At 38.6% G+C, this 144,179-nt stretch overlaps 1 protein-coding gene across 6 annotated transcripts; it reads left to right on the top strand.

Annotated features, from left to right (window-relative positions):
* Nucleotides 1–25,919: 25,919 nt before the first annotated feature.
* Nucleotides 25,920–124,118, top strand: HDAC9 (histone deacetylase 9). 6 transcript variants are annotated; one of them, XM_080611673.1, is made up of 11 exons: nucleotides 25,920–26,408; nucleotides 83,406–83,647; nucleotides 84,630–84,771; nucleotides 86,880–87,000; nucleotides 88,882–89,003; nucleotides 103,802–103,930; nucleotides 106,716–106,831; nucleotides 112,510–112,632; nucleotides 115,016–115,226; nucleotides 115,627–115,844; nucleotides 122,748–124,118. In XM_080611673.1, exons 1-11 carry the CDS (start codon nucleotides 26,303–26,305, stop codon nucleotides 123,066–123,068), a joined length of 1,851 nt encoding a protein of 616 aa, XP_080467799.1. In that variant the 5' UTR covers nucleotides 25,920–26,302; the 3' UTR covers nucleotides 123,069–124,118. The 6 variants fall into 6 exon arrangements, with proteins under 6 accessions (XP_080467799.1, XP_080467798.1, XP_080467797.1 ...); XM_080611672.1 differs by having other exon boundaries at nucleotides 86,880–87,006; XM_080611671.1 differs by having other exon boundaries at nucleotides 84,621–84,771.
* Nucleotides 124,119–144,179: the final 20,061 nt, after the last annotated feature.

The following is a 144,179-nucleotide window of genomic DNA, read 5'->3' as shown; positions in this document are numbered from 1 at the left end:
CCAAAGCCTGTAATCCTAGGGAGTGGAATCCAAATAGATGTGTCTGCTGCCAGGTCTATGTTGGGGATGGAGAACAGCTCCAGGCCCTTTAGTCGTGGTGGCTCTGGAGCAAAGTCAAGATCCCTGGTGTGTAACAGAGCCAGGACCTTGCATAACTCTGCTTCTGACATGTTCAGACACAGTAAATTCTGGCACTGGGGAGGGATGTGAGGGGCATGACCTCAATATGGGGTTTTTAGTTCTCTCAACTTGCATCTCATCTGTGTCCCTTTAAAATAACTTCATCTGGATTTGTAGTCCTGGCAGCAAGCACACAATTTATCCCTTGATGTTGCAATGATATAAAGGAAATAAATCAACACACTTTTCAGCTCTTAGGATGGCTGTAGTAAATATTTGCTATGCAAAATTTATACAGAAATGTAAATTAAAAACAACTTCTTATTTCTCCCCAAAATGGAATTGTATAGAGGTTCAAATTGTATGGAGGTTCAAACCCAATTTTTAAAATTTTCCAAAGTATTAAATTGGTATTTATTGGGTTTTGTTTTGTGCTGTCTTTTTTTTTTTTTTTCTCTCCAAAAGCCATTTCCACTTTATATTTGAAAACTATTGGTGCCACCACTTCTGTAAATGAGGGTTAATGTTCCTTGAGTTATGAGAGCAGATTCCCAGCATCAGTTCGGAAAAATGCTAAGCTTTTTTCATTCAGTTTTTATGCATTTTTTCATTAGTCAGGTAAGAGATGTAGCTGTGATCCCCATGCATAGTTTATAAAAACATCCTTCGACCCAACTCAGGGAAAGTAATGATCCATGGGGGAACTTTTGCACTGAAGTGCTAAGGCTCTGTGTTTAAGTCAGTAGAGTTAAGCTTGTCTTTAAACCTAAACTTAGCCTGAACTTAAGCCTCTGAGAGATTGTTCAGTTTCAATGGAGATTGTTTAGGATTTACCGATAGTCGTGTCTGCTCTATGAGTAGCTGTGCTGGTTGAAGGCCTTATTATCTGTGCCAGTAGCTCATTCTTTTCCATCTGGGGCTTATTATGTCCAAAACTTTGCTAAAACTTGTGCAACTTCTCCACTGAAGGCAAAAGCATCTTAGACATCCTGATAAGTCATCTGACTGGAGGTCTCTTTGAATGAGAATATCTTCTGCTAGCAGAGCTCTGCAGGCAGTGGGCTGGATTGCAATGGGAACACTAATACATTAAACCAGCAAGACTAGATCTGGAGCAAGGAATCTGTTCATGGCTTGAATTTATTAGCTATGTGTTTAAATTAACCAAAAAAGGTTCCTTAAATAAATCTGTCTATGCTTGACCCACCATCTTAAATTACTTATAAAAAAAGCATAAAGCTCATGAACTTGTAAGTGTAGAGCTAAGGCACAAGTCTTGCACTGAAAAGTGTTCAGGTGATTTACTTGCTCGTGTGGGGCACCACAAAAGATGGAGAGAGCAAAAGGCCATTCATGCATGATGTTGCTGGGCTTGGTCTCAGTAAGTTCTGAATTCTCCAGAATTCTTTAATTTTGGGGAGAGAAAATTACTGTAAGCTACAGCAGGTTGCCCAGGAGTGTCCAGACAGGTTTTGAATCTTTACAGATGGAGACTCCACAAGCTCTCTTACCAGATTGTCTCAGTGTTTGATAATCCTTAGAGTAAGCAAGGGATTTTTTGTTCTTATTCCTAGGCAGAATTGTCTGTATTTCATTTTGTGCTCATTGCCTCTTGTCCTTTCACCCGGAACCACTGAATACACTGTCTTCTTCTTTACTATCAGGTATTTATACACATTCATGAGACACCCCTCAGCCTTCTTTTTCTGCAGGCTAAACACTCCCAGCTTCCTCAACCTCCCCTCATATGACAGATGCTCCACTATGTGACCTGAAATCTGCTTGCAGATAACAGGAGGTCACTTTTAATCAGCTACTAGATAATTAAGCACACCAATATGGTCTTACCTAAACTCTGCTTAGAGGACAAGGACTTGCTATTTAAAAGTATTTAATTTAGTGAAAATAATTTGCACTCAAAACAAAGTCCCTGTGCTGTTATTTCTGATGAAGGTTTTCCTGAGGTTTGTTTGGGGTTTTTTAAAGTTTATTATTTATCTAGCTTTACCTGTTGGCAAAGTCTGCACCACATGGCAGGATATTGTGCCTGTTTTGCTAGCCGTCACCCTTTGTTCCTGGAAAAGTATGAGAGTATCTTTCGTTGCTCAGCTCTGACTTCACAGTCCGGTTAAGGAAATGCATGAGAGACAGCGAGACTATATTGCCAACCCAGAATAAAAGTCGTGAGTCAGTCCTCAAAACCCAGTAAACTTAGGAGCTATTTACTGAATAATTATATATTGTTCAGTATCTTCAGCAGAGTCCTATATTTGCGTTCTGTTTGGTTCTTTTTTTAGTCTGAAGATTTATGTCATGTTCTCAAGCTTTCATTTGAACCTTGTGGGATAAAAATACTTATACATATAAAAAGCAAGTTTTGTAAGCATTTAATTTTTTATTTATATATACACATATATTTATACATATGAAAAAGTAAATTCTTAAGTAAAGTTCTAACTGTTGAATTTGGATGTTTAGAGAAAACCAGAAATAGTATACAAGGGATCTATGATAAGCTTTTATGACATATTAAATAGTACAAGATGGGTACAATTCCATTAGCCAAAACACAATAGCCAGACGTAATCATTTTGCTTGGAGACTACTTCTGATGGGACATTCTGTGGAACTTACTTTTGTCTCAGCTATGGATTCAGTAGTGCACTAAGTACAGTTTTGTGGACTTCAGTCTTTGAGAATAGTTTTGTTTACATCCATGCTTCTTAGATGTGGTTATTTATGAGTGTATATGAGGCATAATTCGTCCCTCCAAACCCACTAGTACAACTCTGAGCAGCATAAAAAGAAACTGTTTCTCTGTTGTAATCTGTGCTCCTACCTCGTTATCTCACCTCAGAATATTAGAAAGCATGCTAATACTTAACAACAAAGAAATTCAGTGTAAAGAGATAACTCTACTAGCACCCTGTAGACATCCAACATATTCCTAAATTACATTTAAAGGATTACAAAGGGGGTTTTGCTTGTTTCTTTGTTTTATTTTTCTCTGGTCTTCAGTGATTTCCTTGTAATTATTTTGTAGCAGGTGTGAGCATCCTTGCTACCTGGCAACTACTTTCCTGGCTAAAATGTAAATACATGATTCATTGTCTCTGTGGAGCTGTAAGCATAGGCCTTTAATGGTATCACAGTTTATTAGTATAATGTTTTGGGGAGATATTTTTCCTTTAGCTGGCTGGGGATGTTATTAAATGAATGGGGATGGCTTGCTAGCAAAACTTGTTAAATATTAGCTTACCGTGTTTTAAGGCATAGCTTGTGCGAAATATGACATTACAGGCATTTCATTCAGATTACAGTAGATTTATTATATTAATGAGGTTCTGAATCTCTTGAAGATTTATAAATATTTACAAATAGTTTGAGCAAACAATGTCAAATACAGTTGAATTTCAGGGGAAAAAACATATTCCTTTCTTTTTTCTTGGTTTATATATTTAAGAATTTGAGGGCTTTTTTATCACACTGTAAATATTAGATCATCAGAACAGATACTTCTTTCTAGCAGCAGGAGCAGCGTCTTCCTTCCTTTTGTATGGCCTGAGCGGGTGTGCCTGTGCAGTCCTGTTCTGTGTGTTAGGCTGGTGCTTCTATGAATTGGCTTTTGCAGTGATTGGGCATTGCAGCTATAATGATTCTCATGTGCTGTAGGTTTGTTTTCTTGATTCTACCAGATTTTGCTATGTGTAGGCCTGTCCAGAGCACACTGCCTACCTGGGAACAAGGAAATACGGCATGTGTAGTGGCAGTCTAATGCAGTAAGGTACCTATTGGGAGGGAGCTGCAAAGATCCTCTGGGATGGAGAGGCTGAGCATATCTAACAGGATGTGTTGTATCTGATGGCTGTGTATTTGCTTTCTTTGGTTGTTCTGAGGCACTGAAGCAGCCACCTGAAAGGAAGAATTGCAAAGAGGATAAGATTTCTGTTTATTTTGGCTAAATACAAACCCAGTAAACTCCACTTCTTGTTTCAACAAGGTTCTTTTAACAGATATAAGGTGACCTTGTCTGAATTTCTTTAAAGGCCCAGTTCACTTCTGAGTGATGGTGCCCATCTAACTCTGAGACAATACTTTCCAAAATGGTGTTGGAAAGTGTCTTGCTACAGTGTCATAGAATGTTTCCTTACTGTGCCATGGTGGTACACCACCATGAAGAACTAGGTATGCTGTCTCTAGGGCTGGCTGTAAACAGATGTCTAGGATGGATTTGTATAGTATTTCTCTCAGTAATCTCACAATCTCAGCAATTTCACCTCAGGGGACTTGTTTTGGGATCATTAACATCTTTTTTTTTTCAGGGAGTTCCATGGGCTTATTATCTAGTCTGTGAAAAACTGCATTGTTTTGTTCATTTCAAGTTGTTTTCTGTGAGTTCCTTTTTGATTATATTTAGCTCTTGTATTAAAAAACACTGAACAGTCTGTCCCTACTCACCATCGCTCTACCAGTCATGAATTTGCAGACCTTTGTCGTACTCTTTGTAGGATATGATACCCTTTTTCTCTGGACTGAAAAGTCCTAACTTACTTTGTAGTTCCTATTATATCCTTGCTGCTCTTCTCTGAACCTTTCCTAATTCTACTATGTCCTTTCTGAAATGAGGGAACCCAAGCTGTTCCAAGTATGAAAATAAGCTGGGGATTTCTTCAGTGGTATGATGATATTTTCAGTTTGTTCCCTCTTTCTTTCCTGATATCATTTTCGATTATGTGATATTCTTTTTTTCTGACTTCTACTCAACACTCAGCAGATATTTGCTTTAGAACTGTTTACAAATCTAAGATTTCATTCCTGAGTGGTTGTGATTGTAAAAATGTCATTTTAGATGTGAAGCTAACACTACTGTAGTTACACACATCGCTTTCCCTTTACCTTCCTTTAATTCATTTGCTGGTTTATTGCCCATTCAGTTTCAGAATTCTGTTTTGCAGTCCTGCATGGTTAACTCTTGTCTTCACTATTGCAGATTTACCATTTCACCACTTACCTCTGTTTCTGAGTGAGCTGGTGTTTACTATGCATGCAAAGTATTCACTTAGCCTCACTGCAACGGCTTTGCCTTCTCTGGATGCTGTTATCACATCCTGAACATTAACTGGGCCTGCAGAGTCTCTCTGACAGTCTTTTTGCACCGCATGTGATTTAAGACAGAATTATTAGTCAATTTGCTTGCTTATACTTTTCAGGGTGGGATGGGGGATTGCTGTGTTCCTCTATTTAATTGACTTCTCTTTATGATTTTCATCTGGGCACAACTCCATCTTTTTGAAGGACATCTTTGTGTCCTTAAGCTGTCCTTACTAGTTGAGATTCATTAGTACTGGGTTTTCAGTTGGGTGGTTTTCCACATAATCTTTCTGCAGCATCTAAGGATTTACTACTTTTTAGTGTCCCATTTCTGTTTCAGCTGTTCTTATCCTTTCACTTACATACAACTTTGAAAGTAAACAAAGGAAGAGCGAGCCAAAAATGAATCTACCTTGTTGCCTTTGGCAGTAGTCTTGCTGGATCAGGTCCGGCCAGGACCCGGCTGTTCAGGTCAAACTATTACTGTTTGTAGTTACGTCCACTTTAGTGAAGTTACGGTGTATTGGACTTCATGCTTCTGTGTTTGTGAAAGTCACAGCTTTTTACATTTAAGAGTTCATAATATCCTTACATGGTGTTCTCTTCAACAAGGGATTTCCCTGCAATGAAACAGATCATATGTTACTCTCCAGTGGGACATTTTTATGACAGGTGAACTCTTAGATTGCTTGAGTGAAAGATAGGGGTTTTTTGTAACACCAGTGAAAACAGCATTAACACCAGCTCCTATCTGATGTTTGCAGCTATGCTGCTTGTTACGCAGGACTGAGAAAATGAACAGTGTGTCCAAGAAATGCTAGAAATAGAGTGTTTGATTAATATTACCATTAGGGATAGGGGAAGGCATGAAATTCAACAGATGGGTCAAATGACGAGCAATATGCACATCCACTACTTGGCTTTAGAGGTCCTTTCCTTATACTTGGTTGGGGACTACTGAAAGCGTTTTGTGAAATTAGGGACTGCATGGTAAAAATAAGAAGAGCTGGTTGTGCAGTTTAGTAGGTGCTGTAAGTCTTTGTCTCTTTTTCCCAACTTCAGGTGTCCCCCTGGTACTGAACCTGTGGTATTGAGGTTTGGTCACTGCCTGTAGGTGACTTCCTTGGCTTCCACAATGCATTGCACCTACAAGTCTGTCTATCCAACCATGTAGCCAGCCTGAAATTCAAGGCTGCAGGGCTGAGCGGGTACCACAGCTCCCAGCAGCATTACACTAGGTGCATGGTCACTTTGGCCACCTGATAATGGAAATCTGAGCTCCTTATGAATGCCAGTCTGGCACTCCTTCATGGTAGCACTGTTAGACACATGGACCATGAGTGCTCAAGGGATGTGACACCTTCCTATGTTTTCTCCATTAAAGCAAAATCAGACTGTTATTGCATTGCTATTAAGGCTAAGAAAAAATGTAACTTGAAATAACTTAGAGCTTGTAGAGCAGCATAGTTTCAATTACAAAAGCAATGTAAAGACATGTTATATACCAAATGGAAAAGCTGTTGGTTTAGAAGAATAGAATATACTCATTAGGTTAATTTTAGATTGTGTAAATAACTGGTTATAGCTGTGATACAAAGTTTGAAATCAGAAGTTATGTACTAGTTCTCTGCCAAATAATGAAAAGCATTTTCTGAGACATTGATGTAGATGCTGATGTTTCTTTATTGCTTAAGGTGACACTGCAGAAGATTATAAATATAATTTAAGAAAATAATATATATTTGGGAATATATTTGTTTCAAGTAACAAAGGAACATTATGCTTCATGTTTGTGTTAAACTTTTTTATAGTAAGAAGGTGATTATACCTGACATAAACAGCTCTTTCTACCCAGATGAATACTTTGCTTATGGAGTCTTTTGTGGGATTTTGGCATGTCGTAGCATGGCAAAACCAGGCTTATACAGATTTTTATTGAAGCAGTAATTCTGCTAACAATTGTGCTGTCAACTGTTATCTGCAGGTAGGAAATAAAAAAAAACTTATATTGAACACGTTTCATTGCTAAGTGGTACTGGAATTTTAATTTATAACCTTTCAAAGAAAGTAAATAACTTTTTTCTTTTCTGCTTAATGATACCTTCCCCCCAGTCAGTCCGTTTTCCCTTTGAAATCAATTTTACTCTATATTTGGAACTTCTCAGTTGTGGGTGAGAGCAGGAAATTTCCTATGGATTGGAGTGAAGTAAGGTGAAGTCTTTATCCTTCAAGTCAGATTGCAGATTAGGTGAGGAGATTCTGAAGAATTTGCACCTTTGCCTTGGGAAAGCTCTGATATACGGTCTTGTCTGTGCCAGTTTTAAGCTGGAATAGAAAGCACTCCACCAAAACTTCTCTCCTGCAGGTTCTTCCTTCATAGGTAGTGAACACTTTGAGTTCAGATAGCTTCTTGACCATGGTACCAGAAGCCTAGTAGTTTAAATGAAAGCTCAGATCTTGCCATAGCTGGGAGCCAGATTCTTTGGAGAATATATTTCATAGAACTTATCTATATAACATATGTATTCTGATAAGTAAGTTTGTTCTTTTTTCGAGTTTTTGTGCTTCATCTGTGTGGTCATTGCACCAACTTGCAGGCACTTGTATCTCTTCACTGTGATAACAGTTATCCTAAATGTCTCATTAAAGTAAAGGAAAATAAGGAAACAGTCTACTGATCTTTTCACTGTACCTCATGCTTTGAGACAGATACATATGTATGTGGGTATATATACAATATACATATATATTTCACTTGGCTGCATTCTCTACGTGCTCTTTTGGATGGCGTGCAGGGGTGGACTCTAGAGCTGCTTGGGCCAGCGGTAGAAAACCCCATTGCCTCCACCAGGAAAAACAACTCAAGCTGTGCGCTTTATTGAGAAGTATGATACACATTTGCAGCTTTCACAGTCTCTCTTGGAAGCTGGACATCCTGAGCTTTGGATACCTAATGTTCAGCCTTTTGCCAGAACGTCTGTAATAATTACATTTCAAAGGTTTTGATGCAGTGTAATCTGAAGCAAACAAGCTTTTTCAAAAGAGTAAAACATATGTTGTACATCTTACATGGCAGAAATGTTGTCTATCATAATTGATTCATTGATGTGATATGTTTTCAAAAGAAATTTCGTACTACATGAAACCATGTGTCTTTGCCGCATTTCCCAAATTAAATAGAAATAAATCAAATTGAGTTCCAAGTAGATGTAGACAAGCTAACTTGTATAAAAGTGGATACTGTTAATGATTTAAATTGAGTGACATACCAATTTTCCGTGATTCATGACATCATTGTCATGAATTATTCTAATAATTTTTAATCTGGTGTATTGACTACACTGAGTGATTTATAAGTAAGGTTAGTTACAGACCTGTGTGGAAAGCTTGCAGACAAAGTGGAAAGGCAACAGAAAAGAATGTGAAGTGTAACTCAATAAATTGGAAAGTAGCCGAAATTAGGAAGTGTCTTGTTAGCTTCATAGTTTTGACTTTGTTATTTTTTCTTATTCCAAACTGTCCTCCCCCTTTTTTGTCTTTTGTGCTTGGGGGTAATTTAGAAATAGCTAATGATCTCATCGATCAGGTGGTATGCTGAAGTAAATAAGGTCATTTAAGGCTTATCTTTGATATGCAATGTCGTCAGTTTTACTGTGGGTCAAATGGCCCACAAACTTGTAGGGCTTAATATCATTTGAAGCAGGTTTAGTCCTGTCAGCCACTGACTTAGATTTTGAATTGAACTTTAAAAATTAAGAACACATTCGTCTTTAGGAAAACAGTCCCCACGTAGTATATGTAAATGGATAGCACTAAGCCTGCCACTTTCTACTCGGCAGTACCTATTCTAAATAATCACTATTTTTTTTCCTGGTTTTGGTTTTTGTTTGGGGTTGTTTTGGTTTTTTTTTTTTTTAATTTTACTTTTGTCTTATTGAAATCTGTATGCTCCTGAGAACACTTGAATCCATAATCCTGTACCTCTTGGAAGGCGCTTAGCATTTCTCAACGTCTGAAGGTTAAGCTCAGTGTTAAACGCATCACAGTTGAGATTTGTTTCTAATTTTAGTTGTGACACCATCTTTTGTGACATGATGTGATCATGTTTGTGAGGAAGAGGTTAGAACAGCAAGTCATATCTTCAACCGTGTATTTAATATAAAAGCGAAAAAGATGAGGAAATCTTGTGGAGGTGATTTTGCTGGACTACTGTTCTTACTCTTATATAAATAAGAAAATATGAAGTGATCAAAAAACTTTTGCAACTAAAATGTCAGGAATTTCTTAAGGATGGAGTGGAAATTGACATAATATTTAGTAATATTTATCAAACATGGAAAACAAGGAAACAACTGGCCTTATACAAGGTTTGTTTACTGGTGATGCTCTTCTCAACAGCTCTACTAGTCTATTTGTAAAGCTTATAAAGGAGATCTCAGCTGAAGGCAATAATAAGTTGTAGGTGTGACCAAACCTAGTTCATTGCATGCCTCTAACATTAACTCACACTGGTTATTTTAAGATTTTCTTTTAATATAACCTAGTAATTTTGTGGCTATTTTTTGCACAGTTGGTATAAAGCACCTGTAAACACCAGGGCTGAAGGTCTTGGTAGAATGATAGACCTCACACCCATTTGTTATTGTTACTTCTAGAAAGTTTGTTTTATCATTAAAACAGACTGAGTCACTCAGATGAGCTTTTTTTTTTAAATTTGTGTGCTGCTGTTGTATCTTCTTAGCTTCCTACTGTTTGCCATAATGCTTGATGATATTTAGCAATATTTAACTAATAAGGGACTGGTGCCAGTCTTGCATATGCTTAGCTGATAAATTTTGCGAGCTTTATTCGGTCATATGTGAGCGCAAGCACAAGGCTGTAAGGTGTTTCCAAAGAAAGTCTCCAGTTGTTTCTGTAGCACCATCCCTGTGTGTTGTCCTTAAAGTAAATTATACAAAGTGCCCATCCCCCATGAAAATACACTTTTGAAATGAAAATTTAAGGATTTAGTATATCCTGATCAGATTTAGCACGTCGGACTGTCAAGGCAGGATGCACATTACTGAAATGTATGTGGTCTGCACAGCATGATGCAGACTGAGGGGAGAGAGAGGAATAGTGGAAGGGTGGTAGTGAATTTGCAGACACTATCCTGGCAATAGTGAGAAGAAACACTGAATTGGCTTAATGAACAGTGTTACTGTATGCCAGGTTTATTTGCTTGCCTCAAGCATGTTTTAAGCCAGGCACAGGAGAGAGCTGAAGAAATACTAGAAATAATTTGGACATGTCTTCTTTTTTTTTTTTTTTTTTTTAAATAGATCCTAGACATATTCACAGAGCTTTACTGTGTGCTTTTGCTTTGCAAGCTCATCCTTTGTGACGTTGAAAATATGCTTTTAAGTCATTGTATCTCAGTCAGGCTCAGACTGATAAACAGTGTGGTTTTTCCCAAACTGACATTTTTCTGTGTTTGTTTTTTTTAGCAGACTTCCAAGTTCCATAGTAACTATCCCTGTTCTGCAACCACCTCCCCACTCCTCCTCCTTTTCTATTCGTGGTGCAACTCCCTTTCTATGTACTGTGGGAAAACTGTGTTTTCTCTCATGGAATAAAAGGCCTACCTTTGTTTCATGTTGGACAAAAATAGGGCTTTATATCTCTCTGTTTTCCATATAACAAAGAGTAAAACTAGCTCTGGTGAGATGATTACAAATGAAGAATATTAAGCCTCATAGTATGTTGTCAGTGTTCCTACGTCAGTTTTGACATGATCGGTCTTTATAATCCCAAGGAAATGATGCTTCCCCTTTTACTTGCCTATTCCTTGGTATTGCACCGATTTATACCATGGAGGTGTTGAAGTCAAGTGCTATTTGAATAGGTGGCAAAACAGGAGAGGTCTCTGCCCTTTCACTGGTTTTTAATGAATGAGGAGTAAAGAGAGACAATGTTAGCAGCAACAAAACTTTAAAGATGATATGTGATGATTTCTGAATGCTATAACCACTTCAATAATTGTTTTCTCCAGAAAAATTGAATGAGAAGTGAGAAAATTGGCTGTGTTTGAAGTTTTCTTTGAATTTGTGGTCTCAAAGGCAAAATTTCAGTAGTTGAGAGAACAATTTCTGCAACATGTCTGTAGACAGAGGAAAGATGAAAGTTTGCAAGTACAATATGAAAACAAGTGGTAAGGAACACATTCTGAATTGTGTTTGATGAAGAATGTTCAGGCTGTTAATAAGAAAAGAAATTGCAGGGTATGATGTCTATTAAAGGATCAAAGAGTAAGAGACTTAAGTTGTGAAATATAAATATAGACAGAAGAAGATTAAAACAGAGTTAGTGATCAGAAGCTTCTGGGAGGAGAGATTGTGGAGCTCTCTATAGAAGCTATAGAAAGCAAATACAAGAGAGAAAACAGTAAAAGTGAGTGGTATTTATTTATGTACAAAAAGAATGGGAGACTGATAAGTGTTTGACATGAGCTGTTCTTTGAGGAGTGCTTTGCATCTGCTTTTTGAGTTCAACATTCAACAGAGATTATGGCAGTTAAAACCCTGTGAAATGAAACCTGAATTAATAGGTTTGGAATAAACATGAATTTGACTGATTGTGGGGTGTTTTTTCAGCTGGGACCATGTGAGTGGAAGAGCTTTTCTTGAAGAAGCAGGCTGTCAGTGAGTGTGTGGAGTTTCTCCAAACCCCTGGAAAAGCAAGAAAGTAGCAACAGCAATGGTAATACAATTACAGTACGAAGCCACAACCTCTTCTTTTATCTGATGGAGGGGGTACTTTATGTTCATCATCACCACAACAAGATCTCTTCCAAATAATTTTTTCAGTTTGGATGGAAGTAACTTGGCTGTTTTATAATCTCTGTACCTCTTTAGATATGGAAGAAAAGAACTATACTACCTGTTAATGTCAGTGGTTTTCTGAGCAAAGGAGCTCAGTTCCTTGTGTTGATCTAAGGAGGAGAGTTTTAAGCCAGCTGGTGGAAGAACAGCCAGGTATTTGTGGAATTCTTTACAAACAAGAGACTTGCATGGAAGAAAGGTTGGAAGTGTGATTTGTCTGAGATTTTATAAGTGAAGCATGAAGGAAGTCAACATTTCGGTAGTGAATGAAAGATGGAGTTAAAGAAGGAGAGAAGGACAGATAGTTGTGTGTCTGCAATAAGTGAAGAGAGACTAACAGAAAAGGAAAGACAGAAAAAATGGTCATCCGTTATGAATTTTCTCTTGGGAAACACTATCCTTTTTGGTGGGAGTAGTAAACAAAGAAGGAAAGGGTGACATTTTTAAACGCAGAGCCCACAACAATACAAAGACTGTTCTGCTCAGTTTGAAAAGGAAAATCCTACAGAAATATTTACCCCAATTTGCAAATGAGGTTTCCATGGGAAGGATATGAAGAGGACTGTCTAGTTTAATGTTGACTAGAGCAGAGGCAGTTTATCATGATCAATCATTGTTCAAATATCCTCATGCCAAAAATAAACTGAAAACTAACTGACCATGCCAGATCTGTGCTAGACATGAAATAAAGGGAGCAGGTGTGTATGACTACAGCATCAGCTGAATGGGAAAAAAAGTCCTTCAGTTGATCTCAGTAATTCGTCAATGTACAACAGATTCAAAGACACAAATGTTTGCCCAAAGGCATGTATTTGGTTTTTAATTGGGTATTATTCAATGCATTACCTTGAGCTGAAGTGGACAATCTTTTTCTTTAACAGCAAAGGTTTAGTGTCTACATGAGTGAGATCCATTGCTTGCCACAACTGTTGTTAAGCTGTCTTGTTTCTCCTTGTGAATGGAAATATCTCTTAAGTTGTAAGTCTGGGAACCTAGAGGAAGACATAAGAAACTTTCTTTAGCTGTGTTTTTTGCCAGGTGGCAATGTTCTGTTTACAGAACTACATAAAATGTTCTCAAGAGAAGGACACGTTTAGGGAACACAGGTAAATACAAAAAGCTTTTGAAATATGAAAGAAAGCACAGGCTTTTTGTGCTTGTCTCTAACTTTTGAGGAAAAAACAGCTATTTTTGTGGTTTGGGGAAATCACATGCAATTTTATTTTGGCAGTAATCAGCGATAAGAAATAATACAGGCTTTAAAAAGCATTGACAGTCATGCATAGTAATCAGAGTGTTTCCAGTTCCCTGTGGAAGGACACAGATTACCGGTTACCAACTGACTGTGCACTGTAGAAGTAGTTTGGCAAAAATATTTTGGCCTAAAGTGTATGCTCTCCACTTCCATGATGTTTGAGCACCCTTAAAGCAGTTGTCCTCTAAAGAGTAATGTGAAAAAACCTGCTGTTTATTCCCATTTGATAGATGGGGTCCTGGAAAGCAAAGTATTATGGGATCTCTGATCACTAGAAATCTGTGATTGGTAACTTCAGCTCAAGACTGCTAAACCAAACTAGACCATATTTTTTTGTTTTCTTTTTTGTTGCTTGGTTGTTTTGTTTGTTGTTTTTTCCTTTCCTAAGGGCTCATTAGCCGTCCTTCATGGGCACTTTTAAGAAATATGTGATAAATACATGGATCAAAACAAAACAACAACAGAAAATAAAGTCAACTGGAGTTTAGTATGCATCTAGTGAGTATTTCCTTTCGGTATGTGAATGAAATGCAAACTTCGTTCTTTGTACTGCCAGACTAAGAATGCTTCATCTTTACTTTCTGCCAGTGAAAAATTACACTGCTTCAGGTAGAGGGACGAATGTTACCCTATCAAATATGGGAACAGGCCATCCATGCGAGTCAGAAATAGAATATTGGCTCTGCAGTGAATGACACGAGATGTGCTCAGGCTAGTTTGCTCTGTTGTATGTGAAATCATGTATTGACGGTGTACTTTCCAAGAGGCCAAGGATTCAATCCTCTTTTCAGATTGCATAGGATATTGTCATATCTTGTCTCCAAAATGCAAATTTGAAAACTGCATTATTAATTATAATGATGGGCAAAATTAGTTCTCTTCAAGTCTGTGTGTCAAGCAGAATAGCATATAACAAGCTTTACTGTGTATCATTTTTCTCTTTTGCAGACAATAAAAGTAAATCTAAAGCTTGTCAGTTGGGGTGGCCAAATGATACGGATTGTTTATCTGCCTCTCCTGTGACGCCAGCAGAGTTGGAAACATCCCTTTGCCCTCTCAGTGCACAAATGGCACGCTCTGATTGCTCTCTCCTCTAGGACAGGAAAATTACACGCTGGTGAGGGAGTTTTGTACATGAGCATGACAGATGTGGAGAAAACAGAGTCTGTTAGGTATCTAAGTGTTAAGGTAGCCTAAATTTAGGCTGACATTTTGTGAAAAGTAAAGGCATCAGGCCAAAGTCTTGTAGAAGCTACTTAAGCCAATATTCCATTTTCTGCGTCATCAGAAAATGCAATTTGTACTGTATAGAAAATAATTGAAGAATATCATTGTTCTTTTCAAAGGATACCTTAGTTGTTTATTTAACTAATGCAATCTAGATCTATACCGTTATGACTACAAACTGTTGAGTTTTTTAAAAAACATTCATTTATGGCGTTCAGAAGACTTTTTTTCTGCCTTACTGTTTAAAATACATGTACTATTTACTTGTGCATGTCTTTAAGTGATGTTGACTAGTTTGGGTTGTCAGTTATGTTAATTACATATGTTTGGCCATATAGATTTTCTGTGGTCTATCAGTCCTTTGAAGATGCAGGTCCTTTTGAACACCTGTCATGCCACTAGTGAAGAGAGTTCTGGGGTAGTGTAGCATTGTCAGGAGTTCTCAGAACTCCTGCCACTGAGTTTATGGTTTGATGAGACAGGACCCCATGACGATAAAAATTTCTTGCTTTTCTTGCTTGTGCTTTTTGGGTCTTGCTTTTGTTGCCTGACCTTTTTTGAGCTGCATTGGGAAGCTGATCTAATTTCCTTTAGAATGAATGAATAAATGCAAGTAAAACCTTGCCATGCTGGCCGAGGACAGGAGAGGAGTGGGAGCACACAGGGAATTCCTTAACATGGTATTGCCAGAGAAGCTCCTGTGCCCCATCCATGCAGCCATGCAGTGGCACCAAGACTGCTGCAGTAGTTCTTTTGATTTAGATGTTCCATAAATGCATTGTTTAGTACACATGGTCTTATTTAGGACATGGTGTTACTTAGGACACATCTCCTAAATAAGAACGTTTGTACTAGAGAAATGGCTGTGCTTGGATTTATGTACTGTCTAGAAACACAGTATTTCCCAATGCCATTTGAGAAGAAATGGCTAAAGGAGTTACCATGATCATTCAGTCCAGCGGTCCGTAGCAGCAAGTCACTCTATAGAGGATATGTAGCTGTTAAGGCTCTACTGACCATCTGGCTACCTTCTTTCTCTCCTCACACTGCAACAGTCCACACAAACCCCTTAACATCCTTGATAAGCTTATGGTGTTTGGATCAGAAGACAAAGTATCACAAAACAGCTGAGTGCCAGAAAAAGAGTGTGAGAAATTAAAGCAGTTACCAAACTTGTTGGTTACTGGTGTCTGCAGTGCTAAATAACTTGGCAAAAAGCGAGATGGGAACCATAGTGCTGTAAAAAACTGACTGATGAAATATTTCTGTTGGCAATATTCCTAGTGTATTTCTAGCCTGAAATTCTTGTTGGTAGGTATGCCTTGGAGATTTCCCCTTGCAAATATAGTTAGTTGCTCAACTTCTCAACTCATTCATTTTCTAATGGGTCCCAGAATAGCATGCTGCCTCTCTGAATTGCTGGAGGCTCTCTGCTGTATCTGAGAGGACACTAAATGAACAAAAGTGAATGTAATGATTTAGGCCACAAGTCAATAAAATACTCAGCAACCATGTGTTTTAAGCTTTCAGCTTTATTTTTTGCTTCTGTCAGTGTATGTGCACTTTAATATTTCAGCTGTGGTGAGTGACACCAGCAGCTGAAATTGTGTTGTTTATCTGTTTATATTTTTGTACACACACATACCTGAGATGCTAAGAGAAATACAGTTTGTATGCCTGTAAATAGTGACTGAAAGAGAATGCTGTGATTAGGTAGCTTACAGTAGCACTTTCTTTGAAGTTGTCTAGATAAAACCAGCTCTGCTGTGTTACTTCTAAGTAAATGACTCCTTAAATGTAAAATTGCCACAATTGTATGTGAAAATGGAGACAAACATTTGTTTCGAATGGCAAGCAAATTAATATTGTAAAGCATGAGGATGCTACTTTTAGAAGCATTCTTACTGGCAACTAAAAAGAAAAAAAAAAAAATAAGTTTGACCAAAACAGCCTGTTTCACCACACTAGTAATTTACTTATGTGGGTTTTTTCAGCCTTACTATTACAGTGCATCTATTTTTAATGCAGGCGGTGCCCAATTTTGCTGCTCCCCTTTATCAGGTAACACAAACCAGACTCATAGCTTTAGTTACCTTTCTCTACCTTTTAAGATGTAGAAAGCTTCCTTATGGCAAATAAACCTTCCTTATGGCAAATATACCATTTGCAAACCATATGTGCAAATTTTAGTTGTTCAAGTTTTCTGTCACCATCTTTTTAGCTTTTCCTTTTTGCTGGAATTCTGGCAGAGGTAAGGAGAGGAGATGGAGAATACAATTAAGGTTTAAGGTAATCTAAGTTGTGATTTATTTATTCATTCCTGTGGACACAGTCCATGGGTGATATCTGCTACCTTGTACACTCCAGCTTTTGTTGCTGTTTGCTCTTAGCCAAAACTGTCACTTAGCCTGTGTGCAGCATTATTTTGTTAGCCACTGAAAATGCACTTAATTTTTCATGGACTAATGCAAACACTTTAATTGCACTAATAGAATCATAGAATAGTTAGGGTTGGAAAGGACCTTGAGATCATCTAGTTCCACCCCCTCTGCCATGGGCAGGGACACCGACAAGGGGTAACGGGTTCAAACTTAAACAGGGGAAGTTTAGATTGGATATAAGGAAGAAATTCTTTACTGAGAGGGTGGTGAGGCACTGGAATGGGTTGCCCAAGGAGGCTGTGAATGCTCCATCCTTGGCGGTGTTCAAGGCCAGGGTGGATAAGGCCTTGGGTGGCATGGTTTAGTGAATGAAAGAATGTATTCCAGACCTCCGGGAGATGTTCTTAGCAGTTTATTTGATTGGCAACTGCTTTAACAAGCAGGGGAAGGGACTGGAAGTGCAATCATAACATACACCGGCCAGTCCATCCATGACAGATGGTTTATGTGAGACCTAACTTGTGATGGTGTAGAACCTCTGATTTGTTGACTTCAGGGTTTTGTTTTCCTGCCTTTATCACGTACCCTGCCATCCTGTTTTCTCGACTACCAATCGACAGATTGTGTGTAGATGACTGCCATAGGACTATGTTATTTTTAGAACAGGCCCTGATCCCGAGTTTGATCCTACATTTTGACCACTCGGAAGCTTAAGCTTATCTAAAATAGTCTGTCATCTCTGCTTGTGGCTTTGGGATTCCAGCATTTGCAACTTACTTTTCATTTAATTCATTTTTGTACTGCCCTTTTCCTGCAGCTCTTCGGCTTGAAGAGAAGGTTTCCTTGCCCATGGCAGGGGGATTGGAATTAAATGATCTTTAAGGTTCCTTCCAACCCAAACCATTCTATGATTCTATGAATACAAAAGCCTTCCCTTCCCGGACTTTTGCAAGATATAAATATGCCTGATTAGTGTTGTCTGAACATGGATTCAATGTATGTTCCAGTTGAATTCAGTATTTACAAAAATTAGGTTTGTGACACATTATGATAGTATCATAGAATCAGCTAGGTTGGAAAAGACCTTTAAAATCATCAAGTCCAACCATTTCCCAGGACTGCCAAGACCACCACTAAACCATGTCACTAAGGACCTCATCTACAGTTTTTGAACACTTCCAGGGACGGTGACTCCACCACTCCCCTGGGCAGCCTGTTCCAATGCCTGATCACACTCCTGTGAAGAAATTTTTCCTAATATTCAATCTAAACCTCCTCTGGCACAGCTTGAGGCCATTACCTCTTGTCCCATCACTTGTTACTTGGGAGACGAGACCGATCCCCACCTCACTACAACCTCCTTTCAAGTAGTTGTGGAGAGCAATAAGGTCCCCCTTGAGCCTTCTCTTCTCTAGAAGGGAACACAACCCCAGTTCCTTCAGCCATTCCTCATTTGACTTGTGCTCCAGACCCTTCACAAGCTTTGTTGCCCTTTTCTGGACCTGCTCCAGCACCTCAATGTCTTTCTATTGGTGTCTTTTTTGTATCATAATGTATTGTGAGGGTACAATAAGTAGCTGCATTAAGATTTTCAACGTGGTTTATTTAGCTAAAGGGAGAGGTTATATTTAGTTGAAACGTGTTGTGATTTTCTTTTCAAAATTATGAAACCTTGCTTTCAATTGTATTTGGATGATTTCCACCACCCCACCCCCACCCCCACCCCCCACCCCCCCTTCTGGAGTCTATATATTTGTTACTTCCATGAGGAAAATTAAGATCATGTTGCTCCTTGGGAGAAATCCTGGTTCTACTGAAGTTAGGCAAAATAATTCCAGTTCACCCACTGGAGTCACAATTTCATCCTTTTAATATTGCCCCAAATTCACTAGCACAGTAAAACCAGCTCCCTAGCTGGTGTACTGATAACATTTTGGTTTGCAGGTCTGTTCCTCTGTACCAGAGTTCAAGATGAAGAAGAAAGATAGATGAAAACTGGATATGGGTCCACTGAAACACTTTGAAAAAAACAAACCAGGAGAAGACTGGGACTGAGCTTTGCTGCCATCCTGGTCCAGATAACCCGGAGAGTTTTGTGTGGTTTCATAACAGTGTTATTGACCAGCATGAGATGTGACCTTTTCAAAGCACACTAGCGGTCAATTTGTTGCTGCTCTCAGAGGCATGTTTGTGCATCGAACACTGTTTGTCTGTGTGCTTGAACGTCCCCAGTGAGAGGTAGAGGAGCTGGAGGAAGAGGGAGGTCCTAGCAGGCAGCGTAGTGGGAAAGACTGGTGTGAGCCCATGGCCCAGCATGCAACCAGGTCTTGCCCTTGGCCCTTTTTAGTCTTTTATGTAAAACATTCTGATCTTGGTCAAGCTTCCAGTGGCTTCTGGTGGCAGTTCTATCACTATATATTTTGTTTGATATTTAAGTAAATGTCTCACTTGCTTCAAAATTTAACAGAGCAATTGTTGTTCCAGTCTTCTTGGGTATCCATCTACTATAAATCTACTATAGCTTTATAGTGTGGTTGTAGCATGTTACGTAAAGCCAGTTCATCCCTCCACGAATCCAAGCCTGGATTTAGAAACACCCTACTTTTACCATCTAATTATTTAACTTAAAAGGGCAGCTTTGAATAGCAAAACAAAGCAAATACTTTACGGTTTGCTTTTTTCCACACAGACTTTTTTCTCAAGATGTTTACAGTGCATTCCATTGTGCTACTCTTGTAAAAATTGTCAAATCATATAGGAAAATAAACATATTTTGGATAATAAAAACCCCACACAGACCCACACCTTTGCTTTTTAGGAGAGGGTGATTTAAAAGAAGAAAATTATTTCTGATGTAAAAATAATTATTTAGTTCTTATTACTTCTATAAGGCAATAATTCTTACTAGTTCTTTGTAGCTTTGGGCATACCCCTACGATCACCAAGTCTGACCTGTCTGGCTTGGAATTGTACAACAAAACCTGTCTGAAGTTTGCCTTGTAGAAGTGTTAGACCTTTCTTTCCAGAGACATGGCCACTACTGATGTCAAGCTCATTGGTAAATTGCTGCAGTGATTAAAAGGTGTTAAGATAAAAAGATTTAAAACATATGCCCACTTCTGGCTTGAATTTTGCTAATTGATGGATTTTTCTTAAAGCCTTGCTTCTTAAAATAAAGACCATATTACTATACCACTAGGCATCTTGCCTTGTATATATATATATACAGTGCCAAGCCATCCCTGAACGTGGTCAGTAAGCTTAGTTTCTCAGGTCTTTGAGTTTCCAGTTTCCAATGGTTTTCCGAACCTATTTTATGCTTGTGGCATATGTATATCCATCTTCAGTTTTTCCGCATTCTTTTTCAGGTATCTATACTGGAAGAAGTTACAGTATCCCAAGAATATTCTCTTTGGTATTTGCATATCACCTCACTAATGTTACTCAATATAACCTTGTTTCTATATCCAAGGATTTTATTAGCTTTTTGGTCTCAGTGTAATCCTAGGAGCTCATATTTAGTTGAATGTCTTCTGCTGTGAGCCTAAATCCTTTGCATAGCCATTGGTTTTCACAGTGCAGTTCTCCAGACAGCAAGTTTGGCCTACGTTTCTTGGCTTAAATCCAAAAAAGCACTTACCAGGCATATATTATAAACTAGAGATGGTGTTCTTCTTGGTTCTCTAGCCATAGGGATGTAGTAGTCTGTCCTCTGGGAACTCTTAGTGTCCAGCTCCGTTAATCTAATCTGCCTGATTGCCCAGCATCAGGAAATCCTGTGCAAACATTGAGTGGAAGTGCAGGCTATCTGTTCAGTAAATGTGCAGAGGGCTTGAAATGCCTGAATTATGCTGAACGTATTGCAAGCTGTCACAGGTAATATATTGCAAGCTCTCATAGGTTATATGCTCTTATGGTTCCTTCATGTATGTCCATTCAGGTGTGACTGGTGGAGCTAAACATGGCAGGCAGTGCACATATGCACTAATAATGTCTCTCTGAGAAAGCTGGACATAACCATGGAAGACCCAGTAAATCTCATATTGCTTATACCTCGACTTGCCTCATTAATTGCATAGAAGAAGCAAAATGCTTTGCTGGTTAGAAGCATTTATTTGTCAATATCTGATGTTGCTTTTGGCTACATGGCTTATGTTATTTGTATGCAATTTACCTCAGCCTTGCAGCAAAATGTGTAGATTTTTGTTCCAACATGGTAAGTAATTGTGTCAGCATAACCTAAATATTATGTATTTATTTTTTTGATAGCTCTGTGTGTTTGGGGTTGGATTTGTTTTGTTTTGTTTCATTATTTGAGCTTTGTGATTCAGGAAAATACCTGTGAATTTATGAAGCCTTTAAGCATATGGTTAACATAAGCCTCGTGCTTATAATCAAGTATGTGCTGCTGAGGTGCTGTCCTGAATCTGGGATTTAATTTCTATTATATGTATTTTGTGAGCAGAAAGGCATATTTTAAGAGGAGAAAGACCTGATAAGTCATCAGCTAGTTCCAAAAACCCTGAGCTAATTTGCATGAGAAAGATGTGAGCCTCTCTATATTGTTACGTGAGAGATGGTACAGACCCATACATTTATCTAGTGTAGCACTCCTTATCCTCAAAACTTTGTGAAGTTTTATTCTCCCATAGTTTGTCAGGAAATCCCCTAAAGCTGCAGATATGCCTTTCTTTGTCCCAGAAAATTCCTTTGAAGCTTGAATTGAGCTTAAACACATTTAGAATTGCAGTCTTCTCTCACTTGAAAAATGCCCATCATGTGGTTTCACAGTGCTGCAAAGGAAAAGCAATATGTATTCCTGCACGGGCAATGCCAAAGGCTTGCTACACAGAAAAGTGATCAGAGACATTCCCTCACTGCATCTTTCCAACTCGAGGATGTGGATTAGGTGATACATTTTAACTCCTCCGGAGGCTTGGAATATAGTCCCTTATTTCCAGGAGGGAGCACAACCACACCGCTTGAGCATCTCCCCTAATTTCTTTCTTCTCCCAAACCATCTGCTTCTCTGTGGAAGTAGTCGTCCTCTGTTTGTTAACCTAGTTAATCCTCTAGTGTAAACTGTAGTAATTTATGCTGGGTGTTTGTGTTTCACATGGTACTAAGGGTACCTAATGAACTGTGGCCCCAGAAACATCTGCTCTATACAATAGTTAATTTTTTTCTTCTTTTTTAATCCTGTGATTGGATTAAAAAAAAAAAAAAAAAAAAAGGTAGGAGCTCTTTAGGCTGCAAAGATTAGAACTCAAACCTTCAGAACTGAAATAGGCCATATTTAATAAAACCCATGTTACCTTAATTTAGCTCCCACTTGTTTATGAATGGTTTGATATTGGTGCTTGTTATTACTTGCTATTTTCACTTGCAAAATGAAAAAGGATTTGAAAGAATGTGGATTGGGACACTGGTAAGACTGTGCTATAGTCGTTTAAGCTTACAACTAGAAGCTAGAGAACATCTATTTATTTTTATATGTAATAGTTGTATGCTACAATTGAGCTATATGGTAGAAAAATCTATGTAAGAATTCATTTACAAGTAAGAAAACTGCAAAAGTTGAAACTGTTAATGGACGCTATGCTCCAGAATAATGTGAGAGAGAAATGGGATATGCTAAAAACAACCAGTAATACACTGTTTGTACTTAAAAAGGAAAATAAGAAAAGTGCTACTTAATTATAACGTTGCAGAATTAATAATGCAGTAGAAATCTTAGCTCTTTCTGAGTGCTTAATTTCTCAGTCTTAATGTGGTTTCCAGATTTAATTTCCTTATATTTATTTGTTTTTAACTCAGAAGGAAAATAAGAGAAACACATTGTGAAACCCCTGTAATGAGATCTTAGTGCTACTTAACATGCCTTACATTTTCTATAAAGTTGCTGATTGCATTTAGAGTCACCTCAGCAGTACTAAATCATTTCAACAGTTTACTCTTACCTCCAGTATCATTAAAGTTCTCCAAATTTAGGAAATGCGTTTGAAAAAACAGAACAAAACCCCTCATGTTCGTGTATGAAAATGTCACCTTATAACATCCATAGCTTTGAAAATAAAAAACAGATTTTCTTCAGGCGTGAGCCCTTTATCCTTCTCCTGTGGGACTCTGAAGGAGCTATTTAAACTCATGTGATCATGCAGTTAAAGGCTGTGCTGACTCAGCAAAGTGTTTAACTATGTGCTTAAATTCTATTGTGATCAATAGAATTTGAGCATGTGCTTAAATATTATGTTGAAAAAGGATGGATTTACACACATGTTTTAAAGCTAAGCATGTACCAAAGCAGGCCCATAATGCATCGAAGCAAGTTGGAAGAATTCAGGCTGTAAAAGCCCTACTTTTGAGGTGACTGACTTCATAAGTAAAATATTTTGATATAATTTTTATATATGATCTAAAATGTAGAGTACAATGCTGTAGTTACTATAGTCTGTGAATTAGCTAACATGAGATAGTTTATAAGTCTGTCAGCTTAAAATACATATGCCAAAATTAATAATGCTTGCAGCTAAATATCTGAATGTACATTGTCTACTCTTGAATATTAGTTTGCTTTTATTTAGCTACTGAACTATTTGAAGTCAGCTAGAGCTGTGAATGCTATCTTTAGAAATGCAGATGCATATATAAGAATTTATAAACACGAACGGGTACCCGATACCAGGATCCCACACTCCACCATTTTCAATGTTCTGACCCGTTTTTAACTTATTCCTCCAGTGTTTCCTTGTGATACAATTATTTTGAGGCACTGAATCACTAAACAGGGTCATGTTCTGGTTGGCTCAAGGCCATAAGCAATTCCACTTTTTTTTTATTTACTTGAGTCTATTAAAAGCTTTTTCTGCATTAAAGAAGATAACTGTTTCTATTGGTGATCCGATCCCCCTTGCACTTGTGTTAAACATCTTCTGCTCTGTACTGTGAAATTTATTCCCACAAAACACTTGGGTACTTTAATTCTCAAGAGAAAATACAAATGATACCAAATTGGCAGCTGTCAATATGTGATGGTATGTGTGATGCTCATCCTGATCTTGCACTGTAACACCCTGCCAGTCACTGTGCTGCCAACTGCCCCTGTTCTTGCCCTTGGCAGAACTGAGTGTTTGCTGCCTGCACAGCTTTGCTGCTTCCCTGGGAGGATTGTTCCTGGGGAAAAGGGGGGAGAGGGAAGAGGGAAAGCAAGGACAGAGGGGTGTTGAGCAGCAGTATGTGCTAACTTGAAGATCTTGTAGGGAAAACCCCTTTGTCAGCTTCTGTGGTAGGACAGCACCTCTGGGGGACAGATCCTAACTGAGCAGGACCAGGTCATTTGGCACATGGAAGAAGGAAAGGTTTGGGATGATGGAGGAGACTTGAGCCACAGACCTCCCAGGTGCCATCGAGTTTTCTAACATCACAGTGCTTTGTTATTGCGAATCTTTTCTTTGGTAGCACAATAGTGATAAGTTTAAAACAAAAACTATTGCCCTTGGCTATGATCTACTGGGTTAGTTGAAGAGCAGACAGACAATCCTTTTCCAAAGGTCAGAACCAAGCCTTAAGTATCGGTCAGATTCTTGTGCCTTCAGGAGCAAAAAATGCTGGAGATAGTTGAGAATTTGGTGGATGTCTAGAAAGCTCTGAAATGCCACCTCTGTTAGCTTCTTGATTACGGTGAAGAATCAGTGTCCCAGTGTCTGTTGTTGCTCCCCTAAAGCAGGGACATAGAAGGAGACTCACGATTTTTGTAGGCAGGTGGTCAGACAGTTGTATCATATATGTAGGTAATGACAGGCTTTGGTCACCTGTGTTACCAAAGGCAGGGTAGGACCCAGAGAAGTAAAGTGCTATCTGTAATAGTGAAATGAAACTAACTCAGTGGTAGGTATTTTAATCGGCAAACAAGACACACGATTTCTGAAATATCAGTATGAAAAATAAACTTCACAAAAACCTGCCAGATGCAGAGGGCACCGTGCTCTTCTCTGATGCACTGTCAAACACTGCTCTTCTGAAACCACATTGTCTTGTAAAACTGAGAGACGCCACACAAATTGCCTAATGCTTCTAAAAATAAGCGTGAGCTGCTCAGCCTCTCTCCAAATTTTAGCAAGTCAACCGAACAGTGCATAGTCGGTCAGCATGTCTAGCATGCTGTGCCACAATGGGTGACTTACTATAAGCATTGTATCAACCCTGCTAAATATGGAAAGGCACCTTATAACTGCATGCACAAAACCCAGTCCCTCATTAGCGTCTGCCCCCACCTTCTGCTTCCCCCCAACCCCATGAGCCCCAGCGATTGCTTCTGCCGAGGCGAGGCAGCTGCACGTCCCAGGGGAGCAGGCAGCAGCCTGGCTCCTGTGCCGAAGCCAACTGTGGCGTAGCCAGAGAAACGGGCAGCAAAAATAGAACAGCAGGATGGCTGCATGTGGGCGAGGCACAGACCACATAGCCAGCAAAACCTCCCGGGGTATTTTAGGACTGATACAGAGGCCGTGGCATTTTGCTCATTGTTCACAAAATGCTCTCTGGAGGAGGAGGGAGAGAGTCCCGTGTGAGGGGTGTTTCTGTCCTGCTCCCTGCCTTCCCTTCCTCCCTCCCTGGCATCTCCCCACCGAAACAGGCTGGGCAGGGAGAAGGGGTTAATCACACTCGAGGCCGAGCGGCGGAGCGGTTTGAAAGACAGCGACTGGACAGCTGTGTTTGCTGTGGTATTTTTAAACGCATTAATGCAGGCTCCAATCACTCGGCCATGCTTGACCTATTTTTGGCTCAGGCCGGCCATTGTTCTATTTCTGCCGCTGCTGGGCCACGCGGGTGTCGATTCAAATGCAAATGAGTTATCGCTGCTGCTCCCGCCAACTTTGCCCAGCTGAGGGAGAGCCGGCCAGGGAGAGGAGAAGGGTATGGGGACAGCAATGCTGGTCCGGGCTGGGGTAAATCCGGCTCAGCTCTCAGGGGCTCCCTGTCCCTGCTAAGGTGGCTCACTCGGTTTGATGGTTTGTAGGAGGCTGTGGTCCCCCCCACCCCACCAGGAAGCCTGAAGAGCAGAGATATTGCTTCATTTCTTCTTCCACCTGCCACTGGCTGCCTGAACGCAACTGCTCAAACTCAGTGGCACACAGATCCCGTGTGCTCACAGTCCCCTTCCAGCCAGTGGGGGCTGCTGGGAGTGCATTTGGGGTTTTTTCTCCTCCCGATAGATACTTGTGCAAATGCTTAAACATTGCTTGTTGCTGAAGCGTATTATCTTACAACCCTCGCTGGAGGAGGTAGAACCGCAGAGGGTTGTGCCTGACACCCATGTGCAAGTGCAGTGATGAATCTCTTGTGTAGCTGAAGCGCAGACCAGTTGGAATATGCTGCAGACAATTTACGAGAGTGAATCGTGTTTTTCCTCAGATGGGGTTTCTGGACGCGAACAGCTCTTGGCTCAGCAAAGAATGCACAGTATGATCAGCTCAGGTAAGAGACAGCTCGGTACTTCAGACTTCAGTGGCTGACCAGGAAAACACAGCCTAGCCCAACAAGAAAACACCCTTCCTTTAAAGAAGTGACTTTATTTTTGTGGGGTTTAGGTAGGTTGCTAGATAATTATGGTAGTATGTTAGACAGCAGCTGCTGCTTATGCAGGGAATTTGTCTCCTTCAGCCTGCTGCTTTTCAGCTAGAGCAAAACACTTAAAACTGAAATCTACTTTGGGATTCCTTGTTTGTTTTGTTGCGTGGTTGCAAAATGGGGCTTATGGTACAGGCTTGTTCACAGAGAGAGGCTTCCTCAGACAGACCTTATCATGAGGCTGCAGTTAGAGCCCCTCATAAGGCAATTCTGGTCATATGCCTATTGTAAACAGTGTTTGGTCTTTCTGTCAGTTTCTCTTTTCATTACGGTGTTGCTTTAAAATGTCTTTAATATGCATGGATTATTTTGTAATTTAAAAAATGTTTGTGAACCTAGCAATGACAGTGTATATAATGGCTCTCTGAGATGTTAAATTGGATGTGTTTTTTAATGAAGGTAACTCAAAGCTGCTGTGAAAGAACACTGGACATATTCTCACATATTAGAAGCTACCCTTGTATTTTTGAGTTTCTTTGCTAGCTGTGTTTGACCTGCAAATGATGTACGGAGAATCAATAAAGTTAGAAGAATTGTTGCCATTCAGATAAAATGTCGTTTTAGACAGGCTAAAAAAAGTCAAAATTTCAAATAACTCTTGCCCACTTGCCCATTCTCTCTTAAACTCTGTGAATTCCTGTTCTGTTTTTATTGGACTGAAACTCTGTCTTTTGCGGCAGAGTGTTATCTGTTTGATATGTTTTTAATCCTAGTTTTCTGAATTTGTTTTTCATAAGGTTGGCTTTATAGAGGACTTGTATGTAGAATGCAGGGTAGATTGCTTATATGTACTTTAGACTTAGTTTACTTTACCTTGCTTTTCCTTTTTCTTTCTTTTTCATTTTCTTTTTCTTCTCCTTTTTCATTTTATTTTTCTCCTTATTTTTTCTTCTTTTTAATTTTTCTTTTTCTTCTTTTTCTTCTTCTTTTTCAAGTTGGCAGTGTTTCTCATTTTCGAAGATTAATTATATGTGTAGACCACAGCTCTCTTCAGGTATTGCCTGTTCTGGTACACTTGTTGAACCCATGCTTTTTTTTAAAACCCAAACTATTTCTTTACCTGTTTTATAAACAAAGAACTTAAATTGTTACTTGTGTTTCTTTCTTACATACGATTTTAGAGCAGACTTCTATTTTCAGATATGAAAATAAATTCTTGGAGATTGTATCAAATGGTAATATCTTTCCTGCTACAAAAGATAGATATATCTTAACCTCATGGCTAGTATTTTTCAATATAGAAAGACAAGGCTACCTCAACATGATTATAGACTGAAGGAGGGAATGAGAGATTGCAAAGCTATTCTGTGCAGGTAAAAATCATGAGAATGCCTAAGGGGAATGGAGCCTTCCAACTGGTAGTGTTTAAGATTGGCAGTTTTTCTCTTTCTGTATAAGGCTGCTGGATTGGTTTGTTTGTTTTTGGATCTTACTATTCCTCTGACTTTTTAGAAGACATATTTATCACCAGTTACAGTTACTTGTCAGTGACAGAAATCAGGTGCAAGACTTGTTTACAAACATGAACAAGGAAGTTCTTAGAGAAAAGACAGTGGGTAAAAGCAGAAGTTTCTCTGAAAGTGTTACAGTTCTGCAAAGCCATCCTCAGTGTCAACATCTGGTTCAAGAATTATTGTTTTTCTTTCATTTCTCTGAACAGCTCAGCAGGTGTCCAGTGCTTTTGTACTGGTCAAAGAGATAAGACTGACTGCTTCCTCTCCCTCCTGTTGGTTTTTTGATTATTTGCTTGTTTTTAATACTTTTCAAGTTAGCTGTGCAGAACTGAAAATCTGGGGGGTTAGCTCATTTTGCTACCTTGTATCTGACAGCTAATGTTGCTTGAGTAACAGCAGTTTTCTCATTTGAAACGTTTGAAACAGAAAAAGGGAGGTAATTTTCAATAAGTTTGCAGCTCTGCTTTTCTTCACTGAAGAAAGAATATCATGTAACAGTTGATTTTTATCTGCTATTACATTAGACCCATATAACACATAGGATTTCCACTGTAGTGCCAAGTAGAATGGGGGGGGGGGGGGGGATTTAGACTTAAACAAAAACACACACACAAAAAAACAAACCCCAAACACCTTAGTCAAGAACGTTATCCAGGTAAAATATGTTTAAATATATATTCTGCAGAACACAAAAAATTCCTCAGTTGGCCTTTAAAATACACAACTAAACTGCAAGTAGTTGACATTATACATTGCCTGCAGATTAATTCATGCCACATGAAACCACAAAGTCCTGTGCTGCTGTTGACTACCTTCAGTTCCCTCAAGTTCATAGTCTCGCAGGATCAGTCAAGGCTCTGGTAACTTTCCAGGTACTGTCTCTGTCCCTATGTTGCATATAGGGGAGAAAGAAATAGCCAGGGTATGATGATGTGCTCTGCTGTTTGGAGTAGCTATAATCAGTCAATTGTATTTTGCTTACAACAGTGTCCTTACTTTAAAGTTATCTTCACTTACATGAATGTGACTTTTGCTCAGGTTAAGAATTTGCACATTTTTAAGGAAAGATCCCTCAACATTTACACTCTGCGTCCTTGATATTCTTAAAGTCTTTCAAGCAACACAACTTAAACCCTCAACAGATTTTTAGGTTTGCTAGTTTCCAGATGCAGTGAGCATGTATTATGCAACTCTGATTTTAAACTGAACTGGAGCCATCCTCAAAGAGGACCGATTCAATAGCCAATTGATACTTACTTGCAAAGCAAACTAAGGAATTTCTGAAAATAGCAGGCATAGGACATACTTTTGTCGTGTGAAACAGTTCTTCTGTATTCCCTCAATCACTGCTTTGCCTGTCTGTCTCTATCCCTGCTTGTAAATCATACTATGAATGAGATGATCTGGATAGGTAGCAGTCAAAAGTCTAATTATGAATGGAGCAATCGAGATCCACACTGACTCAAGAAGCTGTGTAATTTGCAGACACCTACACCTTACTGCAGAGAGCAGTTTCGGCTATCTTGAGAAGAATGAACTAGATTCTCCCATATGATATCGCTGCTCTAAAATGCAGCAGTAAGTGCTGTACATCTTTGCTTAAGATTATGATGTTGATGTATTCTTACTTGATAGCGTCATTGTTTTAGCATCTCAATTTAAAAATTAGATCTGGAATTGCTGTTTAACTATGTTGTTGCTTTTATTTTACTCCAAAAGTCTCAACTCCCATGTGTGTGCGATGCCACAGTGGACCCTAGCATTCAGTTGGCCTCTTATCTTACAACAATACAGGTAATAAACTGTAAGGTCTTGAAAAGAATCATTTGATGCTGCACAGTCCATGGAAGAATGCTCATTAAAATGTAGCCAATAAGTAACTAATGCAGGGCTACATTACTCAAATAGATGTCAGTTTTGTGAAGGAGAGAGAACCTACCCAGCTGTGGTATCTGTAGATATGGGACTTTAAGAAGTAATTCCAAGTTCATTAACTTGGTATGATTTATTTTATTATGCTGTTTTCCCAAAGGGTAAAGTTGCCATGTTTGTTTTGCTGGCCATATTTTGACATAGAGCCTTGCTCTGTCTTGCCTAAATTCCACCTTGGCTTTTATTGGATAAGGCATCCTCTGCTTCCTGCCCAAAGCTGTTGCATTGAAAAATCAAGAGTTCAAGGAGATCTTGAGCTTAAAGCTTTGGCTTGTCACCAAGCTGACAGGTGACCTGAGCAAGTTACGCAATCCTTCCTACATCAGCTACGCCTTCTGTGAAACACAGGCAGTGATACCTGTCAGGCTCAGGAATCTGTAGAGCAAAAATATTCTAAAGGGAATATAATGATGCAGAATGATTAATTTGATTGAATCCATCTGCCTACATGCTTGCAAAACACCTGCACAGATGTAGTAAGTGAATGTAGTCGCACTATTTTTTCTCTGCATCAGTCAGGAAATTCGAGCTGTGTTACTTGAATACAAATGACAAAACTGATGCTATACACATCATGTTGTACATGGGTTGACAGGTCCTCATGAGCTATCTTCTCTCAGTAAACACTGATGTACAAAATTTGTCTCATATGTTGTATGTATTGTGTGGCCAAATGATCGTGTATACGTGTTTGTACACATGCCTTTATATTGCCTCAGAGAAAATTTTTTTGGTATTTGCTCTCCTGGTTTTTTCTGCTCAAACGAAACTTTCACTTGCTTAACCGCTCCTGTGGGGAGATTGCAAGAAAGCCAATTCATTTCAAGGTTTGCTCTGCTGTTCATGAAAAACTTGACATATTTGCATATCTGAATCAGGTAATGTAAGCTTCTTAGAGACAGCAAAATGTGGCATATGTGGTATCTCAGGCATTAACTTTTCAGAGAGAGCGAGAACAGATATGCTGAGCTTTTGCCGTGCGATTCTCTTCAGAGTAATGAAAAAAATTAAGTATGAAAATTCAGTTTAGGGAAGTTCAGGATAACAGCTGGAGAGGCTTTTTCAATGTCTGTTGGAAAGCTTAGGTAGAAGGTCCTTCATAGAAGCAGCTGAAGTGTTTGAATTAATTGTTACAGAAGAGTAAGGCCTTAGCCTTAACAATACAATGAGAAGAGACATGCAACACAGACTTGTGTGTAGCTAAAATCCCACTGATTTTGAGTAGAGCCTCTGCCCAGTGATGTATGCTGGACAAGACATTGGTTATGAATTCACTTGAACAGAAATGTGGTAAAATGGAATTAAGCGGGTTTTTTTGTTTTATGTCATTGAGAAGACATTGAGTACAGACAACTTTTACCAACTTCATGTGTCCTCTAATTGCTTTTTCTTTCTTTCTTTTAAGTCCCAGCTTTGGAAGCCGTGAGATTACCTGACAGTCTTACTTTGTATTAGAAGATATAGGTTGTGGGAAAAGCTTGGAATAAGAATTTTGAAATACAAGATTGACAAGAATAGCAAGCTACAAAAGCTAGAAAGTAAATAAAAAAGAATGCAGAACATAATTTCGAAACCTCTTTCACTGTCTGTCCTGATACTGTTGAACAGTGCATTTAATAGAGAGGTTCAGTAGTGCTGGCACTGGGACACTATCTCTCCTGTCTTATTTTAGCTGTTCAGCTCTATAATGCCTATGGGTTTCCAATGCACTCAAATGCACAGTCTCAGCCAGTCTTCCCTCTTGTGGAACTATGTATAGAATCCATTGAGTTCATTGAGGTTTGCATTGGATATGAGGAACACTTGTAACTCTTCTTACTACCAGAGCTTTCATCAGACCTCTGTTTCTCTACCAACTGCCTACACCCTCTCTTCTGCACAGTCTGCAGAGAAAGCAAAAGCAGAATAGATAGATAGCCTGCAAAGATATGTGTATATACACATTAATTGCAGGTTTTGGTACAGATGATGGGGAAAGTTTCAGGTATCCCTTCATTCTAACCTTTCCTAGCTACTGTTGTGGGTGAGTTTTCTTTTATGGTAGGTACAATCCAAAATACTGTAGAGAAACTAATGGCCAGATGTTATTGTTAAACACATGATAATCTAAAATGCCCAGTTCTGTGGATCTCTTTAACAGGCTGACTCCTCTGGGTCAGTTATTCTTAGCCTGGTTATTTTCATTTTATGGCATTACAGGTCTAAGATTAGCCTGTTAGGCGTTATCATGCCATCTGAGTTACCTCCTAATATAACTGTACACCGGAATGATTATTTATAGACAGAGCATTCTGTCATTTTTGCTTTATTTCTGGTAGTTTAAATAAAGAAGAGCAACATTCAAGAAAAACCACAGATTCCTTCCTGCTGCCAAAACAACATGATAACTGCCTGCTGAGGGGCAGGAATATTGTTTAAAATGTATGCTTGCAGTAGATGCAAACATCCATTTTATCCCCCCTACTTCTACTAAAATGAGATATCTCAGGGTACCACTGCTCCTGTCTCTTCTGGAGGAGGGAGAGGGGTGCCAGATCGATGCTCTGAATGACAGAGAAGATAGGGTTGTGGTTTCTGATGAAAACAAGTATATCCAGCTGTTATTTTTAGGGGCTGGCACCATCAACCTCCATGTTCAGTGTGAACACGTCATATATGCACACAGCTCCCCCAAAATTGATCCATCTAAATTGACACATTTTTAGCAAACCAGTTTTTATGGCAGCTTCACAAACATTTCTGCTCACAAGAAAAACTTGAATCCTAAAACAGAGTTGTCATTCAGAAGCACAGTAAGGCACATTCTCTCTGAAGGAAATTCACTGGGATCTTTGTGCTTGCATGTGTTAACTAGGAGTAAGTTTTAGTGACAGTTTAGTAAAGAGCAGCAAATATAGTAAAGTGGCTGGTCTTCAGCTGGGTGTCAGTGCAGCCTCTGGCTGTAGCTGTTGCTCAGGAAGCTGGCAATTTGAAAAATAGTGACATATTAGTGGATTATGGCTATCTAATGAATTCTGTCTTTTCTTTTTTACCGTTCTCTTTTAAATAAATGACATGTTTATGTCTTTGTGCACATTCTGGGTGTAATCAGGGGGCACCTGATTTGTTCTGCCTTAAAATGTTCCCAGTGTAAAAAGGCTTGCAAAATCAGTAGAAGTCTTTGCATGGTTGAATGATACAGTGCCAGTTTAACTCCCATTATATAATAAGCAGCTCATTTCTTTTTGTCAGGCTGGCAGCTCTGTGCATGACTGTGTAAAGGTACTTTGGCATTTAGTATAAACTGAGCATAGCCTACACATTTGTTTTATTTGTTTTGTATCTCCCAGTTGTAAACTCCTTCTAGCTTGTGGAGTATACAAAGGCAACAAGAGCTCCAAGAATTCCAGCCCTTTTTGGATGAATGTGCTCGAAACAGAGCATGTTTTATTCTATGATAACATGTTCCTTCTAGTAATGAAACCGCGTATCATCAAAGGAGACATGAGAAGGAACAGAATTAATTCTTTGAAAATGCCAAATATATAAACATGTTTTTATTATCAAAGACTATTGATCTCTTTCATGATCCCTGTGGTTGAAGGTATGCATGCCACAGGGAGGAAACGCAGCTATTCAATTTCAGTGAAGTCTGGAATGGAATAATGAGGAAGTTTCATGTTAATTTAATAATTTCTCTCAATTGTTCTGTTCTTAATCCAAGTTTCCTTTTTCTTTCTTAGTGCCCAAGGCCATCACCTTGTTGGTATTGTGCAGTAACAATACGAGAAGGAGAAGGGAAAACAAACTTTAAAGCTTCATCTTACACAGAGACTCTTTTTGGTGTTCGCTACTCCTGTTTACATTTAGTAAAATGTTAGTGATGGTCTTTTCTTTACCTGTTCACAACTCCTTTTCTTGCAGAGACAGTAAGTTCTTAGTTCTCTTCATAGAATCTTAGAATCACAGAATGGTTTGGGTTGGAAGGGACCTTAAAGATCATGTAATTCCAAACCCCTGCCATGGGCAGGGACACCATCCACTAGAACAGGTTGCTCAAAGCCGCATCCAGCCTGGCCTTGAACACTTCCAGAGATGGGGCAGCCACATCTTCCCTGGGCAACCTGTGACAGTGCCTCACCACACTCACGGTAAAGAATTTCTTCCTTATTATCTCATCTAAATCTGCCTATTTTCAGTCTAAAGTCATTCCCTCTTGTCCTACCACTACATGACCTTGTAAAAAGCTCCTCTTCAAATTTCTTGTAGGATCCCTTTAGGTACTCAAAGGCTGCTCTTAAGGCCTCTCAGGAGCCTTGTCTTCTCCTGGCTGAACAAGCCAAACTCTCAGCCTGTCTTCATAAGAGGGGTGCTCCAGCCCTTGGATCGATCATCTTTATGGCCTCATCTGGATGTGGTCCAACATGTCCATGTCCTTCTCATGTCGGGGCCTGGATGCACTGGTCCAGATGAAGGCTTACAAGAGCAGAGGAGAGGAATCACCTCCCTTGACCAGCTGGACATGCTGCTGGTGATGCAGCCCAGGACGTGGTTGGCTTTCTAGGCTGCAAGTGCCAAACTGCCAGGTCATGTTGAGCTTCTTATCAACTGGCACTCTTTATCTACTTGTTTGAACTCTAGATAACATCACTATTGAAAAAGGTGTATTTTTCCTAAGCCTTGGGAAGTCTTTCTGCTATGGATACAAAAGTCGTAAAACTCCTGGACTGTTTTAAGTTTGTGATATTCTAATTGAATCTAACCTAGAAGTTTTAAAAAGCTTAAAAGAATACACAAATTACAAAATCGCCAAGAAACACAAAATTAAATACATAGATTTTTTGGTATTTCATGCTGACGCGAAAAATGACGGCATTAGTATGAGGCACAGAATGGTGCAAGAAATAGCAAAAGGAAAATCATCAGTATGAGTCTCTGTATTAACATATATTAACATCTCTACTTTTACATGTAGTACTTAATTGTTCAAGAACTATATAGAAATTACTTAGATGACTTAAAATGCTCATCATAAAAATCCTTGCACAGTAGCTGCTGAAATCTAGTGGGACCTAAATTCAGGAGAGCACTTTACCTTGGGAATCCGGTAGATGCTCACCAGCCTGTGTCGTGCATATGCTCAAAACTGTTCCTGGCTCCAAAGACAGATCCACTCATTCCCGCATGCATGTCAGAAAGCTGGCATCCTTTTATTTGCTGTCACAGTTTTTTCTACAGGGTCTGTTTCAAAAGAAGAAAGTTTTACTCTATTGTTTCTTTTAAGAATAGTTATCATAAAAGGAATGCCGTAGGAAATAGTAAGTCTTACCTAGGTTTATTCAAGGAGTATGAGGGGAGGACTGGCAGGAGAGAAAGAGTTTTGAGGGCAATATGAGAGAGTTTTATAAATGGAGTAGTAGCGCAGAGCTGTGCTATACAAGCACTTCCTATGTTAAAATATTGTTGTGAGGGAGAGTGAGAAAGGCACTAAAAGTGCAAGAGGACTGTGTAGGAGGTGAAAACGAGGGGATTTTGACTATCCATGAAAAGCAGAAAAATACAGGTAAAAAGAGTTATGAAAACAATCAACTTCAACTGGGATAAGAGAAGTTTCTGTCAAACCCGAAAGCCATCATGAAGAAATAAGAATATTTTGGAATATGGAAATTGTAATACTGGAAATTTGGAGTATTGGAATATTGGAAATTTGGAGAAGTAGCAATATTTTGGAATTGACACAAGTTGTTTAAAACAACTCAGATCTGTGTTACTCTTGCAGTCACACAGCTATAATCAGGGATTTCCCTCACCATTGTACAGACTATTTTTCTGTTTGTTTTTAGTTTGGGGTGTTGGGACTTTTTTGTCCCAGAATGAGTACTTTGTTTAGGGGAGGTGTAGGACACTGAGTCTGTTTATGCATGTACTACAAGTTCTGCCACATCTCATCATCCAGACCTCCAGCCCACTGTAGCTCATGTTGCCTGGTGAACCTGGAGAGCAGTCTCACCAGAGGTTTGCCATAAATTCCCATCACTGTGCTATCTGCACCATCCCTATCTTGCCTTTGCTGCTTGGCCTAGTGGGCAATTTTCTGAGCTTTGTGCTTTTTTTCTCTTATTTGTTTTTTTTCTTTTTTTTTTGATCTCATGCCAACACATACAGGGTGATAATGGGGCAGCTGAAGAACTTAATGGGGAAAGAAGGGAAATTACAAATGACAGCGTCAAAGGGCTATAGGCAAAGAAATAAAGGAATGATAACGCAGCCGAGTTAAGTAATGGTTATGCCCTGAACGATTAAGGGTACTAATACTGACACAGCTATTCTGTTTAGAAATTAAATGGTTAGAAGTAGGAATATGTAGAAAAAATTTCCCTTGGGCTAAAATTCTCACACCTCCTTCAAGAGTGAATGCCTCTCTCTGGTCACTGGTCATGCATATATACTTGTCACTGGTATGCATATACAATTACAGAAGATGTATATACGTAAGCTTATCACCAGTCATATTCCATCTCCCCTCACTGGAGATGTTTTGGTATGGCTATGTTAAAACCTGCCAAAAATTTTGAGAACTCTGGGTTTCACGAGTTAGTTCAGATAAGCTTGAATGAGTGCCTAACGCAAAGTGATCTTCCTCCTCCTGCAGGCCTGGCAGCCACGGGAGGTGGACATGCATCCCGTAAACCTCCCCATCTGTCTGCTGTCGTCTGCAAATATCCATAGGTCTGCAGCAGCATACATTTGTTCCCAGAGACCTCAGGAACATTTGCTCTGTGAAATACTAGGTCTGTTCTGGTAGTGACTAGGAGCTCCAGGTGCAGGGCAGGTTATAAAACATTTAGCAGCCAATTTGGCTATAGAGATCTTCTGCAGACTCAGAATGACGCAAGTGCAGAAATCTGGACTCTTCCTTTCTTCATTTTCCTCTTTCTGCCTTTTTTTTATTATTATTTTTAATTTTGTTTTAATTGTTGTAATCTGTGAATACTACATGTATGTGGTTATACAGATATACAGCCTCAATACATCAGAGTGAGGGAGGTCCCTAGAGATAGCAGCTGGCATTGCTGGGAAGAAAGAGCAGCGATTTCATCCTCCCTTTGGTCTTCAGATCTCATTCGTCTGCTGAGGAGTCACATCCCTTGTACTGACACAGGTATTCATGTGTCCATTGGGTCTGATGGGATGAACAGTTACCCTCAGTTAAAATGTGCCCTCTGCTTCCCCATGCCACTGCAGGTGTGTGATGCAGTGTGGGGGAAGGAGGGTATCATCTTCAGGGTTGGAGAGGCCATGAGTAGAAAAGGGAGGCACAATCACACCAGCTGTGGCATACAGTGGTCCCAAATACATGTCTAACTGCTGCTTGGGAAATCTTCCATGTCCAAAGAATGTACCTGTTGCTCCTCTTAACATTTAAAGGTTGGACCCTAAAATTTCACACCCAGTTGGCACCTTGTTAAACTCCAGTTAATTATATAGCACTGTAATGTTAAGTAGAATTTACATTAATACTGTTCCTGTGAAGCTCTCAATAATTACGTTTCCTCATCCAAAGGGCACATTTCATCTGTTAGTATGAAAGGAAAATACCCTACAAATATATGTTTTTTATATTAAGTAGGAAATTGTGTTGGCTTTAGCAGCCTGCACCAAATTCGAACATACTGGAAGCAGTAGCCAGCTGCACCTCTGAACCATTATCAGTCCTGATGCAGTGCCATGTGAAGAGTCTGCTGCAGGAAAGTCTTCATGGCTCTTGCATTCCATTTTTGCTTCATTCTTTTTTTAACCTTTCTTGTGGAGAAATGTTTTGCCAGACATCCTCCTGCTGTAATCCCTGCTATCCTCATTTATTTTTGTAAACTTTTAGAGTGCTCCAGTATGCCTTTATCCTTTTTAGACAACCTGGAAATCAGTAGAATTCAAGTTATGGAAGGAAAATTTTCCTTCCTGTAGTGCTGTTCCCTGGTTGCTACTTAGGTACTGGTATCAAATACTTTTTATGTAAACCAAAACCATAAAATAACTCTACCCAATGCTGACATGCTACCAAACACAGGTCAAAAGGACCATATAGTTGTCACAGTTGTTGCTGTTCATTTCTTACCGAGTGTGGTTTCAAGTTAAAGGTATGGTCTGACTCTCATGGTTGGCACTGGGCTGTGCTGAGCCTGGTGACATGAAGTGCAGACTTTTTTTTTGGATCAGAACCCTTCAAAATGGCTTTGCTCTCCACAGTAACACCCAAGATGCCAGATCTGAAAGGAGAGTGTTTTTCATTGCTGTTCCTTTGCTGTGAAAGTCTGTACATCTGAACTGGGGGCAGCCAAAGACTGTATCCCTTGTGGTACAAAATGGAAAATGAGAAACATCAGTCAGTAAGATTGTGTGGGAAATAACGTGTTGTGGCCAGCTGTCAGGACTTGGTATTTGACTAATTGTCCAAACTCTCAGTCGAGGAAAACTCAGCTTTCTCCTTAGATAACATATTCAGATGTTTGAACTTTGTGATTATATATTCACTTATAAAGTCTACCCAGAAGACAGTAGTTGCTTTCTGCAAAAGAGAGGCTGTATAGATTTATCTTATATTTCTGCACTGAATCTACTTTGTTTTTATATAACCCTTACTTGCACTCCCCAGATGTGCAAGAAGAACCTGTAGTTATGCAAATAATTCTCATTTATAATATGGTTTTCCTCTTCCAATATAGATGGATGGATGCTTAGGTGGATATTAATATTATATGTTCTATGCAATAAGAGCATAGTAATGCAAATAAAAATCAGACTATTTCCACTTAGCTCTTAATCATCTTAAATCCAATTAGCCTTTTCCTGTTTCTGACATGGCTCTCTTTGAGACAGGATAAGCGAACTGAAATATTCCTGATGACAAAGCCTCCTTGATGAATATCAAAACTTACTTTTATCCTGCTTTCTGTATTTCCTGTTTTCATTTTTTAATCTTTCTGTACATTGGCCACATGTTGTCACTGAGCTGTCTGCAATGACAGACATCTGTTTTTAAGGTTATATTAAGGTTAATGAAGCACAGCAAGGTATATTCCACTCATTCATCCCAATAGAAATAACCGTGCACATACAAAAAATGAATGAACTCTTCTATTTTGTTCCCTATCACAAAGCTTTATGAGGACCTCTGGCATTCCTCAGAGCCTTCCATGAAATATCCTGAAGAGATTTGTTTCATTTGTGGTTTTAACTCAATCAATCTTTTTTCCATTATTCTTCTTTCCAGACCTCTATTAACATAGCAATTACTGTTGCCTTACTGCACTATCAACATTTTCTTAAATTCAAAAAGAATATTTATTTCCCTTCTGCTTTAGAACTGTTTCTGATCAGCAATAGAGTTCTTGTAACTTCATATAAAGGCCAGAGCAGGACACAAACTCCAGTGAGACACCTTGGGAAGGACATTTTGCAAGTCCAGATAATTCTGTGGACCAGATCCTTAACTGGTACCAAGTGTCACTGCCCTCTGACATCCAGACCCTATTTTAGTCACAATTTTGTTAGTCCTATGAAAGAATTTGTTAGGGTTTGTGTCTTCAAATATGCATGCAGTTATAATTCAAAGCTCCTAACTTCATCCTACAAAGTCAGTTTGCATCAAACTTGATTTGTTCCCTAAATGTCTGTGAGACTAAAACAAGTCAAATTTAAACAAAAATTGGCTCAGTTGTGGCTGTTAACAGAGGATATAGTTTCTGAGAGAACATATGGGGAAAGAATATCTCTTTCCCTTTCTTCTTTGAAAATTACATATGTGACTCTTGTTTGGCTAAAATAATTTTTGCTAGAACTTTTGTGATTAATCTGTAAGATCAGACAAAACATTAACATTTTAAATTCAAAGCCACTTGTTTTAAAAATATCAGGAGATTAGTGCAATGGCAGCAGTTTGTTCATATCATCCTTGACTAATGTGTTTACAATTATAGTGGTATAAGCTGATCGTATTTAAAAAGAACAAAGTATTTTTGCTTCAGCACTCATTCGCATTACTGTCTGTAGATGTGGTCCACAAAGTCTAAAACTTAAAAAAAAAAAAAAAAAAAAGACTACAAATCTGATATAAATACTAGAGGATAAAACATATGAAAAGGGATTAAGGGAGCTATATTTATAGTCTATAACTGAGACGGTTCGAGGGACATGGGCACAGGCTATAAATAACTTCAAGGTAACAATATAAATGAAGGAAGGGAATTATTTGTTCTCAAAAGATGGTGAAGCATGGAATAATAGCCTGAAGCAAAGAAAAGAAAAGTTTAGGTTAGGTGTTAGAACTTTTTTCTATCTGTAAGAGCTGTGGAAAGCAGAGACATAAATAGCTAAGGCAGGAGGCTAAAGCAGTACCTAAAGCACTAACTACAGCTATTTGGCTACAGATTAAAATTACTCATAGTTGGAGTTGTGTTCCAAAATTCACAGGGCTAGACTTAGTGACACAAACATTTTTTTTGTTTTCTTACCTGTTGTATTCTATAAAGCCCACATTTCATGGTGTGCATTAATTTCCCATGAAGGCTATGTAAACAGTGTTCCTTGCAAGATTACTGTGCAGCTTTAACCAGATTAAGGGTAAAAAATAACGTCGTTAGTCATCTATAACCTCATTTAGTAGCGGGATTATGAAGTTGTATTATTTTAATCAAAGTGGCAGAGTCTCATGTTATTACCTGTTCTGGTGAGAGGGAAGAAGTCCCTTCTTTTCATCAGTCCCTAGGTGAGATGGTGGCTTTTGAACACTGTAACCTTTGGTTGCTGGTAAGCAAAATAGCTTGTATGAATTGTACACGGTAATGTCAGAATATTGCCCATTTGTTGCGCACTGCTGACATCACTAGAAAGGAATAGTTTAGGTAGGTTGCATGCTGACCTGCTTCGAAGTGAGCCCTGGTACAGCAGTGACAGAAGGAAAATGGTTAAGAAAGGGCACAAACTGCAGAACATATTGTAGTGTTGTAACTGTCTCATGGCCCTCAGCCACAAACCTCTCAAAACAATGCAGTTCTAATCTAGGTCATTGCTTGTACATGTTTTGCTTTATTCCTCCTTTGGTTCAGTGTGTCTGTAGAGCTTCCTAACACTGGGAATTTTATTTGGCAGGTTAAAATTCTCAGACAAGATGCTTTCACTGTAACCCAACTACGAGAGGTCATGTCACACCATGCCATTGAGAACAAAAGAGAAGGCTTGAAAGACCAGAGTTATTTCAAGGTAGTGCTAAATACGTTTGAGAGAGTGTGTGAGAGAGAGAGGGAGAAATCGTAGAATCATAGAATAGTTAGGATTGGAAAGGACCTTAAGATCATCTATTTCCAACCCCACTGCCATGGGCAGGGACACCTCACACTAAACCATGCCACCCAAGGTTCTGTCCAACCTGGCCTTGAACACCGGCAGGGATGGAGCATTCACAACTTCCCTGGGTAATCCATTCCAGTGCCTCACCACCCGCTCAGTAAAGAACTTCTTCCTTATATCCAATCTAAACTTTCCCCTGTTTAAGTTTGAACCCGTTACCCCTTGTCCTATCACTACAGTCCCTAGTGAAGAGTCCCTCCCCAGCATCCTTATAAGCCCCCTTCAGATACTGCAAGGCTGCTATGAGGTCTCCATGCAGCCTTCTCTTCTCCAGGCTGAACAGCCCCAACTTTCTCAGCCTGTCTTCATACGGGAGGTGCTCCATTCCCCTGATCATCCTTGTGGCCCTCCTCTGGACTTGTTCCAACAGTTCCATGTCCTTTTTATGTTGAGGACACCAGAACTGCACACAATACTCCAAGGGAGGTCTCACAAGAGCAGAGTCAAGGTGCAGGATCACCTCCTTCGACCTGCTGGTCACGCTGCTTTTGATGCAGCCCAGGATACGATTAGCTTTCTGGACTATGAGCGCACACTGAAGCCGGCTCATGTTAAGCATCTCAACAACCAACACCCCCAAGTCCTTCTCCTCAGGGCTGCTCTGAATCTCTTCTCTGCCCAACCTGTAGCTGTGCCTGGGATTGCTCCGACCCAGGTGTAGGACCTTGTACTTGGCATGGTTAAACTTCATCAGGTTGGCATCAGCCCACCTACCAGCGTGTGGAGGTCCCTCTGGATGGCATCCCTTCCCTCCAGCATATCAACCGAACCACACAGCTTGGTGTCATCGGCAAACTTGCTGAGGGCGCACTCAATCCCACTCTCCATGTCACCGACAAAGATGTTGAACAAGACCGGTCCCAACACCGATCCCTGAGGGACGCCACTTTTTACTGGTCTCCAGCCGGACATTGAGCCATTGACCACAACTCTTTGTGTGTGGCCATCCAGCCAGTTCTTTATCCACCGAGTGGTCCATTTATCAAATTTATGTCTTTCTAATTTAGAGACAAATCAGTTGAGTAAAGGTGATAAACTGCACAGATATATTTGGACCTCTACAAATGACACATCCCTTACTTGATCAGTAGATGTATGACTTTTCCAGTACTCATGGGCTTTTTATATGTCATGAAAGCAATAAGACAGATTATTGCAATATGACAGTGCAAATGCTGTGGCATTGCATTAATATGACAACTGGTTTTGCTTGTCTGACATGTAATCCATTAAGCAATAACGTTTTTAAGGGACTTACGGCTGTGATTGTTACATGCAGTAACCATTGTAAATATTATTTAACATTGATCTAATCACACAAAAGTGCTCAGCTTGCATAGCTTCAAGAAGCATGTGTATTTGTGCTAGGAGAGGAATGTAATTTCTGCTCATTTCTGCCCAGGATTTCATGCTTAGTAGCCTATACACTTGAGCTGTTAGCACCACCAGACATCTCCATTGCTGTTAAATCAGGCAGGGTCTACTGTTGAATTAGAGGCTTTTGGGCACACCTGAACCTGAGATTTGTAACCAGGAGTGGATTGGATCTACTGAGTAATAGCTCAGAACATGTGCCTTTAAACTTGAAGGCATTTAGTTAATACTTAACTCTTTTCACTATCTCTGCTCTGTACTCCTTAGCTGTTAATTTTCTCAGCTTTCAAAAATCTCTGTCTTAAGATACTTGATAATATTATTTCATGTAGATAATAGGTGAAAAAATGAAAATCGTGTGTGGCAGAAGGCAGCAATGGTAGAAATTTGATTTTATACTCGCCATCTCTTTTTGTCATCCCTTCTTGGCCACACTCAAAACCATATTTCCTCTTTGCCTACATGGCAGCACTGAAAGAATAACTTCTCACTCAGTGGCCACCCTTTGAAATATTAAAGCATCCCAGGTGCAAGATGGCTCTGGTGGTACAGTGCTATCATGTAGATCAGATACCTCTGGATTTGGGGTAAGTTTTTAGGAGAGTGCTGGTCATAGCCTTGGAAATCAGCAGTAATTTCCTGTTGTCTATCTCTGCAGAGCAAGCACTGGCTGCCCCTTGGAGTAATTTGCCTAATTTCACTCAATGGCCTCAGATCTTAGATGTTGGTGTCTGAATATTGATAGTTTTCTGGGTACTGATAATTTCACTTGTGAAAACAATTAAACAAATGCTCTTTAGGAAAACTCCAGCCTTCAGGAGGTTAGGCTGCTAGGAAATGAGAGATCTGGTTTCATTTATTAAAACTTTAGTATAGAGCCGTATATTTGCAGTGTGTGTAAAGCATAGTATTTCTTAAGTTTTCTTTCTTCTCAGGGTTTGCCATGATCATTTCCTCTGTCGTCTGTGAGTCTGTTTTCCTCTAAGCTGTGAAGTTTGTATCTTATGTGACATAAAAAGTGTTTCTCATGGGTTTCTTTTTGGGATAACTTGTACCGTATATATGCAGCAGACTTTGCTGATGCCTCTTCTTGGAATTCCCTGAATTACACTGCTATACACTGGCAGAAAAACTCAAGGGTGTCGGGACATAATGGTAGCTACACATCCTTGTACACAAGAATGTACTCCTCCCATCACAATGAGTGATGAAAAAAGGTGAAAAAAGGTGAAAGTGTTTATGATCTGGCTGGCTTGGGATTCTTTGGCCTGAAGGATGTGTTAAGTGTGTAAGATTTGGTTTTGTTAGTTATAAAGCACCCATGCATTAAAAGAATAAAGAACCTTGGGTCATGCTGAAAATTAAAATGAACTAAATTTAGTTAAGAAAAAAAAAACCCTGTTAATTTCCCAAGATTATTAAGATGGCACTTGCATGTTTATTATGACTTCTTAGGTAAAAGAGTAAAAAACCCTATCTGCAGCCCATCAGATTTCCATTGAAAATGACACTAAGATGAAAAGTCTCTTTGGCATGCATAGTGGCACATTTCAGAATTTAATGTTTGTTATATTTTGAATGAGCTGTCCATAAATACATTAATACATTTTTTTACCGAAAGGCATCTGTCTTATACTCTAAAAGTCCTTATCACTTTGTTTATGTCACCATCTTGACTGACAGTATCCTTGTTTTATATTGACCTTTCCCAAAGTTAAAGAAGAGCGAGTCAACTTTTCTCCCAATTTTTATTTCTGTTGGCATTTCCCCTTGTTCTTTCTCAATTCATGCAAAGCTATGGATTTAATCATAACACCTTTGGCATGCTTGGACTCTTCCCTCGGTGTGGTAAAACCTGTACTTATGAGTGAAGAAATCATTAAATGAACAAATCCAAAGAATTTAGAAAATAATTGATAATTTAAAAAAAAATAATTTTGTTTATGTAGATTTTAGGATTCATTCAAATTACTTGTATAATTTATCACAAAATAGGAATGGCTCTCAGTTACACTGGTAACAGTCTCTCATAGTGTTCCTTATGGCATGTTTGTCTACTTGATAAAATGTATAGAAAAACCGTCTGTCTAGTTGGTGGGTGCCAGTTCCTGTCCACTTTGTGTTGTGATTTTGGACTTGTTCAAAATCTAAAAACTTATTGCTGATCCAAAATTAATGATCTTAATTTATGCCTGATGCCAGCTAGTAAAGTCTGTGATTAAATTGCCATTTTCTTTCAATCACTTGTCTTTATATATGGAAAAATACTCAGAAAAAGTTAGCCTCTGATATGGAATTTCATTTGCTTGTACTTAGGCCAAAACCAAATGGGCAGGTGTCATGTCTTACATACTTTTACGAACTTGAAAAAGGAAGCATAAAATTAAGTATTATTTTTACTTATTATAGGAAGAACAAAATCACATGCTGATGTTCTTCAGTCTTTCAGGAAATATTTTATCGTTAGAACAGAGTCCCCAGGGCTGGCGTACACAGCTGAGCCTGAAGCCTCTGCAAAACTACACATTCTTCCACATTTCTTCTGGCATCTGTGCCTACACTGCTGTTGTTGCTTGAGAAGTAAGAAAATTATATAGGCAGTTAGGCTATGCTGAGCTCCCTGCTGCTGAAGCTACTTTGCTGTAAGTAAGCAAAGAGGTAAATGAAAGCTGTTGTCCCGGTTTCATTACTGCACTGTGGTCATGCCATTGTTAAGAGCCTCAGGACATGCACAGAGGTCATTGTGGAGAAAGGGCCATAGTTTATTCAGTTTTTTAAGTCTGGAAATAAATTCTTGATAATGGGTTTAAACTTAAACAGGGAAAGTTCAGGTTAGATATAAGGAAGAAGCTCTTCACTGTAAGGGTGGTGAGGCACTGGAACAGGCTGCCCAAAGAAGTGTTAATGCTCCATCCCTGGCAGTGTTCAAGGCCAGGTTGGACAGAACCTTGGGTGACATGGTCTAGGCTGAGACGTCCCTGCCAATGACAGAGGGGTTGGAGCTAGATAGTCTTAAGGTCCTTTCCAACCCAAACCATTCTATGATTCTGTAAGTAAATTTACAAATAAAATAATGTGTTATGCCTATTTAGCACTGTATGGGCTTTTTCCTGCAACCTGTTGCGTATTCTAGTTCTTATCCAAGAAGTCAAGTACCCTGTGTTTAAAGCTTTAAAGAAGTTTTGAGACCCATAAACTTTTTGTCAGTCTGAAATGGTATGTATTATAGCTGGACCTTACTCCATAAATGTTGCACAGAAAACCTTTTGTTGACAGATTCTGAGAATGTCAGCTCAAGAGAAAATTCCTTATGTTTGAAGAGTTAGGTGAAATTCAAAGAGTGCATAATAACTGATTATTACTTTCTAAGAATTAATTGCAATTGCTGTGGTTGGTAAAAAATGAAGCCCTGCACTCTCTGCTGTCATAGTAAATGTCACTAGGTCTTTGAGCAGATTGAAAAGTTTTTTGTGGTCATAAGTATTCAAGACTTCAAATTAACAAGGACTTTTTCCAGTGGTGTTGTTAACTTGCTTGTGTGATCCTCATAATCTTATACTTGATTGCAGCCTTTGAAAGTGCTTTGTAAAAATTATATTCCTTAAAGCAGAGGCAAATGTTTTGAGGAAGTACATTTGGTAGGAGGGGAAATGAATTTCTAGTTTTATACTTCAAAAGAACTTGGTGGAATTATTTGAATATTTAGGAAATATTTAGTCATTGCTAGACCACTCTCCATCATCTTTACCAAGTCTTGGGAAACAAGAGAGGTGCCTGAGGACTGAAGGAAAGCAAATGTCACTCCAGTCTTCAAAAAGGGCAAGAAGGAGGACCCGGGTAACTATAGACTGGTCAGCCTCACCTCCATCCCTGGGAAAGTGATGGAACACCTTATCCTTGATGCCATCTTAAGGCATGTCAAGGATAAGAGGGTTATGAGGGGCAGTCAACATGGCTTTACCAAGGGGAAGTCATGCTTGACCAACCTCCTAGCCTTTTATGAGGAAATAACATTGTGGATGGATGATGGCAGAGCGGTGGATGTGGTCTACCTTGACTTCAGCAAAGCATTTGACACAGTCTCCCACAGCATCCTCATAGCTAAATTGAGGAAGTGTGGCCTGGATGATCAGGTAGTGAGATGGACTGCGAACTGGCTGAAGGACAGAAGCCAGAGAGTTGTAGTCTATGGGGCGGAGTCCAGTTGGAGGCCTGTATCTAGTGGAGTGCCTCAAGGGTCAGTATTGGGACCAGTATTATTTAATATATTCATCAATGATTTAGATGAGGGAATTGAGTGTACTGTCAGCAAGTTTGCTGATGACACTAAGCTGGGAGGAGTGGCTGACACGCCAGAAGGCTGTGCTGCCATCCAGCGAGACCTGGACAGGCTGGAGAGTTGGGCAGGGAGAAACTTGATGAAATATAACAAGGGAAAGTGTAGAGTCCTGCATCTGGGCAGGAACAACCCCAGGTTCCAGTATAGGTTGGGGAACGACCTGTTAGAGAGCAGTGTAGGGGAGAGGGACCTGGGGGTCCTAGTGGACGGCAGGATGACCATGAGCCAACACTGTGCCCTTGTGGCCAAGAAGGCCAATGGCATCCTGGGGTGTATTAGAAGGGGGGTGGTCAGTAGGTCGAGAGAGGTCCTCCTTCCCCTCTACTCTGCCCTGGTGAGACCGCATCTGGAATATTGTGTCCAGTTCTGGGCCCCTCAGTTCAAGAAGGACAGGGACCTGCTGGAGAGAGTCCAGCACAGGGCGACTAAGATGATTTAAGGGAGTGGAGCATCTCCCTTATGAGGAAAGGCTGAGGGAGCCGGGTCTCTATAGTTTGGAGAAGAGGAGACTGTGGGGGGACCTTATTAGTGTATATAAATATATAAAGGGGGAGTGCCATGAGGATGGAGCCAGGCTCTTCTCAATGGCAAACAATGATAAGACAAGGGGTAATGGGTACAAACTGGAACACAAGAGGTTCCACTTAAACTTGAGAAGAAACTTCTTCTCAGTGAGGGTGACAGAACACTGGAACAGGCTGCCCAGGGAGGTTGTGGAGTCTCCTTCTCTGGAGACATTCAAAACCCGCCTGGACACATTCCTGTGTGACCTTATCTAGGTGTTCCTGCTCTGGCAGGGGGATTGGACTAGATGATCTTTTGAGGTCCCTTCCAATCTCTAACATACTGTGATACTGTGAAACAAGAGGACTCACAAGTTTATACAAAGCCTTGCATTAGATATACTAATTGTCGGTTACCTGGAATTGTATTACCTGAGCTTTTCAACAGGCAAGGGCAAATGCATTTTAGGATAGTAAGGTGGAATGATTGTCAAGTTCCATAAGTTATATGTTACACTTTCTTTTTAGCGGTTTGTTGACAAGAAAGAACTAGTTGTTTATTTTACTGCCAATAGCAATTTCATTCTTGCCACTCATCTTATCAGTGTATTGGTTTTTCTTGTTGGTTAAAGCCACATTTTTGTACCAGATTAGAACAGAATCATCATTGTGGCAGTCAAAGCTATGAGACTTACTTGTAAACAAGTTTATCTTTGAGATTTTTAGACTAGTGTGATGCGCTACTAACATTTATGGTTTAGAAGGCAATGACACTAAATATTTGTGAGGCTTGTGAAGGTGCCATTCAGCTCTCTGCTAAAATGTGGCTTCTTTTTTTTAACCCAGTTATTTTTGGCCTAAAGATTTCAACCATTTTTTAGAAAGGAGCTAGACAAAAATAAATGATTCTGTCCTTGAAATGTTCCATCGGTCTGCCTTAGTCTAGAGCATGGTGCTTTCTGTGCTTTAGAACTGGAACTAGACATGTGATACTTGTGGCTGAAAGGCGACTTTTCACTTTCTCTGTGCAAATCTATTTTTGTTGGCCAAAGTTAAATCAAATCAAGTTTTACTGTTACGTTGCTGATAAAATGTCAACGTATTCTATCTTCAATTAGCATGTTGTATTGTCCTTTTTAGCAGTCTTGTTTTTCAAGGCAGGGCAGCTGAAAGCAGCCCTGGTTGAATTCCAGGTGACTGAATTGAAACCAGGAGCCTGTTGTATCCTCAGCTGTCTTGCAGACCCCTCCACTTACATCACCAGGCATGGTAAGGAGTAGACTTTGGTGGAAGGCCTGTTGGAAACTGGAAGCATAAGGGAGAGAAGGGGAAGAAAGAAAACTGAATGTGGAGGGAACCGACTCGTTGGCCAAGGAGATTGGGTCTGGTTATGGACTACTGATGAGCTGAGGGCATGGTGGGAAGGATGGGGCTGGGTGTACAACAGGAAGCAGGAGCAGCTTGGGTGGAAGCAGCAAAGAGTGAGTAAAGAACCTTAGAAGGAACAAAAGTGCAAGAAGCCAGTAGGAATTCGAAATGTGCAATCACATCATGTTTTCTTCCTAAGGGACTTCTGTGTTATCTACATCCAGAGCAGATGAAAGATGAAAATGTTTTTAGAATTTCATTGTTACATGCGGGGCTGCAGGCATTATTAACTTGACCCCATTTGTATCCTACTCACTATGCAAAATTTATTAAATTTCTTCGTGAGCTCACCTTTTGCAGCTTTCCTAAATATTAATATATTCACACAACACCTTTCGTGAAATGTAGGAGGTGGGTGATGGTGTGTTATAGATGGGAACTAGAGCACAGAGCATTTAAAATGCAAACATACCAGATATCTATGAATTTATGGTGCCCACATTAAACAGATAAGGGCTTGAGGTTTCAGCGTGCTTACTTTATATAGTGCTGTTAGTTAAGGCAGAGTTTAGGGCTTAATGTGGCAGTCTGAATAAAGTTTTAGTAACATAGTTAGTACCAAAAAATGTTTAATTCATCTTATTCATCATTAAAAAGCCAAATATTCTTGTGAGGCAAAAGTTGATTTATTTTTATCCAGAGTGAAGTGAGCTTCAGTACAGGCAAGGAATAATTAAGTGAGACTTCTGCCCTGCTTTATGGAAATGTTATATATGATTTCTCAGAGTCATAACATTTTCTTCCAACACATCATTGGTTTGGATTTTGCTAAAGCCTGTTCAGGTAAGAATTGCTGAGAGTTGAGTAACTGATACAAAGTATTAGACTTTGTGAACTATCTTGAGTTCACAAAGTGCATAATATTCACTTCTTGTGAACTATCTTTAGTTGTTCTTCTTTGTTCTCATTGGCCTTTCTACAGTAGGCAAGCTCTTATTTTGCTGACTTGCTGTTTCAGTGTTTTCATGATTTCAGAAAAATAGTGGAAACAAATAGTATTCCTCTGTATTTATTGCCATGTTTTCCATTGGTTTAGATTAACTTTGAATATATTACAAAGATTTCTGTGGATATTTTACCTTTGAAACAATAATTAGCTGTCAGTAGCAATAAAACCACCTTAAAAGTGTTCTTCAGACTTACAGAACTTGTAGTATTTCAAAATTAAGCTACTTGTTCAGGTGGTTATAAATCATACACTTCTTCTAGGGAACACATAGAGCTTGTATAAGGGAGACAAAGCATCTACTGTGTTATGCAGTTTGAGGAACACTTTACAGTTTGATTATGATGATGACAGGCTTATTCCAAATGTGCTACTTCAGGATAACAAAAGCTGTCCTTTCTTGTGTTCTGGGGTAATCACTACATCTCTGAATCTTTCTACAAGAATCCCATAATTACAGCATTCCAATCTCTCAGAGGCACTTGGTGGCTTCTTAAGTTAGGACAAGAAGGAAAAGCAGCAGCTTAAGTGTAGTGTCTTCCCAGCTGACACCAATAACTGCCTGGACAGAGCTGTAATGAACAGGGTAATGCTGAAGTGGGATGGATGAGAAAGGGAGGAAAGGAGGAGGAGGAAGCTGTAGGCAAAAACTTCCAAACAGTCATGAGAACATGATTTACTGTCAGCCTCTCTCCAATTAATCAGCTTGGTTTCCAATATAATCCTGATTGTGTTTGTAACTGTATGCAGTTCATGTTGCTCAAAGTCAGAAAAAATGGGAAACAGTGGTTCACATACAGTGCAGTTAAGTTCTACATTGCAAAATGTAGATACTGTTCGTACATTTTAGAATCCCTAATTAATGGAATTTGGACCCTCTTGAGATCTTCCTCTGATGCTCTGCAGTCAGTTTTGCATTGAGGCTTAGTGGAGGAACTTGGAGCACTTCGGTTCTCCTCCCAAAATTGCCAAGCTGACATCTCACAGTGCATCTCTTCCTGAGTGCTGCAGTGAGATCAGGCTTTCTTGCAGCCAAAACACTGGGTACATTTAGTCTTGCATATATAAATGTTAATGTGTTAAAGAAGGATAAAGATAAGAGAGGTGCATCCTGATTTTGCTTAGCTGTTTCATGTTAAATACTTATGCTCTGTCTCTTTAGTTTCTGTCTAGAAGAAGAACTGACCAATTTCTCATTGCCTTCAGCAATTATCTTCTCATGCAGAACATCGAAGCTTTGGACTTAGGCATGGAGCCACGAGTATACCCATTCAAATGGGCTTGAGTGAGTGGAAACTCAGTGAAATGCTTCTTACTGGTAATTCTCAGGTCAGGGATGACAAATCCATTTGTTTTATCACCACAGTTTCTTCTGTTGTGGTCACTGTTTAGAGCTGCATTGCTTTCTGAATTAAAATGAGCCATGCAGTGAAGTTACTAGAATAAATTAACCCCTCTAAATTCCCTGCTTACCTACTAAAGACATTAATCAAATGTAGTGAAAATAAGGCCTCTGATAAATCAACTGTATCATCTGCTGATATGTGAAAGAGCTTTGGCTCACTCTTTATACTTGTTTATCCTTAAAACATTCACTTTGGCATAGGGATTCCTGTAATGGGAGTGACATAAGAATGACTATTACAGATAACAAGCCTGAAATCAATATAATGTATAAGTCTGTAACTTAAGCACACAAATAAGCAGTTTTGCAGTCCATATGCTAAAGTGTCTTCCTGACATGTGGCCTGTCTTTTGCAGAATATCTCATAGCTTTACATAGGTCAGCTTCATTTATGGAGCATGATACTGTCTTAAAGTATATCACAGTGATATAGATCCTTTTTGTAAGCCGGAGTTGGAATCATTCATGACTTGGGGAATATTTTCATACCTTTATACCCCATCTCATTAGATTTAATATTTTTCATTTTTTTAAGTCCCGGATTTTTGTACTTTTAAAGGAAGTATTAAAATATCAGCACCAGTCTGAATTCATGCTGTGAACTGCAGTCATGATTCCTGATGATAACTACAGCTTCTGAGCTGCAAAGGGAGGGGAAGTGGTATGGAAAGGAAGAAGCTCCATTTTGTTCTTTCCCTACCTTTCATGATAACTCCCACTAGGAGCATAATCTAGTTATTAGTTTATAAAGCTTTAGAAATATGCAACTATTTATAGTGATAGTAACAATATTAATAACCACAATAGTAACAGAAGTAATAAATTTGGATTATGTTGCTTCTATCAGTGGTAATAAGCCTACACAGAAAGCTACACAAGAAAACAGGAGAAAAGCATGGGTGCATTTTCACTGAGAAGAACAGTATTTTATTCCTGGAGCAGGAAGCACTTCTGCTAGCATCAGTTCCTTTTTATGTGCCTCTTGGTACACAAAGCAGAAAGGAGAGGAAGCATGGAAGATACTAAAGGTAAAAAGATAAACCAAGAGTTTCTAGGCAGGTTTCATTAGTGGCTAAAAAACAGTAAGGGGGAGTGCAGAGTTGAAAGTAATGTGTAGGTGGAGATAACTGGTTAATACTGTGAGCAATCTCAGCTCTTTTGAAGAGAATGAGAAAACATTAGAGAAAACAGGGATGATATTCTGTTGAGTTGCAAACAGCAAACTGGCAAAAAAGAGTTAATGAAGTTATATCCTAGAAATAGAAAATCAAATGTGAGATGACATTTTAGCTGTGAGGCCCACTTTAGGCTGTTGAAAAGTAGTGGAGTACTAACAACGTTCTATTTTTTCCACAGCCTCAAGAAAACCTCATGGCTGCAGTGTCACTGCTGATTTGCTTTTGCATTTCATCATGTTAGTTTTCTAAAGTTCATTTCATGTCTTCTCAAAGCCTTTGTTAGACTTTTTTTACATTTTAAAGGTAGATAGTTGTGAAGGGTGATTGCGCCTTCTTTATACTGTTACTGTAACAGCTTGCATCATGATTAAGTGTCTTAGCAGAATTAGGAGTAAACAGTCTGCCTCCTTGGACTTATTTCTATGGCTTACTGGAATTTTACTGAAACAAATGCCACCAACAAAGCTGAAGACATAAATGGAAACACGTGCTCTGAGCTTGCTGTTAGGTAGTTTGAGGGCATATCTCTGCTATTATGTTATCTGTTCTCTTTCATTTGGGTAAAGAATTGTTTTCCTTATTCATTTAAAAATGAGTGAGAGAGAGAGAGAAGTGGCCATACTGAGGCTATATTGTTTCTACAAGGGTAGCTTATAAACAAATTACCAAAACAAACATTTGTGCCACTCTTCATTCCATGAATAGACAGCTATCTGATAGTAGTCAGCATGGTGCATCTCATAGAGAACTTGAATTTAATACCAGTGTTAGGCTTTGTGTAAAAAGATAGCCTATAAAACTGGAGCTGTGCTTTGCTGTGTCGACATGTCTGGAGCTCAGAATAAAGTTGAGTTTCCTGCTTTAGCTGTAGCTTGGTCTTAAAATAACCTGAAGAAGTTATAGTTCTGATTACAGGCAAAGTGAAGGACTTAGAACATTCTCCTAATAAAGCCACAGGATGACACAAGATTTAGTCATCTGTAGTCTGTCTGTAATGGGCATTTCAGAGAGGGAAAGAAGCCTTTGAAATCGGATAATTTGATTTGCAATCAGCCTTAATTATTTTAAGAACACAGAAAACCTTTGGTTTTGGCAAAAATAATAATCTGGAATCCAATTATAGAGAACAAGCCATTTTAAATATGATGAATGCCACACAGCATCCATAGGAAAACTGATGTCTTGGGGGAGAGAGCTATGTTTGAAATGGACTCCACCTGTCATTTTTCTTATCGCCATTTCTGAAATAAACAATTGTGCTCAAAGTACACATAAACCTTAAAGGACAAATAAAATGCTTGTGACTGAAAATATATTCAAAACCAGTGCATGATAGACAGTAATTTAAAAGTCCTAGGGAATTCTTTCTATCATCTTCAGAGTATTATGTAACTTTACGGCAGCAGAAAACACTTCAGGAAAGTAAATAACACTAGAGGAAAACATGGCTATCTTCATTAAAAATGCAGATTTGATTGCATCACTGTCACTAGTGAACCAATATATAATTTGGGATTAAACGAGTTTAGGTTAGCTAATGTTGTTAAAAGTCTTTCAGCTCTTCTCTGCGGTTTCTTTTGCACGGCATAATTTTTGGCAAATCTTTATACATTACTAATGATATTTAAAGGCTTTGTCATAGCATATTGAGCTTATAAATGGGTGTATGTAATATTGAGAAGCAAGCCAATGAACTGGTCAACTGATACTCTGCTTCTTATAGATTCACCATGGGAGAAAGCCAGTGCTACTTTGTGCCTATATAAGAATTATCCCCTACAAGCCTAAAGGTTTGTTGCCTATATGGTTTTGCTGGAGGGGTGCCAAAGACATACTGTATTATTTACACAGTGAATAAGCTTTCCACATTTGTTTGACTAAATGTGGGTAATTGCCACTCATTTTAGGTTTTTCTGTATAAATTACACAGATGTCCAGACAACATATTTATAATTTTACCCCATCTGTGCTAATTTTTCTATAAATGTCCTTTTGGTACAGCAATCATCCTGTTTTATCAATATTATCCACAGTGTTGAATAACATGCAAAGATGTGACTAATATTCAGCCATCATTAAAAGAAAACATACCCACCCCCACACCATCCCAGTGTCATGGCACAGTTGAGAATTTTCTGGAGTGTCTTTGTTGGCTTTGCTCTGGTGGATTTCTGGAGCCAGCTTCCCTCTGCCTAAGACATGCAAGGCTGACGCTGTGATGTTGAGGGGCAGCAGACAACAAATCCCCCCAGCTTGTGCTCAAGGCTTTATGCAGCTATGTGTGTCTGATTACGCAAGAACAACTTGGAGAAATATATATGTAATTCTTCTAAAATTAAGGGCTTTAAGCCCTTCATTAGAACTCCCTCCTCTGCATATTGCTGAGTGGCATGAGATAGCAAACTAGAGACTTTTTTTAAGTCCTTTAACTGGGACCCAACTTTGTGTGGTACCAACAGGAAAAGAGCATATATGGGGACTGCTCTGCTGTCATTTGCTTCTGATGTGCTTTAGGTGCTTGACTTTCCCCTCTTTTGAAAAATTTCCACAACTCACTATTCCAGAGGCAAGCTTACATTGGAAAAGACCACACAGTGTATAGCATAAAACCTTTTTTGAGGTCTGTTTCAATAAATCGCCTCAAATTCATCAACCTTGCTCAGACTCACACAGACAGATATTGTATGTATATAGTTATTAGGAAATTTATGTGGGAAGTAATCAATGGTCATTCAGAGAAAGTGTATTTCTAAATGAAACAACTAGGTCATTTGTAATTTGTTCTGTTCTGTCCTCCAATTCCCAAAAGCCACCACTGTGGTTTATGATTTAATGACCAGGGGAAAAAATGTTTCCAGAAGCAAGGCCCATATTAAATGATAGAAGCAACAGAAAATAATCCAGAATTATAAAACAGCTAGGTATTTCCAGTCCCAACCTCAAAACCTTTTCTGTTAAATTAGCAAAAGCAATTGAGAAAATGGGGTCAAGACCTTCAAACTTGGTCTTATTTAAGAGCAAAACACTACAGCAGTGGAAATTTTAAATAGGGTAGAGTTTAAAATGGAAACAGTGTTATCACTACCACAGGCTTCTGAATGTCCTCCTACTTAAAGATGTATTGAAGTATTTAGAAGTAGTGTTAAAGTACACTTTTCAAGAAAAGTAGTATCAAGCTTCATAAGGTAAATTTCTTCTGCTTCTGCAGGTTTTGAAGTTATTTGATTATGCAGGTTCATCGGCACTAACTCCTTTTTCCTCAGGAAGGAATAATCTGTTTATGATGGTGTAGTTCAATCTAGTAAATAATGACTACACATAAAGGAAGCAGTAGGAAAGAAATCACTGATGTTTTTCCAGTTTTGGAACGAGGGTTGTTCTTGCATGTTTCCAGTGTAATGTGAGCACTCACAGAACTCTACCTATACCATGTTTTAACAGTCTCTACAGAAATGGAAAGTCATAGGAATTCTTCTTCTGGATGAATAGGCAGGTGGGCAGCTGATCTTACTGAGATAAAATAACATAAACTCTGCAGTTTCTCTATTACATAAGATCCATGTTTCAAAATTATTTTGGCAGGAAAGAATTTAGAATTCTCAAAAGCACTTGGAAAGCCAGTGGTTGCTGATACCCCACATTGGGCATCTAAGGTCTTTTTTAAGAGGCTCAATGTTTTTAAAAACTTCCCCAGATTCTTCTGTATTTTCTCTGTGTCACTGTGAGTGAGTTAAAAGTCTTACTTTGGAGAATCAAACTTCTCCTACTACTTTTTTTTTTTTTTGTATCCTGATAGGCTTCCTGTATGCTGGTGTTTGTATACCAGTAAGATACGCAGCTTCTGCTCCTGTGAGTGCTAGAAGCATATTGCTGGAAGGGTAAAATTGCTTCTTCCATTTGTATCAAAAAGTCCTTTCTATCAAAAAGTTTTGGTCTGTAATGGGGTCAGAGGAAATTAAAGTAGCCTTTCATTCTGTGTTATAGGAACTACCTCTGAAGTTTCAGACTACTAGACTAGGAAGCTAAATTCAGCAGTAGGGATGCCTTCAATTAACTGTATCTGTTCTATTTGTAGTACGAAGGATATGAACAGCCTACATATCTTAAAAGAAAGGAGGCTAAATAGACCTTAAAAGGATACCCTGCATGTAGCACTCTCAAAGGAAAGCAGTGGGATCTCTGACAGTCAGAAGTTTAAGATCATTGCTAATGCAAAGACTTGGACTGAATTTATACAGATGTGCTGTCTAGTCAATAAGACATGCAAGAAGACTTTTTGTAAAAGAGGTTGCTCATAATGTAAAAGCATTCTGTTGAAAACAGTGGAAAATTGAGCAATGTATATGAGTTTTAGGCAGAATTTGCAAGTTCATTTTAGAGAAATGCCTGATTAGCTCGGGGGATCTGTAATAATCTTGAGATTTTCATCTCTAGAGCACCAGTTTGAATTTAACCTGGTTGTTGATGCCAGTCAAAATACATTGTCCTTGTTATTGATCTATGTCAAATGGCTTTCCAGTGTCCTTGGAAAAAAATCCGGAACCTGCAGTTGGCACATTAGAAAAATTGACATAAAAGAATTGAATAAGCATGGTGATTAACTTACTACTTACTTTCTGCAAACTGACCTAGCTGAACATATTTACAGGGAGGCTGGCAGAAAGCATTGGGAATAAATAAATATTAAATGTGGCACAAGGACTGGCATAGTTTCCATTTTGGTCAACAGAGCTACCCCATCATCTGGTTGTAGGCAATTAGATACCCACTGATGTCATTAGTTCAGACACATGATAAATATGAAGTAAATTTTCTCTGAATTCAGTAACTGAGTAAGGTAAGGCTTCACTCTAGAGAAGAATGAGCAAAGACCAAATTAACTCTATCAGGAAAGATAAAACACTTAGAATTTTATAGAATCATAGACTAGTTAGGGTTGGAAAGGACCTTAAGATCATCTAGTTCCTATCCCCCTGCCGTGAGCAGGGACACCTCACACTAAACCATGCCACCCAAGGCCTCATCCAACCTGGCCTTGTCCAACCGCCAAGGATGGAGCATTCACAACCTCCCTGGGCAACCCATTCCAGTGCCTCACCACCCGCTCAGTAAAGAACTTCTTCCTTATATCCAATCTAAACTTCCCCTGTTTAAGTTTGAACCTGTTACCCCTTGTCCTGTCACTACAGTCCCTGATGAATTGTCCCTCCCCAGCATCCTTGTAGGCCCCCTTCAGATACTGGAAGGCTGCTATGAGGTCTCCACGCAGCCTTCTCTTCCCCAGGCTGAACAGCCCCAACTTTCTCAGCCTATCTTCATACGGGAGGTGCTCCATTCCCCTGATCATCCTCGTGGCCCTCCTCTGGACTTGTTCCAACAGTTCCGTGTCCTTTTTATGTTGAGGACACCAGAACTGCACACAATACTCCAAGGGAGGTCTCACGAGAGCAGAGTAGAGGGGCAGGATCACCTCCTTCGACCTGCTGGTCACGCTCCTCTTGATGCAGCCCAGGATACGGTTGGCTTTCTGGGCTGCGAGTGCACACTGGCGGCTCATGTTCATTTTCTCATCAACCAACACCCCCAAGTCCTTCTCCTCAGGGCTGCTCTGAATCTCTTCTCTGCCCAACCTGTAGCTGTGCCTGGGATTGCTCCGACCCAGGTGTAGGACCTTGCACTTGGCATGGTTAAACTTCATCAGGTTGGCATCAGCCCACCTCACCAGCGTGTCGAGGTCCCTCTGGATGGCATCCCTTCCCTCCAGCATATCAACCGAACCACACAGCTTGGTGTCATCAGCAAACTTGCTGAGGGCGCACTCAATCCCACTCTCCGTGTCACTGACAAAGATGTTGAACAAGACCAGTCCCAACACCGATCGCTGAGGGACACCACTCGTTACCGGTCTCCAGCCGGACATTGAGCCATTGACCACAACTCTTTGTGTGTGGCCATCCAGCCAGTTCTTTATCCACCGAGTGGTCCACCCATCAAATTGATGTCTCTCCAATTTGGAGACAAGGATGTCGTGCGGGACAGTGTTGAAGCTTTGCACAAGTCCAGGTAGATGATGTCAACTGCTCTGCCCCTGTCCATCAGTTTCATAGCCCCATCATAGAAGGCCACCAAATTGGTCAGGCAGGATTTCCCCTTAGTGAAGCCATGCTGGCTGTCACCAGCCACCTCCTTGTTTTTCATATACCTTAGCATGCCTTCCAGGAGAATGTGCTCCAAGATTTTGCCAGGCAGGGAGGTGAGACTGACTGGTCTGTAGTTCCCTGGGTCATCCATTTTCTCCTTCTTGAAAATGGGGGTTATATTTCCCTTTTTCCAGTCGTCAGGAACTCCACCTGACTGCCATGATTTTTCAAATATGACTGCCAGTGTCTTAGCAACTTCATTCTCCAGCTCCTTCAGGACCTGCGGATGAGTTTCGTCAGGTCCCATGGACTTGTGTATGTTTAGGTTCTTAAGATGGTCTCTAACCAGATCCTCTCCTACAGTGAGCCTAGGATCTTCATTCTTACAGTCCCTGCGTCTGCCTTCCAAGACTTGGGTGGTGCAGTCAGAACCTTTGCCATTTTTATTAAAACAGGTTAATATGACTGCATTCAAAATAATTTTGCTTAGGACAAATTTGGGAGTGTATTCCAACCATAGTATCATGAAGGGAAACTAATATTGTGTGTCCCCTTGGTAGGGAAAATTCCCTACATAAAATGTTGTCCATAGAGGATGCTTACTTATTCCAACAAAAATAGCAATCTTCCATGGATTTTACTTTGAAAGAGTAAACAACTTCTCCCAAAATTCTGTTTTTCATTAGATGTCTGTTTTTCGAAGTGCAGTACTTTCTCTTTCAATAGGAGGAGGAAGGGGTTACCCACATCTGCTGAAAATACAACCTCTTACTGTCAGCATCTTGAGATGAAAAGCACTAATGCTGCAAGCTTTCAAGTTTCATCCGATAGAGACTAATTCCAAAGATACGTGCCAGCTAAATTCTCACTAGAAAAAATGAGAACTTTGGCATCAGACATTGCCAAACCTTTCATTCTTAGAAACAAGATTGTGTGTGAGAAGATTTCGTAATTTAGTACCATGTATCAGCTTTTATATCCACAGAGATCCTATAAATGTTTCTGGAGAGCAGCATTGCTTCAATTGTGTTGCCAATAGAATCCATCTCTGTATTTTTCCTACGTATTAATGGTTGCTTTAGGGGAAAAAAACCCCAACACCTTAGTATTTCAGCTAAGGGTCTTTAAAGGATTCAATTGCATTCTAAATGAGTTCCAAAATAACTAATAATATTAAGGGAGAATATACATTGAGGTTTTAAACATACTGGATTGTGTTTCTCTGTGTCACAAAGGATTTTTACTTTTTTCATTTTTAATCAAAGATTTGCCCAGAGGAATAAATTAATGTGCATGTCAAGAGACTGTCAGGAATCATGCAAATCAGTTTTTCTTCTAGATTAAGCACATTAGCTGCCATGTAAAATTACCAAATTCTGAAAAAAACCCTCAGATATATTTCTTGGGTGTTTTAATCTCACATTAATACACAGTCCATTTCCCCCAGTGAAGGGATTTCACTGAATTCAATGAAGTGTGAGTTTTGCAGACTGCATCCTTGCCAAATTTAAATCTCTGTGGCATTGGGATTATATTTTCCACTCAGTTATTCTGAGCCTTCGAAGTTCTTGTACTCTGTTCCTTGTTTTCAGATCATCTGCTTAGTCAAAGACTCATTTACAGTAGTTCACTCCCACCATTCAGGTATTGTACAAACCACAGATGAGCATGAAGTTAAAAATATTATGGTAAGCAGCTACTAGTGGCTGGTGATATTCTTGCCAGGGCAATAATAAAGAAGCTCATAAAGCTTTTCCAGGGCATTAGGTTTTAAACTTTTTTCTTTTAGTTCAGGAAACTAAAACCATAAATATTTGAAAAAAAAACTCCTGTGTATTTAAAAAACGAGAAGATAAAAAAAGGTAAAGTCTTATTTGCATTCCGCTTCAGTACATATAAGCGCGCTGGAAATTTTAAGACTTGTAATCACATGAAGTAATTACTCATAGCTCATGGAGCTTGGTTCTCAGTAGCAAATCATTTTCCATCCTGAACTTTGAAATTATTTCTCCACGTGACTGTTGAAGTTAAGACAAGTTTTGCAATTTACTTTAATCAGAAGAAGGAGGGGCCATGGGTAATGAGGTAAATCTGAAATCAGTTCTTAAAAGTGTGTATAAAATTCATCCTTGTTGAAATACATGTGAGATTTTATATTCACTTCAACGTAGCTAGAATTTTCTCTCAAATTTCTGAATTCAGGAATGTGTGACCTGTCCTTTGCCTTGTACTAACACAAGACTGGTAATGGTAGATTTACCAGATTTTCCCTTTCCAGCTCAAGTTTCTGAGGGTGAGTTTCAAAGATGATGAGTTTTGTTTGCATTTCTGATAAATTTCAGGCCTGTGTAACAAAACTAAAGGAAAGCAACACAGAAAGTCTAACATTGGGCCTACTTGGTCACTGACAGTGGGGTTTTGTGTGTAGTCTCATGGGCATTGGGTTCCTGAGGCTGAGCGCCTGTTCTGCAGGTATGCAACTATGGTTCTGTTGAACCTTCAGCATGGCATGCCAAGCAAGTCTTGTGCCTGTCACAAGTCACCTTACCTGCTTTGCTGCTGTGGCTCGCTTACAGTGCTCACATTAAAATTTTTGCTGATCTTTATGAGCATGTGGTTTGTCCATCTTCAGGAGCAAAAGTTCTGGAATTTGTCATGGCTGGAAAAAGTACTGTCACACTCGAAAAGTGCATTTTATTCTTTTTGTAAACATCTGGCCAATATAAAGCCTTTGGTTTCTGTGTGATAAAAGTTGTAGAACTGTGCAGATAACCTGAAGGTTTCATCTGCAGTGAATGTGCTCCATTTCAGAGCTCAGCTGTTTTAGTTCTTGGCTGCTGTAGGCTGAATCTGAACCTGGATCCAAGTACCGAAGGGACATCTGTCATTCGTGTGTTCAGTTACTCTTTGTGCTTTCTCTGGGTAGCAAAGAGAAAAACCTGACAGGATAAACTGGAACACTGAGCTTATGTTGATGGCTAGGTACTGAGAATTAGAAGCTGTGTGCAGGGAATGTGGCAGGGAGCTGGAACAGTTGAGAGGAAAAAGCCCTTTGGAAAAAAAAAGCATTTATGATTCAATGTTTGATGTAGACTAGCAGCCGTAAAACTACTTTTTCCTATTCTTAAGTGTCTACTTGAAGTTAGTGCCAATTGAAAATCCAATTTAATAACTGTATTCTATTTAAATATACTTCTATGCAGTTAATATTTTCTCCTAAATTCTTTAGACCAGTTCACTTCTTATGAAATAAAACGTTAAGACGATTAGCAGTTGAGTACTTAGCGATAGCCAGGAAAGCCAAAATACTTTAAATGTACTCATTACAGATGTATAAGAATTTTGTTAAGGAAGATGCTTTTAAAGCACGTCAGTTGGATTGTGTGTGAATGAACAAACGTTTTTGAAGGAATAGATTGTCTCTGCAATAGTTTTCAACTGGCAGTTAATCTTTGATGTTATTTATGGTTTCTGCAGTCCCCTGCATGGTTTTCTGATGAAGAGTGGGGCTATGGCATCCTGATCAGTAGCTGAAAGATGCATGGGGAATCTTTTTACTCCTTTAAGTGGTGTCCAATGAGGACCTTTTTGTGAATGCGTATGAATCTTTAGGTATAGCAATCAGTTTTGTATTAAGAAAGTGTCACCTGTAAGAAGGGCGGAAAGTATGTGATTGCTTTTGTGTTGATTTGGGGACATGCTCTCCTTTCTCATGTTTCCTTTAAAGAGAATGGGCTAGACAAGGACAGAAGAATCACGTATCCAGATGATGCATCTCAGGAGAAAGCAGACAGCCAGAATGGTTCTTACTTTGTGACTTTTAGGAAAGCAGTTAGGATTCTTTGGTTGATAATGAGGTGGCCGTAACCTGTCTGGTGCCCATCCTACTCCAGATAGGTGAGGAAAAGCTGTGCAACTAGGGGTTCTCAAATGCACCTAACCATACTGTGCTCTTTGCCATTCATAAACAAAGTTTCCGTGGGAAAATGAGCCTTAGAGGCATTGTATACTTGGATTGCCCTGGCTATGACTGTGCTAACTAGGAATGGCAAGTCTCTTTTCTGTGTAATTCTCTCTAGTCTCTTACAACGATCAGGAATATGCAGTCTTTTTTTATTATAGGCACAGATCACAGGACTATTCACACAACCCACATTAAAAATGTTTCTGTTTTCTGACTTTTTACTCCCTTGAGGTACAGAAATATCTTAAAGAAGGCAGTAGAGCTGTGTCAAGGATTCATGCTGTGCTCTGCAAAGAAGTGAGCTCATTCAGTGCTGGTGGCAGCTGTTTTGTATTGATTGAGACTTCCTACATGTTGAACACAGGCATAATCTGTGCTTGTGCCAGAATTCATTGTTTCCCACCTGTACAGTATAATCTGTTTCTAATGCCTGTGACCTATTTTTAAATCTTCGTCTTTATAGCTGCTTACATGCAATATTTATAGAAACACCACTGAAATTGTCAGTAACAGAAGTGCAGATAACAGCCATGTAGCTCTCCCCATTTTGTATATTCTTAAAATAGACAGTGGTACAGCTATTTGTTGTGCATGCTTACTACTCACATATAGAAATCATATCTTTCATCATTTATCCCCAAAGAGCCTCTGTGCTCTGAATTGTATATAGCTGCTTCTGTCTTTTGCTTATGTGTCTGAGTAAATGATATCTGCTCTGTCTTTACTTTCATAGTAGAGATGACTGCTCTGTTTATCTGTAGTTTGCCATTGAAACTTCAAACTAAAATGTGGGAAAATACAGTCTATAGATGAAAGTGCTTATAAATTAAGCATGCTGTATAACAGAACGTTCAGATTACAGGCCATTTTTTAAGCTTTAAAAGGGTCTCGTAATGGAGATGATATTAAGTTGCACACAAACTTCACTGAAGTTAGTAAGACCCAGATGTTTGCTAACAGCATAACAAACAACACACCATGGCAGTTTAATCCAATGAAGGATTAATTAATATGATCTGAAAAGCAAATCATATGGTAGTTTTCAGAAGGGAAACTGGCATTAGAGAAGGCTTTCATATATATAACACTGCATTGTAGAACTTCTGAATAAAAGAATATGCAATAGTCACAAAAACTGCTGAGGTATTGGTTTAATAAATTAAACTGGTTTAAAACCTAGACACACCACAAATTCTTGTTTATCAATCTTAAGATCTAGTAGCAGGGAAATTTATGGTAGTCAGTCAGGTTTTAGTACGTATATGCATGAATATATATGCTTAGATAAGAAAGATTGCAAAATGTCCATATTAGGGAGGATACACTCTCAGTGTGAATAAATACGGCATCTGCCAGTAGATTTGTCACTGCCATTGCTCTGAAACTCTGTCCCTTCAGAGAGAAGGAGAGCAGAAAGGAGGCCGCAGCTCAGCTGTGTGGTGTACACCAGTCCTTCTTTTCTGAACACACAGAGTAGCCTTACTTTTAAGGGACTGCCATCGCCTGGGAAATACTGGCAGACTAACTCTAAGCAGGACTTTGTGGAGAGCGTGGGTCAAAGGGGGCAGGAGAAAGGTTAGGAATTAACATGAAACAGATTTTCTTTTCAAATGCTTTTTGTGTCTGTAAATGTTATAAAAACTTGCAGATCTCTGTACATCTGTTTGACTGAAGGCCCACCCCAGTTTACATGAGATGGGGTTAAACGCATGACTTCTCTCAGTGCCTTTTCACCCATTTAAGCATTTTTCTCTAAAGAGATGATTTGCTTTATGAAAGTATGCTTTTAACAGTAGAATCATAGATCAGCAAAATAGTTTGAAATGGCTACTGGGCTAAGAGAAGAGTTGTACTGGTGTGTACTCTAGTAGAGGTTAACAGCCAGCTGAAGGTGGCCAAAAGATGTGATCAACATCTGCAGGAATTTCAAGTGAACCTATGATCCTGGTTTACATATTTAGGCTGAAGAGAGACTTAAAACTCATTGTCCTTTGAGATGTGTCACTATCACATCAGAAGGATACTGGCAGCTGGCACATCAGTATAGATAAACAGTTGGTGGACATGGATCATTTCAGACCAGTTTATCCAGATTTCCAAGTCTGCCATAGTTCAGTGTTCGTTAGAGCCATCATTCTTACACCAGCAGTCTGTAGTCCTTTCCCATTACCCTATCTTAATAAACTCTGGGAAGTTCTTATGCTCTATGCATTCTTCTACAGCTCACTTACGGGAAGTGCTTCTGCTGTGTGCTCCTTATGGATCACAAAGAAAGAAATTATTTTAGTTATTCCCGTCTTACTATGTGTGCTGGTGCCATGAAGCCATCTGTAAGCAGGAAAGTACTGGGAGAGGACTGCAACCAGGCTTAAAAAGACCAAGAGCATGACTTCCCTGCAGTGTCCCTACCTGACTGTTCCTGCTCTGTACTGTTCTGTGTCATCCACCAGGGAATGGCAGAGAAGCAGGTACAACAAGGAAATTGGTATGTCAGTGGGGGCGCAGAGATTTGTCAAGCAGTGCAGATCCACTTCTCACCCCATTGTGCCTCATATGCAACCCCAGTAGCAGCCATCCTTAGCAAAGCAGTTGCAGTTTAACAGTGCCGTGGCTGGCTGGCTGAGATTTCTTGCCAGATGGTTTTCTTTACTTAGATTGAAACTATCTAAAGTCTATTAGCTTCATATTGGTGGCTCTGTCTTGCACAGGCTGCAGGAGTGGTCACTGAAATGGCTGGGAGGTTGCTACCAGGAGTTGTCAGTATCAGTTATCCTGGGCTATTTTTTGATCTCAAGTCGTGTTCCTGTGCTGTAGAAGTTCTGCTTAGTGTAAGAGTGGTTTTATCATTGCTGAATGAAGGCTGTTCCCAAGGCACTACACTAACCCAACTTGACAAGTTTTAAAACAGCATTCATATGGTGTTAATTGGCTTAATTGTGTTAAATACAGGATTATGTTTTACTAGCTAAGTGTGGGATGTAGGATTCATACTCATCCCTGAAGAAATAGTTCCTTGCGCTAGCTGCTTACACAGCTCCTGCTTGTTTCACAGCACTCACACTCGCTTCTGACGGGCATCTTGGTATATTGATGCAATTGGGGCTACCTCTGGGCATATCTCATGTGACTGACATTAAGACTTACGCTGTGCGTACTTAAAGTGACTTCAGCCAGTGTCTCACCTCCTTTTGTAAAACAAGACCAGGGAGCTCCCCCTTTTCTCCAGGGAGAGAATTATGACAGCAGATCTGTCATGGCCTGCACCCTGCTTGGGAGGGCTGGTGGGAACTGCTGGGAGAGGAGGTGTGCAGCTCAGCTCCCTGAGGTGTAATTTTAAGCTCTTCTCAGATTTAGGAATAACGGTTAAACTTGAGCCATTTTTTTCTGGCTTTGGATACTAACCATTAACTGGAACATTATATAGGAAGAAATACTGTCTTCCAGTATGATCAAATGGTGCATTGTTTTGCAGATTTTGGCATAGCCTTACGGTGTCCTTTTCTTAATCCACCTCTCTCTTTCTCTAAAGTTCAAATGTAAACTTCAAATAAAGTTGATGTTGTTTTCTTCTTAACTGCTCTTCCTTTTTAGCTTGACGTTTTCTTCTTAACTGCTCTTCCTTTTTAGCTTGATTATTTTATGATAGCAGACACCAGTGCTTCTGCAGCTTTTGACTGAATTTTGTGTTTTTGTAGCATGTTTTAATAGTAAAATAAAATAAAAAACACTAAAATTAACACGAATATAAAATTATATGTAGATTTATAGAGATATAAGCATAAATGTAACAAAATTTCAAGAATTTAACTTTTAAGAGTACTTATCAAATAATATTACTTTCAAGTAGATTACTCATTTCAATGGCACTCAGAGACATGGCGGAGTTATGTTATGGCCAAAACAGTGTTTTGAGAAGAAACCCTCACAGGTTTGTGTTTTTATTCTATTCTTTTATGGTGGTGTAAGCTACAGATTCCAAAAAGCCTAAGAAAACAGGTTAAGAACGTACTGTGCTAGCAATTACAGGTATTTCAATGCATTAATCATTTTACTCAGCAGCTCCAGCAGCATGTTGATACTTCTGTGCTCAAGAGACTGTGGTCAGTCCCTGGTGCTCAAGGTTGGGCTAAGGACTGGAACCGCAGTCATTTAGCAGGAAGTTTATACTGGTTCAGGCTGTGCCTTGGAATATTGGGTAGCCTACTGTGGAAAAGGAAACCACAGGGAAGGGATGAAAACAGCTCTGCGTCTCCTTGCCAATATATACCACTGGTTCAATAACCCTACTAGCAAAGTTTCACTGTGGAAAGAGGTACCAGCAACTGTTACATAGACAAAAGCAGTACCTGGAGCTGATGTTGAAGAGCTTATATAGAGCATGGGAAGGGAGCAAAATACACAGTATCTGTTCAAAACACTCTCAAAAATATCTGATTTTCATTCCATAATGTCCTTAAATATTATTGTGTTTGGAGCATTTTTTTTGCCACAGTTCCTTCACTCTTTTTACTGCCTGTGCAGTATTTACTGTCTTCTGTATTCTTTCAGAAGGTTTATATGTATTTGAACTTTTCTTTTTCCTGAAAGTGTTGCAGCATGAAATAGGACATAGGTGGTTTAGCTTGAGCAGAAAAATAATGAGATGAGTATAATAACTATGCACGGAGTGAATTTCTGAGAAGTGGGTTGCTTTAATCTTGCTGTTTGGGATTTTTTAGAAAGTACAATATATCGTCTTGAAAATACTTTAACATGGAGGCCACTGTGTTACAGGAAGGAAGAAGTGCTTGTAATCCAATGTGACAATAATAAGTGAGCGGACAATCATTTACCATTAAATATTTGCAGATGTTTCATGGAAGAAGTTCAGTTTTGATATTTATTTATGAATGGTAAATTGGAAACTGTTTATCGTGTAATACAATTACCTCCAGTCATCCATTTTGTCTTAAACACCTTTTTACTTTCTTCTCTTCTTCTTGGCAAGTTCATGGTAAGATCAGTAGGTCTTGAAAGGCTAACTGCACTAATGCCTGTCTTTGAAGGTTTTGGTTTTTTTTTCCTTCTGGAAAAAATATTGTACATATATTATAGAAATCAGTCTTGCTTTCTTGAGATAAGTTTGTGTCTTTCTACCCTTTGTTAATATGATTCTCATTTAGAAACAGGAACTGTGAAATGTGCTGAGGAATAAATAGATCTCTTCTAAGAGTAGACATTGTCAAAGAAGAGCAAAGGAAGTGAATTGTGTAAATTGTTAGAACCAAGTAACGTTTATTTCAGAAAAAAGGTACACTTCTCAGGTTGGAATGGCCTTGGCTTTACAAGTTAGTTTTCTCTCTCTTTACGATGATGGCAGTTTCTGCAGATGGGAGGTTGCAGAAGCTGGCTATTTGAGTGTATCCACCAGCTTAATGTCAAAATTGAAAAAGCCATCAGAGTTCTGAGCCTGGGTGGGCACTGAATTGAAGCTTCTGTCATGTGAGCCTGCCTGGAGTTATCAGGACCATCTTGTTGCTGTAGCAATGTTCTGAACTCAGAAACACATGGAGCTGAAAACACACGTGGAAAACATGCCCTCTAAGGTCTCAGCAGAAGGCTTTATTTAAAGAGATGAAAAGTTTATTGAGTAATTTTCCATCTAGTCTCCCTCTTTCATTTAAGAGAAAGATGATCAGCAGATCCACACTGGAAAGGCAGAAGATAACTCTGAAGAGGGTGAACACTTTTAGGAGATCTCAGAAATGATTGAAGCGAGCACTAGTTTCTACCTGCTGTGCTCTGGAGTAGTTCCATGTGGGCAGCTGTTTTCAGGAACCCACTGAATTTTGATCTTTTGTATAGTTTGCACATAGATGCTTTCTTAGGCCGTTTGGACTCTAGCAGATAACTCTGTATTTAGCTGCAGGATTTTCACTCAGTTCTGGAAATCTGGAGCCTTTAGCCAGATTGCTGTGTGATTGGCAAGATTTTCTGTGTGTCTTCAGATGGTTGCAAAAGGCCATCATTGAATGAAAGTCGTAAGGTGCTGTTTTGATGGGGTTTTTTTAGGATTTGAATGGGAGAAGGGACAAAATTTATTGATTTCGTGTATTATTTAATTTAGTGTGGTATTAAACTGTGTATCTGGATACATATATTGTGTCCTTTGGCTGGCATATAGGAATCAAAAGGTGAATATGATGCTAGACATAATTTCCAGTCAAAAATTACACTTTGCAATAAGATAAATTTTAAGTGGCTGGCAGCAAAAATTGCATCAGGTGGTTCAAATGATCCCTGAAGATTTTTTTGTTAACTGTTCACTGTAATAGTTTGGCCCTGTCAACAGAAAGGGTGATTGATCCCACCCTGTAACATTGGTGAGATCTTCACTTTATGCCATAATAATGTGCTGTCAATATAAATATATTTGCACAATATTGTATCATATATGGCCATAGGCCATATGTGTGTGTATATATATATATTTGTCATAGACTAACAAAAAATCGTTGGTCTCCTTGTTCCAAGGAGTGCAGGATACACAGTTGTTCACCCTTGTGACCGCAAGTCATGCAGCTTTATGATATTTGGTTTCCATACCTTTTTAGAGGTGGGTGATAAATATAGCATGGCACTGTCTGAAGTCAGCCTCCTTGTAATTAGTGGTAATATCTCAGCAACTTCATCCCAGTCTGCAACTAGTCTCCTCTTTATCAGTGTTCTCCAAGATGAGGTGAAGATGGTGCAAGTTCTGGAAATGGATGTTTTAAGGGGATAGTGGAGAGTGACATTTGGTCATTTCCCATTTTTTAAGATCATATGCTAGTTTATTATCATCTCTGCTGTGGAAGTTGAGCCATTCATTTTACCTGTGAAATGAAAAGGCACTTAAGGTAAATCCTTGAGAAGCCCTTTTGCATCTGTGTTGACTATCAATTGCCTTTTCCTTTTTTTCTCTGGCAAATGTAGATGTGATTGGAAATGAAATGGAATTCTGTGTGTGCATGAGCAAGCACTTTCTGAACCAAGAGCTAATCAGTTTGTTGATTGGGTGGAGAAAGTGAAAGGTGTTGGGTATCAGCTTCGCTTTGTGGGGTTTCATCAGGTGCACAGCTCTCAACTGACAAAGTAGTACTCACATACTTGGAATGAGTGAAATCAATGACATCTCCATTGTCTGTCTGTATTTCCAGATCTCCTTTCCTTCAGGTAGTCTGACTCTTGGTCATTATCTTTATATTTGTGATGTGTCAAGACCCTATTATTCCTGTACTTTCTGCAATGCTTCTGTCCACAACATTAAGTAGTTAGTGGATGTGTAGATTCTGTGGTAGTTCTAGGAAATGGTGGTTTATGTTGGTAAGGGAAAGTCAGCTTTATACGGTATGCTCATCACCTTCAGTTCCTAAGACATTGCATAAAACATGCTTTATGGATAAGCATGGTCTCAGCATTCATGTATTGAATTAAACTTTACAGTCAGCAGTGAGAGTGCTGGGCTTAGGTTGGCTCCAGTGAAATCCATAAAGTGTAGAAATTTCAGTTCAGGAATTCACTATCACATCCTAATTAAGGGAAGAAAACCAAACACAAGCATATCTAAAAATTAATGTAAGTAACCTCATCAGCCAAAACAAATTCCAGCATGATTCTAAGTAACATAAATGTGCATGGCATAAATATAAAAAGCCATGGAAAATTAAGTTCGCAGGGCAACTAAGATGATTAAGGGTGTGGAGCATCTCCCTTATGAGGAAAGGCTGAGGGAGCTGGGTCTCTATAGTTTGGAGAAGAGGAGACTGTGGGGGGACCTTATTAGTGTATATAAATATATAAAGGGGGAGTGTCACGAGGATGGAGCCAGGCTCTTCTCAATGGCAAACAATGATAGGACAAGGGGTAATGGGTACAAACTGGAACACAAGAGGTTCCACTTAAACTTGAGAAGAAACTTCTTCCCAGTGAGGGTGACAGAACACTGGAACAGGCTGCCCAGGGAGGTTGTGGAGTCTCCTTCTCTGGAGACATTCAAAACCCGCCTGGACACATTCCTGTGTGACCTTATCTAGGTGTTCCTGCTCTGGCAGGGGGATTGGACTAGATGATCTTTTGAGGTCCCTTCCAATCTCTAACATACTGTGATACTGTGATACTGTGAAGTTGTACTTTCTGGGTGCATCAGAATTATTTACGTTTTGTTCTTAATTCTTTAATGTGTTTCATTCTAATATTTTCAATAAACTACAGCTACTGAAAATCACTTCCTGGTAGCTTTTAAAATACTTTTGAGTAAGTAAGAAAGAGGAAACCTCAAAATTAGTCAGATTACTGCTGTCAGGAAGAATTTTTAAACTTCTGAGAAAGAGAACGAGTGATACTGAACAAGATAGCCTAGTAAGGGATGCTGCTGCTGCTGCAACTAAGATTCTCTGTTGAAAATCTCAGGATCCAGTGCATTGATAAGGTTCCAGGCTAAATTCCAGTTTGTCTCTTGTTAAAGTGAACATGTTAGTGACTTCTATGTGATACCAAGATGTCTTGATGCTTTGTCTTAAAATCAGTATTACAGCCTTTCCGTGGCAAACCTTGAAGTAAGTGCTACCTTCTCCCAGTGCTTAATATGCAATGCCTGATGCAAGAATCCAATAACATATTGTTATTGCTGTCTCACTGATCACAAAAAGTTCTGCTTAAATTTGCAGAAACTGAGTGCTTACTTTCATGTTGCCTCTTGTATTGCAGAATTTTAGTTTGTAATGACATTTCCAGCCAGGTTCAAAAGCTCAGTCAATAGGACAAAATGTGCTTCTTATTGCAACGTGATAAGATTTGTTCATCTTAAGTCTAATGAGAGGGAACTTCTACTCTGAATGATTAATGTGGTAAGTGGGGGGTGGGGGTTTCAGTATGACTTGGGTTTATTTAAATGATTAGGCTGAGATTCTCAAAGGACCCAAAGAGTTTCTTGAAGAGTAATTTTGAGTGCTTGGCTCCATTCAAGCAGTCAGTCTAGTGTGCACGTTCCAGGCCTGATCTGCAGATTTCTAAAATGTGAATTTGAAATCTGAAGAGAGTTCCCACTCATGTTTGTAGGCTTCTTAATAGGAAGTCTAATTTCTGGGAAAGCTTGCTTGAGAAAGAAATGCTCTTTTGAAACTGAAGAAATGCCCACTGGCTTGATTGCATGTCAGATGAGTTGAGATGAAGAGAGAAACAACCAACCCACTAATAAGAAATGGATCTACTGAAACACGGAAACCCAAAAAAGGGTAATAACTTTTGGATTTTCAGTTTTCTGAATTGTGCTTGTTAAGTGGCATGAGAATTGTGTAGCATTTTTCTGTGGTTTTTGTTTCTTTCATTAATTTCTTTAATTTCTGAAATGTTACATAATGCAGAACCATTTTTTCAGTATTTATTTAGAAAAATAATAATGGAAAATACCTCCAGTATTGAGAAAGTTGCCATCATCTTAACAATTCCTATAATCTGCTTTTCCAATGCTGACAAATTACCAAGATGAGTGTTTGGCAGAGTGATTAGAAATGTTGATTTCTTCCGTATGCTCACTATCATAAGTCCGTAACTCTACTTGCTGATTAAGGTGACTAAATCATAAATAAACGGAAGAAAACCTGTTGAATTTACAGTTTTGAGTTCAGCCATCATATGTCTGAAGGACTTATGGGTGTGGTAGTGACTTGAAATCAAATAAAGAAAGAGTAGTAAATTGGATAAAAATATGAATATCGTTCTGATAATGCCATTATCTTTTGATTCCTTAAAATCTTACTAATCTGAAGCCATACAGGAAAAGTATAACAATAGGAATTTTGTTAATTAACGTTTAAAGCAAAAAAGGTGATTTTCTTATCTCAGTGAACAATTAAGTATGTTTCCATTATGTTTGGAATCCACATATATCTGGATATAAACTATGCTATTTGTTAGTGATTTGTTCCCTTCTCAGTGCTTTTTCTGTTCACTCTAACTTTTCAGTTGACGTGACAGAACAGATTGACTCCCTCTGGTGGCTGAAGTCATGTCTCTGCGGCTCAGAGGGAGCCTTGCCGAGATCCCTTTAGTCTGGAGAGCACAAAGCATGAATAATACCTTTTAACTTTAGTGTTACATCATTATAAAAAAACAGCGATAGCTTTTCTTTCTGTCATACAGAGTGCAGTGTTAGTGGTAAGTTGCTTTTGCTATATGAAATCTTTTGAATTTAGAGCAGATATTTACAGCACATGTTTTCAAGGAATCAAAGTAGATAGTCAAAATAAAGTAAGTATCGATATGTACACAGTAGAATTAAAATTATTTAATGTGGTGAAAAGAGAGAAAAAGGAAAGGAAGAATTTAGATAAAAAGTAGTGTGATAGTGATGATGCTAAGTATGTGACAGAATTACATTAATAAGATGTTAAATACCTAGCTTGAGATTTTTTTTCATCTCAAGAGCATTGTCTGATTTTAGAAGAAAACATTAAAAAGTTTGTCTTCACCAGGACACCCTTTTGTTATAAAATGGAAGAGTCCTGCAATATTTAGATTACAGCTGTGAACCTTAGATGTCTGTCTCCAATTTTCAAATAATTCCTCCAAATCCCAAATGGCAGAATATGAGAGACTTTTTGTGATTGCTCACTGCAAATTTTTATGGTTTGTACCTATATGTTATAAAGCCACAAATGTCTTCACAGCAATGAGACAAAAATGTAAGAAAGCATCACAGAAAAATGGCATTTCCTTGCTTGTGTGTTCATAATGCGTTTTGTATATTTTATGTAATCTTTTTTACTGGAGTGCCTGCCTTATGTAATGTCTTAGTAATGAAAATGAGGCCATCTGCATGATAGTCAAGGTTGTTCCCTGAAAGACGTACCTGTCTAAAGCAGAAAATAGATTAAATCAAGACCTTAAAAACCTCCACAGCCCTTTCATGAAGATGAGAGAGATTTTCCTCAGGAACTCCTCCTTACTTTTTTTAAAGCAGCTCATATTCTCTGCCCATGGATGTTGTTATCCATCCAACTTTGGGGCTTGATCCATGTGTAATATTGCCATCAGCTGTATTGCCATTGTTTGTCCCTTTTCATATTCTGCCACTCCTAATTCAGTTCTTCAGCCTAATAAACTCTATCCTTCTTCCTTTGCTTTGCATCATCGTTGGGGCCATATCTGTCCCTTTTATTTTCCCTGCCTTGCCCATGCATACTGTAATCTCTGTGCGTGCATGCATTACACTATGCATGCTGTAATCTCTTCTGCTCCTAGGTATCAGTAATCCAACTTGTGGACTTCTGAAAAGTGGCAAACCAGTCACCTAGTATTATTTATCCATTTTACTTCAATCACTGTACAAATATAGTAGGTGTTTTATGTGACAAAAGGAAGACAGATTCTGCTGAGTATGCTGCAGTCCAAGGCAACGTGGTATGAAGGGGGAGCAGAATAAGAAAAAATATATAATACAAAGAAGCACATTTTTGCTAATAAACATCTGGAATTGTTAGTTTTGCACAGGTTACATGAGAGTTTTATTTCTGAGTTAACATAGTTAGTAGTATTGTATTGCCAGTCTCTGACTGACATCTCATTTGCTTTCTCATTAGAAAGATTCTTTAAAAGGTATAATTATTCTTTTGTTGGGTTTTCCCCCTCCTCTGTGGGAGATTTCAGTTCTGTCTTCCCTTTTTCTGTACTTGTGATCAAAACCATTTTTAAGCCCATGCTTGTCAAAGTTCAGGATGTTCCATCAATATTTACTAAAACATTGGAATGACAGAAGGTCTTTCCTGATTTCTTAGATATAATGGAGAGGTTGTGAGCTTAGTAAGTTACATGTACATTATGGTTTTTGCTCTTCAGTAAAAAAAAGGAAACAGAAACCCTTAAATATTGTAGCATCTTGGGGAGCACATAAAGCTTCAAGAATAAAAAAAACCAAAACAACAGACCCCTAGGAACTGGAAAATATTCTTTTCAATGCACTTTAGGCGTTAGTCATCTTTTTGCCTAAAATACAAAGCTGACAACAGTTCCTTGAAAGATGTGCACTGTATCTTGTCTTCTAAGGGTTTCATTTGGAGCACTGCCTGTCACACTCCTGGAATAGCAAAGCTATATGGGGATACTTGTTCAGCAAACCTCCACACACTGTCTGATTTGCCTCGAGCGTGCTGCCTTATGACACTTCAGGATATACCTGCTGGCATGCCAAAATGGTTTACCTTTGATATCCTGACTTCAAGCAAGAACTTTTTCCCCTCTCCTCTTTCTCTGTGTCATCCACTTGAGATTAGAATAGTGATATCGCTACAGTTGGGAGTTACTCAGCAAGTTCTAAACATGACATTGCCACCAACATCCCTGCAGCATTTGCAGGTTGAGAAAAGATGAAAGAAAAGTGAAGATCATCTTTTCAGGATGTATTTGGTACCACTCGTAGCAGTCTCCAATTGTCTCTGAGTGGGGGAAGAGGCAAAGCCAGTAGCAGGTTGCTGTAACCCCTCATGATGCCCTCTCAGTCATCCTTAGCAACCTGGGGGACTTCTGTCTTTTAACGTGTAATAATAACAATTACAAGCATATTGGCTTTCTCATACGTATGTCGCATCTATCATTATACCTGTTTTAAAAAGGGTGAGAGGAGTCCTTCATATCATGTCTGCACTTTGATATTTCTTAACATTTCCGAATATGATTTAAGAATTATGCATGCATGTAGATTTATATCACATGTGCTTTCATTATAATTAATTAATTTTAAGGCTTCAATGAACTGACCAGCTGATGATGATAAACTAGCACCTACTGATTTGGAGTCATACCTTCTTAGTTCTGCAACCACTACGTGGTGCTGCCACCAAATCAAACCTTGTTTGGTATCCTCAATATGATCTTGCTAACAGTAATATTGATCTGTGCACAGAACATACACAGCCAAAAGAATGCTATTTTACGTTCTGCCCTGTCATTTCTTGTGCATGCATGCCATGGGGTGGGTACATTATGATCAAATAGGTTAACCCAATACCATATATCGACAGCATAATTAACACTGATATGTTATCAGTATTTAATACTATCACCGCTGTGTCATGGACTTTGAAACTGAGAAGAAAATTATGTAAAAATTGCACATTTTTAACTTTATGTTAATTTATCTTTGTCCTGGTTTTGTCTCGCTTGCAGAATTAGTATCTAGAATTTAGGATATTTGGATTCCTTATATCAAAAGGGAATTTTGTGGAAAGTGAAAATATGCCTGTGTGCTGATGGGTGTAGAAAATGTGTATGTAAGAGTCCTCCTAACCAAAATATAAATAAAGTAAGTCAGAAACCCAAATATAGCTCAGCTTGGATTTCTTGATAACAGATCATCCCAAGTTTGAGTTTAAGTGTCTAACATTCTGATGTGATTTACTGGGGACATTTGCGTTTATTCCTGTGACAGAAGTGATTGGCCTGTTGTTTGCATGAACTCTGGCAAGCTCATAAGTGGATCTTTTGCTCATCTATTCAGTAGAGAAGAAACAGTGAACACTATAACATTTACAAACTTCTTGGCTATAACAAATTAGATGACATTTATGTTTGTGTTTGTTATGACTGTTTGACTCAAAAGGCTATTTGCAGTGAAGGTATCTGATTTTCATAAATCAATATAATAAAGCCTTTGATTTTTTACAAAAGCCAACTAGCTGTAACTTCAGTGTTGGTATTTCAAGGCCTCTCACTGATATTTTAGAAGTTTGTGGTTGTTTGAGCTTCCTTTCCAGGCCCTGGGGAAATAAGAGAATGGTAAATCAAAGCCCAGATCGCTGTTTGCATTTATTTTACTTCTCATTATTACATGTGTGCAAACACTTAAAAGAAATAGGCAAAAGGTATAATGATAAGATCATTTTTATAGAACAAAGGGGAACACATTTCTAGTCTAATTTATTACACTTTTCCTTAATACTATAAACTCAATTGAGTGCCTCATCAAGTTTGACAGTTCACTTATGTTTCTAATTCAGTGATAGTAGTGTTTAAAATAATTACTTAGTCTTGAAGGATAATCCAAGAGAATAACTGTAAAGTATTTTTTCTGATCTGAAATGTCTTAATTTCTTGTGTTTTTCCTTCCCAAGGGAGGAAGCTTTATAACTACAAATTGCAGTCGAGTACTTAACTGCCATAAAATGTCATCATGTTGCCTTTGAGAAAAAATATCTCCCATTTGCATATGCTGTCTTCTTTCTTCTTTCCTTGCATGTGTCCGAAATCCAGAGTGTGATTGAAGGTTTATAATTGGTATTTTAAAATATTTAAAAACATTAAGTGAAATCTAAGCAACACTTTTTTTAGCTTGGATTCATCCTTTAGTGTAATGGTGAGAGTGGAGAAAAAATTTTGCTGGTTTTAAATACCGGAAAAAATTTTTGTGTCATCCTAAATGTGGGTGATTTTATCCACATATTAACATGAGATGCTCTCAAGGCTGTCTTCTTTCACTCCTGTACTCCTGAGAGAGATTCTCCATCAAGCTTCTCAGGTGGCTTTAAGATGCTTTGCCTATATTGAAGTTAACAGAGGAATGACAGGTTATGCCAGCTGAGAATTGAGGTACAAGATTTTAGCCACCAGAGCTGGGATGATAAAAGCATCCCGTGGGAGGTACCCTGACCCTTCACAGTTTATTGATCATCTGACTCATGCTTCTGATGTCATGAGTTATTCTTAAAATCTCATCTTCTTGCTCCTGAAGCTTGCCATGCATGCCTTGCCGTGGCATAGCTTCCCCAGAAAACCATGAGCTGCCTCTCCTCTGGGGAATGGACTCTGGATTAGGATATTTTTCTGCAGGTTTGAACGTTGAACAACTGCTGTGTGTTTTTCATGCCAGACTGAATCCTTTGTAGTCATAGCTATTCAAACCCACATTGCTCACTTAGTTTCTCAGCACCCTCACAATGGACACATTTCTCCTCTGTTGGCTATTTACAATGTGGCCTCTCTGACACCTTATAGGTGTGCCAGGGCTGCTCTTAGATTACAGAATGAGCAATGCTCCTGTAATGCTGCTTCTTGGTGAAGAAATCTCAGAAGTTTTAACTCCTTTTCATATGCTTCATCTCTGGGCGGCTGCTTGTGTGCTATTGCTTGACCAGTCCTTTTCTGCCTCATGTCCGGCAAGTTACTTTGTGTCTCACCTGCCACCAGAGTAACCCTCTTACCCTCTGTTCCTTATTCCTGCAATTTTCAGCCTCCTATGGTACTTCATTTTTTAATCTTTTCAAAGACTTTTTCAATCTATGCTCAGAGACACTGATCAGAAACATTTAGATCTCTTTTCTGTAAATTCTGTAGTGCTCTGATTATGTCATGATTGACTCATGGCTAATCCTGCAAAAAGGAAGTTTTTTCACTTTTTTTTTTGAACGAAGAAACCAAACGGAGGCAATTTCTTTTATATAAAAATGTGTGAAACTGTTCTGGTTTGTTTTCATTTTATGAAAAGTGTATGAAAACTATGAGAAATACTGTGCAAGTTAATAATAACTTTAGGTGGGCTCTGTTTTGTAGAGCAGAGTTCAAAAGAGTACCACTAGTATAAACAGCTCTCCCATTCTCTCTTTTCTTTGTAATATTTCACCAAGTTGATGCCTGGGGTAAGACATGGCCATTTCTTGGCAGAATGATTCTTCCAGACTTTACTTGGTTTGGTGTGGTTTCAGGAATATGCTTTTATTGCCTAATATGGGAATTGCTGGTTGGAGGACCTTATCATCTGTCTCTTGTCACATGTAATTTTAATTTAGCATTCCAAATCTTGTAGTCCTCCTTGCTCACTTCTTAAAACTTAATGGCTTCTCCAGTAAAAGGCTGCCTTGGATGACCAAGGCAGGGGAAAGACCCTTGCTGGCTTCACACCATGTTCCTCTCTCCAGCCTTTTTTATTGTCCCAGCCCGACAGCCTAACTTGAAAAATATCTTCGGAAAAGAGGTAGCTTGAATCCCTAAGTCCTAGCAAATTCACACAGTTCCTTTAATGTAAGAATTGTCAGTGTCCTAAGTGCAATATTCTGGTAAGCAAGTCTACTATTATTCTTCATCATTGCATCTCAAATAATGAATGGTGACTGTTCAGCTGGTAGCAGCATACCTTAAGTTCCTGTTTTTAGAGATGGCATAAATGTCTGCAAAGAAATGTAACTGTCAATAAAAAAAGATTGCCTCTCTTGGGACATGATGTTAAGAAAGTGTGCTGTTGGAAGATTTGTGTATTCTAATATACCAGAAATTGAAACTAGTCACGAGAAACAAAGCTTGAAATGTCACCTCTCAGTGGAAGACTTACAGTTTTTCAGCTATTTCCATTTTAAGAAATGGTTTCCAAAAGCAAAAGCTCAGGGTTAAACCAAGCTCTTCTACCTCTTTTCATATGTGCTTCAAGCATCTAAATCTCTACTCAACAAGCATGCTGTTTTGCAAGTATCTTATTTTCTTTCCACAAAATGTCAAAAGCACTGCGGGAAGTGCCGTCTATGGATTATAATTGATATGGCTGCTCTTCTGAGCCTATTTTTGTTGTGTTTGAAGATAAAGGCAATTGAGTATTTATAGGAAAAATAAATACATATGCCTTTTGCAGTGTGTTGTAGCTGAAAATTAAATATTTTCCCACTCAAATTTTGGCATGTTTCCTGGAATCACCAAGTTTTCAGTAACGTTTGTAGTTAATATTCTGCAGCCTACTGTTGTATTCACTGCAGCTGACAAGAGCTCAAAGAGCTTGTCTTTATTTAACCTTAGAGAGGAATCCCTGGCTTGCTGTGTAGTCGACAGAGCTGTAGGGAAGGATGTGCTCCAGACCTCAGTGGGGAGAGCACGGGCAGAGTCCGCTATGAATTGTACCTACTGCAGCCTCCCTCCAGTGGTGATCCTGGAAATCCTGCAAAACAAGGCTCCTTAAAGTGAAATTAGTCTTCATCAAGTTCTGATTAATATTTTCTTTCATTATCCATTCTTTTCCTCTTTTGGCTAATGTCTTGACGAGTCCTTTTGTTATAGTCTTGCATCCCACTGCTTCTCATGATGTTCGGAAGTTCGTAGAATCATAGAATCATAGAATAGTTAGGGTTGGAAAGGACCTTAAGATCATCTAGTTCCTATCCCCCTGCCGTGAGCAGGGACACCTCACACTAAACCATGTCACCCAAGGCCTCATCCAACCTGGCCTTGTCCAACCGCCAAGGATGGAGCATTCACAACCTCCCTGGGCAACCCATTCCAGTGCCTCACCACCCGCTCAGTAAAGAACTTCTTCCTTATATCCATCTAAACTTTACCTGTTTAAGTTTGAACCCATTACCCCTTATCCTGTCACTACAGTCCCTGATGAATAGTCCCTCCCCAGCATCCTTGTAGGCCCCCTTCAGATACTGGAAGGCTGCTATGAGGTCTCCACGCAGCCTTCTCTTCTCCAGGCTGAACAGCCCCAACTTTCTCAGCCTGTCTTCATATGGGAGGTGCTCCATTCCCCTGATCATCCTCGTGGCCTTCCTCTGGACTTGTTCCAACAGTTCCGTGTCCTTTTTATGTTGAGGACACCAGAACTGCACACAATACTCCAAGTGAGGTCTCACGAGAGCAGAGTAGAGGGGCAGGATCACCTCCTTCGACCTGCTGGTCACGCTCCTCTTGATGCAGCCCAGGATACAGTTGGCTTTCTGGGCTGCAAGGACATGCTGAAGCCAGCTCATGTTCATTTTCTCATCGACCAACACCCCCAAGTCCTTCTCCTCAGGGCTGCTCTGAATCTCTTCAGTTGAGGGAGCTGATTAGAGCATTCCTTTCCTACTGAAAAATACATATATCTGTTGGGGGGGGGGGGGGGGGGGGCTCATAAACATAAAAAGCCCTGATGAGAATAAACATCCTGCATCACCTTTGCTCTTTTGAGACTTAAAATTGCATTGGGGTAGTGGTGGGGGGAAAGATGGTTCAGCTGAAAGTCAAAGCTTTTAAAGACACTGATTCCGATTCTCTGCTCCATTACACATTTTTCACACTGCTTTAGCTCCACAAGGCTGCTTTGTCTCTTTCTTGTCAGCTGGTAACAAGTAAGGAGAATGTAAATGTCCTGTGGCATTAGGACCGCCTATCAGACAGTAGCAAACAATTCGGTTTGACTGATGATTTTGTAGTTCCTTGTTTAGACTAATTTCATTGATAAGGTTGACTATTCAGCCAACTATTAGCTATTACAGTTCTAAGACAGTAATTACCCCCAAAAGTTAGTATTCTGTATGTCAGCAGTTATTAGTAGCATTGGGGGGGTAACCTTATTGCTCGCAATATTTATGCCAGGAAATAAATGCTTGTCTTTATTTGTCAGTAAACATTGGCATTTAAGTGACATTAGAGATCATGTATTGATTTCTGTGGATTCAATCTAGAACTACCATAATATTTATTTTTTTCCATGTTAAGGGTTAAGGTAAAGTTGAACTCAATGAAATAGATATTCCAGAACCAGATTTATTATCTGAGTGTGTAAAAATTCTTGAAAATGTGAATCTCACCAAACTGAGCCTGCTTTCATTTGTACGTTTTACTAACAGTGGAAGGGAATATCCATTGTTGGAAAAATCTGGAGGCCAACCCACATGCAAAGTGCTCTGAAAATGAAGAAGTGGGATGCTTGTCAGAGATAGGAAGTATAATCAGCCTGAATCAACATGCAGACTTGTAGGGGTGGATTTGTAGCCAGTATCTGTGGAAAAAAATGCAGTGCAAACACTATTCTGAACCAAACCCTGCAGGGTTTAGTTTGCAAACACTATTGCAAACCAGATCCTGCAGGGTTTGCCGAGCTCCAATTACTATTACTTCTTCTAGTAAGGCTTATTATCCTGTCACAGAAGATGTAAGAAAATCCATCTCTCCACTTTAAACATGATAAGCCTTTGTCACCTACAACGCAATTAATGTTAAAAATAGAGCGCTAATGATAAGATTGTGACTTGCAGGCAATGAGCCATTGTCCAAGTACCAGAGACTTATCTGGAGGGCCAGTCAGCCTACGCGTTTTGCTGTCAATTTGCTGATTGCTATTTCTCTCTGAGTTTGATGAAATATTCATGTCTTTGCTCTGCTCTCTGCAAGCACTATTGATTTCTTGTATAAACGTGGCTATATTTAGTCTAGACAAATGGAATGTGGATTGCTGCTGAATAAATGGGATGAAAGGCTGGGGGTTTGCCTGTCCGCTTCTCCTGGTTTGTGGCAATTATTTATAATCACAAGTAGTTTTCATAAGTTAAAGGTGTTTTTTTATAATTCGGTGATTAGTCTCAGAAAAAAAGTAAGCACTTAGATACAATCATTCTGTTGGGATAGCAGGTTAAGAAGGCAAATTATGCTCTAAGGTTTACAATAACAGTGCCTAGGATTAAAAACAAAAAAAGAACCAAAACAACCCAGAAAATTTTATGTTTCCAGATTCTTTTTTTTTTTTTCTTGAGAAGAATATGATCAGTAGAAGAGATCTGGTGTCTTGTCTCTTGTGTTATAAAACTCTTTACTAATAGATTTGATCCTACAGTTATAGTTCAGTTCTCCATTTTGCTGCAGTTTCAACTTTGCTGCTGTGATTTTACTGCTTGCTAGAATATTTCTGTTTCATTTTGGTCTTCTGCTTAAAAACAAATACACAAATACAGTGGTAGCAGAGCAAAAGGAGAAAATATGCTTTAAATCTTGTTCCCTGGTCGTTTCCGACAGCATGTTTGTTTTCAGTTAATAATCTTACTTTCCAAAGAAGATAGGAGAGCAGTAGCAAGAGGAGCGGATGTGTTTGTGTTCCACTGTCCTCTCGTGGATGGAATCAGAACTGCTGAGCTTCAGCAGAGACCCTCAGCTACTATTTGTTTTGCTCTTGTAGAAATGTTACTTGCTTGGTTTTTGTTCTTTTGAAACAGATAAAGCCTACGCTCTGTCTTCACTTGATGTGAAAACCTGAGCTTTACAAGTATTGTATTGAAAATCATCAAATCTCTCTCTTCTGCTGCTATTTAGTTCCTTTGATTTAAATAGATAGAAGGAAACAGGATTCTTCATTAAAGACTTTAATGCTGGACTAACAATATATTCTCTTGCTGCAACAAATTGGAATAATTCAAGACATTTTTATTTTCTTACTGTATATAGTATATTATGTCTAAGCTAAGCATGGTGTTTCCTTTCCAAAAAGCTGTATTAAAACTTCTTGGTTTGTGTCAAATTATTTTTTTATTTCCTAATTTTATATGTGTTGTTCCTATGTATATTTACATGCAGTAGCTCTGTCGCATTGGGTAGCTATTCATGTGCAACACCATCCTCAGAAAATCTTCACACTGGCTTTGAAAAATCTCTTGCAATGCAGTGCAAACTGGAAGGTTGTCATCTTACACTGAAGAAGTGCCCTGACTGTTTATTGTGAGGCATTAATAATACCTAGGAGATTCTCACTAAATATTGCTCTGTTAGGCTGCAACATGGTTTTAGAACTGGGTTGCTTGTTAGTCTGCTTAGCAGGATATTAATTAGGCTGTATTTTTTTACAGAGAATGGAAAAACCCTGATAAGATCATTTGTAAAATCTCCGGTTGCTAGTAGGAATGTCTGAAGTTTGCATTGCCTTAGTATTTTGTTAGGTCTGTACATTGAAGAAGTCTTTGATTTAAATTGATCTTTTCCCCAGTGGTAACGATCTCTACTCTTCTTCTCCAGTTATATTTTATATGTGTATGTTTTGTTGTTTTCTTCCCACAGTGGATGTGAAGCCGGAGGTTGCCGTGGGATTAGAGCCTATCTCACCATTAGACTTGCGAACTGATCTCAGGATGATGGTTCCCATGGTGGACCCAATTATGCGTGAAAAGCAGCTACAGCAGGAACTACTTCTGATCCAGCAGCAGCAGCAAATTCAGAAACAACTGCTGATTGCAGAGTTTCAGAAGCAGCATGAAAACCTGACCCGCCAGCATCAGGCCCAGCTCCAGGAGCACATTAAGGTAGCAACATTTTTCACTTATCCCTCGGTTATCTGCAAACTGAATATGCTTAGAAAGGCATGAAAAGGGAACATGCCTGAAAGGCTGGCTGTGACTGAGAGATGGTGTTTGAGTGCTTATTTCTCTGCATTTGGGTGATAAAAGCCTTTTCAAGCAAAACTGCTAGCACCTACCAGTGAGTTGCTAACAGCAGACCAAGGCAGTACTATGAGAATCATCAAGCTCATGAAGCCACCATGTCTTCAGAAAATCAAACCACCTATTTTACAAAACTGTTTTTTCAGCCAGACTTCAATATGGCTTTCTTTCCTGTATGTGCAGTTTTTGAGTATATTAAAAGACTGCTTTTTTTGAGCTACTATTTGAGTTTTTGCCCACAAATCAGATTGATGGGCAAGTGCATAATATCTGCATTTGTAAAATGGAGGCAGGCCCTGAAAGTGGTGTGTTTCAGTGGGCTGAAACATGGGCTGAAAATGGGCTGCTTCTCATAATATGTAAAAAATAAATGATTTATGGGATTACATGCACTATAGTAGGATTGCTATAATGGATTTTGACTGTGAATTTATGATCTTGCCCTTCTTTTCATTTTTTCCTTCTGATCTACTTGCTGTTATGCTACTGTGCTAAGATTCCACTCAGTGGAGCTGACAAACGCAGCAGAGAACAGCAGCCAGAGTTGGGTCATACACTGGCAAAGAACCTTGCGAAGTTTCCAAGCGTTTTTGCCAAAAGAGAAAGAAGTGAAACCAGAGCAGCAGACTGCTACCTGACATTAGAGTTCATTTTAGTGACAGCCAGTAATGCACTATCCTGCTTCAGAGACTGGGGAAAGTCAGTTAAGAGGTGAACAGAAGTGTAAGCACAAAATCAGGCACTGTCACTCAGTTATTCAGGGGGTGTTTTAGCCAAGAGTGACCAAGAAAACAGTGCAAACTGCACTTTCTTATGTCTTTTTGTTCTGTGCAAGTTACAACAGGAACTCCTAGCCATTAAACAACAGCAAGAACTCATTGAAAAAGAGCAGAAACTGGAGCAGCAGAGACAAGAGCAGGAGCTGGAGAGGCATCGCAGGGAACAACAGCTTCCTCCCCTCCGAGGCAAAGAAAGAGGCCGAGAAAGTAAGAGCCAATGTACCATGAATTCTAATAAGAAATTAATCTGTTTCCCTTTGTTTTCTCCCAGACAGAGTGGACCATGAACAGGAACCTGAAGCAAGCTTGTTACTGCGTAAAATGCGCAACTAGAGAAGTTGAGGCAGTGCTTGCAGAAAGGCAGGGCCACCTCCTGCACCCACAGAAACACATAGTTGGTGTGTGTGCAGACTTACCTGACTGCAGGAAAGCACATTTTGACAGACTCGTGTATATGCCTCTCAAGAATCTAACTCTTTTTATAAGGAGGGAATCCGAAAGCCTAAAGCTTCACATGAGAACTTCTTTCTGCAGAGGTTATTTCCCAATGCAGAAAGCACTACAAAACAAAACAAAAAAAGAAATTACATGCTAATTCAAATGTTGTTTCAAGGTTGGAAATATAAAATATTTAAGAATATCTTTGGCTGAAACTTTTTAACACTTTTGCTAGTACTTTTTCAAACTACTTTATGTTTGGTTTTGATGCTTTTTCATGTATCCCAACTAAAAGTTATTTCTAGTTCATATACTGCTCTAAGGCAAATGACAAAGTATGCTGGTGGGATTTGGTGATCACTAGAGGGAGACACATACAAATAATTCTCCTTAGTGAGGTCAGTTTAAAAATCAGGTTGAAGTACATCATGAAGGTATTCAAAATAATGCTGCCATGAGCAGATACTGTTACTTGCCCTGCTAAATGACCTCAAGAATTAACTGACAAAGACTGAAGCAGGAAAAAAACTGTACATTATACTCCTGCCTCTTTTACTTGGGTGGAAAAATGTAGCAGTTCAACAGTTGTAGGTGTGCCATATTGTAGGCTTTAGAAATTAAGGTGCCCATGGTGCTTCTAGTACTTCAGTGGATGATGAATACTTGGAAGCATTAGCAACCCAGCAGTGGAAGGGTGGCAGAAACTACAGGAATAAAAAGTTCCTGTAAGTGGTGTGAAAATGAAAAATCAGCCTCCATATGAAAGTTCGGCTTTACTAGTACTCCCACCAAAGGAGGAGCAGTGAAATTAATGGTTTCCATCTTAGTTTCCCTTTCTGGGTGGCTGTTCAGTATGTAGCAGCCAGCCGAGCAGCACTTGTGACCCCCAGGCCCAGTTCCAGTGTTTGCATTGCTCCTGATCTACTTAATGAGTAAAGGAGGGAAGGGGGGTGCGGGGAGGGGAGTTGGGTTTGAAGCTGAAGGGTAATAGAGGTATTTTATAGGAACTAGGTCACAGGAGCACATGCTCACCAGCTAGCTGTGCTGTGTCAGGGTTGAGTAACCAAATATTTACAGTATCAATATGCCTTGATGATGCTATTTTGAAAGAGATGTTTTTTTCTTCTCTTTTTGTCACTGTTTACGAAAGCTAAAGATTTTTTTTTTCATGTGCTGTTTTTATGAAGGCTAATATGGCTGTTAGTAAAGAAGCATGTCCCATGCTGTAAGTAGGAATTGGCAGTTTAACCTGAAATTGACATGCCCTACTTCTTGTACTGTATTGAATTAGCCACCAAGAGAGGTCAAAATGAACTGTGTCTTCCTGGTGTTTTGGTCTTTCTGTTGGTTTTGTGTCATAAGAGTAGAGTTATTAACAAAGACTCGTTTTTCAGACTGTGGTTTGTCTTCTAGGCATCACAGGTACAGGCTTTCAAGTGGCTTGAATAAAAAGGCTCACTACTGTCTCTTTTTGCACTGTTCAGAGGGCAGTTTTACTAAAAGATTAAAAAAGCATTCTTTTCTGCAAACTCCAAGTGACCTTTTGTCACTGTCTTTTTAGTTCTATCCTTGGTTTTGTATTTGGGAATTATTAGGAAATAATTTAAATTCTTTAGATACATCTGGTCGTGGATAAATGGCCTCATCAACTGTTGGAATATTCCTTATGACTTCACTGGATAGCTGGGTTATGGCTAACTTCAGTCTTCTACAGACATGCATTTAATTCAAATGTTATCTCATTTTGACTGATTTCCATCAGTATTTTTATAGTTTACAACACTTCCAGCAGCAAGACACGGGCTCTTTCTTGTGTTTTGGCTTTTGTTTTGTTTTGTTTTTTTAAGGAAAGATGTGTTTAACTCTGTGTGTCTTAGGGGCAGTGGCTAGTACAGAAGTGAAGCAGAAACTTCAAGAGTTCCTGTTGAGTAAATCTGCAACAAAAGACTCTCCAGCAAATGGGAAGAATCATTCCATGAGCCGCCACCCCAAGCTCTGGTACACGTATGTTCAGTATTAAGCTGTTTCCCTGCCTCATTGAGGTATCTGTTAAAACTTGCCACAATGCTTCTCCAGCATTTAGAACAAAAGAGAAGTTAAACCAAGAAGTTAGCAGAAAGCTAGAAGTGCAATATTTCTGCTTGAACTGAAGAGTACCCGGTGTTCAGATGCAAGAACTATACAGAACAAGATGCTGTCAGAAATTATATTAACTTTTTACTTCAACTGCTTCATCTCTTGATGCTATTGCAAATTTTACAACTATACCTGTCATTTTTCATAGTCTCTTCAATTTTTTGCAGTTAGAACAGCTTGTGTTTGATTTACTTGGATTTTGAATCAATCACATAACTTGTTCCTTCTGAAGAGATGCTGCTTTTCAGTGAGGTTACTTGAATGGTGTAAGTAACTCACAAGGATTTTGAGAAGGATTGAAGTCATTTGGCTTTTCTTACTTAAATGGATTTTAGAATGCAAAACTGCTTATTCTTATGATGCCTTGGCCTTGATAAGTTTCTGCTTAGACCATTGAAACAAGTGATTTTTTTTGAATCCTGGAATGGGCCTATTAACATAGAATCACATACTAGTTAGGGTTGGAAAGGACCTTAAGATCACCTAGCTCCAACCCCCAGCATTTTAAGAGTTTACAGTTTTTACAACAGACACATGAGTCAATCCAACAAAATTAACTCACTGCATTTCTGAAAGACTTCAATGTTACACCTGAATTGATCTTCAGTAGGACAAACAGAAATGCATATTGTACGCTAGATTTCCATCTTGTACTTTTTAACAGGAATTACTGAAGGTCTTCACTTGGAGTTTCCATTGTGAGCTAATCAGAGCATTGTGATAACATGATCTAATATATAGTTACATTGTTTCTGGTGGAGATACACTATTTTTGGTTCCCAAATAATGTGTAAAATTCACTTGAGTATATAAGATTTCTGGACTAATAATCTAAGCTTAGTTCTCAAGTCTTCAGATGAGTGAGAACAAAAAGTTCTGCAGAGGGTGTCTTCTGCTACACTAGGGAATGTAGTACTTCTCATGGTAGTGCCCCTTTTGACAGAGTCGCAGTATTGATTAACCACACTACATTGGGAAGATAGGGAAAGACTGTAGAAGGCCAAGTAAAATTATGTTTAGATAAACACAAAGCTTAAACTTTTCCCTCTCTGGCCAAATGATGCAATTTCTTTGCAATTTGCAGTTTCCGTGTTCAGAAAGATGTGCCCACACTATTTCTTTCATCTAGCAGTTGTCAGAAAGCACTCTTCAGCTTGGAACTCTTCTGCTGATATGAATGCTACGTGCTGCAGAGTGGTGGGCTTGCAAAACTTACAAACTGAACTTACATGCAAGGTTTTATCTGCCTTGTCCACTAAATAGTTTGCTTTTTTATTTTCAGCAGATAAGAAGAACTCAGTATTTCTGCTTAGTTTTATACAAGCCCTTCTGCCTTGAAAATCCCCCAGATTTTGATAGAAGAGGCTTGGATCAATGTACATGTATTTGTGTGTGATAAACAAGATGTAAATGTTTTTTGCTGTGCCTCAGCTGGTTCGTATTAAAATGCAAGAGTCTAAAATGGTCAATTCCCCAAACTGGTGACAGATCCTGTCTGTAGGTCAATGTTACTCTTATCCTATGTGACTGTTATAATGAGTGCAAAAAAACGCATTCTTGGGAATCCCGAGGAGTTCCATAACTTACTGTAAAAGTGAAATTGGTTACATGAGCCTGTGGTTTGTGCACACTTAGATGAACAAGAACATAAACACAGCTGAGAAAAGTGTACAACATGTGTAGATAGTTACTGCTGGTCACCTCAGTGACTGCTAATTTGTGACCTCTCTATGTCTGCTGCAGGGCTGCCCACCATACCTCACTGGATCAAAGCTCTCCACCCCTGAGTGGGGCCTCGCCACCGTACAAATACACTTTACCAGGAGCACAGGATGCCAAGGATGATTTTCCTCTTCGTAAAACGGGTGAGTTAGTGTAGTTTATTCGAGCCCCTCACCCAGCAGTTCTCCTGCCCTTTACTTTAACCAGGCTGATCATCAGCAAGGCATGTACAATAGTCCGCAAAGCCTGTTCAGGATGATGCTATGGGTAAGTTCAAAGATCCTGACTGCATCTTTACAAGGTGAAGACCAAATGATATCAGGAGTTGGTGTTTCCCAACACTTAACAGCTTCAGCAAGCTTCAGTCCTGATAAATTTACTTTCTAAACAGACCATTATTTCATGGGTCTTTTATGGCATTATTTTGTTTGTTTCAGTATTACTTCTAGTTCTCTCTGTTTAGCATGGTAGGTACAATATTTGCTTTCAGATGGTGTACTCCCTTTAGAGAATGTTTTTTCAGGACATTTTTAGGGGAATCATGGAAATGAGAACTTGGATTAATATTATATCTTATGTCATTGGTTGTCAAAGCTGCATATGTGTATGCACAGGCATGCACACTTTTTTGTGTGCTTTTTACACATAGAAACATGTAATACTGTACAAGAACATTTTCATTTAAGTGTTTCAGAGGATTTAGCAACTGAACCTTTTGTCTTGACATCAGGTGAACTGCAGTCTTGACTTTTTCTGCACCATAAAGAAAGCTAGAAGGATGGTTGTGGAGTCCATGTGGCTGTTGCCTCCGGTCCTTGATGCACTGACTAGTATCCAGGAATGCAGGGAGACGCTAAGAAGAGGGGAGAAAAAAAAAGAAAAGAAAACATTAGATCGCTTATTGCATGAGTCTGCTGTTGAGTGATATAGTTACATTCAGAGAGAAAGTCTGACCCCCTACTGTGCTAACAGTCTTTGAATGAGATTTAGCCACTGGGAGATTGAAAACTAACTGCAAAACTGGTACTGACTTGAAAAGAAGTGGCATTTGGAACCAGCATACATTCAGAAAGAAAATCCAGTCTGTATCTAATACTTTGGGGCAGACTCTAAGCTCATATAATATCCCCAGATATTTTCAAAGGAATGAAAGCATGAAAAGCAAAATGCTGATTTATTCTAGCTGAATTACTTTTTGTACAATATGGTGGCAATATAAGATTCTATAAAATCTTGTTCGGGCTATTCAGCCACAATAAGCCCTTATGTGGTTCTCTGCTTAATACCACTGTACAACATATATTTTCTGTGCCAATAGAATATACATTTTCATTTTTAAAATGAAAGGACATACTTGACATCTTTTAAATTCTGTAAATTCATCTACATGTTTTCGTAATGCAAGTTTTAATTTTTCTTCCATGTTTGTATATCTTAAATGTTATAATTGATATTTATGATGTGTCAGACTGTTGATCTGTAAAACAAAACATTTTCAAACATTGTAACAGTAAAGTTCTCCTGCAGCTGCTAATACTTTTATATCTCTGTGGGGGTTTCAAAATATTCCTTAATTCAATTCCCATTGTCTGCATAAGAGGACTATAATATAATTAAATCCAGATGTTTTCTATATGTTATTCCAAATATTTGGGCATGCAATGCATCAGTTCCAAAATTGAACAAAGGACATGATGACTTTCTGAAAAGATATCTACAGAATAAATAGACAAATGCTAATATAATCATTAGCATAACCATTTCTATAACATTTACATAGTGATTCTGATAAGCATATATAAATGAAGTATACAGCATGTATCTTAACAAGGGAGTATATTTGATAGCTCTTCACATCCATGAAAATAGCAACTGTTAAATATCCTGTTTATACATCCAGTTTTTATGTATACTAGAGCTGTTTAATTCCAGCCTTCAGCAACACCCCACAAAGGTTACAATGACTGTTCATCAGGTTGAGAGTAAAAGCAACAGGAACCAGATCGACACAAGTCAAATGACCCTAAACTCATCTGGGTGGTTATAGGGCCATCCTCCAGGCAGAGGGGACATTGTGGAGCCTGTGTCATCCTCATGGGACCTTACTAGACAAAGATGTCCCAGGAACACTCATGTATATAGACAGGCTATAAGGCTGCAGAAATCTGACCTTTGCCATGAGGGGTGAACCTCTTTTCCTTTCCTTTAGGCTATGAACGCTTATTGCCACTGGCTCCTGGTAAACCCTCTGTGTTGCTGAACCTGCACGAAGTCAGCAATTCATATGAAAGCAGACCTCACATTCCTTTCAGCCTTAAGAAAGGATTACCTGTTGTGGATTTTAATCACAGTTTTGTTTTGCTTCTCAATTTTACTTTTCATATTCATAATATTACACGCAGATCTATCTTTCCCTTCTCCAACTTTAATATAATGCTGTTGGAAGGTAATTCTGATTGAATTGGTTGCTCTAAGGTTAGATTCAATGGGCAGCAAAGCTGAATAGTTCTCTCCTGACATCCTAATGTGTTTTTCAGTGCTAAGGGGACACTGACTCTTGCTTGGTCACTTTCTTGTTCAGTAATCTATTTAACCTTTGCTTAATTAAAGTATGCATCTCCTTATTCATCTTTTAAAAATTAATTCAGAGGGGATATAGTAAAGAGGAAGATATTCTTGGCAGCTTTTAATCTTCTAGCATTTAGATTGTGGGGATACATAGATAGGGAAAGATACATAATAAATAACTAGGGAAAGACTTAAGAGTCTTGCTCTTTCTATGTTTACAGTTAGGTAACAGAGTTAACACCCTAGTGCAGTGACTGTAGTTACTCAGTAACTCTCTTAGCTGTGGATTATTCCTTTCTGTACAAGATGCAGCAGAATTTGTTGGCAGTGGTCTTCACGCAGCTCAGTTGCATAGAGGATTGGGACTATCCTAGGGGCTAGAGGCCAGGATATGCAGCTCTTTGCACAGCTGCATTCAGATGCTCTGTGTTGACAGACTTTCAAAAGAGCAGAGCAAGGGGAGCTATTGCTTCGTTGGACAGATAAATATACCATAAGGAGAAGCTACACATCTGTAGCTAAGAGCAGAATTTAGCCTAAACAGCTTAAGATCAAATTTTTTAAATGCCCACAACTTTCACCATGGATACCAATCATAACTTGTGTTTTCTGCAAAGCACCCAAAAGCATGAGCAGCACATGGCTCATTAACTTTCAATGAGACTAATGTGTCTAAATTACCCAGAGAGGTTTGAAAATTCCTCCCTATTACTGAACACTTTTGAAATTCATACTGACTTGTAAGAGCTGGGATGGGAGCTGTGTGCTTCTGAAGACCTGATCATTTAGTACAGGGAACTTCTGATTGTTCAATTCCATCATTCTGTGCCTATCAGTCAGGAAAAATATTATATGCTTGATGAGGTTACTATAAAACTAACAAAAATGGAGCAAACAACATGGGTTTGATAAGGTATAAGTTCTTTTCAAGAAAAGGTTTTGGTTTTTGTTTGGCTTTTTTTTCTTACCTTGTGGAAATACATGCAGAAATTTTGGCAAAGGGCCATGATATTTGCATTTTCTTCAATCTGTAACATTTCCTTTTCTGTGTGCAAGTGTTGATGCAAACCAGCAGAAGCCAGTAAATTCCAATAAAGGTTAGCTCCTAACCAAAGCTCCATGCTTTTTAAAAATGTTGGTATAGGTGGAATTTATGCATTTTGCCTTTTGAGTTTTGGCTTTTATTGGAAGAAATTCCCAGGGACATCATCATATGAAGTATAAAATGTTGTAGGCTTTTTTACCTGAGTTTAGCACAGTTGTGGCAGAACGGGAATGTCAGTCACTGTCTATTACTATTTTTTTTTTGGGTTCATGCTAGTTGAATCTTTCCTTGCTGATGGAGTTGTAAGCTTACAGCTTTCATTCTGCTTAGGGATCTGAAGATCACTCACGATAGTACTATTTAAGAAGATGTTTGCAGCTCGCTTTCCAAAAATTGAAAGCATGCTCAATGGAAATATAGCTTGGGGTTTTTTTAAATAGCAAATAGCACAAGGTCCTTGCTTGGAGGGGGGAGATTGTGTAATTTCATATAGGAAAAAAGAGGAGATGGAGGATTGCTTAATATTGTGATGAAAGAGGAAGAATTCTGTGTTCCACAGTCATGAAGATCACTCTGTAAAAACCATAGTACGTTAACCTGATTAGGCAGTAGAATAGCAGCATAGCTCTGGTGTAATGAGAATGAAAGATTCTTGAATGAGAAAACTCAGAAGATGTAATTAAAAAAAAATAAATTAGAATATTTCCTTACCATTCTTTCTGCACTTAGTGACTCAGTTGCTGGAGCAGTTGAAACTGGGAAGAAAACCAGGTTGTGTCTGAAGGTTTTTCTTCCTTTCCTTTTTGTGCCACCAAATTCCATTTCTGTTTGCATTTTCTAGGAAAACACTCTCCTGTGAAGTAACAGTATATGAAAAAGCTGGATTTGTTTTGGTCTTCAGTAAAAATAATAAAAAAAAGGCTTAGAGGACTGCAAACCCTCAATTATTGTATCTACCAAAACGAAGAAGTCAAGCTCAGTGAAGAGAAGCGTTACTTTTCTCCAAGTTTATGAGTGAGCACAATAAGTGGGAGAGACACTTTGTTTATTGAAGCAGGGAAACAAAGCAAACATGATGCAGTTCTTCTCATTCTATCCCATTTTTCAGGGGTGTTAAATATTCCTGCCTTTCAGAGTCCTTGTTTTCCTGGGTTAATGAACAGTCTTGACAAATTTGGACTAGGACATGTGCCCAAAGGAAGACACCAGTGCTTACTTAACACAGTGAGAAGGAACAACCAAAAAAAGTGTCCTGATTCCCAGCCCTTCTTTTTCTTGACTTCTCTTCCCATTAATCACCAGACATTTTTAGCCTTCCTAAATTCACGTGAAAGGGCATAATGAGTAGTAAGAGGTTTTAGAGAAGAAACTTTCACTTGCAATTGAACAGTGAATCTGAAGCAAACCATTGTTAACAGCTTCTTCCGGACTCATGTAATGAACAAGCCAAAACAGAGTTCAGCCCGTGGGAGCCAGCAACTCTAAAGAAATGTAATACCATTGTAGCTACTGTGCTGGGCTGCAGTCATCTCAGGTCTGTCAGGGTTCTATAGCCTCCTAAGCTGGGGGTGAGGAGGGATGTCCTGTCACTCTAATTTAGCTCCAGTTAGAGGGGAAATATTTTGAGATAGTTAAAACTGAAAAAAAAAAAAAAAAAAAAAAAATGGTAGGGGCAGGCTTGATGACACTTCAGAGAGAAAAGAACTTGCGTAGGTATACTTTTGGTATCATGAAAGCAGTCAGAGTCTCCACAAGGATTCAACAGGAGTCATCACCAGGATGACTTCATCATCATAGACTTCCCTGCAGAGCCAGGTTGTTCCTCTTCATATGTTTTATTTAACACTTACTTTTAACTGCAGGAAGCAAAGATGTTACATGGGGGTGATTCTTCATCATTTTCAAGATGACCTGGATATGAAGTTTTTTCACTGCCTTTCTGTTTTAGAAAAAATACTACTACCTGTATACATACCACTTTCTATCTTGCTAGTCATTACTCTGCTGTGCTAGATACTGAACCTTCTTGATGGCTAGACTAATTATACAATCTTGGTCTAAATACTGTCTTCTCCTTCTACTATGCAATGCATAGCCAAAACTGAATTACAAAGTTCTGCTTTATATGGTTACATAAAGTTTTTTCTTACACAAACTGTGTATGTTTTCAGAAATGTTATATAGATTACCATTAACAAGTAGCTTGTGTAACTTTTTGATAAGCAGGTAATCAGATACTAGGCACCTTTTTGACTTTTGAACCTAAAGGAAACGGTTTAAATAAGGAGCAGAGAGCAGTCCTAAAATCTAAAGCATTATAAAAGCATAATGTTCATTGAAAATGAAGTGGAATGGTTTTAATAGGCATTTCAAAATCTATTCACTCTGGATAAATAAATTAAAATTATTGCATAAAAAATCTGAGACTCTTTGAAGCCAGTAGAAGCTGTCCTGTTTGACTTCAGTGGAACTAGTATTTTTCTTCCACTGTATTAGGGCAGGGACAGTTGAAAAATCTTAGGAAAGTAAACAAGAACATCTAAAAGGTGGCAAAAAGAGAGAAACAGAGAGAGAAGTGAAAAGTGGAAATCACATGGTATCGGATCATCCAAAATAGAAAACGTTAGTTAGTAAAAATTGCACTTCTCCAAACCCCTGCAAAACATAGTTTCACTGAAAAATCTGTTCAAACCCACAACTCAAATTAAGGGGTTTAGCTGCCAAATAACATGTTCTGGCTAAAGCTAAGTAAGAATTACAGAGCCATTCATGAACAACGGCATAAGCTTTGTACTTTGCTTTTGATTTTCTCATGGGAAAGTAATATAAATGAGAGTGATACCTCCCTGTTGGGTTTAACTGTTAGAAATGCAAAGCATGCTGAAATTGTACATAATTCTCTTCCAAAGGAAAGGAAATAGCATTTCAATGGTTTTCCTCAGTGTCTCGTTGAGTTATGGTGGTGCACAATTATTCTTGTTAAATTACTCTACCAGATGGAAGGTTACTTTGTATATTTAGCTAATTAAGTTGTAGGGGACTGGAATTATATTCCAGAGCATAAAGAACCTATCTAAAAGTGAACTTGTTTTGATTCAGTTTCATTCCGAGAGTGCAGTGTCAATGTCTAATTAAGACTTTAAACAGGTGGGGGTTTTCTCCTCACTTAGCTCAACACAGAGAGATCCTTTCACACAGTCAACCCTGCCTATAGAAGTTAGACAAACAGGTTTTGAAAGTCCAAACAACTTTGGGCCAGTTTCATCTTCGTTTGTCTTCAGTGGAGCTGAAGTGTCTTCCTACTCTTGAGCTGGACTTGGCCTATAGTTCTCATCTTTTAGGAAAGCAAGATATACTGTGTTTTAGTTGCTTTTGTTTTCCTGGTATCCTGTACTCTTGTGTTGCCTTTGGACAAGTCTAAAGAGTATGCTTCATCAATCTAGACCTGTCCAGCTCTCATCTGCTGATGACATTGATGCCCTGTTAAACTGGGGGAGAAAGTGCTTGTGTCTCATCATAAATTTCTGAAGGTTGGTGAAATATTACATTATATTTGTTGCCCAAATTATCGCTGCTGGACATTTTCCTAGATTAAAGTATGTGGGATTTAATCCCCCTATTAACTGATTCTTTCTTGTATGGGACCTGGGGAGCAATATAATCATGAACATGATTATACTGTAAAAATAAATCACGTATGTAAGAGTCAGATGGTGACCCTGCGAAAGTCTTGACTTTTGGGGTTAGGGGATTATCTCTGGCACTTCTTCAGTGAAGAAAATATTTTTTCATGTGCAAAATTAGTGATTCTATGGATGTTGGAGAAGAATTTAGGCTGAAGAGTGGGATTTGCCATATTTGCAGAAAGCATGTTATTATATTTTTATCAGTTCTTCCCAGCTAGAATTGACTGGTGTATATGGTCAGAAGCAGAGGTGGGAATAACCAGTGGAGACCTAACCAGAAGGGCTGCCAGTCATGCATGTCTAAATTTGATTATTACTATTCAAATGAGGGATGTCCTCTATTAAATGGCCCATTTCACCTTATTTCTCCTTTATACCTCCTGAGAACTAATATGTGATTTGGCTCCCATAAGACGAGAATTAATTTTAAAATATCCTTGTTCTTTTGCTCTCTGTTTCAAGACAGTATAATATTATTTTCTTTTTAATCACCTTTGTATTATTGGAAAAGAATATTAGTTTGCATGGAATAAGATTAAAATGAACATGGCATAGCAATGATAGTCATGGTTTCAGCAGACTTGACATGTAATGGGGACTTAAGAGGCTCGGTGAGATCATGGCCTCATTGAAGCCACTATATAGCCCAGTGGTGCAGAGGCAAGGAGCTGCTGGTTTTGTGCTAAAGAAATAGAAATTAAGAATTATATCAAGAATCCTGCTCTTTTACCTCACAGATTACCAACAGGAAATATATTGAACTGATCATCTTTTCATTAAAAATATAAAGATCTTTAATTCTGGCTAAATGCAAGCAATACACTAATTCTTACATCTGATTCGATAAATCATTCCTAGAAAGGTAATGCCCGTTTGCATAGATAATAAACCAGAAATTTTACTTTTCATACAGACTGCAGTGAATAACAAGGAAAAGTTAAATATTTAAAATAGCTTCAGGGAATATTTAATTTTTGAACCTTCTTTAGGAAATCAATGAAAATTTGCTAATCCTGTTATATAGGCTTCCTTAGCCTGCAGAGAGCTGAAGGGCTGTGAGATCCCCTCTAATCTAATTAGCTCTTTTACCATGTGTTTCACTAAACCTGTTTTTTTATTTAAGGAATGAATATTTACCTTAGTCTGTATAAATAAAGCATTCTACGTTTAACAAAAGTAAAATAAAGCAAAGTACTAAAGGGTTTCACATATGATCAGCAGTCCCCTTAAAGCAAATGGTTGTATAGGAAAAGTTTCAATGTATGCCAAAAACACATTAGATGATGCAAGCCAGAAAAACAAAGTGTCTCCATCCTGCTTAGCTGTATCTGGTGCTCCTGCCTTGTTGAGACCACTCAGTGGTCAGATCGATGTAGGTTTTGGAAAAGCTTTAGAAGGCGTGTGTAAATAGCTTTCAGTATCATGAATCTAATATAAAACTCTTTCACAAATGGCATTTTAAATCACCAGAATTTAGAAATCATTGAACCTACAGAATTTTACTATATGCTGGTATCTTCCAGTCTGTCAGACAGTGGGGAGGATATCCACATGTTCATTGTCCAGTATTGTTTTGTACTGGGATGTGGTCTTCTGCAGCAAATGTCAGTCATGTATGAAAACAGAAACCACTGCTCATCTGGCCCATGCCTAATATATTCAGCTATGTGAAAGTGGCTGAAACAGTCTGTGGCTGCCTACAGGAAGCCAGAGCAGAAGTCAGAAACGCCATGCAGAGCAGAGACTATTTACATGTCTGCAAGAGCCATGTGCAGCAGAGGAAAGGCTGAGACCATCAGGTCTCTCAGGACAAACTCATTCACAGCTCTCCACAAAACACTGAGGAAGCTGGAAGCAGATTTGGTCCCTGACCTGTGTTCTGTGCCTCTCTAGCTTTCTGCCTGCCTTTGCTTGCATTCATAGCTCTGGTGAGGAAGCCCAGATTATCTTCTCATCCTTTTTTATGGTACCTAAGGGCATCTTATGCTATTTATTCAGCCTACATCGCTGAGGGTGAAACTGGGAAGTTTCTCTCTAGCCCATCCCCCTCAGACTAGCTACCAAGGAACCTTAGATGTGCCTCTTTTGGCTATTTTCATTGATGCGGTAAGTATAATGTGAGGTTTGACTTCTTGATTTCCACGTCCTGAAATGGCATAGGCTGCAGGCTGCTTTGTTATTTATGCATATCACCACAGTGATTGGGAGCCCACAGCATGGACCAGGAACTTGTTCTAGGCCATAGAGCCAATGAAATGGGAATCTCCTCACAGTATGTTTTCTCCCATTGTGCTCCTCCTGCTTCAAGTGAAATCAGGACAGGGATCTCAAGGTTTTCTCATCTACATTAAATATCTTCTTGAAAATTCCCAGTTGCCACAGTACTAGAAAAACTTGACAAAGGATAAACCACTGGTATGCTGGCAATACCACCATTGTGCTAACCAGTACCATCTCATTATTTTCTCTTGTACCTCTCATGGCCTGTACCCATACATCGTTTCTTTGGTCTATAACTTAAACTTCAAGCTGTCTTTGGCATGGACTGTTTTGGTTGTGTGTTGTAAAGCACATAATGCTTATCTGTGCCTGTGTCTCTAGTTACAATAGTGTTAAAAATAACAAACTATGTGGTGTGAAAAAAGAAGGATTCCTTGACTATGTATTCCTTTATTGATACTTGTCAGATATAAAGTGGAAAAAACCCAATTAATTACTCATGCATGGAGTATAACATAGAATATAATCAAATCAATGTAATATGTGACCCTTCACGGCTTAAAAAAAAAAAAAAAAGACAGCTAAGGAAATAGAAAGTAACAGTGAAGATTTACTTCTAGTTCATGAAGTCTTTGTTTCTTAAGTGTTTCTATTGACTTATTTACATTAAAGAAGTCCAAGTTATTGTTTCAAAATGGTCTTAGTGATAACAGCTTGTGCCATGTGCATTAGGGAACAATGTATTTCTCAAGTAAGATCTGAATTTTGCCGCTGTTGCTCATGCTGTTGTTGAAATCTTTGTAGCCAAATTTAGCATCTTTTACCTCAACTATCCCACAGCTTTTCTGAGCCAGCCTGCCAGTGAGGAAAAGGAAATGCTTTCAGTTTAGAGCCTTTCAAAGTCTGGACAAAAGCTCACTTTCTGTCAGGTTTCCTATATATGGCTTTAGGCTCCAAGATGAGGACCTGCTCACTATGCACCCTATCCCACCCCCCATTTCCTGCCTGGGTTCATTAAATGCTGATTTGAAGTTGGTACACACTCTTCTGATACAAAAGTAGTACTGTGTTCCAGGAACCATCAAAAAGTAGTGCATTATTATCTTTTACATTCCCTTCATGTGTATGTCCTCTCCCCATGCACAGAAAGGATTTTTAGCCCTTCTTCTTAAATATCTCTGTGTGCTTAATAAAAAGAAACAATGAAGCAAAGCCCTATCAAAAAACACCCTAAACTCATTTGGGAGCAATCTGCCCCCAGGCTGTATTCTTTAATGCTAGTATCTGCATATTGGTAATATTAAGCAAAGTGAAGTATAGCACATAATGACTTCACCAAATCATTTTTCTATCTCTAATGTTTGTGTTTCAGTATCATGTTTCTCAGGGAGAATAGTTTTCTTTCATCTGACCAATGATGGCTGTTGTGATGAAATTAATGTTTACCTATATAGAAGCCTGTATATTTTCCATTTTTAATAGTGCAGATACTTCTTTCCTCCTATATGAAGTTGCCATCAAAGATGAGAAAAATCATTGAAATGCTGTCTTTCTTCTTCATCTAGAACCAAAATTTTCTGTTCTGTAGAAATAATTATGAATCACGCCAAGCATATTACAGGTAACCGATTCTTGGGTTACCTGTGATATCTTCTGTTGTTGTTTAAACTAATACTTTCTGTATCTTTCATACCTGTTTCCTACTTACAGTCATTTAAAGGATAATACCAGTTCATTATTGCCAGCACTGAAAAAAGAATAAGCCAGGTAATAACAGTAAGACTAAATAAGCCATATTAGTGCAACATCTCATTATTACAAATTATTCTGCAGTTACATAAACAAAGTCATTTTCAGGCTAGTCTTTCCTGAAATCCACTCAAGTGAATTGTTCAAATAGATTCAGCTGAATCCTATTAAGATCGATGACATGGGCTTTAATGGCCTTCAGAAAAAATAGCTGTGTCTTTTTGTTTTCTTTGCAGCAAAGCACTCTCAAATAGTATATTTTCCCTTTCTGCAAGTGGGAACTGATTATTACTTGTTCCAAAGTGCTAAATGTAGTAGAAGTGCAAGGAGTTGTGGAACAAGGAGGCAGGGCTGAAAGTGACCAATTAGACCAATATCAGATCTATACTGGTTCTTAGCACGATTTTAGATGAATGGCCCTCCCTACCAGCCTGGTGCCATGAGAACGTGCAGTCCTGTTTAACTTATCTGCTGTGCTCCTGGCCACTTGCTCTTGGTTTTCTCTTGTCTCTGACATTCTTGCTCCATAGTCAGATGATTGAGTCTGCTATACTTGCAGGCATCTAACCCAGCAAACCCCACCTCATTCGGCACCTCTGGCACTTCAGAGAGGCATTCTTTCCTTTCCTCAGAAAGGGGAGATACGGGATGTATCTGGTATGGGGTAGAATTAATCTGGTTTTGAATCCTGGACCCCAGTAGGTTGCTTGGTGTACAGAAATGCAGCCACATGCATTAATTATGTTGCTGAGTCAGTGTCTTGGTAAATGATTGTATCACCACATAAAGTGATAGACTACATGAAGGTCTTTTCAGTGATTTTGTAGTATTAATGGAGCAAAAAAAGGATAACTCTTAGGGGTTTCTATCTGCGTGAAGAAGCTACTCTGCAGCAACCTGATAGGTAAAGCTTTAGCTTCAGAAGTTACTTGGCACTGGTTCTCCATGGGACACTTCTTTTCCACATGGAGTATCCTGTTGGTTGATGAACATAGTCAGCCTTGGCAGTGGATTAATTAAGCAAAGGTGCTAATAATGTGGAGCAGAAATACTTACAGGGGTGACTAATGAAAAACAGTTATTTTGAGCATTATTCCTCTGTAGACCACTTCTAAGAAACACTAGTTAAAGTATTGAACCAAAAACTCATTTGAAATGTAAAGCAGATTAATGATAACAATTCTTAAGTCTTTCCAAGTGCCTTCCAGATACTAGGGGAACAGTTTAATTAAAAAAACAAAGTTTGAAAAATATATTTTCATTTTTTGCTCACTTGTTTGCATTTAAGACTTAGAGGATTAAAATAATTTCGAAATAATCTCAAATATGTTCTTTGGGGCAGTCTGTGTGTAATACATGGATTTGCAGTTATAATTTTAAACTACAGCTCTACCTCTAAAGATGAAAATATTTAATTTTGGCTTTTTAACTATCAGTGGAGACTTGACAATTATAGGTGTGTTCTTACTGCCTTCATGTCGGAGTGCACTGAAGCACATAGGATTGCTGCTGTGATCCATACCTGTTGCAGCCACCAGCAATTCTGCTTCAGCTTCGGTCAGGGTGAGGTGCAGTGACCTCATCAATCACACACCTCAGCCACAGATAGGTGTGAAGAAACCACTTTCCACTTCTGCATTTTGTCCATTGGAGCACACATCTTCAAATTGGTTAGGTTTATATTTTTAGTGCACTGAAACCTGAATTCTTACTACCAGCCATAGAGTCCTATTTGGTACTATGTCAGGAACTGGCAGTGTCTCAAGGGACACATTCAAGAAAACCAGTATTTGAAGCAAACACTCTTCAAACGCTGGCTTTGTTTTTTATTGGAAGGTTTATTTTAGAATTTAAAAACTATTTTCCATGCCTTTTTCATTTTAAAATCGATTATTTCCTTCTCAGATGGCTTACAGATTCAGACATTGACATCAAAGTCTGCTTTCTCTGCTTATATGATTGATTCAAATGCAGAATATGATGAGAATGTGGTAAAAATAGAAAGTCAATCACTGTAACTGAGCATGAAACATTCATATAGAATAGAAGCATTTCTCCAGTGAGTGTTGCAGACAATTTGTATCACAGTAGTCTGTCACTGATACAGAAGTATTCTCCTAAATTTTAAGAGTATGGAATAGTATAAATCAAAATAACTGCAAGTGCAAAAGCAGTGAGTACACCTTTTCTTCCAAATATCGTTGTACCTGGTGAGACTTCTGGTGAAAGCACATAGTGTAATCTTAGCCCGTTGTTATATTTTATGTTTTCAATTTCATAGCAAATGGTATCTTAGACAACAATCTATCACTAGAACCATTAGTCTTAACAGTGTTAGTAAGTAATAACAAATTTCTTGTTAATATTTTTATTATTAAAGATATCTAGTGTTGTGCTAACCTCTATATCTCGGTCTGAAATGTACTCAAGGCACTTGTAAGGGAGCACTTGCCAAGACCGATGCAGTACGTGACAAAGGCTGGTGCACAACTGCAGGTACTACAGGTACTACAGGCAGCACTCTGGCAGAGGTGCAGCCCCTTTGCTCTCGGGCAAGCATTTCTAACATTGTCATCCCTGAGGAAACAAGTGGTACATCAGGAAAAAGATGTGCAATATTACATTTTGGGCAGGGACTGGAATTAGAAGTGTTCAACTGAATTCCTGCCCCAAAGTCACAAAGAATAAAATGCTGAAAAGAATAAGGATTTCATTTATTTGTTTCTTCATGCTAACTCTGGCTCCTTGTTTGAGGTCCGTGCATAAGAGAGAGAACTAGTCCCAGTTTCCAGTTCTGTCTGTTTTGAGATACTGCTTAGCCAAGCCTCAGTTCCAGAAAGGGAAACATAAACAACTTCTATTCCGCAATTATCTTTCACTAGCTCTTACCAGTCTGTTTGATAGAGGGTTTACTTAGACGAACAGATAAATGAGTATATGAAATTTTTGGTCATGCTAAAAATATCACAAAATAAAAAGCACAGCAGAGCTTCATCTCTGGCCTTCGTATGAAAAGACCTTGTCCTTTTAGAAAACAAAGGTGGAACTTTCCCAAGGTGCATTAAATATAATCCTGGGTTTTCTGGGAATCAGTCCTGCTTCTTCATTTTCAGAGTGTATATTTTTCTGTGTAAATGCACTTAGGACATTGTCATAAATCTAGTTATTTGGTGTGTTACTCAGAAAACATTGAAGTTCTGGGCCTAAAATTGCTGACCAAGAAATGTTCTGCCAGCAAGGCTTGTTGTAATTTATATTTCTAAGAGCAATCAAGAGGCAGCAATGGAGGCTTCTCTCTATTTCTGTCACCAGACCATAATCCAGTTATAAGGTTCCAAGTTCTAAGCTGTGTTTCTATCCAAGTTTTCACCTACATGAGAGATAAAAATGATGTAGAATAAAAGTTGCATTCATCTCTAGTTAATACATATGATATTAGCAATAATTAATGGGTAACTTCAAAGTTGAAATGGGATGAGAAAAATACTGGGATCTGAAGCTTTTTAGCTCTCTTCCTCTCTTTCCTAGCCTCCAGTCTAATATGGAGTTGTATGAGGAGCAGCAGGGTGGCTGGGGAGAATGGGTGGTAAAATCAGATGAGAGAATGTCAGTGGCGATTGACACAAAGCAGTAACTTGATTTGTAATCATTTATTCTCTTTTTTCATTTCCAGCTTCAGAGCCCAATTTGAAGGTACGTTCAAGGTTAAAACAAAAGGTGACAGAAAGAAGAAGCAGTCCTCTACTCAGGAGGAAGGATGGAAACATCGGTTCATTCAAGAAGCGACTCTTTGAGGTGACAGGTAATTAAGAATTGAGAAATTCTGTATCAGCTGCAAGTGCTCATGGAACAGTAGTGGTATTTTGGAACTGAAACTGTTTGCTAAATAAAAGGTTATGTCTTTTTTTTCTGCTGAGAAAAAAAAAAAAAGAATGGTTGTGTATGAATAACTTGTAATCTACAGCTTTCTACCATTTGCTAAAAAGTATTGTACATTTGAAAACCATACTTTCAAACCAACTTGGAAAACAGTACCTTACAATAGCAAGTACAAGAACAAATAAATGGTAGATTGTTGGTAGCATGGGACATCAAAGGAGAAAACAAGATTAGCCTCTTCCCTTAACTTGCATCTTCTGTACATGGATGACATTTTGGGTCTTGCGTCTTCGACTTCCCATCTCCCATGGAAACTCCAGATGCTAATAGCAGTCACAAAAATACTGTCTGCTGTTAGTTAATCAAGGACGTTTTGGAATCCTGTATTTGGCCCTATCCCTCTAGTTTCTCTTGTTTGAAAAATGTCAAGTTTAGTTAGTTTCAATAGAAGAGCTCACTACGTTTTTTGAGAAGAAAGAGTTGAAAAGTTTAAATATTCAATGACATATTGTTCATCATAGCAGATAGTAAGTATTCTTAGTAATTCAAAGGGAACTTTTAGCATGTAAGAATACAGAATTATGCATATGGGTGGGATTAAAAGGGGAAAAAAGGCAAAGTAAAAATCTGTCATCAAGTAATATTAATTTTCAGTATTTTCCCTGCCCTTGAACTTAAAAAATGATAAGGTGGGTGAGCCATGGATGCTAAGGCTTTCTCTCACATATTTGATATTGAGTAGTGGTTATTTTTTCCACATATATTTTGCAGAATTGCACCCAATTTCCTAAACAGCTATAGTCCTCTCATTTTTAGTCCTTAGGATTAATATGCTGCCAAGGCCTGACCTGTAGATTTGAAGGAAAAGAGCATTTACAGTGTTTGGTCTCATTATGACATTTCTTGCTTTGACTCTGCATCTTTGGTAGCTTCATAGCTTGTTCAAGTGGTGTTACGATCAGGCCATAAGTTTATGTAACCAACTGCTACTAGTCTGTCAGACATGTATCTGAATTCACTTGACATATCAGAATTATGTCATTCACGTCAGTGTCCGCGTACATGCAATTCTCATGACAACTTTCCACAGTATGTCATGTGTAGAACTCTGACACGGATGTGAATGTAAGAGTGAAAGCAACTAAATAAGATAATTTCCCTATAAATTATTTCCAGATTAGGATTTTTTACAGCTAATTTATTATTCCAATTTGCTGAAACTCTTACAAGATTCTTGATTTCTGCTTCCTTAGTTTTAGCTGATTTCTACATATTTTGAACACTCACAAGGTATCCCAGGTATCACAAGGTATCACACTTATCCCGGGAGGTTTATTCTGCAGCCACTGAAAGAGCAGAATCCTGAAAATAAATGTGTCATCTTCCTAGCTCTGACATAATTTGAAGCCTTACAGATTGCTGTTATCTTTATTGATACCAGCTATGTGACATTTTGCACCTTTCATAATAAAAATTTCCCTGATCCAACATTTCTGGTCAAAGCCTTTTCCTCCTTTTTTTTTTTTTTTTTTTTTAATTCTTTTAACTGAAAAAAAGCCCTTTATTTAGGTGCCTAGCTATACAGAAGGTGCTATTGTGATTTTTAAAACAGAGAAGAAAGCGTAAGTTTGTGTTTCTTCTATAAAAACTAGCGATAATATGATGCAAGAGTTTTACCTGACAATTAGATTAGCTGCATATGAACTCACTTCAGTAAATTGAAGTCAGCTCTAGTAGGAAAGATTAGCAGGTCCAAGAAACAGCTAGGAAATCTCCTGGTTATTTCAGACACAGTGGGGATATATTTTTGTATGTAAACTGAGGCAGAAAGAGTGAAGAAGCGAAGAAGTAGCTATAGAATATTTGCTGCCACATTTAGATACTAATTATTTGAACTCCGTAAATGCTTTAATTTGAAAGCTATTCCACTGAAATAGGCTTACTTCTACTAATGCTGCACTCTTCCATCTTTAACCTTGTTAACTGTTTCCATTACGTAAATTTAATTGATATCAGAGTAGGATTACAATGACTCGATACAACAGCATACAACAAAATCATCCTCTCCCCCTTTATCTTAGACAGAACTCAGGAAATTTTAATTCAAGATAACATACAGCCTTTCAAATGCTATTTCAAGAATTTTGTATGCTGTAACTATTCCTTCGTATTTGTACCAAAGATGTAGTGAAAGTGGTATACATTTTGCCATTATTACTTGCGTATGTAATGATTAGTCCACAATGGCTTCATCCACTTTCTAAAAAGAACGGGGATGGCATGAATTGATGACGTGTTATCATGACCTTTGCAAGCCTGCTATCTCTGTCATTGTGATCTCTTACAGAGGCAGGATTCTTCGCAATTAAAAGGAAAATGCTTTCTGTTCTTTTTAGTCATTACAAGTTCTATGCCTGTATCTCTGCCTGATACTGAGTACCATACCATCTTTGTGGGAAAAATAAATGCTAAATTCTTCCTTTATGAATCAGACAGATCAGAAGGGGAAAGACCAAGAGTATCTTTCCTTGTTAGCTCTGTAAAAGAAAAAACAAAAGAAATAGAAGATGAATTAAAAATCTTCAATGTAAGTAAATAGATTCTTTTCAAGAGACAAAAAACTCCAAACCTGTGCCATTAAAAGTATGCAATTAATCAAGTGTTTCTTTCCTAGTGTGAAATTCAGGTATGCTTAATCTGCTTTTCAGAATCCTCAGTCAGTAGCAGCTCCCCTGGATCAGGTCCTAGTTCCCCGAGCAATGGTCCCACCAGCAGTATAACAGAAAATGAAAACTCGGTTTTGCCATCTAACATTCAAGCTGAGGTAAGACTCTTTATTTCGTATAGATAATTTCTCAGGTTTCTAGACTGGAGAGATTTGAAACTTCAATTTGGTCTTGCTCACTAGCAGAGTAATTGCAGAAATCATAATTATCAGGGATACCAGGACACTGCAGGCTGACATCAGATTATGTTGTATACAAGATACACCTTCATAAATGAGATGCATGTTCAAGAGGCTGGCATATATGAGATGCATGTTCAGGATACCCTTCAGGAAGAAAATTGCAAACAAAGGCAGCAGCAATGCTACTGGAAGAGGGAGAGTGAGCTGTGGAAGGAACTTGGAAGCATCTGTTGCAGAACATTATCTTTTCGGATAACCTGAAGAGGTGCAGTGTTGAACACTGATGATGAACTTTCACATGCACAAAGGGTGATATAGGCATTGGTGACCCTAACACATACAAATTAAGGTCATCCCAGGTTCAGATGGATTCTGAAGTAAATTTGCTTAATTACAGTATTGGAGTTAGGTGACTAAATCCTTTTTCATATCTGCCTTTTATTTTACTGTACCTCAGTATCCTTATCAGGGCCAGTACTGACATGCCAGGAGTCTTGGATACTTGTTTTTGTGAAGATTGTACATGGAAGGAATCTGAACTACTCCATATTCTGTTTCATACATGTGTGCCTATCACAACAGGAACGCAGATGGTAAATCAATTATGATAAACCTCATTTAGCATAGATGACATGCCTAAGTCAATGCTTTCCATGGCAATATTGTAAAGGGACAGTAAACACAACTAAGAGAGAATCAAATTCCACGATATTCTGTATTCATATGCATACAGGAATTCCTGCTTTGGTGGAAAAGTTTCTAGTAATTGCTGGTTTATACAATGTATGTTAGTAAAATTGCATTAGAAAATGTGATTTAATAGAGTTTTAGCTAATGGAGCTATTTCTCCAGGTCAGTGGCAGGACATCACCTCAAAAAAACCTGGAATGGGCAGTTCAACCTCCAGCAGTGACTTTTCCCCATAATGAATTAATTGTGTGTGTGAACTATGATCCAGGGGGCAGGTGGGTGACCTCTGCACACTGATTAGTAGCCTTTCTCTGGCCTGTAACCAAAAAGGAAAAAAAATTGCATTGATGGCTAACATGTGGTCTTGCCTCTTAGCCCCCTGTATGTGACTGCAAAGAAATTCAAATGATGCAGAGTAAGATCCACCATTTGAATTAGATAGTATCCTAGTTCAATGGAGTTAAATGGTATATTTTAGTATTGAGAATGCTTTAGATAGAAGTTTGCAATATGTCGGTGTTAGTGCTGTATTAAAAAGGAAATTTTGTCCAACTGGATTGTTTATTGACTTGAAGATACTACAACATGCAAAGGAAATAACATCTCAGACTGATGTACAGTGCTTGTTAGTTTGCACGTTACAGTTTCTGGACATTTTTCCACAGTGTGGAACCACCATCAGAAATGCATACAATCTGGTCAGGCTGGCAATCTCTCTTTGGGGAGATTTCGTAAGGTTGTAGTAGCAACCATCATCATTATATTCTGTTTATTAGTAAAACACTACATTGCATGTAAGTTGCCATTACTGTGCCAGACATCAGAAGTTACAGTCCCACCATGCAATCACAGATACTCAAATGAGCCTAAAAAGTTCCTTTAGAAGTTGAGCTCTACGTGCTGGCGTTGGTCACTTAGCTTGCTGGAAGTGTGCTAAGAAGTTGAAACTACAGAGTTCTATTTCTGGATCCAGTGGGGCATTTCTTTACCTCTCTGGTTACTTGGCTCTTAATACTGTCATACTGTGGGCTGAAACATTTTTCCATAAATCTCAGCTTCAGTGCATTTTGATTTCAGTGGGATTTTCTTTGGTAGTTTAACAGGAGCCAAACTCCTACGTATCTCTTTTCTAGTTTTAGCATTAGCTGCCAGCTCTCAAAGGCTATATATCTAATCAATTTTTCATCAGATACACCAAGTATAGAACTTTCTAATAATAGGATGTGTTCCAAAATCACCCAAAATATCACTTGGTTTGCTGTAATCCTGCATGACTCACTTTGCTGTTGTTTCATAATTGTTGTTGTGGCATTTGCAGTAAGTGTTGTGCTCATATCTGAGTGGGTGGATAGCTGTGGTTTTCATGGCACCAAATAAAACACTTTTTGCTGGGGGAAAACAGGTTGCTATGACAGAGGGCCATTTACCAGTAAAACATGAGTCAATACCATAAATGATTACGCTCTAGTGCATGGACAGAATTAGGGTATTATCAGTAATGAAACAGATTTTTAAAGTATTTTTGCTGTATCCATTTGAATAGTGAGACTTTTAAGTGGTTTACCCTCCAGAGCAGACAGTCTGGTGGGCAGACATTTACATTTTTTTGAATGAACAAAGATGCACTGCAAATGCTACATTTTTGCAGATAATCTTTTACTATCACAGTTCCCTTAATGGTACTTTCAGTGCCATTTGTTAAAACACTGGTCTCATTATATGAAACTTGAAAGTTAAGCTTCAGATTTTAATTGCACCTTATAAATAAAATGCTGTTTTTATTAGGCCCAGTTGTCTCCAGTATCATCAAGGTTCATCGCAGTAGCTATTTGTCTCTTGTAGCGTGCTGTATACTTAGAGGTCACCTGCTGTGCTGGGGCTAAATCTTACGTGCATGAGAAATGCAAGCAGGATTGAGCCCCCGCATAGCGTGTCCTTGGAGTTCAGAGGGACAGCCTGCCTTAGTCATGTGAAATGATTAATTTTAGCACTCATGGCCTGGTCAAAAGCCATTGGAGACAATGGAAAGTTTCCAGTTGGTGTAAGTGGCCTTCAGATAATTTTTCTTTCTTTCAGTTGTGCTTTGGAGAGCAGCATTTCCTAGAATATCACCTGATTATACAGGAGATAAAAATGACATGCATGGCAGATAAACGCATACTTGATGTGTGCAGCCCCACAGCACTATGTTTCTAATACTCAGCTCCTTGAAGTGATCTTTGCAAGTAGCCAGTGGAAAAAAATGTGTAGGTTTCTGACCAGCTGAGGTTTGCTTCAAGTGTATGTGAAGAGAATCTCATTAATTAAAGTAAAAACCCACAACACCCCAAAAGACTTAAGAATTAAGAGTGTAATTGTAAGCATTCAAAGCTATGACAACCTTACTGTAGCTCCATAATTGAGAAGTATTAAAGACATTTCCTCTTCCCCTTCTAATGCATAAATGTGCATATAAACATGCACACCTGACATAGGTGTTCCTGCATCTCAGAAGGTCCCAGTATAGCACAACAGAGGTACAATAACTAGTCATAATTACTTAATGATCATAATGCACTGCTACATTTAGTTATTGTACTCTATTTTAAGAAAAGGGTAACTGTTGACAGACTATTCTAAGGATCAGGAAGCAGGATCCACATACGCAGTGAGTGAGCATATAGAGCAGCAAGTAGGGCGAGTTGCTCTTTGGGGTGATTTAGGTGCTAGTCCAAACGATCAAGTCTGCATGTAGGATGAGGACCATAGCTCAGCCACAGTGCTGCCAAATGACGCTGCTGGCAACTCCACCTTTTGCCACCATTTCAAGGTATTCCCAGCTGTGTAAAAAGGGAAGCCTCTGCTGGGGTTAAGCAGCTCTGCCTCAGCATATGCAGGACCCTGATTTATGCAGGTAGGCTACCGAGCTTATTTTGAGAGATGAGGTTTAACTTATGCTTAGGCTAATATTACTTGAAAATATTTTTTTCAATAGTTACGAAAATGAAAATGACTTATTATTGACAATATTAGAAATTGGATAAAATGTTCTTACTAATAAACCCCTGTTTTCAACATAAACTCCCATGATTCTGCCTGATGAAACAATTGTGCCTGACCTTAATGTGGGAATGTGTTTTCCTGCTATACACTCTGTCACTGTTATGTTTATTAATTCAGATCTTAGAAGGTAATAGTGACATACTGAAAACCAAAAAGGAAACATGCATTTTGAAGTGGCTTTGTATAGATGCTGCAGTTGCTACAAATTTGATTATATTCTAGGAGACATACGAGCTTCTGCAGTGTCCTTTAGCAGTTAAATCTTTATAGTCTCCCTCAATAATATGTCCATAGTCTTGACGTGATTTATTCATGGTCAAAGGGTGATGTTATCAAGGCAAGATACTGTTAGCCAGGAATTAATGTAATATACAAGTGAAGCTTCTTTGTTTCGTGTGCTATCTGTTGACATTCCCTAGGTACCAAAAGAAAATTACAGAAATAGACTTCTACTGTTATTGTCTCAGTGATAGGTCATATCTCCAAACAAACTGTATGAGGAAGGTTATGTTTTGGAATAACATCCTGTGTTTTTGTGCTTAACCACTTTTCATTGATGATCTGAAGTTGCATTGTATTAGCACAGAGTATTTTACAGGGTTAATTGATATTGCAGGTTTGTCCAGGGGAAAATCTACAGCTCCCCACAACATGCTTGACAAGTTATTATATTTACTTTAGTCAAAGCCCGAGTGTGCAGTATCCCTCTTGGAGGTGGTCTATTATTGGAGTCCCATATGCTTTTTGTTTGGGAAGAAAGCAGTCACTGTGTCATACTGTTACACAGGGTATTCTTTTTCAAGGATGTTGTTCCCTTGGGGACCATATCATGCCAGAGTTCCTAAGTCTAATAAGACCTTTGTAGCTCTTATTGTGTTAAAGTTCTGGGAGGGAAGCAAGAGTTAAACAGAAAATGTAATTCAAGCAACTATACTAGACCACATGTTGAAAAACACGACTGTTCAAGCAGAAAGGCAAAGGCTTCAAAAAGATTCCTGTTGTGGTAATGTAACTTTTTGTGTTTCTTCCCAATGAATATAGAATGGAAAGACAGAGGGTGATCTTTGTAGAATGTCTGGTTTTACTTGACAGTAATTAAAAATACATCAGCAATTCCATGTCCTTGAAAATTATATCACAAGACTTCAAAAGAAGTGTTAAAGATTTTAATTTGGAGGGAATTAGGAAGGCTATGAGGGGTATCCCACCATCAGAGAATGGTAGGATGCTGGTTTTGTATGCATGCATAGAGAAAGAGGGAGACAGTACATTTTTTAAATGGTAGATGTGGCAATCTGCCTCACTTTCTACCCCAAATTCCCATGTCAATGGATGTAAATATTGTGCCTGAAATTTCCCCATATAGTAGTCTGGGTAAGAAAATACATGGATTAGGTAGAAACATTTCATACCTTACAATAAAATTTATAATGACCACAGTAAAGTTATAATACATGCACATATGTGACACCTTTCGTTCTGCTAGATATGCTCCTTAATGCGCTGGCTAAATTCCCACTGAGTTTTTAGTAGTGGAAGTGCACGTGATGAAAAACCTCTGTTTAGCTGATGAGATGCTGATGAGAATAGAAGGTCTAGGAATCTCCAAGATTTCATTTGTTGCATGGAAACTTTATTTACTAACCAAGGAATAATCCATGACTGTATCAGTTGCTTTTTTAAGAAAAGAAATATCAATAGCCTTTTCACAGGGATACTTTTTCTTATCTGGCACCCCACTGAGATGCAAACCAACGCGTGATACATAACTGGCTTTCAAAGTAGCAGAATAACAGGGATGAAATAACTAGGATAAAAAAAGTTGGAGATGATACTTAAGTTGTTTTTCCACTTTATTCCAGCATCTGGTTTCACAGCAACGGCTTTTGATACAGGATGAATCAGTGAACTTGCTGAGTTTGTACACATCCCCTTCTTTGCCCAACATTACCTTGGGACTTCCAGCAGTGCAACCTCAAATCAGTGTAAGTGACCAGCTTCAAGCCTTGTGTCTGTTTCTGCTTCCAGAAAACCTGCTTTCTGACTATTCTCATTTTTTTTTAATTTTAGCATTTTGGAATGTAAGCAATTCACAGTAGGAACCAAACTTCTCTTTGCATTGTGCCATGTCTGAACATTTAAGGGCACATCTTGAAAGCAGTAATAATTTTTAATCGTAAATAAGTGCCAGTGAAGAGCTTATCTAAGTACAGGCCACATGCGTTGCATTTATGGCTGCAAATCAGATAACAGATTTCAGACATGGTGAGAAGTATATGAGGAGATCATTTACTATAAAAGTTCAAATTATATGATCGCCCCTGCCTGCTAGAGTACAGCACCTGTAACTTTTTATGAGATTCCAGTAGCAATCTCATGTGGGATGGAGCATAGTAGGGGAGGAATCTAATATCCCTGCAGCTAGGTTTGTTATTTGAGTTGTGTGCCATCAATCAGATAAATAAAATCGGTGATATGTGAATGACACTTAGTATTTTAATAACAAGTTCTATTCATGTGCCCTTTGTTCAGTCTGCAGCAATTTAATGTGATATGTATGAAAACACAGACATGGTATGTATGGATATCCATGCTGATGGATAAGGATCTTTAGATCTAGACCAAGTTACAGTAAACTATACATGAAATCTGAGGCTCAGAGGAATATGTGAAAATTTTTGCCTCTGGTCAAAACTTCCATTTTCTGATTTCTAGCAAAAATGGTAAAGTATTGATAGAAGATATATGGTTGTTCTATGCAATGGAGTATAAATTCTGAAGAAATTTTAGCCAGTTAAATTTTGTAGAAAGTAAATTGGTAAATTCTATAAAAATACAAGGGCTCTAAGTACAGCTTTCCATGGTGCAAAAAAAAATTAAATCTATACAGTCCACTGTGGTTTATAGCAAGTGTTACTTAATTTCTGTGCTGAATGTAGTTTCAAGTTAAAGTTTCATGTTATTTTATGGCTTTTTCAGTACATTTACTGTTCTCACCAATAATATATTGCTGCAATCCCATATTTTAACATCAGATATAGAACTTTGCAAAGAAAGTTGCATAAGCTTTAAATCAGTTCTCTAGAAGCCTTTCATAAGATTTTTATAAGCAAATTATTGTTTTTAAGGGATGGCAAAACTGAACTGACCATGAAAAGTAGTGCTTACTTTTCCAGACGGTATCACCAAAAATTTCTTAGCTATTTCACAAAAAGTATAACTAGCTTCAAAGTAATTTTATGACGATAAAATTGAAATGAAAATACGTTTAATTTACTCAAATCATATAAGCTTTTGATGTGGCCAACTAGCACCAAATATTACTTTTGGCATTAGAAAAAACAAAGGAGTTGATTTATGCAAGTAATGTTTATTTCTGTTACCAGAATAAGCAGTTGCAAATTGAATGTAAAGTTTACTTTGGTGTTTGTTTTTCAGGGAAGGGTGATAGCAGAGTGTGAAGTAAGCATAAACCCAAAAAATGTTAGTGAAAAGCTTGGTTTGCCTTATTAGAATTTGTGGAATTTAGATTGTCAGAGGTACTGGTTTTACCATAACATACCATAGGTGGTTATCTGCAACCCACAACATGCTTATATCTGTTAGGTTATTATTCTTGCTGTAAAAATTGTCATTCTGCTTTAGCTGCTTTTTTAATTTATTTTTTTTTAACTAGATAAAGAACAAAGAAATATAAAGTACATTTGCAATGCTGAAGGGCCAAAACTTCCAAAAGCTTTAAATCCAATAACTGTGCAATTTATAAGGGCACTTCAAAATGCCACACATAAGCAACAGCTCTTGATGGTTCTGTAGATGAGAGTTTAACTCTACAAATTTACTTTGCAAAGGGTAAAACTTATATTTGTGCTGTCCTTCAGGGAGTCAGGGAGTGCTCCAGGAAAAGTAATAGCTTCCCACTACTACAGGTAATTATTTTGTTTTGATAATTGGCTTGCTGTCTGATGAAAAGTTACGTGAAAAAACAAGCTTTGCCTCATCCAAACTCAATGGAAACTATTTCCTCTGATTCCCTATTTTCCTGTGCAGGAGGCTGTGGAAAGGTCTTCAGGAATTTTAAGTATAGGTCCTATCTTTTCATTAATAATGTTCTAACTAGTAGTTTCTTATGCTTTGGCTTTTACTACTGATTTTTTCCAAGTGGTTTCATTGCCCAGTTTCTCAGTGTTGCATTTAACTTGCATGTTCTTCCTCCCTTTTCATCTCACAGTCACAGTGTAAGATAGGGATGTTAACCTTTTCCTCTGTATGGATTCATAAAGTATGACATAAGACCATCTAATCAAGCAGAGATAAACATGGCCAGGTCTGTGAATAGCAGTTACCAGTGCCCTTGTTCTTTGACAGGCTTCATCATCATTCAAAGAAAAGCAGAAGGGGGAGACCCCGTCGCTCAGACAAGGAGTGGCCTTGGCTGGACAGTATGGGGGGAACATTCCTCCGTCCTCAACTCATCCTCACGTTGCTTTGGAGGGAAAGCCAAATAGCAGCCACCAGGCTCTCTTGCAGCATCTGTTACTGAAAGAACAAATGAGACAGCAAAAACTTCTTGTGACTGGTAATGATCAAGGCTTCAACACAATAATAATCTAAGATGTTTTTAATGACATTTGTATTCACATTAGATGTGATAATACAGATATTATATATCCTAACCATTGGGAAAAGTGGAAGGGTGGGATAAAAAAGGGCAACCTCTTTGCTTTCCCCCGTAGTGATTCTGCTGCAGTCTGTTAGCCTGAAAGAATTCAGTGATCACAGGAAAAAGAAAATGATTACTTCATCACATTCTTTTGTAGCTGCTGAACTTCCCAGCATGGTGAGGCACATGGTACACATCCCACTGCATCAGTGCTGATGCTAAGTTCTGCAATATACACCCTTCTTCTCAGTGAAAGCGCTCTCCTATTAGAACTATGTTATTTTTCACATTGGAGTGAAATGTCCATGTTTTGCAGGAGCAGTTCCTCTTCATCCACAGTCTCCTTTAGCAGCAAAAGAGAGAGTCTCACCTGGCATACGAGCTGCCCACAGACTGCCTCGTCACAGGCCACTGAATAGAACCCAGTCAGCCCCTCTTCCTCAGAGTACTTTGGCCCAGCTGGTTATCCAGCAGCAACATCAACAATTTTTGGAGAAGCAGAAACAGTACCAGCAGCAGATCCACATGAATAAGGTGAGTCCCCAAAGTAAGGAATTTCCAGTGAATGTAAAGGTTGAAAACTTATAAGGGAGTTTAGGTATTGGTGCCATGTGGTTGTGGACAGTAGACAGGTTCTTGCATGGTTATCTTGTTTATGAACAATTGTTATGTACATTTGTATAGATCTTCATTTTCAACTTCTGAAATATGCTACAAAGGTAATTTTCATTCTTGACATCAGCAAGAATACAATTCAACAAAATAGTGTTCAGAGCATCTTATAGGTTTAAATTACAGGTGGTTTCCTGTTGAATGGTAAATGGTGCCTTAAAGATTACTAAATTTCTATCCAACCTTTTTATGTGCACTTTCGAGCTTCAGCAGTTATTCCTTTCAGCTGCCTTTGACTTGTATTTTAAACCTCCTCATTGTGGACTATTATTTGCAGTAAGTATATAACTCATCTAAACACAACCAGCTGATTAAATTTATCTTTTTTATCGGCTTTTATCAAACCAGCTTTTTCTCCGTAAGTCAATTAGTAACATGAAAGTTTGTTATCTATATGGTGCTATAAATTTCCCATATAAGGAGAAAGAGAAGAATGTGCTATTGTTAACATCTGATACAGAGTTAATTTGTGCCCCTCTTTCCCTGCAGGCTAACACCTTATTATGGGGAGGGAGGGGGAAGGATAAAAAGGACCATGCATTAATGCACAAAGAGCAGCAGAATCTAAATAGCTTTATGAGAAGCTAATGCTTCTACAACAAATGTGATGCTGTTCCCTACTCTAAAATGAAGATACGCAACTAATTAAATGCTTTCATCTAGAGAATGTTTTTCTGCACTTACTACATAGCTTTCCAAAAGTTATTTGCTGGAGCTCCACTAGTAATTCAGAGATATTAATCATTCATCTTCAGTTGTCTTCTTTTATTTGAGGGTTACTTAATAACTATATATAAGAGGCAGTGGCAAAGAAGAAAAGATTAAAAGCAGCGTTCAGCCCTCAGTACCTTAGAAAAAAGAAAGAAAAAAAAATCAATCCACCTTACTGGGTGAACTTCCCAGGGGGTACTGATTCTTCAGAATCTAGTAAGAATTCCCAACAAAATTAGAAACAAACCTAGAGTTTAAGTACATAGTTTGTACAGTGGTTTGGTTATTAAATCTTGTCTTAATTAAGAAAAATGAAGACCAGAAAACTTCAAAGTTCAGAGCTGATCCTTGCATGTTAACCCCTCTCAGCTTGGGTGTTTTGATTACTCAACTAGGACTCCAGTTGGCTTTTCTTTGAGTATGCATTCCATATGTTTAATCAAGATGGCATATGTATATCTCATAGCCTCAGGTTTTGAAAATATTTCACCTGCCCTCAATTGTCTGAAAAGAATTTTTACAAGTAAATCCCAGTCTTTGTGCTGTTTGTGTGTATTTGCTACAAACCAATCAGTTCATGCATTCCTCACAAAGCAAAGAACCCCACTGATATGTTTTTGCTACATAATATGCTTTTTTGACACAAATTCTGCTAAAGCATTTGGAGATATTTGCTTTGCCATATAGATACGTTTCCCCTGAATGTCAAAATTAAACTTGAGTCACATAAACATATTCCTAGTCACACAGGACTAGGAATGCATTGCACCTCACAAGAGAGAGCCTGGCCAAGGAAGTGAAAAGGCTGCGGCTGGTTTGGGATAATGCTTGTTTCAGTAAATTTTTTTTTCCCCAAGTTAAAGCGTAATGAAAATGTATGTTAAGAAGCATAACTCCCTCTCATACTTGAAATGCACTTTCAGTTTCACGTGGTTATATGTAATAAAGAGATAAAAAAATTCCTTCTTGTAAAACTTAGTGAACAAATTTTTATTCTCTACAGTATAGGCTATACATATATGCAGATAGTAGAAATTTAAATTTATCCTTAGCAGCTTCTCAGAGGATGAGGGTGATTTATCAGACTTTACAGTTTGCAGCATTTAGTTTCTTCTACAGCACCTTTCTCAGAAGAACTGTTCTGATGAATAGCACTGAAAAATTACAGTGCTGTAATTATGTATCTGTCCTCTGCAAGTATACAGAAAGCCAGGGGGCTTTCTTACATACTTAAAAAGGAAACCTGATTTTTAAAACCTGGAATTTAAGGGTAGCCCATAGACGAGAGAGTGAGAAAAGATCAAATCATGGAGTAGCTTTTAAGTACTAAATTTAAAGGTATATTCTTTAACTCTTTAACTTCAAAGTTCAGATTGAACACCTGTGCCCACATAAGGTTTATGAAGTCCTATAGCATGGTGGAATATACCTTGTTTGATCTTAAAACTAGCCTCTATTCACAGTTGAAGTTATTTGTTCATTATATAATTTGCATGGCTTTACAATCGAACTTAACTCTGCAAAGCAGAGTTACTTGATCCTTAAAACAGTAGATATTCTAGACCATGTAGCAAAGCAACCCGGTGTCTACTCATTTCTTAGGATATGTTTGGGCATGTATCAAGTAAATACATACACTTGCATTTTCTGTTAGTCTCCTACTCTTCTGTTATTAGGCTGTATAATGAAATCTGCACAGAGGTGTAATTCCATCGTTTTCAATCATGAAAAATACAGGTGGGGTTTTTTTTTAATAAGGCATACTCAAACATTCTCTTGAAAGTTTTTTGTGTGAAATACCACAACCATTTTAAGCTGACAAGACTATGAAACGCTAGTTGATCAAGAGCTTAGAACAAGTTAGTATCTTCTTTTTCTTTTCAATTTCTCTTCCCTTTTTTCCTTATGTTTAGGACTTTGAGTAATTAAGACTTTAATATATTTCAGCTGAACCCAGTATTTGAATGTTTGCCCTGAAACAAGATGATATGGCATGCACCAGCACTCCCTGAAAAGTGTTCTTGGTCAGATCATTTGGGCAGACATGTAGGTGTATCTTTCTGTAACAACAAGAAGAGGAAGAGACCAAGTTTCTCTCCACCCCACTGATCTTGTATTTCTCTTGTATTAAAAAAACATTTCTTTTCTTTAAGAAAATAATACATTTCAGCAGCAAGACAGTGCTGCTGTGAGGGTGATAACAAGGAAAATCTAACATAGGTCAGAGGTAAAGAATTCCCCTGGATTATTTCCATTCTGAAAAGAAACAAATCATTTCGAAGAGGTGTGCCTCTGTCCTTAATAACAAAGAAAAGATCCCCTATGGATTATTTCTGGTCAGCTGTCAGATGCCAGGCTTTTGATGTGGGAAACGGTATACCTCTCTACTGAAGACTGGCATTTATACCTGCGGGATCTAGTATGCTGACCTTCTGAAAACATTCTGCAAATGTTCACATCCCATCCAAAAGTGGGTAGAAACCCTCATTCCAGCTTTCTGGGGAAAAAAAATATTAATGAATGTGAAGTAACCTGAACTCCGCTTGTCTTAAGGAAGATCGGCTTTGCCGTTGTCAGCTTTAATATACTTCTGTCCAAATGACAGCTTATTTCCTTATAAGGCCCTTTGATCACCATTGCAGATCTTCATTTTACTCAATAAAGGGAGTCTGAAGTCTGAACCCCCTGGTTAAAATTATTGCAGTCAGGTAGCAAAAGACCACTACTACAATAAAAACCTTAAATTCTTGATGTTATTTGTGTATCTTTGTATCTAGAAACCTTTGACCCTGCCACTTGCAGAAAAAAAGGGTAATTTTGATGTAAATAATATAAGTGCAAAGCCCTTAGCATACATCTGTGTTCAAGAAAATCTCAGACATCATGATGTGAAGAGTAAGCGAACAAACCGCTCTGTCTTTTAAGGTCATTTTTTGTAACATATGATGAATAAAGGCCTGCCTCCACTGAAGCTAAAGTAGCACTGTCTTCACTCGACCAAGATTTTACTTGCTCAGTGTAGGAACCCTACATATGTTCTTAAAATAATCTGTTCATAGCATTTTGGCAATTTGTTTTTAATGGTAAAATCCTCCTCTGTATTGAAGTAGTAAAGGTTAAAGTAATGGGGCAGTTGGTAGGATGCACTAAGTTATGGAAGCAGTATAGATAATATTAGAGCTTACATAAGGAGTACCTGAATTACAGTTTTCATTTCAGGCTGTCAGTTGGTTTAAAGCACATTTATAAATATATAAAAATGTCTAGGAAGTGAAAATTCATTAGTGTTTTGCATGGTGATCATAATTGACCAATATCTGTTAATAAAAAATGAAAAATAATATATAAGGTTCTGTTGATGTACTGATGGAAAAAATAAGATTATTTGTTGTCAATAATAATATTGAAAAGATACAGTTAATGCCAGATTAATAATTCGCTTCTCTGAATAATACTTAATGAAACACAGATGACTGGATCAGATTCAGCTGGAGTAAATTAATATAGCTTCATTAAATATGTTACAACTGAGATTTTAGTTTTCCAGCTTACACATCTGACTAGCACCTTCTGAAGGTGAGAGATAGCACATCTCTCCAAATACTGCTTATAGCAGGCAATTATTTGGACAAAACTATAGCAACAGCTGACTGTGGAACTGAAGAATGCCCAAAGCCTTTTCTCCTTTGCTGAGAACTATTGTTTAAGCCATAATGCAGAAGAATTATTTTGAAAGATAAATACATTCCATAGAAACATTGTATTACATGAGTAACAGAGACAACAGTAAGCAGATGCCAGATTGTTTCAGTACAGCTAATTTACGTAATTGGTCAAAGTAATATGAGATAGCCATAGGAGAGAAGGAGAAAAAGTGTTTTGTATGTATGTACAGGAGTTTGTAGAAACAGCCGCCATGTATTTAAAATGAAGAATTAATTCAAGAAAGAAATGTAGGGGTTGTTGTTGTGGGATTTTGTGCTATGTGTCTTTGTAAAGATGTTTTATTTAAAATATTGTATTTTACAAGAGCTTATCATTACAAAGGAGAAATGAAGGCAGGGGCTGTAACTGAAGGATATATATAATGATTTGTTGCAATCTCCAGGTTATTTAGTCTTCCACTTTTCTGTACAAGCAAACAGGTTAGATAGTGTTTTGTTGGACTCTTGTAGTTATACAATGGAGCTGATGTCTGTAAATGCTTCCTCTCCTGCTGCCACTATTTACTTTGGTTTGTGCATATCCCTAACAGTTTAATTTCCTGAAAATAAAAGAAAATAAAATATTTACATTACATTAGCATGAAGCCATTTTTCTAAGTGACTCCTTTAGTTGGAATAGCGAAAACAATAAAGTGTACTGGTTAAAGAGACCAGTCTGTACAACTCTAATTTATTAGTGAAAAAAAGGTGGGGGTTTTAAATGTAGCCTTAGTAAAACTCAGGTTAATCAATCACTTTTCCAAAATGAAAAATATGCATTAACATAAGGAGAGTCCAGCATGTACCTACAGATAAATTCAGAAAAAAAGTGGTAAGCGGGGATTTAAAGATTTAAGCATTAAGTGTAAGCAGAAGTATCCAGCTGCACAGTGAAAGAACTTGAGCAGTGTTTCATGTAAGACTCATTTTCTGCTATGGAATCCAGGTTTAGCTAGAGAGAGAAGATAGAAATACTGACTCTAAACTCCAAATATGTAATTTTCCACAGTACTACTAGGAGATTAATATAAAATCAGGTGTTTCTGACTTAAAAGAACTGACCAATCTCTTGGTAATGCTACTGATGTAATTACTGGAATAAGATGAGGCCAAGCTGCCTTTAGAAAACACTTTAACAAATAGCAAAGCATGGTTGGTAGTGATACAGGGAGAGCATTCAGCTGTGGCTTAGCAAACTGAGCAGCAGCAGCGGTTTTCAGGTTTGGGATCTGTCCCTCCCACCATGCCATCCACTTGTTTTTATCATTCTCCATCATATGAGAGGACAGGACATAAAAATGAAAAAGCATAAAAGAAAGGAGAGCAGTAATGAGCTAAATATGTGTCTTAACTTTGCTAGTAAGTAATGGTAAAAGTTGTTTGTTTTGTTTTTTCTCTTCTCAGTATATTTGACCTTGGAGATACAAATCAGTATTTACTTGAAATCAAGTGGTCAGTTGAATAAATGGTAATTACTCACTTGACCCCACAGATGCTTGCTCACATCTCTAATTTGTATCTCTTTCAATAGAGTGGGGATTTTTTCAGTTTGTGTTTTGAGGACTACATCTGGACTGGTTTGGAATGTATTTGCTGCATCTTAAATAGTAAAACATAATCTGTACTTGATTGCAACACTCAGATATCTGGCACCTCAGCAGAGCTTTACAATAGAAGTTAGTGGTGTAAAACCAGTATTGTCTGGGTAGCTATGCTGTATCATTTTGCTTAAACTGAGATACCTGTACCATGCATGACAAAAGCTGTAGTCTGTCCAGTCACAGACAGATCTGCATGTGGTATTTTTGTGCCACAGGAGAAGGACTGGCACCAGCTCTTTGTCACCGCTCCTTTGTTGCCTTTCAGTGCCGCCTTGCTTTGATTGAAAAATGAAGACACTTGTGTGAACATTTCCTAATTTGGTTATAACAAAATATTAACTATATTACTAATTTTTTTTAGGACTTAGGAGTTCCATTATTATTTTGTGTTGTAGAAATGAACTGTAATATAGTTACATAAAGTTTTACATTTATGGAGTATGAAAGGAGCCCAATTTCTCTTTATTACCAGCTGTAACAGATGTGTATTGTTTTCATTCTTCTGCCTTATTTTTAGTTTAGTGATTCCATATAGCACTCTGTACATACATGGTATTTTCTGCTGCAGAGTAACAAGTAACTTTTTGCTTAAAAACTTTGGTTCTGTTTTGACCTGCACATTAGTATTTTAGCAATTCATAGCTACATGGGCTTGCTGTTGATTCAGTTTTGTCAGTGCAAATCTAGTATTTCTTCGTGTTTGCCATCAGTAAAAGGAGTCAGTAACTGTTCCCCCATTCTCTTTCCAGATGCTCTCTAAGTCCATTGAGCAGCTGAAGCAGCCTGGCAGTCACCTGGAGGAAGCTGAAGAAGAGCTTCATGGAGATCACTCGATGCAGGAAGAGCGAGCTCCTGATGGTGGTGCCAGCATTAGGGCTGAAAGCAGCAGTGCTGGTGTGGATAACAGAATAGGACAGCAGGTGGGGGCTGTGAAAGTCAAAGAGGAGCCACCGGACAGTGATGAGGATGTTCAGACCCAGCAAATGGAATCTGGGGAGCAAGCTGCTTTTATGCAACAGGTAATAGGCAAAGATTTAGCTCCAGGATTTGTAATTAAGGTTATTATCTGAGTATCACATGCATTTTCTAGGCTTTGGTAAGCAGTTGTGTTTTGATTCACTGATCTAGCAAATCCTGATTTACTGTTAAAAGAATCTAACAGAGGCAGAAGTGTTGTATTCACACTTGAAAACATAGTGAATCTCATCCTTATGGCCACTAATTGAGAAAATATCTGTCGCAGTCACTTTATATAAATCTTTGCATAATAGCTGATAGACTTTGTATTAGCCCAGACTTTGTATTACATTACATTGCTTATTTCTAGTGAAAGAGAACTCGTATCACCTAGCTTGTTGAGATCAGCAATTGCTGGAATTAGTTTCCAGTCCTGATTGATGAAACATTCTCCTTCTCTGATTTTGAATCCTCTGACTTTTGCTTTCAGCTGTCTGTATATACTGTATCATACTGTAGTCTTGAACACTGTTAACCTTAGGGTACTTTTTCCCCAGTAGACATGTATCGACTGCTATATCAGTGGTCCCAGGCTGGTGTATGAAGTTTAAATTGGAGAAAAGATGGATGCAATTTACAAGGTGGATGTAAAAAGGCAGGCAAGGCACTGTTTAAAATTGCATTGTTTTCTTTTTTTGCACTGCTTAGTCAATTTTTCATTCTTTCTTATTTGATGATGCCGTCCACAGAGACAATTTTAAATGCAGCAGATGCAAGTACTGGCGAGAAGCAAAAGGCAGCATTAGGTTGCAATCAGTTATTAGGATACTGCAGGAAAAGCACAGAACTGTTATCAACTGATACCTGATCACTTGTTTGTTATTTTAAATAAAGACTAATAATACAATATGGCATAAATTTTACTGCTAGGTCTCGTGGACAAATACGAAAATAACAACTGTGCATAAAATGCCAACTCAGCAAAAGGAGACTTCAGCTTGTTGGTGAGATGAAAGGTGCAGTGCATGTGTGCAGCCAGCGCGCTGGCATCTCTTTCCATTACCATCCGCTCAGGCAGGGCTAGGCTGAATGCAGTGGAAGGCCCTGTTTATTTAAGTCGATACTTTGCCAGGTCCCGCTGTTCTGCAAAAAAGTGATTTTGGGAGGGGGGGCAGGAAATGCCTTATGGAAACAGGAAGCCCAAGTGATTCATGTGCTGAGGAATGCGGGGCGGGGGGGGGATGGGGCAGTGCTCCCTCTGTTTTTAAAGGCACTCTATGAATTGATTTATTGTCAAAGAAAATAACAAAGCGAGTAGGGAAATTGTTAAGGAAGCTTTCCAGTGAAACATTTCCTTCATATTCCCTTTTGATATGTTTACCTTGTTTTATAGGTTTACTTTTGTTAAGCTAGTTAAAGATTCATTGTATTAAGATCCCCTTTAATATGGGTAATCCCAAACTGACCTGGAATCCTTGTCAGGGTTTTTTTTCTATTAAAAATATTTATATTTCTAAAGCTGAGGTATTTTAAGGTGCAGTATCCTGTTTCAAGAAAGATAGCTGTTTTGCCAAATGTAGAAATTGTTCTAAAATATGTTATTAGCATGTGTTGTTTACATTATGCTGTAATACTATTAGATCTTTACAAAATGTTGCAGCTTCTAAAGATACATTATCCTTTTTCCTAGAAGGTCTCCAAACAAATGTCTAAATAGTTGCTGTTAATATGAAAGGCATCCTTAGATAGAAGAAATTTATTAATTGAGAAAAAACACAGGTGATATGTATGTGTGCTTCATATTTGAAAAGAAGTCTTTCTTCATCTTGGATGGAAAAAATCACATTCACAGTCAAAAAGTAATGGAGGAGTAAGATTAAATGGTTTTCCCATTCTGTAAAATTCTAATTTTCTTTGAAATCTGACTAACTTCAGCCTCATCAAAATGGGATAGTGCATCTTTTAAAATACATTTTATTTGGGGAGAAACTTGCAAATGAGAAGAGTTTTGTACAATATCACTTCAAAGACATATATTCACAAAAGACAAGATATTTTTATAGTGTCATTCAGGTGAGAAACACCAATACATTAGTGGACTTTAACTTCAGAATCTTTCAAATTTGGATGAAATTTAAAATAGATAAACTACCTGGAACCAGTGAAAAGGAAAACTGGGTTTAAACAACCACATTTCTAATTATTGTCTCTTACATTTTAAATCTACTGTATTTATTATAATTTACACCCTTAGAGGTGATTTCTTGTTTTGTGTTGTAAATATATTCTGTTTGTATGTTCCCTTTTTTTGCCTTCTGATATAAGTCTCTTCCTTTCTCAAATAAAGTTTTTTTTTTAAAAGATCACCTTTCAGATATCTGACTTTGTGTAAATTTGATAACTTAGTTGTGCTTTTGCTTTGTATAACCAAATATGTTCACTACACATTGTTGAAACAATTCAAGCTTTCAGGAGCACGTTTTAATTACACTATTCTTACAATAATTACACAAAGTCTTTTTTTGGTCTCTTGTTTTATCCTGCATCAGCCATCATAAGTTTTAGTGAACGTGGAGCAGTATTGATGCATGTTCATTTTCCCATCATGACATATGTCTTGAACATGTCATCATATATCCCCGTACAGGAAAGATAAAGGTGAATCCCAATTTCTTAGCTCGTAATTATCCAAAATTTAGATGATCTGAAATAATTTTCATAATTTTTCTAACTTGCCTAGAACCCAAAACATGCTGATCTGAAGCTGAGCTTATACTGACCTCTGATATTCCTCAAGACCTTTGCAAAACTGAAGTCCACATGTAAATATGCTGGGGAGGAGGAAATCCTCAAACTTTGCAGACGTTAAAGCAACTGCATGAAGCAGTGAAATCCTACTTTAGAATTCCGCCTTTAAAGTCCACTTTTAGAGTAACACCTAGCCCTTCCATGGAGATATTAAATGCTTTGTGACATCCTGAGCTTTGCTTCAGATCTAGAGAGAGTTTATCCCATTAGCAGCATGTCCCTATTGCTACTGTACGTGAATTGTTCCTACCAAGAGTTCAGAAAATTGTTGCATTCTAGCTCTTCTAACAGTTAACATGCAAAGGCTCTTAACAGCTCTGATTCTGGTACAAATAGTATTAAAATAAAATGGTTTCAGCAACATAAATAAGTAAGAATAAATATTTCTGTAAATCAAATTTAATCATTTTCACTGATATAGCAGCAAACTAATGTTTCATGAGTAATACACCCCAAAAAATCGGTAAAAAGTCAAGTTTTAGCTTAGGAAAGATTAAAGCTAGCATTAACAGAATAAACAATAGGGCAAGCAGTGCAATAAGGATATAATGTATTTAGAATCTTATGTCTATAAGTAAATCATGCTTCCAACAGAGATTTTATTGAGATGCCTTTTGTTTAAATACTTATGTTGGAATTAGAAGAACAGCCGTAAATGTTTTCAATTTACATTCCTGGTTTGGAGGCTGTACCTAGATTATTTTTTTTTTAATTATTTGTTTACTATGCATCATAGCACCCATAATGCAGAAAATAAATAATCATAATTGAGTACAATTCACAAGCCTTATCTTCTTCCAGTTTATTCTGTCCTGTTGTTCAAAAAATAAAGCCAATGTAGCTGCTAATTTAGAATTAATTACTACTAAGTGAGGGAAAATGCGTCATAATATTTACGTACTCAAGACAGACACATTACTCAAATGTAGCTATTGTAACATTAGCCTTTTTTTCATTTTCTGGCATTAATGAAATAGGATTAAAAGCCAATTCCTTCAGGAAAGCAGGAGCACTCCTGACACTGTCACCACTCATCCTTTCTATTCAGAAATTCGTTTGTGCACTATCTTCATTCCATCTTCATTATCATTCAGGATCACTAAGACTTACTCCATGTTACTTAAGCCAACTATACCCTGTTTTTATCTTCACTGGCATTCTGAGGTAAAAATCTATAAACGTTAATCCCAAGCACCAACCTAAAAATTTTTACTTATTTCTCTCCCTATGAACACTTCACAATTTGCAGCCAAAATTAGCTAAGCCAAGTTAATTTCCTTATTATACTCTGTCCCACTAGCAGCATGTCCTACTTATCCACTTAAGAAATGTTTGTTTGCTTTTCATTTATTTGTTTAGTTTCTGATTTCCTTATGCAGTTCCCATTATCTGGGTGGTAGCGGGGCTTCTGTTACCTCATTGCTCAGTGGAGGAATATAGTTTTGAATGTTGAATGCTGAATTGCTGTTTGGCAAAGAGAAGATGAGCATCCTGGATAAATTATCGTCTCTGCACTAGAGCAGTAATCCCGTGACTTTTGTAGAATTTTACCACTGTAATTGGTAGACACCGTACTTTGCATTTGGTAGGCTTCGTAGTTTGCATTTGTTGCTTGGTTTTTTTCCTTCTTCTATTTCAGCCTAATTTGGAATTTGATTTAAAAGCCAAAAATACAATTAGCTCACACAGCTAGTGGAAAAGACAGGTTTCTTGGCCATGCTTACTCACTCACACACACAAACAGGACTGAGAAGAGGCCTGCTTTGGCCTTGACTGGTTTATTGGTTCCATTTGCCGAGCTCGTGTCACACTCCTTTTGCTTATTTTTTGTCCAGACCCATAACCCATCTAGCCCATCGAGGCCAACTTCTACCTGTGGACACACACAGCTATTAGAGACCCCATGGGTTATTTCATCAGTATCTGAGAGTTAAAAGCATACCAGCTTAGTAATTTGAAATCATTCAGGAGTGTCTAAGTCTCTGTGGCGACTGCACAGGTGCCTTAGTCACCAGAGTTGTTTTGACAGACCAGATACTTATAAGCGATCCAGTGCCTTAATTAGCTGACTAAATGAGATGGTTTGAATCTGGCTGCGAAGCCTTTGTTGCATTTGTATTACTTTACTTTCCATAGTTGCCTTGAATTAACTTAAATATAAGGGAGGTTGGTTGGAGGATACGCTGTTAAAAGAACTCTTCTGCACATTTGGTCTTTCCAAGGTGGTAGCATGTTACAACATTTTTGGCTTTGAGAAGCGCTGTGAAGGGTAGGATAAATGGAAATGTAAGTTTTGAACAATATCAGACTTCCAAGTAAACCTTTCTGCACCTCTCCTCCAATGAGATTGCCACCAGGGTCTTACATATACCAGCTCAGCTATACTTACTGCATAACCAGTAAGAGAGGCACTAGCCCTGTACCCTTCTGCTCTTCCTCAAGTCCATGGGTGCACAGTCGCAGTACAAGCCTGACATAACACAAGCTGGCACTATGATTTCAGGGATCAAACTTGACTGACTGGATGGAGCGAGGGGACAGGGGCTGTATAGTTGGAGTTGTTTTGTGATTTTTTTTCATTCATCTACATGAGGGGAAGCTGCATCTGAATATTTAGCCACCGCTCTGTCTTCTTTACTCTTAAGAGCCTGTCCACCTTTATCAAGTTTCGAACTGTGGTCTTTAAATTTATGCTACAAGAAGAAGAATTCTTTTTACATTTTTAATGCCAATTTTATGTGAACATGCAGAATAATGAGAACAATTACAAGTAATGATTCTTTCTCAGTTGGATTTGAAAATTATCCTTTTTTCTTTTTCCCCAGAAAGTATCACATCTATTTTCTTAATGATTGCCAAGGAAATTATTTTTTTTCGTTTGTCTCATATTGTAAACTTTCAGTTACAGAAGGCAGTAAGACTTGATTTATCACATAATTAAATCAAGAACTGAACTGTCCACGTGGCATTAAATCATAACGAAATTATATCATTTCACTGGTACCTGCATAGAATGATGTTGATACTGCTTTTATTTTTCAATCAAGAATTTTTTATACTTGTTTTCCTCTTTCAGATACTTAGGATATAGTACCTTGTTACTTTTGCTACTGCTTCATTTTGTCAGAGAGAGCAGCCTGTAAGGAGACTGCTGGGGCAATGCTAGGCAAAATCACTTAATCAGGGGTACATAGCTGGCATGAATCAAAAGTCTGTAAATCCAGATCCCAGTAATTACCACTTCACATTTTGACAGTCAGATGATACTATTTTCATACCATTGGGCAATTTATCATTTCCTGTATCAGACAGCACAGGGTTTTATTATTATTGTTGTTGAAGAGGATTATGTGTTCTTGGAAAGCTGCTTCTTTAAATGCTTAATTTTTGGAAGAATTCTGTTTTGATCCCTGAGTGTCTCTCTGTCAGACACACACACGCTAAAGTTTTCATTTTTTTCCTTCCCATACACTATGAGAGTGAATAAATGCACACCTCAGTATACTGCTGGCTAAATCTTCATAAAGCTCCGTTGTTTAATGTCCTGGAAGAGCAGCTCAACCTGAATCCCTTTGAGACATAGGTGCTCTAATGCAGAAAGCAGTGCATAATCTGTCTTCTCTCATGCTCTGGCCTGTGACCTTTGGATTCCCAGGAAGCCAAGGAGGTCTTTCTGGTCATACTGCCTGTATTTCCTCAGAAATGGGCCTTGTGAAAATTACAGCTGTGAGATTGCAGCAAAGCAGCAATGGCAAGGGCTTAAGAAGGCTTTGCTCAGGTTCTCTGTAAAGCAGCTAGGGAAGCATGGAGGATTCCATTTTCAACCCTTTACTTAGTCTTTTCCTTTTGCTCCCATCAAGAAAGAAACCATGGTAGATTTTAGGTGGTGGCTTTCAGATTTTTAAAGCAGATCACTATTACTGAATAGACCCATAAGAAGCACAAGGCAGAAGTGCTGTTGTGAAATGCTCCCCTGCCATGTGCACAGAGGGATAGCTACCAAGACCAACTGCTTCTACAGCTTGCTCTCCTAGATCTTCCTCTACTGAAAATACAAGTTGAAGAGTTACTACACATCAGAAAGCATGGCTCCATCACTCAGCTACCTGACTGCACACAGGGACAGTTGGTGATCAGGTTTCCCTCATTTCTCACCTGTTTTGATCCATTTCGCCTGAGGACATCAAAGGCTCCCAAGCTCAACAGCACATCCCTTGACATTTTTCTTTCTAGAACGTTTTTCTTCTAAATTTGTACAAGTCTTTTGTCATACTTTGCTATTTGTTTCTGCATAGATTTCAGCTTTCTGAAGCTACTTAATACAGAGAGCTTCAAAGCTTCTCTTTTGGTGTTTCTGGCAGAAAAATAAAAATGGATAGTGCCAGCCCCACAGGTGCAGCCCAGGGACACCTGACTTCCATAGCTCTGATCTGGCTATCAATCAGGGGGATTGGAAGTAGATGATCTTAAGGTCCTTTCCGCCACTAACCATTCCATGAGTCTATGATCTCCAGGCTCTGAAAAGCAGCACAGGACCAGCAAATGAAAAAGGAACAGGAACAAGATTCATTCCTGCAGGAAGAGACTGAGAATGAGCATGGGGACTGTTCCTTATCCATATTGATGGGTAATGCAGTAACCAAGCAAGCTGTTCATTTTCCCAAAACAATTGAGTGCTTTCAAGTTAAATACTATTATATGTCACTATTGTAGTAGCTCAGACTTCCCTTTAAAAGAAGTAATCCTTTCTTTCACCTCTCTGGCCCTTTTCCTCCAGCTTTTAATCAAGGAAAAGGACTCAAAGGACATTAACTCATTTTCAGGTTTTTCTTTTTCTGCTTTCAAGATGTGAAATCAGTTGACACACAGCACACTCAAAGACGCAGAGGGTTCAGTCTGGTGGGGTGCCATACCCACAGAAGCATAGCATTTGTGAAGGTGCTGTCATAAAGGTGAGCTGCACGTAGTCAACACAGAGAGACAGTTTCACAGCAGTTTTCTTCATGGATTTGGGTTTCAATACCCAGTACTAGAGGCCATGACTAAGTGGAGCATTTGGGCCTGAAAGGATACTCTGAAATTAGATAGTGATAGAAAGAAGTCAGCGCCTGGTTCTCTTTTGCTGTCATGGCCACCTGCACATTTAATGTCATTGCAAAAGGCTGAATATTAACTTCTTAATATTGAAATATTAACAATCACAGTGCTGTTGCATCAGCAGCAAACAACTACTGGTCACTACTGCTGCATATTTTGCAAAATCAGAAGATTACACCCAAAGCTACCACAACCTTTCTCCCCTTTGGCAAATAACTCCTCGTCAGAAGCTTCCCCAGCCCCTCCTCTCTCCCGTGGCTGTCCTGCTGGTGTACCAGCCTCTCTGCCAAGTACTCTGGATTTCCCCCATTTTTGATGATCAGAGGCGTAAGAGATCTTCTTGGGAAGGGCTATGAGCCTTCAATTACCACTTTTTTAAAGATGTGCTTGGCCACCCCATGGCAGGGTCACTTATGCCAGGTAAGAGACAGTGCCTGGAGGCCAAGACCAGCTGGGGAGCAGGAGGAGTGGATGGAGGGGTGTCCTCCTCACTCCAGCACTGCTTTGGGAATAATGGTGGGGAGAGGCAGAGGATGTGAAGCAGCAGCTGTAAAATGTCTTACAGGTCACCTTGTAGCTAGTCTTGAGAGACCTCCTTGGCTTGGAAGGCAGCTCTGTCCCCTCCCAAGGATGACACTACCTCAGTCAGAGGCCCCAGGTTTCTACATTCTGCAAAGAACTTTCTCTATTGTCTTTGTTCTCAGAAGACAAGGTGGTAATGAGGGATTAACTGCTTTGCCTATCAACTGATCATTTTAACCCATTGTATAGAAAGTTCAGGCAAAATAATGTAAGTTGAAATGCACTGATGCTTTCAGGGAATAGAAGAGTTCAGACATTCATTCAGTAGAAGAAATGTTGTTTAAAAAGAAAAAAAGCTCTGCCATCTGCTACCAACATAAGTCATTGGTTTTCACTTTCCTGTCATTGCTGTCTCCTTTAACAATCTTAGATTCACTGTTTCAAGCTTTCCTGATCAAATAAAGGAGATTAGTTAATACAGAAAGCATTCAAAGGAGTAGAGAATCAAGTCCCAATTCCTAGTTCTCCATCTCAAATCTCACTTCAATATCCTGAGAAATACTATGACTGCTAAAGATTGATCCAAGACTATCAGTGTTCTGTCATCTGTCTTACACTGCTTTTCAAAGATAAACTGACATTTATTTTTCCAGCTGGAAGCTTGTACTTTGATTTCATTGAATTGAATCAATTATCAAACATAATACCATAGGTCAGTGCTGGACCTGAATCGGAAGCACTGACGCTTCTGTTGTTTTGTATCTGAGCATTCTGGGACAAGGAAGTAAAGTGAAGATAGAATATCTAAAATGCCTATGAAATTCTCTAGTGTCTATTTCACCAGAAAATGGTGAGACACATTTTTACTTTCACTGACAGGTTGCCGTGTGCTAAGACCATTTTTCCCAAATTCTTCATTCTCTTCACTTGAAGAGCATTTTGCAGTCTTCAGGATTTATATATTATAGGAAATGTTCCTATATGTCATCTCCTAAAAAATCTTAAGGACTGGACTGTTTAAATCAGTGACTAATAGCTCCTTCCAAACAGATTTGCAGCCTTTTCCCTATTGTGCAAAAACATAACAGAAATACCGGTGATTTAATTTGGCACCATCAGTCACTGAAAGATGAATCAGAAATATGTTAGCAAATGTTCTAGTTGATCTTCATACTGCAGTTACAAATAAATGCAAGAAGGACAGCTGATTCCACCAACTAGCAATTCTTCTGACTGTATTATGGCACATCGTCATGTTTTAAGCCAAGCCAGCAACTAAGAGGATAACACACATGGATAAACATGCTGTATTTCTAACAACTGGCCATGAACACAAAGAAATCTGAGTTTATATTGCTGTGGAAAACAGAACAGAGCAAAAAATTCCTTTGTAATACATGTTTAGAGGGCTGGACTATTGCAAAAGACTGACAGAAATATGTTGGGACCTCAGTTTGTAGGATACCTGAGATGTTTCTCTTTACTGGGCGGATTTTATTTTTTTTGCCTCTGAACCAGAGCATCAGCACTACCCTCCAGTGTACACCCAGAAATGCTTCCTGAATGTTCACATGCTCAAGGCATTTTGAGCTGCACCTTTAATAATAAATAAATATGGAATGAACTTGATTGGCATTTCAGGCCAGTGACCAAAGCCAGGGAGTGTGGCGAATATGCCACTGTTTTCCCTTTATTTTTGTGGGCATCATGCATTTTCAAAATGGTTCTACATTTCCCTGAACCAATGTAATATAAAAGATTTACTGTTACAGTTTGTGTGTGGCCAGGCAATGGCATATGGAAAACATGTTTCCTGCTATTTAATTTAATTACTCTAATCACATGCCAGCCCCGGGCATGTCATTCTGGACCTCTGAGGCTCTTTGTCTGTCAAAGAGATGGACAATATCTTGGCTTTGTTTAGTTGCTCTGCAGGCTGCAGATAAAACCACTGAAATACTGACTGTTTGTTTAACCAAAACTTTGCATTTTAACCATTTGGCTTTGATTTTTTGTTTTACAAGAAAAGATGACATTTTGGCCCTGGTGAGCTGAAAAGGAAATATTAGGGATATGAAGGAGTACTGTCACTTTTGGGGCTTAATAGATGAAAAGGAATACTCTAGCCTTCTGGTTAGAAATCAGCTTTGTTAGCAGAAACTTAAGACATGCATAGCTGTTGCTTTAGAGTTGCCTGTTAGCAAGGGCAGCTGGAAAAGTCCTGTTAATAACTGCTCCTTTCTACTATGGTTAGCCCTTCATTCAACACTTACAGTAGATTTTTGTTTCTTTCATTTTAGTAGATAAAACCGTAATGGGTGAAACTAATTAAGATTGCCTGGCAAATTATCAGACCAATAATGTTACACCCAGGTGTAAATTAGCTTTTATGTTACACTCTATAGTTATTCTTAGATAAGAAGTATCTACAAATTAACAGCTTTAAGTCTTTTGATAAAAATTTAGGAGCAGATTACCAGATTACAGCACTCCATTCATATTATAAACCCCAAATCTACAGAGAAATTAATCATACACTTAGCTTTAAGTATGTGCTTAACACCACCACTTCCTTCACTTGTAAGCAAGTGCTCAAGTCCATCTTTTCCTGCAGCCAGAAGTGACACTAGAGAGTGCTTTAGACTATGAAAGGGTATCATTTCTAACAATCATGTTGTCAGAAGAGGAAGGAATAAGAACCAGCTTTTAGTCAAATTAGTTCCATTTTATAAGGTTATAACTGCACATAGAAAGGCATGTCTGCACATTTTTGGAAACTGGATGAACTTAAGTTACTGTAAGTTTCAACAGTAATTAATCTACTTGCTTTACTTTCCCGTTTTCTAGCTGAATCAATGAGATACAGGAAATAATTTCAATTCATTGTAAGTTGCGCAGTACAGCAAGGCAAGAATTAAAAATTTTGTTCCTATAACCTTACAGCTCCTCTCACATTTCGCTTTGAGCTAACCACTAGATGACACTACTTCCCACTGACTTAGCAGGTGTGGGCATATGCTCCTAATCTATCTCCCCTACACCCATTCATATATTTACATGCTTCTCGACCAAAGAACTTCAAAAAGAACATTATGCAGGTTTTGCCTTCCCCACTACACTTTTTGATGAATTTTGTGTATATTCACCTAGGTATTTAGGTGTGTGCATGGAGGTTTACATAAGCATAACAAGCAGTGGGGGAGTCTTTGCATGATTTATAGAAAACATGTATTATAACTCACAGTGTGAGTCTTCAGGGTGTTATAACTTAGCAAATGTCGACAGCACAGCAGCTCTACTTAAAAGAAACCAGAGGAACTCCCAAGAAAAACTGAATAGGCTGGAGTTTGTAGAGAACATTCCCCTGTCCCCTATATTCTGTTCCTCTGTCACCCCCAAAAAAGGAATAGTATATTTGTTTTTGTAGCGTGACTCTGAATTCACGGTGAAAAATATCATGCTGAGGAGTCAGGCAAGAGCAGGCTTCACTATTCAAGTCCAAAAGTGGCAGACTAAGGAAAAGGAGAAAGACACAGAAGGGCTGTCATATATATCCATAAGGCGGCTGCTGCTGATGAGGTTTTTAAATTAAGGAGAATGAACTTTCCAGAAGGATGTGTGGAAAGAATCTCACATTTCTAAAAGCCTGATTTTCAGAAATCCAGAAGCTCCAGATTACTTGAAAAATGGCTTCTCCAAAGTTACATTTATGCTACTAAATCGCATGCATAAGGACATGAGGACATGGATATACTTTTATTTTTGCCTGTGTCAAGAGGCATCTTGCTTTGTTAGGGTTTGTCTCAATGATTTATAACACATTTCCTCAATATGTGCTATAACTGTAAAACATACTTGTATGACACGCTTTATTTAAATAGCATTTAAAATGGCCATTTAAAATCTGCCCATCGTCTACTAATGTTACAATGTACCACCCATAGTCAAAGCAAAAGTAAGAATTACTTTCTAGTTTAGTAATATAAGTTTGAAATATTGAAACTCTTCTTCATTTTGTACCTATTTTAATCCTGATCCCTCAGGACTGTGGCAGTAAGGATTGAGTGCACCCTTATCCTCTGTCACATTAGCCAAGTACTTCTGTCCTCTTGTTAAAAGCGACTTTCAAGTGGAGAGGATGAGCCTCCTTGCCTTGAAAGGATTCTCTGCTCTGCATTTCACATTCTATTACAACCCATTATTTTAGCATTATTTCTTCTGCTTTAATACAAAGAGGTGCTACTGATGTAAAGCTTTACAGTCATGCAGTATGAAGTTCATATAGTGTCTACCTTGCACTAGAGTAGAAAGTAAGGTATTTCTGCTAATAAGCTTGTTTTGTTATATAAAGTTTGCCGTAAGAGATAGAAGCTGAATTTCCGATTTTTAGGACTTCAGAAATTATATTGCCTTAATACTGTCAGTTTTGCTGCACCTATGTGACAGGTCAGTTAAGGTAATGTTTCCTGTAGTTCTGTTGAATGTTTGGGAATTGTATTTACAGATAAAACAGCTCTTTCACATGTAAATTCTTCCAGCTTACAACAGTGTAAGTACATAGTCCCTGTTAAAGAGTGATGACATACTATAGACACAGCACCATATTAGCATAATTATGCTTTTAAGTCATTTGTCAACAAAACAGAGACATGTTTATCTGTTTGAAACCAAGTACATAACTAGATCCATGAAAGAGCTGAGATTTTCTCAGCAGTTTAAAGGTGCCCAAGTCCCCAGGAAGAACAATGGCTGGAATCAAGGCTACCTAAATTGCAATCATAAGCAATGCAATCAAAATCAAAAAACATGCACAAAAATCCTGTGCATATGTTATTTGGACAGGTTAATTTACTGGGGATTATGGATCCGAGGAGAAAATACATCTAATTTTAATCATAAAAGAAGAGAAAGGCTGCTAGCCAGAGGTTTTGCTTGTTTGTTAAAATGCTGCCTTGCATTTAATCTAAACAAGGGTAATTATTTTTTCAGACTTTGATTTCCTCTGCAAATCTTACGCTCTTATATTTCATTTTGACAGGACATTCATGTGAATTGCTTCTTTTTCCGCCAATGTTCTACAGTTTTCCTTAAATTTATCAGTGAACATGCTTGAGCCTCCCTTCAAAGACTGCTTAGGAAGGGAAAAAGCTCTCACTCTGTGGTTAAGCATACTCCAGGAAGGCCAGCTAGAATATACAAAAGCAGGCAAGATGAGAAAGCAGCTTGCCTTCAGACCTGAAGACAAGGGGACTTGCTGCACTAAAAATACTCTGGTGATTCATATGCTACCTGTGCAGGGACAAGTTCCCTGCTTGGTCTGATTGTAAAAGCACAGAGTGTGAGCTTTTGCATCGCTTTGAAAGGAAAGAGACAAAAGAAAGAAGTTTTAAGTAACTTTTGCTCTCTCCTGACCAAAGGACTTTAATATAAATTATAGCAACCAAAGAAACACAATCCTTTGGGGCTAGGCTCCTTCCTTTCTCAAGGCTGGGAGCCTTCGAAGGAAAGCAGCTTTGTTATACCTGCTACACTTGTGGAAAAGAAGTTATCACTTAATGATGTTTCACTCCTGCCCTGTAGCAAAGGACTTCTTGTTAGCTGGATCCGAAAGGGCAGCCGGAAAAAAACCCACATCTTTCCCCAAGTAACTTGAAAGGCAGAAAAACTACCTCAAAGTACAAAGCATGCAAGCAAGCAAATGGATGCAAAGCAAATTCACAAAGTGGAAAGTAACCTATGCAGCTTTGCACAGCCCTGGAAATGAAGTATTTATGAGCAAAAAACTTCAAAGTCCTCCCTCCTCTTACTCCCATGTATAACTGAGGCAACAGGAATAAGCATTTTGGAGCAGTGGAAATGGTGACAAACTGAGGTTAACAAACAGCCCAACACGGCCTTTGGTGTGAAGCTTCAGTCACATCTGCCGAGGGGACACACGTGCCTTTGGACAACAGCAAGGAAAGCTCTTTCCACGTAATCCAAAGCCAGTGCATTTTGATTATCATCATAACTACCTTGCTGAAACTTCTGCTTATGTACTACACAGGGTTTGGATTAGAATAATCTACCATATTACAGACTATATAAAATTCTCAATTCCAGTGAATAATATGGAGCAATGCAGTTTGAAACATGTTTTAAACTCAGAATATTCCAATGGAGCAGAAGAAAGCTTTGGTTTCAATAAGGAGAGGGAAAAAAAAAAAAAAAGTACCCTTCAATGCACAGTTTTTCAGGCAGTTTATAGTGAGGAGGTGTTAGGAGGAGTTATTACTTCCCCACACCTTCAATAGCATAAAGAATTCCTTTTAAGCTAATCTGAAGACAAAACCATTCAGGGTTAAATGAAGTCCTATGACAATATAGTGAGGTTTCGATCTCAATAGATAGAAAATTAGTCTGACATTTTCAAATCTACCTTTCATTTAAGGCAGCAACGATAAGGTTTCTTCCTTATATAGAATCAGGTGTGGTTGTGTTTGCTGTAATCCTGATACATTTCTTAGCTCACAAGAAGTGCAAGAGACCACACAAGAAAAAAAATAAACCCACCCCAAAACAAACCCAAACCAAGACCAACAAACAAGCAAAAAAGAAAATGACAAGAGACAGAAAGAAGAAACAGAAAAAAGCATCAGCACATAAGAAAAAATATAAGGCTTTAAGCTTTCTAGAGGGAAGCCTTTGAATTTTGAAAAGTAAAAGGTAGAGCTCTACAAAATTGTCTCTGTGAAATGTCTTACACCTAGAGCACAATCCGTTCCTAGCAGTTGATCATTTTACTAAAATCATTGTAATAGCTAGTTTTACACTCCTGAAGTAGTGAGCACTGTCCAAGGCAAAAGATTTATAGTTTGCTCTGTGTATGATGGTATGAGAGCAGCTGGCTTCCAAAAGGGACTGTGATTTGAAGAGGGCGCCTTTGGTTTGGGAGGTGGTGTATTTGTTCTGTGGATGGAGTTCACTAGAAGAAATTGTTTGATCCACTGGCCAATGACAACTATCTTGGGAGCAGGAGAAACACAAATCCTCCAAGTTTCAGAGAGCAAAATGAAATACTTGGGTTTGCGGAAAAAAAGAAGATGACAAATGCCATGGCAACATGAAGTAGATCAATTCATGGGGCACTTTGTGGTTTATCACTTAAAAAAAAGATTTATTGACCCCCAAATCATGGTAATTTTTAGTAAGCTGCTTGAGAAGAGGAGACAGTAGTTTTGGAATGGAGCCCTCAGCCTTAGAAATAACACTGCTGGTTTGGCTCTGCTTCCAATATTGTTGCCTAGTTTTAAAGCTTTTCAGCAGGACTGGTGACCAGCATGAACCGCTGGGGAATAGATTAACACAGTGTTTTCCCAAGTGTCTAATCTCTGTTTAGGATCAGAATACAAACAGCAGCAAAGCATTATTAAGACCCAAGGAGTCCTAGGAGCAAGCCTAAGATTCAGACCTGGTCAGCATTCACATTACCTTGGGCTCCACGTATCCAGAATTCTTTGGAAGTTCTGACATTTCTGTTCTGACCTAAAGCTGAGCGCAGCTCTTGGCTTGACTGTGAGAGTGGTGCTATATGTATAACATCTTATCCTCTAAATCCTGCCTGCTGAGTGGATTCTTCCTTTCAAGCTCACTTTTGATTGTTAGAGGGAGAGTTTTTGGAAGAGCAGTGTCTGTATTCCTTCTCTTTTCCTTGAAGTTTTTTCTGCTATTTTAACACTCCTGAAATCAATGAAGAGCTTTGCATTTTTGAACAAGCTTCAGTGTTTCCAAGAGGCAGTGGCTGAGAGACACTGATTAGAAGTTTGCTAAACTGTTTGCCTACCTCTGCAAGAGACTGGACTAGTCAGATGCACACCAAGTTCTTTTCAAGTTGTTAACCAGAAAGTTTCTTTATTGTTGCTGGATTTGGCATTTTGACATCAAGAAATTAATCAATATAATATATTGTTTATATATATATTATATATATACACACATTATATAGATATTTATATATATATTGCTGTGTGTATGAGGATTAGGAGATATAGAAAGAACTAGGAAATAAAGCATGCATAGAAATGAAGAATAAGTTAGGCATCAGGCATGATTCAACCCAGTTCAGGTCATTGACCATTATAATATACAGGAACTTCCATGAAGGCATTTTAAGTAAAACCACTGAAATGCTTAGGGTCTGATTTTGCAGATGCCTACTTGCATGTAAGTATGTGGGTAACTTCCTCAAAGGTCCGCGCAAGTAACGCAAGCATGTTCTCTGCTATCTAATGAAAACATTTGTGTGTTTACTTATGTATGCAAAACTACCAACAACAACAAAGAGCTCACGTTTGAGAGGAGCCTAGATAACTGATGGTGGAGATGGCAGGCCATAGACAGACCCCGCAGGAGGTAGGAGATGTGCTACAATCTCAAAGTCACTTCATAGACTCAGATGATTATGATATATTTCTCTGTGTATTAAAGGATGACAAGTTTGTTTAAACTAAAAGCAACAACACTAAAATTTTTATGTAAAATTCCTAGCTTTCTGTTTTCCTTACAAACATATCAAATGAGAAGTTATCAACAGTATTTTGAATACACTATGAATTAAAATGAGCACACATTTTTGCATGTCACCCCACTGCCTTTTCTTGTGTTACAGTTAGGTCAGAACTAAAAAAAAATACAGGGGCTCTAGTACCATAATATAGAATTATATGTTGATTTTTCCATGGGCTATTAATATCTTGTTACTGTGAGACTGTACTGGTTGGTGGTTTCTGGCTTAGTGGTGTTTGGCTTGTAGGTAAAGGAAAAAAAGAAAAAAAAGAAAGACCAAGACCACCTCTGACATGAATACTGACTTCCCACTACTATTTTATGTAACTTATCTTTTGCTATTTCCACAGTTTTACTTTTCATAGAAATTAAATACCATTATATCTCTTAGCCTGTTTGTGCATGCTCAAAAAATGTGTGGAAATACTTTTATCTTGCTTACAGGTTTCTCTAGTATCAAGATCAAGACCTCTTAACTTCTGGATCTTGGGTGGAATTCCAAGGGACATTCCACTGGGTAATAGAGTAGAAGATGTAAAACTGCCAGTAAGGGGCGGGAGGGGGGCGGGGGGAAGGAGAAGAATTTTCTCTCACAATCAGTCACAGGAGAGGGTGGGAAAAGCAGTGTAGGAGTGCTTAATGTGTTCTCCTAGGGCAATGCCCTTTAGACACTCCTAAATACAGAGGCCTAAACCAACCCGCTTCCCTTCTCCCACTCTTTCAAAAATAATTGTATTCCTAAATATCTAACAATAAAATGTTGAAGAAGTTACATTTTTATCTTTAAGACAAACTCGATTTTTTCCCTTTGCTTGTGAAATGACTCAGAATTAGATCAAAAATGTAACCATGTAGCTTGTAATAACTATCATTAGTTATTGATATAAAAACCTCAGTGAGGGACTGCATTTCTAGGGGGTTGCTAATGGCATACTTTTGCCTTTGGGTCACTGGATCAAATCTGTCTCTTATGGACAGTGACCAACTTTAGCTACAACTAAAGCTTTCAGTGCCCTATATAAATTAAATATATAGAAATTAGAGATGGAAAGGACCTGTTACAGCTTGCAGCCTATCTCCCTACCAGTACACAATTGTTCTCTCTGGCTATTACAGATTTTCCATTTCCTAGTAGGTCCTGTCCACCCTGCAGAGCAAAGCAGCTGGTATTAATTGATAGCCGAGTTTAGCTGGGTTCTGGTGAGCTCCCTGTGCTGGCACTGGAGCTGCATGAGGGGTTTGGCTGACACTTCCCTGCTGCCTGCCTCCACAGGGGGCACTGAGTGGGCAGCAGTCCAGGGAGCACCCATATCCCCCACTGCTGCCTGGGATGGGGAAGCAAGCAAGAGTCCCAGCTCCTTCCCACCCTGTGCAAAATACCTTATAATACAGGAGGATTACCGAATCTCATTTTCACTGCCTCGCTTATTCCCCTTTCAAGTCCTACCAATGTCCCTTCCCTAACCAAACAGCTGCAGGTCATAGTTCTAAATTGTAGGTCTGATGGATTAGTTCGGGTAGCTAAAGGGAAGGCCAGATATTAGTTCAGACATTCATATGAACTAAAAATTTCCCAAACTTTGGAGGAGATCTGGAAGTTTACTTGGGTCTTCTTTTTGATTTAAATGAAAAGGTTTGAACCCTATTACCTTTTACAACTTCCATTTGCAAGTAATTAACTATGTTGCAGAATGCCCATTATTAAGTGCTAGGAACTGGGTACTAACAATATTAAGGTTAGTTCTGTAAGGTATTTAATGACTACTGCTGGCTGTAGTGTTATAGATACACATGGGGTTTGTAGGCTTTAAAAAAAAATGCAAGAAAAAACACACCACCAAAATCCAAACCAGTAACAGTGACCCATTCCGAAGTAATATAAACATGTAATAATTAAAACAGTCCTCATTCTCTTGAAAGGAATCCGAGTGGGGCTACTTTACCTTGCGCACCTTTGAGTGCCTCAAGGTGCAAGTTACAACACTGGGACACTGTACAGTATAAGTGGGATTTCCTCAGTACTTCTAACCCTGGACATATGTGCCTGTCCCAGAGACTTTATAATGCAATGTTTCCTTCTAAAACTGCTAGAAGTACAAATGCAGCCTTCAAAGTATCAGAGTATTTTTAGAACGAAAACTGAACTTTGTTGCTGTTGCTCCGTCTGTGCACCAAAACCTGAAGTGTCAGTGAGAGTGGCTTGTTGGAGCTGCCCCATGCACCCCAACTCACTGCTGGCAGGTACTGCTGGAGGAGCAGAGCTTGCCCGGGACTCCCAAGTACCCTGTAAAACACAAGTTTCTCCATTTGCAGTGCAGCTAATGACTGCTGTGTCACCAGAGTTAACCTATTCCTTATATTCACAGTGCCAGAGTTTCAGATGTTGAAAAATTCAAGCAATCATAAATGAAAATCCTTTGGGCTTCAGAAATACTGCAATCAGGTGGTTTAAAAAAAGAAAGAACAAGAATTTAAAACAAAAGAACACCAAACAGGAACACGAGTAGAAAAATTAAAATTGCAGTGAATCTGCAAAGGGGACACTCCACGCTTTTTTTTTTTCAAGGTAAAAACCCCACAACCCTGTGTCATGAAATGTCTTTTTAAACACAGATTTAGAGAATGAAATTGAGGGTTATAAGCCAGTAGCCAACAAAAGCAAGAAAGGCTGGAATGTTGGTAACCAATTGCAAGCACAGGATCCAAGCAAAACATCTTGAATTGCTAGTACTGTAATAAATTACAGTTTTCACTTTTGTATTCTGCAAGTGAAAACAGCACTAAGTCAAGCTTGAGTGAGGGAGAGTAAAGGATGACCTTTTTAATTCACCCACACCCATTACAAGTAGAGGAACTGCAACGTGGAACAGTGAGAAATGAAAATACAACACCCATCCTTGTGTGAAGGGACAGATCCTGCTGCCATAAAATGGGGTTCCTGTGTCGCTGAAGAGTTAATTGTCAGGTAGCAATAGATGAAAGGCAAACCAGACTCTGGGATGGTCTGCTATGGCGGCTGTTATCTCATTTTCTTCCATGGATTAATTTTCCCCTCTTTAACTTTAATTAGATAAAAGTCTGGGGGAGGGGGGAGGTGGCCCTGGGGTGCTCAAAGGGCAAGAAGTGGTCAAGAGCTGGTTTCTCTCAACGTTTGATTAGTCTATTTGATAAGTGATACTAAGCACCCCAATAGGTTAATGAATGAGGGGTTCCCGTGAGGTAAGTGGCTGGGAAATTTAGCCTCCCCCACAAAGACAGTGAATATGTAAACTTCTGTCCTTCAGTTAGGTGTCTACTGTGGTTAGTAGTAAGGGTGATTTATATCCTATCTGGGTCCTGGAGTGTATCTACATTGATTGACTCCCTTGATCTTGACATCAGTCGCTTGGGCTTTCAGAGAAAAGGGGAACGTAAGAGATAATGAAAGCTACATTAAAGAAGACCTTAACATTTATGTAAACTTCATTCTATCTTCAAAGGCAGAACCATCTTTCAACAGAGAGGAGATTTGTCTCCCACTTGAAAAATATTAAAAAGTTGCAATATATTTAATATCAAACTTCTAGCTTTGGTGCTGCTCTCAGCCTTTGGGTTTGCCTATTTCTTGACTAAGTTGAATTATAGTTTAAAGTTTTACTGCATACTGCTTGCAAATACTGATGCAGACACACTAATGTCTTGTGCAAAGAGACACTGAGGAGAAGAAGAGGGAAGAGAGAGAGAAGATGAAGAGTTTGAAGCATAGAAGTGTGGAGAAAACATTTGGAAAGCTCATACATTACTATGTATTGAATATAGGGCTTTTATACATGTAGATCCATGACAGTAGAAATCAGAGCATTCAAATAAAACTAAAATGGACCTCTGAAATGCCCCCCAGTGAGTATCGCCTACATAATAAGATTTCCCTGGCTGGCTGCCAGGCTGTCCTTGGCCCAGAGAACAGGGGGCAGGTTTGCGCCATGCTGGGGTCCGGAGGGAGCCTGGCAGGAGTCAGCAGTATCCTCACTTGCTCAGCGGGTGACCCACCAGGCCAACTGCACCACAAACATCAATTACAGCAGCATTTTCAGCAGTGCTGAGGAGAAAGGTGATTTGTACAATGAGAAACAGGGCCACGCTATCACCTGTGAAAGGATGAAAAAGTGCACAGACTGCCCTGGGTAAAGATCATCTCCAGTTCTGCTACAGAATACCTTTCCTCAGAGAGACATTTACAAAACCGTGAAGGCAGCAGGCAAAGTGGATGAAAA

Source organism: Psittacula echo, assembly GCF_963264785.1.
Source record: "Psittacula echo genome assembly, chromosome: 2".
Taxonomy (NCBI): domain Eukaryota; kingdom Metazoa; phylum Chordata; class Aves; order Psittaciformes; family Psittacidae; genus Psittacula; species Psittacula echo.
Note: the sequence above shows the minus strand (reverse complement) of the source record. Positions and strands in the feature narration are given on the sequence as shown.

Bases quoted from the DNA above. Each gene is read 5' to 3' on its own strand.
- HDAC9 (XM_080611670.1), top strand. From the start codon at position 26,303: ATGCTGCAGACAATTTACGAGAGTGAATCGTGTTTTTCCTCAGATGGG. The intron at 84,772-86,879 runs GTAAGAGCCAAT...TGTGTGTCTTAG, and splicing joins CAAAGAAAGAGGCCGAGAAA to GGGCAGTGGCTAGTACAGAA. The intron at 103,931-106,715 runs GTAATTAAGAAT...TCTGCTTTTCAG, and splicing joins GCGACTCTTTGAGGTGACAG to AATCCTCAGTCAGTAGCAGC.